Below are 144,179 nucleotides of genomic sequence, written 5' to 3' on the forward strand. Positions count from 1 at the left end.
GTAGTGACACTGGCACATGCGTATAGCCAGACAAGGGTTGGTTATAGGGTCAGTGGTATCTGCATCAGTATAATAACACCCAGCACTATATAATGACACAGTAGTGACACTGGCTCATGGGTATAGCCAGAGGAGGTCTGGTTATAGGATCAGTGGTATCTGCATCAGTATAATAACACCAAGCACTATAAAATAATGTTGTCCTTCACTAAGGTCTGTACTTTGGAAAATGTCCGCCACAGCCTTTGTCTGTGCCTATCCTTGCTTTTTACTTCGGTGATTAATTTGTATCTAAGCATTTGCAGACTGTCAATCAGTGCTGTCTCATAAATAACTCCATGGCAGTGAGCACAATGTTATCTATATGGCACATATGAACTAGCGCTGTCTAGCTGTGAACAAATGTCGAGATAAGAGGCGGCCTTCAAAAGCTTAGAAATTAGCATATGACCCTAACTAGGTTTAGCTTTCAACAAAGAAAGCAAATGATGATAAAAGTAATTTGGAAAGTTGTTTAAAATTGCATGCCCTCTCTGAATCATGAAAGTTTAATTTTGATTAGACTGTCCCTTTAACATTGTTTTCAGGCAGAATTTTTTTTTTATATGCAGCATATAATGTTTTTGAGTACAATGTCTCTTAAACATTATCAGAAAATACTCAATATCTAGTGTGTGGATGAGTTTGTTTGGTATTTGATTGTTTATGTTTCTACAATTTTTGTAGCAATGATATAGAAAGTTGCAAACACTGCTGCTTAAAGTACACCAAGACAACAAAGCAAATGTATTAAAAGAAGTAAATAAGTTTAAAATTGCAGGGTAGAGGTGCTATGAGCTGTTTAATATGTTTTGTCACTCAAGACTCAGCAAATCATAATAGAACCTTTTGTATTGACTGAGGTGACAACTCTATATTGATCTAGGGGTTTTCAAACCTGTCCCAAAGCCTCCCTAACAGCTCAGATTTTGTGGATATCTGAACTAGAGCTCAGGTAAAATAATCAGCTGAATAGTAAACATGCGGCTAGATTACGAGTTGTGTGTTAGGGTTAAAAAGCAGCGTTAAGAGGTCCTAACGCTGCTTTTTAACGCCCGCTGGTATTACGAGTCTTGAAATGACAGACTCACCGCTCACTTTTTTGGTCAGACTCGAAAATACAGCAAATCCACTTACGTCAATTGCGTATCCTATATTTTCAATGGGACTTGCATAACGCCAGTATTACGAGTCTGACCAAAAGTGAGCGGTACAGCCTCTCCTGTCAAGACTGGTACCGCATTTAAAAGTCAGTAGTTAAGAGTTTTATGGGCTAACGCCGTAGCATAAAACTCTTAACTAAAGTGCTAAAAAGTACACTAACACCCATAAACTACCTATTAACCCCTAAACCGATGCCCCCCCCCCCACATCGCAAACACTAAATAAAAATGTTTAACCCCTAATCTGTCAAACCGGACATCGCCGCCACTATAAAAAATATATTAACTCCTAAATCGCCGCCCTCCCACATCGCAAACACTAGTTTAATTTTATTAACCCCTAATCTGCTGTCCCTAACATTGCCGACACCTACCTACATTTATTAACCCCTAATCTGCCGCCCCAACGTCGCCGCAACTATATTAAAGTTATTAACCCCTAAATCTAAGTCTAACCATAAACCCCCCTAACTTAAATATAATTTAAATAAACCTAAATAAAATTACTACAATTCACTAAATTATTCCTATTTAAAACTAAATACTTACCTATAAAATAAACCCTAAGCTAGCTACAATATAACTAATAGTTACATTGTATCTAGCTTAGGGTTTATTTTTATTTTACAGGCAACTTTGTATTTATTTTAACTAAGTACAATAGTTATTAAATAGTTATTAACTATTTAATAGCTACCTAGTTAAAATAAAGTCAAATTTACCTGTAAAATAAATCCTAACCTAAGTTACAATTACACCTAACACTACACTATAATTAAATTAATTACCTAAACTAAATACAATTAAATACAATTTAAAAAAAATATCTAAAGTACGATAAAACCCCACTAAATTACAGAAAATAATAAAATAATTACAAGTTTTTTAAACTAATTACACCTAATCTAATCCCCCTAATAAAATAAAAAAGCCCCCCAAAATAATAAAAACTAAATTACAAATAGCCCTTAAAAGGGCCTTTTGCGGGTCATTGCCCCAAAGTAATCAGCTCTTTTACCTGTAAAAAAATACAATGCCCCCCAACATTAAAACCCACCACCCACACACCCAACCCTACTCTAAATCCCACCCAATTCCCCCTTAATAAAACCTAACATTAACCCCTTTAAGATCACCCTACCTTGAGAAATCTTCACCCAACCGGGGCGAAGTCGTCAACGAAGCCGGCAGAAATGGTCCTCCAGACGGGCAGAAGTCTTCATCGAAGCCAGAAAGAAGAGGTCCTCCAGACGGGCAGAAGTCTTCATCCAGGCAGCATCTTCTATCTTCATCCATCCGGCGTGGAGCGGCTCCATCTTCAAGACATCCGACGAGGAGCATCCTCTTCAAACGAAGTCCAACTGAAGAATGAAGGTACCTTTAAGTGACATCATCCAAGATGGCGTCCCTTGAATTACAATTGGCTGATAGAATTCTATCAGCCAATCGGAAATTAAGGTAGAAAAAATCCTATTGGCTGATGCAATCAGCCAATAGGATTGAAGTTCAATCCTATTGGTTGATCCAATCAGCCAATAGGATTGAGCTGGCATTCTATTGGCTGATTGGATCAGCCAATAGAATGCGAGCTCAATCCTATTGGCTGATTGTATCAGCCAATAGGATTTTTTCTACCTTAATTTCCGATCGTAATTCAAGGGACACCATCTTGGATGATGTCACTTAAAGGTACCTTCATTCTTCAGTTGGACTTCGTTTGAAGAGGATGCTCCGCAACGGATGTCTTGAAGATGGAGCCGCTCTGCACCGTATGGATGAAGATAGAAGATGCCGCCTGGATGAAGACTTCTGCCCGTCTGGAGGACCTCTTCTTCCCGGCTTCGATGAAAACTTCTGCCCGTCTAGAAGACCACTTCTGCTGGCTTCATTGACGACTTCGGCCCGGTTGGGTGAAGACTGTAACGGTACCAACCGGATACCAAGGGTTAACACCAGGGAACAATGTCCTGCATAGGGAATCAGCAGTTCACAACCCAGCCAGTTTTCAGGTTTAAACAGAATGAATTTTATTAAGGCTCATATGCCCAGTATTTATGCAGGTCTGACCCCCCCCAGAAGGGGGTTTGAAAGAATGTTGTACATTAGATGGAGGGAACACGCCCTTTTACATGATACAATAGAATACCTTGCTCAAGCTGATAACAATTTAAACACAGACACACACTTGGCTTTCCTTATCATCTAGGGTCTGCTCTCTGAGGTTGATTAAACAATGGACTGTGTATCAATAACATTAATGACAGTGCACAATAGCTGAGGCTAAAGCTGAACACAGTTAACTCTTTCAGTGCTGACAGAAGGGTCTGTCACATCTACATAGCACAATATACAGCCTATAGACAACCTTTCTTATGTTATAGTCCAGAAGTGGCTAGGTTTGCCACAATGCTCCCCCAGAACCAAGCCGGCATACACAGTCTGATCCCAACGGATCGGCTTGGGGATGTCCGGGGCAACAACTTTCGGCTCAAGTAAGCTACGGGGTGTTCTCCGCCATCTGCTCCAACTTGGCTCAGTACTGCCCCCACCCCAAACATGGAAGCGTCTCTTCCCGGAGGGACTGGGCTTGGGTAGTCACAGGGTTAACATCAGCGGGATCCATGGGAGCATAGGCAGAAACAAGGGGGGCCAAGTCATTTCCAAGGAGAACATCAGCAGGTAAGTCCTTCTTGACCCCCACATTCACAAGTCTAGCGCCCACTCCCCAATCCAAATGTACCCTGGCAACAGGTAGGCGGAACACAGTGCCCCCTGCTACCCTCACAGCCACAGTGTCTCCAGTGTGCTGTTTCTCAGGCACCAAGTTCTCTTGAAGCAAGGTCATGGTAGCACCAGTATCCCGTAGACAACTGACCTCCTTCCCATTCACTTTAACCCGTTGCCGGTTATTCCGGTGGGCAGCTTGCACGGGGTCTGCTTCATGTAGGCTGCCCCAGCATTCTGGCGCCTCTACGTAGCGGGCCACAGGCTGAGGATTATGTGGGATTCCGCCAGCGGGTCTTCTCCAGGACTGTGCTTGATTCGCTGCGTTTAGGGGACACTCTGGTCTTTTGTGCCCTAGTTGCTTACATCCAAAGCACCGAATAGGTTGTGAGTAGCCCCGCGAATTGAACCGGGCTCTCTGAGGGTAGTTCGTGGCCGGAGGCCGTGTGGTATAGCGGTGCGCCGGGGGTTGGTAACTGGCAGCTGATGGGGTGACTGGGGGTCTGTACTCCACTCTAGCAGTGGGCAATCGGTATACTGCTCCCCCTGCCCCTCGTACTGCCACGGATCCGCCAGTGGGTGCTGTATCCGGCACCAAATGGGGAGCTATCAGGGTTAAAGTAGCTCCCGAATCCCGAAGTCCCTGGACCGACATCACCTCATGCAGAATTCCCAGGGGTTCCTCGGCTTGGGTGCTCAACACCTCATGAGCGGCTGGCTCCGTTTGGTAATGGTGAGCAGCCGCCCTTGGGGCCAGGTTCTGTCTGACCTGGTTCCAAGCTTGTCTGCTCCGATTTTGGGTGCACTCACGTGCCATATGTCCCCACTGCTTGCAGGTGTGGCATTGTATATTAGCCCGTCCGTTGTTAGGCTGTAGTCCATGGTGCCTCCTGGCATCAAAATGCTGGTCTGCTAATCTGGCTGCTTCGGTTAAGGTGAGGGGTTTTCGATCTCTCACCCATTCTTGGGCTTCTGGGGACAAGCCGTTAAAGAATTGCTCCAACAGCATCAGTTGTCGCAATTCTTCCATGGTGGTAGCTTGGCTGGCCTGTATCCACCCCTGAGATGCTTGATCCAGCTTGTGGGCCCACTCTGCATGGGAATCTCTTTCTGGCTTGCGCAGGCCTCTAAACTTGCGCCGGTATGCCTCTGAGGTAATGGCATATCTTTCCAAGATCGCTCTCTTCACTTTAGCGTAATCCTTGCTGTCCTCCCTGGGTACAGCGCGATACGCTTCCGCTGCCCTACCGGCTAGCTTGCCTGCTAGCACCGGCACCCATACGGACTGCTCCAAATCATGTAACTCACACAGTCTCTCAAAATCCTGTAAATACCCATCGATCTCATCCTTCTCCTCACAAAACATTTTAAATGCATGGTATGGGATTTTGGGTCTTACTGGGTTGCTGAGTGCGTCCAAAATGGATTCTGCTCGGGAGGATGCATTCCGCGGACTGTGTGCCATCACGTACTCCTGCACATCTGCCATTACCACGGATAGCATATCCCGTGGTACAGGTTGGGGTAAAAATTCCAGCCTGGTCCTCATTTCCCTCTGGTATAGGGTCTCCTCCATGGCTGCTGGAGGCGTAGCGCTGCGAGCTCTGTCTCCCTCCATCAGCTCAGCAATTAATATAGCCTTGGGTTTGCTGCTGCCTATCTTTCCCCTGGCTTCTAGCAGTTCCTTTTACGTTTGTCTCTTTAGCTTAGAATAATCCATCTCCATTCACTTCGGTCCCTGGTACTCCTTCCATCTTAGTCAGTATTGTAGTAATCCCCCTCTTCCTGAGGTTACTGGCTTGTGTAGTTGCTCTTCTGGGCGATAAGGTTCATTCCGTCGCTTGCCACCAATTGTAACGGTACCAACCGGATACCAAGGGTTAACACCAGGGAACAATGTCCTGCATAGGGAATCAGCAGTTCACAACCCAGCCAGTTTTCAGGTTTAAACAGAATGAATTTTATTAAGGCTCATATGCCCAGTATTTATGCAGGTCTGACCTCCCCCAGAAGGGGGGTTGAAAGAATGTTGTACATTAGATGGAGGGAACACGCCCTTTTACATGATACAATAGAATACCTTGCTCAAGCTGATAACAATTTAAACACAGACACACACTTGGCTTTCCTTATCATCTAGGGTCTGCTCTCTGAGGTTGATTAAACAATGGACTGTGTATCAATAACATTAATGACAGTGCACAATAGCTGAGGCTAAAGCTGAACACAGTTAACTCTTTCAGTGCTGACAGAAGGGTCTGTCACATCTACATAGCACAATATACAGCCTATAGACAACCTTTCTTATGTTATAGTCCAGAAGTGGCTAGGTTTGCCACAAAGACTTCTCAAAGTAGGGTGATCTTCAAGGGGTTAGTGTTAGGTTTTACTAAGGGGGTATTGGATGGGTTTTAGAGTAGGGTTGGTTGTGTGGGTGGTGGGTTTTAATGTTGGGGGGGGGTATTGTATTTTTTTTACAGGTAAAAGAGCTGATTACTTTGTGGCAATGCCCTGCAAAAGGCCCTTTTAATGGCTATTTCTAATTTAGTATAGGGTAGGGCTTTTTATTATTTTGGGGGGCTTTTTTATTTCATTAGGGGGATTAGATTAGGTGTAATTAGTTTTAAAAACTTGTAATTATTTTATTATTTTCTGTAATTTAGTGGGGGGGTTTCGTACTTTAGATAATTTTTTTAAATTGTATTTAATTGTATTTAGTTTAGGTAATTAATTTAATTATAGTGTAGTGTTAAGTGTAATTGTAACTTAGGTTAGGATTTATTTTACAGGTAAATTTGAATTTATTCTAACTAGGTAGCTATTAAGGGCCCGATCCGATATAAATCGTTGCCCGCAAAAGCCGGCGACACCAAATTTTGCACGGGTTTTGTATCCTATATACGGCGTAACTTAGAAGTTACGCGCGTATATTTCTGTCTTCGCCCGTCATTTTTTGGCCCATAGACTGACATACAAAACACGAGCAGTTTGGTATCCAATATACAGCGTAAGGACTTACGCGCGCAGATTTCAGAAAATCTACTCCATTCTCATCTCGCCACAAATTGCAGGCGCAGGAACCCTTGCACTGACTTAGAAACCAACGTAACTCTCTGAAGGCCTTACAAATGCATGCTTAACAACATACATATCAGCAGCTTGATCACAAATAGTTAACCTCTTATAAGCATTTATTATCCTTGCCCCTGCAAGTGTGTCAAACCAATCACAAACAGCACAACCTCTCACCTGCAGCCTTAAAACACCTGCCAATGCACACCCTCATTAGCCACCATGTTTCCCTTGCAATATATTGTGTTCAGAGAGAGACAGCGTCGTGGGGCACAAAGGGTGCTGGAACCCCTACAAGCCCCTGTTTTGGATGTTATTCCTGCTGCTGAAGGCCCTGGTCATGGTGCTGTAGCTGTCCCTGCTCCTGCTGCTGCTCTACCTGCTCCTCCTGCTGTTGTCCATGTTCCTGGTGCTCCCCATGCTGCTGTTGCTGCAGCTGGCCATAGGCCAGCAGGGCCTATAAGATGAAAGCATCAGCAGAGGGGAAGAGCACCAAGGATACACAGGGTTAGGGTCACCCTGTTTGGGATGACAGAAGTGGAGGTCATGGAAAAATATTGCTTGACTTCTGCAAGCCTCATTGACCTATATGAGGTCTTGAAGGATGATATTGACGCTCAAGCATATAGGAACCGAGCTCTGACTGGTATGCAGAAGCTGTTGTGTGTTGTACACTTCCTGGCAACCGGCTCATACCAGTCAACAGAGGGGCTTGTGTCTGGCCTAGCGCAGTCTACCTTCTCCAGGATTCTAGGGGAGGTTTTGACTGCTCTAGATAACCAGACACAGTGATACATTCATTTCCCCCGTACCCCCCAGGAATGGAACCATCTTAAACAAGGCTTCTATCGACTGGTGGGTATTCACAATGTCATGGGGGCAATTGATTGCACACATGTGCGTATCGTGGCCCCACATGAGGAGCCACTCCTCTATATTAACAGCAAAGGGTTTCACTCATAGAATTGCCAGATGGTTTGCGATACCACTCTGAAATTCATACATGTGTATGCAGGCTTTCCGGGGAGTGCACATGATTCCTACATCCTGCGCCAGACCTCCTTATTCCAGATGTTTGAAAATGGAACACTCTCGGGAGGATGGCTGCTTGGTGAGTACCTTCATTCTGTCTGTATATTTCTACTTAAGGGACACTAAACACAAATTAATTATCTCATGTTTCAGATAGAGAATACAATGTTAAACAACATTACAATTCACTTCTATTATCTCATTTGATTTATTCTTTAGATATCCTTTGTTGAAAAAATAGCAATGCACATAGATGAGCCAATCATATGAGGCATCTCTGTGCAGCCACCAATCAGCAGCTAATAAGCATATCTAATATGCTTGTCAGCAAATGATATCAAGAGAATGGAGCAAATGACATAATAGAAGTAAATTATAAAGTTGCAGAAAATTGCAGGTTCTTTTTAAAGGGACAGTCTAGTATAAATTACACTTTCATTATTCAGATAGGACTTTTAATTTTAATCAACTTTCCAATTTACTTTTATCATCAAATTTGCTTTTTTTTCTCTTGGTATTCTTAGTTTAAACTAAACATAAGTAGGCTCATATGCTAATTTCTAAGACTTGGAGGGCTGCCTCTTATCACATGCTTTTTAAATCTCTTTTCAACACAAAGAGACAGAAAGTACACGTGGGCCATATAGATAACACTGTGTTCAGGCACAGGGGGTTATTTAAGATTTAGCACAAAACAATGCTAAATTTAAGACAATAGATAATAAACAGTCACAGTCATGTGATCAGGGGGCTGGAAGAAGGTTCTTAGATACAAGGTAATCGCAGAGGTAAAAAGTACATTAATATAACTGTGTTGGTTATGCAAAACTGGGGAATGGGTAATAAAGGGATTATCTATCTTTTAAAACAATAACAATTCTATGGTAGACTGTCCTTTTAACTCATGAATCAAGAAATGTGTGTTTCATGTCCCTTTAAAGGGACAATATACTATAAATAGGTTTTCACTTAAAAGTACATTTTCTTAAAATGGCATGTTCTATCTGAATCATTAAAGGGACACTCAATCAAAATTAAAGGGACAGTATACACCAGAATTGTTATTGTTTTAAAAGATAGATAATCCCTTTATTACCCATTCACCAGTTTTGCATAACCAACACAGTTATAATAATATACTTTTAACCTCTGTGATTATCTTGTATCTAAGCCTCTGCAAACTGCCCCTTTATTTCAGTTCTTTTGACAGACTTACAGTCTAGCCAATCAGTGCTTGCTCCCAGATAACTTCACGTGCCCAAGCACAGTGTTATCTATATGAAATACGTGAACTAACACTCTCTAGTGGTGAAAAACTGTTAAAATGCATTCTGAAAAGAGGTGGCTTTCAAGGTCTAAGAAATTAGCTTATGAACCTCCTAGGTTAAGCTTTTAACTAAGAATACCAAGAGAACAAAGCAAAATTTGTGATAAAAGTAAATTGGAAAATTGTTTAAAATTACATGCTCTATCTGAATCATGAAAGTTTCATTATTCAGATAGAGCATGCCATTTTAAACAACTTTCCAATTTACTTCCATTAACAAAATGTGCACAGTCTTTTTATATTTAAACTTTTTAAGTCACCAGCTCCTACTGAGCATGTGCAAGAATAAGTGTGTATGCATTTGTGAATGGCTGATGGCTGTCACATGGTACAGGGGGAGTGGAAAAAGACATAACTTTTAAAATTGTCAGAAAAAAAAAACTAATACTCATTTGAATTTTAGACTAAGTGCTATTGCATTGTCTTGTTATCTTGCATTTGTTGATTATGCAAATTTACTGTGTTGACTGGTCCTTTAAAATAGAATTTTGGTCTAGACTAATCCTGGCATAAAAGTAGATTGCTTGGGGGGCGGAGCCAGCCATCGCCCGATATGGCTGCCAAAAGCTAAAGCTCCGAACAAGCAGGCTCTTCCTGAGCAATTTCCAGAGGCACACATCGATGTAAAAGTCCCCAACTAGAAGATATAGCCACCGGAACACCCAGAAGCAGATGTGAAGCCGGTCCGGAGCGCAACATATGCACGAAGCAGACTCAGATATATAGAAGGGTGCGTGGCGCGTCTCCCGACTAGGCCCAACTACGCAGTGCAAATCCTACAGCACGACCAGCGAAACGACAAGCGGCACATATGCAGGTAATTACCAGCAGTAAAACCACTCACTCTATGCTGCTTATCAGGCTTTCCAAAGCCTCCTACACCGCAGAAAAGAACTAAATGAGATGGCAGGGATTGCAGATTAAACTATGAAACGAAGATGAAGGGGGATAAGTAATCAACCCTAGGGATTACAAGTTACCTTTGAAACGATACCTAGAGGCATGTAACAACAGCACAACCGAACCTGAAAACCTCAAACAACACAGACAGCCCATAAAAAAAAAGGGGAGAAAAAAGCAATTGATCATAGCACAGCAAATCTCACTGAGACAGGCTCAGCTTTCCCTTAAAGCAGCATCATAGAGGCATTACAAGTAAGGACAGAGCACAATAGCAGTATTAACCTCAAGAACCACTACTCCTTATACAGGTTAACGCCATATTCTATCTGCTCGCCATTATTTAAAACCCACATAACTGGTAGTGCCACTTACATTACCATGTCCTCAAAAAGACTGCCTAAACAAGATAAAAACACAAAAAGCCACACGACAACGGCATCAAAACTTAACAATTTTTTTAAGGTACTTGAGGACCCAGAACCAGAATCCCCTACATCCCTAGATTCCACAGACATGACTATAGAAACAGGTCTACACGCTCAAAACCCTGAAACAAGAGAACCCCTCACTAGAGCGGACATTAACAACCTCCCCACAAAAGCAGACTTTGCCTCCCTCATCTCCCAAGTGGGCAAAATGATTAAAGACGGTCTAAAGGACGTTAAAAAAGATATATCGGAACTAGGGGAAAGGGTAATGCATATGGAGGAAGATGTAGATCAACTGCAAAGTGGAACTGATTTATGTAACAGAGCCCTGGAAGTGCAAGACACATTAATACAACAAATGCAGCTCCAGCTGGAAGACCTCGACAACCGAGGACGACGCAATAACCTCAGGGTCAGAGGAGTACCTGAAAAAATAAATACGTCCCAAATACCACAATACCTACAAAGCCTTTTTCAGCTACTTTTAAAAAGCACGGAGCCACCAAACATGCCCATAGAGAGAGCGCATAGGGCCCTAAGGCCTAAACCACCGGAGGGAAAACCTCCCAGAGACATTATTCTGAAAATGCAGCTCTTCACTGATAAAGAAAAAATCATGGAGGCCTCAAGAAAACTACGCCAAATAACATTCGACGGAGACAATATCCAGATATATGCCGATTTAAGCTCTATCACTTTAAATAGAAGAAGAGAAGCAAGATACCTAACATTGCACTTGCAAGAACTGAAAATTCCATATCGATGGGGTTTTCCATTTAGCATAAAAGTCTTACAGGGCTCTCAAATAGCAATCTACAGAACGCCAGATGATCTGGAGGGCTTTTGCAAACAGCTCAACATCCCCCAACCCACCCTACCACCACTGGATAAACCACCGCCACTGAAGGAGACAAGCTCCACTGACAACCCCAAGCCACAAAGAAACGCCTGGAATAGAATAGGAAGGAAGAGACCTCAACAATTCACAAATTCTACAGATTCGGACTTAAACAACACCTGAGACTCTTTATTTGTTGCAAGTAAAACAAGTTTATTTCACAAAATTATTTTTACCCTGTAAGTCACAAAGTAAATTCACCTGAGCTAGTAAACACCTCTAACCAGGTTGGTCGTATAAGCGCCTAGACGCGTGAGTATGCTTTATACTATTGTAAAACTATTATCATGTTTTTCTTTTTTATACTTTGAAACCGGTACAGTCAAAGATGTGCACAACACTAAATCACTAGTCATATGTTAAAAGGAAGTAGCCGATACTCCCAGGTTCATGTATGATTATGAACGGGGTAGTATCCCCTTGGTTTATATATATATTGTGTATGTATTTATGCAATGGTTTTGTTTTCACTTTACGTTTGTAAGTTAATTGTTCGTTTACTTTTTCACACTGGATACATGCTTAGCAACTACACTATATTGAAAACTGTATTGCAGAGGCGGAGAGAGTTCAGACACACTATCCCACAAAATCCCCTAACCCAAATAGCACTTAGCCGGGGATTGATTAGATGGCAGATACAGATTAACTACGCGTTTAGATGGCGGTAAGAAACCTTAACATACTAACACAAAACGCCAAAGGCCTTAACTCCCAAACAAAGAGATCAATAGCACTAAATTGGTTCGCTAAACACAAGAATGAGATTATATTTATTCAGGAAACCCACTTTAGACACCAAGAGGAACCTAAATTCACATCAAAGCACTATCCAACGAGCCACTTCTGTTCACACACTCTTAAAAAAAAGAACGGAGTAGGGATACTACTACACAAGTCGATCCATATCCGCAACATTACCACGCACACAGACCCGGAGGGTAGATTCCTGATACTAGTGGGTGACCTCTTTAACAAGCCAGTGACTTTAGCGAATATATACGCCCCAAATAAGGGACAAGCGACATTTTTTAAAAAAATCACAGGAAAGTTGCTGGAGGTAGCAAGGGGTACTACTATCATGGCAGGCGACTTCAATATAACGCTTAACCCTAAAATAGACTGCTCATTGACCAAGAGTTACCAATCTCAACACACAATCAAAACAGTATCACAATGCCTTAGATCCTCCTCATTGCTAGATGTATGGAGAATACAACACCCGACACAAAAATCATACACCTTCTTCTCTAATCCAAATAAGACGTACTCGAGACTAGACTACATCTGTATTGACCAGCTGGGACTGACACTAACTAGGGACACCAGCATCACACCAACACCATGGTCGGATCATGCATCTGTATCTATGACTCTCGACTGGCCTGACAGACCGACGATAGACTATAGCTGGAGACTCGATGATACCCTCCTGCTCCAACCCCAAATTCTAGATAAGGTAACCACAACACTGTCTGAATATTTTCATTTCAATAACACATCCCAATCATCCCCAGGAGTGGTCTGGGAAGCCCATAAAGCGGTAGTGAGAGGGGAGTTTATCAAGCAAAAAGCTATCTTAACCAAAACACGCAATAGGGAATCCAAACACCTAATTCACCAACTCAAGGAAGCTGAAAACGCCCACATGCAAACACCAGATTCAACAGAAACGCTCGCATCCCTCACTAAAGCCAGAGCTAACTTAAATAGGCATCTATCAGACGAAGCACATAGGAAAGCTTACTATCTAAAGAAGCTATACTTCATAGAAGGAAACAAGGCAGGCCCTTTATTAACCAAAGCATTAAAAAAGAAACAATTAGCCAACTACATTCACAAGATGCTCGACAACAATAACAAAGAACATTACGACTGTAAAGAGATAGCTAATATATTCAGTAACTACTATCGATCCTTATACAACATCCCCTCGGTAGACCCTGCACAGCTCTCCACACCTATAGAAGAATACCTGAAAAAAGCCCAGTTACCAACCATAACTGACACAGAGGCTAAAGCCTTAGAAGAACCTATCACAGAACGGGAAGTGGCAATAGCCATCAAAAACCTCCCAACACGTAAAAGTCCAGGCCCAGACGGCCTAACGAACGTTTACTATAAACAAAACCAACAAATCTTAGTCCCCCATTTAACTAAATTATTCAACTCCCTGGATGAGGAGGGACGCCTAACACAGCAGTTATTAGAGGCCCATATCACAGTAATCCACAAAGAGGGTAAACCCATGTCAGACCCTAGCAGTTACCGCCCAATTTCCCTCCTAAATGGGGACATTAAAATCTACGCTAAAATATTAGAGAGTAGGATAAACTCGGTCCTGCCAAATATAGTACACCTAGACCAAGCAGGTTTTGTTCCGCTCAGGGAGGCCAGGGACAACACAATTAGAACCATGCATATAATAGACTACGCCAACTCGCACAATATTCCTATGTTCCTGGTATCCACTGATGCGGAAAAGGCCTTCGACAGGGTGGCCTGGCCTTTTCTTAGAAGTACACTCCAGCACTTTGGCTTCCGTAGCCACATGATAAATAGAATTTTTCAGCTTTATTCAGATCCCTCAGCAAAAGTTAGGGTTAATGGAGTACTTTCAAATAGTTTTAAAATTGCAAACGGCACGAGGCAGGGATGCCCACTCTCGCCAATCCTATTCGTACTCATTATGGAAGCTTTAGCATCTCATATCAGAGCTAACCCAAACATCATGGGAATACCCATAGGTCCCAACCACTATAAATTATCAATGTTAGCGGACGATGTCCTACTTACATTATCATCCCCATCACGCACCATACCAGCCCTCATGAAAGAGTTTGAAATCTTTAGCCAGTTATCCAACTTCATGATCAATGGGCAGAAGTCAGAGATCCTAAACATCTCCCTCCCACGTAGAGAAGTCCAGTTCGCTAAGGACTTATGCCCCTATAAAATAAATAACTCACAATTAAAGTACTTAGGCATTCAACTAACACCTAAAATATCACATCTGTTCAAGGCAAACTATGAACCCCTACAAACACAAATACAGCATACCCTACAAAATTGGCGAGATAAACCCCTATCGTGGTGGGGTAGAATCCAAGCCATAAAAATGTCGATCTTGCCGAAAATACTGTATATAATGGAAACAATACCTATAACTCTGCCCAGGACCTACCTCCAGCAGCTCCAAAGACATATCAACTCATTTATATGGGGAAGATTAAAACCACGTATAAATGCAGCCACGCCATTCCGACCTTTAAGGGAGGGGGGATTGGGAGTCCCCCAACTAGAAACATACTACCACTCGGTAACACTTCAACACATTCTAGACTGGCACAATAAGAGCACAGTCAAAGCCTGGGTATCCATAGATTCCCAGATACTAAGAGCACCGCAACCAGGCCCCATTTGTTGGATCCCCAAAAACCTAAGGCCGCCCCCATGCTCCTCATCACCTATATATAGACACATTTTTGAATCATGGGATCAGTTAGTTCAGAAACATCCAACATTGTCCTCACAACAGTCACCCCTCACACCTATCTCTCCAAATATGGAACTCACGGGCGGCTATGAACCCCTGCGAAACACCAAAGTTACATGGGAGCTCACTGACTCTGTACCTATACTCTCACTACTAGACAACCGCAAACTGAAGCCTAGGGACAGTTTATCAAACCTACTGAAGGGAGCGTTCACCTCATGGTTGAAATATTCCCAACTAAATCATTTTATCCACAACAACCGCTCTAGAGACGATTTGGTGAGACTACCCACTCCCTTTGAACAATTATGCTTGCTAGAGATTCCCTTTAAAGGAACCCTGTCCAGAGCTAAAAAGATCCTCGAAAATGCTAAACAACCATCCCCCCCATTATACACGACACAATGGCATCAAGATCTAATTATACGACTAGAAGAGAAAGACTGGCAGATACTATACAACAACACACGTAAGTCATCCACCTCTACCAGACTCATTGAAATGAACTTTAAGATTCTCATGCGCTGGTACTTAACACCCCATAGATTACACAAGATCTACCCTGCCTCAACAGCGCTTTGCTGGAGAGGATGCGGAGAAACGGGAACCATGGCCCACATTTGGTGGAAATGCCCTAAGCTATCACCATTTTGGAAATCAGTAGAGAAGACACTACAAACCATAACGGGAGAAAACTTTACACTCACCCCCGAGATAGTGTTACTAAACCAGAACCCAGCACTACATTGCAAACTCCGCATCACACTGACTAGGATTTGCTTAAACAGTGCGAAATCACTGATCGCGCAGAATTGGAAGACTGCAACAGTCCCCACAGCCCAACAATGGCTGTCTAAGGTGTCAGACACTATCCCTATGGAACAATATGGGTACTATAAGCGTAATCAACTAGGGATATTCCTAGATATCAAATTCTATTGGGAGACTTTTTTAAATTCATTAGAAGACCCACCCCATGATAATGAAGGAAATAAGTGAGATAGATATGGCCCTACGTTAACATACACCATAAACTTAGACACAATAAGATGAACTCGACTCCGCCTACATAGTAAAATAGAGCTCAAGATTGAACTTACCCCATCACCATGTATGTAACTCCAGTGATTGTTATTAAAGTTAATATGTTTGTTAGATGATTTAAATCAGTTATGAATATGGTACGTATTTAAATGCCTCTGACCCATAAGAACTATCAGCATCCCGCAAGAGGAGGCCCTCAGATGGACATTTTTAAAGGGGCAAAAAAGCCTTAAGAACTCTTTCTTAATTTTTTCCATTCCCTGAACATGGACATTATAAACAAAGCCAGCAAGGGATGGTCCGCTCCTAAAGACACAATTAATGTCACTCATTTCTAAGTAATGTATTAAGTTATATTTGAAATGTATCACTTGTATTTGTATTCCTTTGGTTGAAAACTAATAAAAATCATCTTAAAAAAAAAAAAAAAAAAAAAAAAGTAGATTGCTTACAATGCACCAATTTAATGTTTTGGTTAAATATATCTTTTAAATGAAATCCATGTTATGTCCCTTTAAGCACATGATGTACCTGTAGTAATCAGAATACATATGTTACATGACAGGTGATGCAGGGTACGGCTGCAGATCATGGCTATTAACCCCCTTGGTGCACCCACTTACAGAGCCACAACTCAGGTACCAGGAGGCCCACATACGAACAAGGAATGTCATCGAAAGGAGCTTTGGCCTATTAAAATCCAGATTCAGCTGTCTGGATGTTACAGGCGGAGCTCTACAGTATAACCCCAACAAAGTGTGTTCCATTGTCAATGCATGTTGTATTCTACATAACATTGCTGTGGACACACGTTTATTGGGGGAAATTGACCAAGAGCAGCAGCAGCAGCTGGTTCCTGTACCTGAGGATGTGGACAGGGGGACACTGAGGGGGAATGAAGTGAGGGATTATGTCATCCGGGAATACTTCACCTGTAAATTACTTGTTCATAAGTACAGTAAACCGTAACATTCACATGTATTATGAGGTTTGACAGTACCTCACCAACCATTGCATGTGTATATATCATGTCTTGCAGAATTACATACTGCGGATTTCCACTGCATGTAAGTGAAACTACTACATCCCAACCCCCTTCTCTTAACCACCCTAATTACTGTATATTTCTCATTTGTTGAATTCATGCTTAGGTCACTATGATTTATTGACTATCATTAAAGGGACACTGAACCCAAATTGTTTCTTTTGTGATTCAGATAGAATATTCAATTTTAAGCAACTTAATAATTTACTCCTTTTATCATTTTTTCTTCGTTCTTTCGCTATCTTTAATTGAAAAAGAAGGCATCTAAGCTTTTTTCTTAGTGCAGAACTCTGGACAGCACTTTTTTATTGGTGGATGAATTTATCCACCAATCAGCAAGGACAACCCAGGTTGTTCACCCAAAATGGGCCGGCATCTAAACTTACAATCTTGAATTTCAAATAAAGATACCAAGAGAATAAAGAAAATTTGATAATAGGAGTAAATTAGAAAGTTGCTTACAATTTCATGCTCTATCTAAATCATGAAAGAAAAAAATTTGGGTTCAGTGTCCCTTTAAGAATGATGAAAATTGATGTTTATACCTTATGTTCACACCTTCTGTAAATACATTATTAGTTAGATATACCCATGTGTCAATTTATATTGGATGTGAGAAACCTTGATTTACATCTTATAAGTGAATATTACTATATGTACCCTTCATAGACAACTATGTGATGTGGTTTATAGAACATGAATATGTCATAAACATGATAATAATACCTTTTTGGGCCATTTCCACACAGGTATTATTATATGTTTTAACAATATTACTGTACTAAAACACACCTCACATGGATGTGGATGACAATTATATGTTAAATAACAGGACAAGATTTATGGTCAACTATAAGAATATTTATTTTTTTCTTTGCTTCTTGGATGAGGGTTCTGAGGTAACTGGAGTGGATCTCCTGGTTCTTCTGGGTTGTGCGGATTCAGATGATTCAGCTGGAGTGCTGGCCACAGATGAGAGGCTGGAGGCAGTGTCCTGCTGGTGTGTGAAATGCTCCACCAACACACCCAACAGTTGGTTTTGTTCCCGCCTTCTGTTGTCAGTCTGCATCTGCATATCTGAAATAACTCTCATCATCTTGAGACTGGTTTTGGACTATACCATTTAAAGATGCTGCCATGTCCCGTTGCAGCTCAATGGAACGCTGGATTAAAGTCTGTTGGCTTCTGTAAAACCTGCGTTGGTCTCTCTCTCTTCTCTCGCAGCTTGCTATGAGCCTCCTCTGGAAGGAAATGTATACGTCGCCCAGGGCAGAAGACAGAGGATCTTCAGGCTGTTCACCAGCAGGGATTATAGGCGCAGGTTCACCTATAGCTGCTGTTGCATCTGGAACTATGACAGCTGGTGCTGCAGGAGGAACTATCACAGCTGGTGCTTTAGGAGGAACTATGACAGCTGGTGCTGCAGGAGGAACTACGACAGCTGGTGCTGCAGGAGGAACTATGACAGCTGGTGCTGCAGGAGGAACTATGACAGCTGGTGCTGCAGGAGGAACTATGACAGCTGGTGCTTCAGGAGGAACTACGACAGCTGGTGCTGCAGGAGGAACTATGACAGCTGGTGCTGCAGGAGAAACTATGACAGCTATATGATCCTCTTCAGATGCTGGAGCTCTTCCAAGGGATGCGGGTGGTGGAGCTCTCCGGGTGGACTGGTAGTCCCATTGCTGACTGGTGTGCGACCACTCAGCATGTCCAGTTTGAATGTCCTGTGCATAAAAGCCCTGACTGGCCTGATATTGGGGGGGGGTGGGGGGTAAAGACATCTACCATTTGGGCCTGACTTGGCTCCCCCTCAAAGCCAAAAGAATAATCCTCCGGCCAGGGATCCTGCCAGGGCTCGTCTTCCAATGTTGGTGGCATGAATTCTGGGTCCTAAACAGAGGCAATCCAACCCAGCTCATGCCTGGGAGCATACTGTCCTTGTTGATGGAATCTCTGGACTGGTGGTTGCAGTGGAGGCATTCTCTGGACTGGTGGTTGCGGTGGAGGCATTCTCTGGACTGGTGGTTGCGGTGGATGCATGCCCGTTTGCACCCTGGTGACAGGAGGTTCTGTGGAGGAGTCAAATGATGAGAGGTATTAGTACAATCATATATATATATCCATGAGGGCATACAATGTACATTGATACATGCTAGGGCCTATACTCATTCTCATGTAAAACTCTATAACATGCATGTGCACATTGTGATTTGTGATATGAGGGATTTTAATATGCAAAGTATACATGTATGTGTTTCATACAATAGTTATGTGTACATGTCAGTTATGGAGAAAATGTGTTCTTTAAGTGACACTATGGTCACACAATTTCCTTTAGCCTGATGTAGGTACATAACGTGCTTTCTTGAGCTAAAAGTATTGTGATGGCGAAAGTGTCCATTTACTGAAAACTCTTTGTGGCTTGTGACCTGTGTTACTCTGAGACATGTTAGTATTTCACTATTGCACCTCATATCATGAATTTCAATGTGTTAAGTAGCATTAAATGGACATTAAACCCATTTCTATTCTTTCATGATTCAGCTAGAGCATGCAATTTTAAACAACTTTGTAATTTACTTCCATTGCCTAATTTGCTTCATTCTCTTGATATTCTTTGCTTAAAAGCATATCTAGATAGGCTCAGAAGCTGCTGATTGGTGGCTGCACATCAATGCCTCATGTGATTGGCTCACCCATGTGCATTGATATTTAATAAACAAAGAATATCAGAATAATGAAGCAAATTAGATAATAGAAGTAAATTGGGATGTTGTTTAAAACTGTATTCTCTATCTGAATAATGACATAAAAAGATTTGGTTTAATGTCCCTTTAATGTGAAATATAATTGTAGATGTTGTTGTTAGTAGGCCAAATACCATGCTCCTCATTGTGTACATGAATGTGTGACATTAAAGGATGTTATATCTCAAATACATATAATACTGGTGTGTGGGATGTTACTCACCAGCATGCTGTGCTGATGTTGCAGCCCCTGAGTCATGAGCCCCTGGAAGTCCATGGACTGCTGTGACGCTCAGGGACCTGCAAATCATCTCCTGCCATTCATTATATTCAGCCTCCTGGGGAGGACCACTGCCTGTTCCCCTCTAGTACATGGCTTCTTGGCCCATTTTCTCCTTCACCCGCCTCTTGCAGTCGTTCCATCTTTTCTTTAGCCCATCGACATTCCTCCTCTGCTGATCCACGCTGTTGACTGCCTCCTCGACCAACAGCCATGCATCGCTACGCCTTCAGGCAACTCCTTTGCCCTTCTCTTGGCCAAAGAGGGCAGTGTGGTTCTCCATGACGGCCTGGACTAGCGCTAGATTTTCAGCAAAAGAAAAGTTCGGGCACCTCATGCGCTCATCGTCCGTGGCCGCCTGGCTTCCTCCCTGGGATGTCCCTGGTGTGGGTTCCTCCCTATCCTCTCCCTCCTCCCCCCTTCTATCCCCATGTGCACCCTCTGTCCCTCTTCTGAGTGTGCCTGGTCTTGGGTCAACCCCACTCCCATCCTCCCTTCTGGCTCTCCCTCTCCCCACTCCACTTACTCCCTGACGGGGACCCTGCTGCTCCTCCTGTCCATAATCCTCTCCCTGCAACTCCCCTCCCCTCCGCCCTACCTCTCCCTGTCATCCTCAAACTACACACACTCACACACTCACTCCCACTTCAATTACACACAATCACAACCAAACACAGCCTATCACACTGTAAAAGATAAATAAAATGTGTGAGGTGAAAAAAAAGTGTTGTGTATTTTGTATATGTATGTATGCAAAATGTGTGCAATATGTAAAAAAAGTGTGAGTAAATGTACACAGGCTTAACCAAACAAAAATCCAAAAATCCGACCTAACTAACATTGATGAATTGCGCCTCTCTCACTGCTCTTACTAATTATCACTATACTCACTGTATATATACACACACACACACACATACACTCATACATATACACTGTAGCAAACTGCAGACAATTTCCTTTCTGGGACTGCATCTTCACCAGCTTCAGATGGAGTACTGTTGTTCAGACTAAAACAAGCAGTAGTCAATGGCTGAGAGGCCCCACTTATCACAAACCTTTACTGGGAAACTGCAAGTTAAACACAGTTACCAAGGAGGGGTTGGGGGCAAGAGAACACTGAGACCAAATAGTTTCTGAACTCTCTCTAGTACTTTAATCAGCACCTGCAAAGTAAAAGAAAAAATAAGAAAGTAAATGTAAATTAATCATTCAATACCAAAGGGAAATATACATTGGTAAAAGTTTGTTCTTGCCATCCAGATGAAGACTTGCGTAAGTAACTAGAAATAGCAAAAGATAAACATAGTTAATGCAGATCTTTTGAGAGCAAAGGCAGCCAAGGTAATAAGGCACTGGAGATGCAGGGCTGCAACACTGCTAAATAAATAAAAATGATATACTCTATATAAAATGGGTATTGGCAGACAGCTGCCAGTACCTAAGATAGCAGGCACTGGTGGGGGGAGGAGGGTTAAAGGGCTGTTTGGAAGGGATCAGGGAGGTGGTATCCTATATAGCAGAATTTTATTTTTGTAAATTGCCATAACATTTTATATTGGCAGACTGCCAGTACCTTAGATGTTGGTGACCATTGGGGGAGAGGGGAGGGAATTAGAAGAGCTGTTTGGAAGTGATCAGGTAGGGTTTAGGTAGTAGGAGGCATGATCCATCAGCTAATAGTAAACTTACAAGCTACCCTATTAACACCTTTACTGCCGGAAATTTCAGAAGTGTGGTCTTCTAATTACCAAAAAAACAAAGGCAGAACGGTGCTTGTCTGCTATTTCTGAACAAAAAAAAAATCTTATATGATCGTATGAGACGGTGAAACGGTGGCATGCAATATACCAAAATGGGCCTAGATCAATACCTTGGGTTGTCTACTAAAAAAAATAATATTGTTTTGATAGGTAAATAAAAACACCAAGGCTCTATTTCTGTTTAACAGTACAAAGAATTATAGGAGCGCCAATAAAGGCTAGAGTAAACTACAGGTACCTTAATATATAGATTACATCAAACAATATCACCAATTAGATGAATCCAATAAGTTTAAAAACAATATCCCCAATTAGGATGAATCGATTAAGTTCAAAAATATAACAAAAGAAATGAGTAAAATATATCCTTTTAATAACACACACTAGTTTTAAAGTATAAAATCACAGTTTATTAATACAACCTGATCAGATAACTTCACTGATCACTACTTTATTCTTAACATAGGGGTCGCTGATAGCATAAGAAAACTACTATTCTGGTTTGTTACAGCCAATTGGAACGACTCTGTGTGAGCCTAAAAAGTGCATAAAAATGATGATTTAAAATATAAAGATAATATCAATTCTTAGGTGGGTGTACAATATACACACAAATTTGTGAGAAAAAAAAAAAGAGAAAACAAATATATTCACTTGTGAAAAAAATATGTACCAATAAATGTGTACCAATAAATGTGTACCAAAAAAATGTGTACAAAAAATATACCAAAAAATGTAAAAAATATATGTAAAAAATATATATATCCCAAAAAATATATATAATACGATCTAATACCGGTATGATCTGTGAATAAAATCAAAAATAAAATGTGAATTACATATATATCTGAAAGACAAGGTGGATAACCAGAGCTGTCCTTAGCTGTTTTATCTAAGAACCAGGTTTGGTTATATCAGAAGCTGTTAGTTTCCTAAACAAATTTCTGAATGCTATAACTATCAAAAGCTGTTAGTTTCCTAAACAAATTTCTAAATGCTTTAAATATCAAAATACAATATCTGCCAGCATCTAGAAATGACAAAAAAGGACAATAATAAAACAAAGTTTTGACAATAATAAAACCCAATTAAGTGGGAGAACAACAAAATTAAAAATATTAAAAAGCAAAGTCCATAGTCCAATGAATAACTAATCCAAATAACCGCCAAATGATGAAGATAATTCTTAGGTCCAAAGGTCTCCGGAAACCTGTGGAAAAAATATAAAGTGCACTAAACAAAGGGCTTAAAGGGACTGAGTCTAACAGGTAATGGACTCACCCAATAAGCTGATCCTGGTGATATATGAGCCTCACAAATCTCTCCAATGTCAACGCGTTTCGGCCCTGTGATGGGGCCTTTTTCAAGACAATAGTGAGGCTCAATTGGAACTAACCTTAAATAATGTTAAAATATAAAATTGGCGCCAAGAAGCTAGAAAAAGTGCGCCAAAAATTCGCGCTCGCGAAACCGGATGTAACCGCGACCGGAAGTGACGTTTTGTCACATGGTTTGATCGGAAGTGGCTGCGGCCGGAAGTGACAATGTGGTTCTTATTGGTATTACCTCCAGCTCCATCTTTGAAATGGGCATATGCAGGCAAATGTGGGCAATTTATCCCAATAATAGTATCTTATTAGGGATATTATGTTAAAAAATTCCTACTATGTAGATTTTTGTCGCCGACCCCTTATTTAAGAGGTAGTTTATAGGCTAGTGGTTATATTAATGAATTAATAGAAAAATGTTATAAAAATTGTGATAAAAATAAAAAATGTTATAGAAATGTTATCAAACAGTCTATGGGGAAAGAAACGCTCTGTTTTAAATGAAACATAGCAGTATTTGGATCTGAATTCTGATTATTAAAAATATATAATATAATAACTGAGAAGGAATTAAAAAGTGGGAGTGTCTCTAGTCCTACTAAAGTATGATAATTTTTAATATAAAATTTTGATTTTTAATATAAAATTTTGATTTTAGGCTCATATACTACCTGGATTTACAGAAGTTAAAATCACATATTCCATGCTTAAAATAATTACGACTGTACAAGTATATTCAATATATTTTTAGTGGTAAAAGAGTAGGGGAACCATTATTGTTGGGACAGACGAGTTTAGCGTACAGCAAAAAATATATATATATCAAAAAATGTTTATCTAGTGCATTTTGTTTTCATAACTACAAATTCTTATATATGGGTGACATTTTGGAATTAGCTAATAGAAGGAATCCAAATGAGGTCTTGGATCCCTTATAATAATTACTACGATTACTAACATCTTGGGAAGAACCCTAAAGGAACTAGCATATAAACTCAATATGGATATTGTCTCTAGGTAGTCAATAACGCTAATAATCACAATGTCTAGAGTTGACTGTTAGGACGCATCTAAGGGGGTCTTGGATCTGGAAACCAACAATACATAACTTATGACGGGGTGTTAGGGTGGAGATAGTGGTGGGAAGTCATAAATCTGAAACAAGTGCTACCTTTGGGGTAACAGTGGGAGTGTTCAAAATAGATGTACTATTTCAAAATTAGCATTTAACCCTCTAGGGTAGATGCAATCCATTCTGAAAATCCATTCTGATTCTTTCTTGAGTAGTTTGGACTCAATGTTACCTCCTCTCCAATCTCTGGTTAATTTGTGAATCCCCATATATCTCAGACTCTTACTACTACCTCCATGTGCCTCAAAAAAGTGTTTGTATAGAGGTACATCAGTTTTTTTCCACTTTATTTGAAGTAGATGTTCACGGATCCTGTCCTTCAACTTGCGGGTGGTCTGACCTATGTATTGTAGACCACATCCACATTCAATCAGGTAGATAACGCATTGGTCCGTGCATCTAATAGTTTGTCTGATCTTAAATAATTCCTGAGAGATTTTTGACTTGCAGGTGTCTTTCTTCAGTCCATGAGTACAGGCCTTGCATCGATGACACGGGAAAAAACCTTGTAACCTCATCCCCATGACTCCCAAGGTGTTATTATTTCTCTTATTTTTAGGCACACTGGGAGCCAGGATGGACTTCAGATTCTCTGTTTTTCTGTAAATAAAACTGGGATATGTGGGGAGGTGTTCACCCAAGATGTCATCATCCCTCAAAAGGTGCCAGTGTCTTCTTATTATATCCTCAATCCTTTTCTTATTCTCACTATATGTAGTGATGAAGGGGATTTTCAGATTCCCAACCTCTTCCATCGATGTATTCTTTTTCGGTTTGTAAGTCAGAAGAGTCTCTCTTTTTATAGCACTGATTTCTTTGATGGTGTTATTGATAAGGCCTTCCTCGTAGCCCCTTTCCAAAAACCTATTCTTTAATGTCATCGATTGTTCCATCCACTTTTCTTCACTTGAGCAGTTTTTTCTTATTCTCATTAGCTGCCCCTTCGGTATGTTGTCAATCCATTTTTTATGGTGGCAGCTGGTTTGGTGGATGTAGTTGTTAGAGTCCACTTCTTTGAAGTGGGTAGATGTTTCGATTTTCCCATTGGTGACCTGGATGTTTAGGTCAAGGAAGGTTATGGAGTTCTTACTTGTGAAGTTTGTGAATTTGAGATTTAGTTCATTTAGATTCATGACCTCTAGGGTGTGTTTCAGATCATTTTCACTCCCTCTCCATATAATTAGGAGGTCATCTATGTAACGTTTGTAGAGGACCAGATCCGCGCTAGCTGGGCAGGATTCCCAAAATATGGTTTCCCACTTCCCCATATATAAGTTGGCATAACTTGGCACGAATCTGGTCCCCATAGCTGTTCCACAAATCTGCCGGTAAAATTTATTTTCGAAATTGAAATAGTTATGCTTGAGGATATAATCAATGCTGTCTATTATGAACCGACTTTGGGGCTCTGGCATATTTTCATCCTTATTCAAATAATAACTGATGGACTCGAGACCTTTCTCATGGGGGATCGAAGTGTAGAGTGATGTGACATCACTGGTGGCCCAATTCATATTCCACCAACGATGGAAGAAGAAGGGGACATGGGAATCTAAATCCCAATATAAGGCTACAGAACAGATATACCCGGACCTCAACAGAGGAAATTCCAGAACAGAGAATGGCAAGGATTTTATCAAGAGAGAAACTGGATTAGAAATAACTCCAATGACGATATCCATCGTGGAAGAAAATCTGGAAATACAGGGAATTGGCAGAGGAATCAACAATACGGGACTTATGACCAATATAGATTTAACAACGATTCCTATGAAGGACCTAGGAGGGAAGAACCCCCCCATTGGTACAGACGTAACAACAGGCAATATCAGCCATATGAGCCCAGAGATTATTATGGACAATACCGACGTCACCAAGACGAATCAGGCTTTGGGAATTTCAATGAACCGATGGGGAGGCAACAAGAGAGAACCCCGTTTAGACATACATGGCAACACCGCAGGGAAGAAAACTATCCCCAGACAAACCAAACACGACAACAACAGAGGGAAGAATATTATCCCCAGATGAACCAAAGAAGACAGAACGAATGGAAAGAGAACTTTAGGGAAATGCCTAATAGATTCTCCCCTTTAGCTACCCAATCATCGAGAGAAATTGGAAATGACACAAGGGAAGGGACCACTCAAGCTTCCTCTTCCGCCCCTTTTTTAGAGATGGGACACAACCCACAGATGAGGGAACCGAAAGGAAAAAGAAAACAAGTCACATTGGAGGACATGGATACACCCCTAAAAAGAAGATACATCGGGGACGAAGGGCAGGGTCTAGAAACAAGAACAGAGACCACCTGGACTCCCCAATAACTACATCCAAGAGTGGGGAAACGGACCCAGAAGCTAATAAGAGGGAAGTAAAAGGAGTATTCAATTTAAGCAGTAAGGTTCTAAAACCGGAAGAAAAAGAAGTTTTGAGTTTGGGTCTTTCATATGCTCCATCTAAGGGATTGAATAAATTCCACACCTATCTAAACACTAAAGAGTTTGTACGAAAGTTGACTCTAAAAAGATATTTTCTAAAGTCCCAAGTGGAACACAACTCAACACCCCGACCCAGACGTCCCGATGAAGATGAATTTATACACACAGACCTCCGTCCAAAATCACGGTTTTATCCCACTCATTGTAAAGGTCCGGCCATCGAATCCTTCGAAACTATGGTCAGTAATGACATCAAGAAATTAACATCCAAAAAAGTTTACAAAATGAACCTTAACAACAAACAAAGAAAAGTTGTATCAGAGTTGGAACACAACAATGATATAGTCATTAAACCCGCGGATAAGGGAGGGGGAATAGTGATATTGAATAAAGCTGACTACTTAAAGGAATCAAGGAGGATTTTGGATGACAGTGAAACATACGAAATATTGAGAAGTAATCCGACCAACGAATATAAGAGCATTCTGGATTCCCTTATCACAGAAGCCCACGATATAGGAATTCTCAATGATAAAGAAACCAATTATTTAACCAACAAGCACCCCAGGATCCCAGTGTTTTATTATTTGCCTAAAATACATAAGAGTTTGGTCAACCCTCCTGGACGACCGATTGTATCAGGCATTGATTCTCTGTCAAGTAACTTATCAGAATATATTGATAAGACTCTCCAACCTTATGTAAGATCGCTACCATCTTATCTGAGGGATTCTACCGAAGTTCTCAATCTATTGAAAGATATTAAATGGGAAGAAAACCTAATTATGGCCACCAGTGATGTCACATCACTCTACACTTCGATCCCCCATGAGAAAGGTCTCGAGTCCATCAGTTATTATTTGAATAAGGATGAAAATATGCCAGAGCCCCAAAGTCGGTTCATAATAGACAGCATTGATTATATCCTCAAGCATAACTATTTCAATTTCGAAAATAAATTTTACCGGCAGATTTGTGGAACAGCTATGGGGACCAGATTCGCGCCAAGTTATGCCAACTTATATATGGGGAAGTGGGAAACCATATTTTGGGAATCCTGCCCAGCTAGCGCGGATCTGGTCCTCTACAAACATTACATAGATGACCTCCTAATTATATGGAGAGGGAGTGAAAATGATCTGAAACACACCCTAGAGGTCATGAATCTAAATGAACTAAATCTCAAATTCACAAACTTCACAAGTAAGAACTCCATAACCTTCCTTGACCTAAACATCCAGGTCACCAATGGGAAAATCGAAACATCTACCCACTTCAAAGAAGTGGACTCTAACAACTACATCCACCAAACCAGCTGCCACCATAAAAAATGGATTGACAACATACCGAAGGGGCAGCTAATGAGAATAAGAAAAAACTGCTCAAGTGAAGAAAAGTGGATGGAACAATCGATGACATTAAAGAATAGGTTTTTGGAAAGGGGCTACGAGGAAGGCCTTATCAATAACACCATCAAAGAAATCAGTGCTATAAAAAGAGAGACTCTTCTGACTTACAAACCGAAAAAGAATACATCGATGGAAGAGGTTGGGAATCTGAAAATCCCCTTCATCACTACATATAGTGAGAATAAGAAAAGGATTGAGGATATAATAAGAAGACACTGGCACCTTTTGAGGGATGATGACATCTTGGGTGAACACCTCCCCACACATCCCAGTTTTATTTACAGAAAAACAGAGAATCTAAAGTCCATCCTGGCTCCCAGTGTGCCTAAAAATAAGAGAAATAATAACACCTTGGGAGTCATGGGGATGAGGTTACAAGGTTTTTTCCCGTGTCATCGATGCAAGGCCTGTACTCATGGACTGAAGAAAGACACCTGCAAGTCAAAAATCTCTCAGGAATTATTTAAGATCAGACAAACTATTAGATGCACGGACCAATGCGTTATCTACCTGATTGAATGTGGATGTGGTCTACAATACATAGGTCAGACCACCCGCAAGTTGAAGGACAGGATCCGTGAACATCTACTTCAAATAAAGTGGCACATGGAGGTAGTAGTAAGAGTCTGAGATATATGGGGATTCACAAATTGACCAGAGATTGGAGAGGAGGTAACATTGAGTCCAAACTACTCAAGAAAGAATCAGAATGGATTTTCAGAATGGATTGCATCTACCCTAGAGGGTTAAATGCTAATTTTGAAATAGTACATCTATTTTGAACACTCCCACTGTTACCCCAAAGGTAGCACTTGTTTCAGATTTATGACTTCCCACCACTAACTCCACCCCAACACCCCGTCATAAGTTATGTATTGTTGGTTTCCAGATCCAAGACCCCCTTAGATGCGTCCTAACAGTCAACTCTAGACATTGTGATTATTAGCGTTATTGACTACCTAGAGACAATATCCATATTGAGTTTATATGCTAGTTCCTTTATGGTTCTTCCCAAGATGTTAGTAATCGTAGTAATTATTATAAGGGATCCAAGACCTCATTTGGATTCCTTCTATTAGCTAATTCCAAAATGTCACCCATATATAAGAATTTGTAGTTATGAAAACAAAATGCACTAGATAAACATTTTTTGATATATATATATTTTTTGCTGTACGCTAAACTCGTCTGTCCCAACAATAATGGTTCCCCTACTCTTTTACCACTAAAAATATATTGAATATACTTGTACAGTCGTAATTATTTTAAGCATGGAATATGTGATTTTAACTTCTGTAAATCCTGGTAGTATATGAGCCTAAAATCAAAATTTTATATTAAAAATCAAAATTTTATATTAAAAATTATCATACTTTAGTAGGACTAGAGACACTCCCACGTTTTAATTCCTTCTCAGTTATTATATTATATATTTTTAATAATCAGAATTCAGATCCAAATACTGCTATGTTTCATTTAAAACAGAGCGTTTCTTTCCCCATAGACTGTTTGATAACATTTCTATAACATTTTTTATTTTTATCACAATTTTTATAACATTTTTCTATTAATTCATTAATATAACCACTAGCCTATAAACTACCTCTTAAATAAGGGGTCGGCGACAAAAATCTACATAGTAGGAATTTTTTAACATAATATCCCTAATAAGATACTATTATTGGGATAAATTGCCCACATTTGCCTGCATATGCCCATTTCAAAGATGGAGCTGGAGGTAATACCGATAAGAACCACATTGTCACTTCCAGCCGCAGCCACTTCCGATCAAACCATGTGACAAAACGTCACTTCCGGTCGCGGCTACATCCGGTTTCGCGAGCGCGAATTTTTTGCCCCCTTTTTCTAGCTTCTTGGCGCCAATTTTATATTTTAACATTATTTAAGGTTAGTTCCAATTGAGCCTCACTATTGTCTTGAAAAAGGCCCCATCACAGGGCCGAAACGCGTTGACATTGGAGAGATTTGTGAGGCTCATATATCACCAGGATCAGCTTATTGGGTGAGTCCATTACCTGTTAGACTCAGTCTCTTTAAGCCCTTTGTTTAGTGCACTTTATATTTTTCCACAGGTTTCCGGAGACCTTTGGACCTAAGAATTATCTTCATCATTTGGCGGTTATTTGGATTAGTTATTCATTGGACTATGGACTTTGCTTTTTAATATTTTTAATTTTGTTGTTCTCCCACTTAATTGGGTTTTATTATTGTCAAAACTTTGTTTTATTATTGTCCTTTTTTGTCATTTCTAGATGCTGGCAGATATTGTATTTTGATATTTAAAGCATTTAGAAATTTGTTTAGGAAACTAACAGCTTTTGATAGTTATAGCATTCAGAAATTTGTTTAGGAAACTAACAGCTTCTGATATAACCAAACCTGGTTCTTAGATAAAACAGCTAAGGACAGCTCTGGTTATCCACCTTGTCTTTCAGATATATATGTAATTCACATTTTATTTTTGATTTTATTCACAGATCATACCGGTATTAGATCGTATTATATATATTTTTTGGGATATATATATTTTTTACATATATTTTTTACATTTTTTGGTATATTTTTTGTACACATTTTTTTGGTACACATTTATTGGTACACATTTATTGGTACATATTTTTTTCACAAGTGAATATATTTGTTTTCTCTTTTTTTTTTTCTCACAAATTTGTGTGTATATTGTACACCCACCTAAGAATTGATATTATCTTTATATTTTAAATCATCATTTTTATGCACTTTTTAGGCTCACACAGAGTCGTTCCAATTGGCTGTAACAAACCAGAATAGTAGTTTTCTTATGCTATCAGCGACCCCTATGTTAAGAATAAAGTAGTGATCAGTGAAGTTATCTGATCAGGTTGTATTAATAAACTGTGATTTTATACTTTAAAACTAGTGTGTGTTATTAAAAGGATATATTTTACTCATTTCTTTTGTTATATTTTTGAACTTAATCGATTCATCCTAATTGGGGATATTGTTTTTAAACTTATTGGATTCATCTAATTGGTGATATTGTTTGATGTAATCTATATATTAAGGTACCTGTAGTTTACTCTAGCCTTTATTGGCGCTCCTATAATTCTTTGTACTGTTAACTCCCCAGGACCTATTAGGGGGTCCTTTATAGTGTAGCAGGTAAACAGATCTAGGCGCTGTTCTGAACTCCATTTCTATTTCTGTTTAAATTGAGTGACAGCAAAAAATGCTAAAAAATCTCTGGTCTTTTGGGCAAGTTTTTCTCTGAAATTCCCAGATGGGATTAAACCCTAATTGTTCTACTAGGTACAGCACTCCTTTTCATTATTAAAATGTATGAAGTCTAAATATAACTGAAATTGTTTATTTCCATAGCATTTTAATGTGTTTTGTTCTGCAAAACTAGCCAGCGATAATCATTTAATTCAGGTTCCAAAAAAGTGCTACATTTTAACCCTTGAGTGCTAATGAAAGCTCAGAGCCATCATTAGCACTCAACTACTTTTTTTACAATCTGGGGGCCCCCATCCGCTCCTACCCATCCGCTCCTACGTCACCGCGCAACTTTATTTAAAATTGTCAATACAAAGTATAGGGAAAGGGGGCATGCTGCTTAGAAACTTATATCTCAGCTACAGACCCCCAAGACTAGGGTTGCCACCCGTCCCTTAAAATACAGAACACTTATAAGTTACACATGCTGCATGGTGTGCAGGGAGGAATATGAATAGTGCTGTCCAGACACACAATACATGTTCCTCCCTGCATACCCTGCAGCATGTGTAACTCATAAGTGTTCAGGAAAACATGGCTGAGGTGGCAACCCTACCCAAGACCCACCATTGGAAAGGTAATCGCCTAACCTTTCCAATGGTATACGTCTTGGGGATCTGGGGAGAAAAATAAAAAAGTTAAAAAAAAATGTTTTTTGAAAATAGTAAAAAACTGAAAAATATTAAATTCAGCTTAGCACTCAAAGGGCTTAAAGTGGTATTTTGCATTACTCAGGACTGCAACACTTCAAGGGGCAGTCTAGTCAAAATGGAGCTTTCATGATTCAGATAAGTAATGCAATTTTAAACAACTTTCCAATTTACTTATATCACACAATTTACTTTGCTCTCTTTGAGCTCTTTGAGCTAAACCTAGGTAGGCTCATATGCTAATTTCTAAACACTTGAAGGCCACCTCTTATCATTTCATTTTGTCAATTTTTCACAGCTAGACATATAGTTCATGTGTGCCTTAGGAACTTGTTTTTTATATGAAGAGGTATTTGTATTATCTGTGATTACGCGTCAGACATTTTCACTGGGTTGGTTCATCTACTCAACACAATGGTGCTATTACAAAATTACAAGTGGTGTGCTATTTTTTCCCCGCTTGTGTGCTATCTGCGCTAATAAAATTGTGTGGCCGCATTATAGCTGGCACTACAAGTTGAAATCCGTATATCACGACTGTGCTAACACCCTCTACACATAGACTTCATTGGAGCTCTACAAAAAAATGATATTGAATATGTTATACAAAAAGTATAAATATAAGGTGCGCCTAAAGTGTATCAGGAAAAATAATGAGAAAAGGCTAATTGGAAATTTTTAAAAGTGTAGGATATATTGTGTATCGTTTCTCTAAATAAATGTGTTAGAACTAGATGATGTGAGAAAGCAAATTGGAATTTTTTTGAGAGTGTAGAATACATTGTGAATCATTTCTCTAAATTGGTATGTTAAAACTAAAAGAAGAAAACTAAAAGAAGGTCAAAATAGACAAATCAATTGTGAACCACTGAATACAAAAAAATGTGTCTTAAAATAGACAATCCCCAAATACAGTGTATTTAGTATAAATATGAGATATCGTTATGTTTAATATAAGCATAAGATATGACAAATAATATATAATGTGAAAAAATAAAAATGAAAAATAAAAATAAAATTAACACAGGCAATAATAACAAAACAATATTAATAACGTTCAACAGATTATTGTACTTGTGATAGAACAAAAACAGTTTGTGATGTTTCAAAGCATAAAGTTCTTGGTCAATCAGAAAGTGGTGAGGCTGCTTCTCTTGAGGCTGACGGTGAATCAGTAAATCTAAAAAACAGAAACACAAAGAGAGCGCTTCATGGTGTGAATAACTCTAAACAAAATATAGCACAGTGCAGTGGTGTCCGGTGGAATGGTACTCACAAGGAAGGTGGCACTTTCGAAAAAAGTGCAGACAGGCAGGCTGACATTTAAACAGCAGTCAGTACACTGAGGATCATTGCGGTAAGGTGTGCAGTGGATCCGGCTATCAGACTGATCTGATGAAATGGCCAGGAGCTAGCGGCCGAGAAACGCGTTATTAGCTCAAATACGGCTACTCAGATTTCACGGAGAGACTCTGTCCTGTTTGGTATCCTATCAGAGGGCCTCTACTCTCGGCACGTCTGCCGCAATTACATCTGCCAGCCTTGGAGTAAAAACCGGAGCTCCGCTGTGAGGACCTGACAACTGCTTTCTGTGAACCACGGCTCTGCGAGAACTGGGATTTCCCCTGTGGGTTCCTGATAGCCGGATCCACTGCACACCTTACCGCACTGATCCTCAGCGTACTGACTGCTGTTTAAATGTCAGCCTGCCTGCCTGCAGTTTTTTGATCGAAAGTGCCACCTTCCTTGTGAGTACCATTCCACCGGACACCACTGCACTGTGCTATATTTTGTTTAGAGTTATTCACACCATGAGGCGCTCTCTTTGTGTTTCTGTTTTAAAAAAAAATTATATTACTTATCAGTCTCACGCTAACCGAACACTGCACTTTCTTAATTGCGCTAAATCTGAAGGTGTTTAAAAATTATCCTGTTTTTCACATATATATATATATTTCTTTATATAACTGATTATTATTTTGTAATAATATTTATGGCAACAAAGTATTTATATGTTCAAATAATTTATATGAACATATAAATACATACAGATATATATAAATAACGATTAGCCGGTAGCCCAGCACTCCGTCCACTCAGGTGTGGTCACTGCCTCGGTGCAATCCTCATGAGAGTATTTAGGAATCCGTAGGTAAAGGAAGGCACTCACAGGGCTTTTATACTTCAGAAAAAATGTTGACGTTTTGCTGCTCTGTTGGGAGTCCGGCTTGTAAGCTGTTGGGAGCGATGCTAGCTGCATTGCAATTATCTAATTTGTCTTGAAGAAGACCCATAATGGGGTCGAAATGTCGACATTTATTCTACTGTTAAACGCATGTGGAAATAAAATATATATATATCCTATATAATAAATGGCCAAGTATGTTTGTCAGATGCAGTCATGCGCATTAGAGACTGCACGTGACAAACATACCTGGTGGTTTGGATCCTGACACTCAGCACTCAGCACAGAGCAAGGCTGAAGCGGAGTGTCAGGGAGCGTGGCCGACGGGAGCGTCGTGATGGGGGCGTGGCCTGGCGAGGGGCGTGGCCAGGTGCAGCAAGGGGCGTGGCTGGATGGGTGTCGCCACGATGGGGTGTGGCCAGGCAGGGTGCCGCGATGGGGGCGTGGCCAGAGAGGCAAAGGCTTTCAATTAAGACAGAGCCAGAGAGGGAGCAGGAGAGGGGGGAGAAGGGCCAAAGAGGGGGGGAGAGAGCCAAAGGGGTGGGGGAGAGAGCCAGAGGGGGGAGAGATAGAGAGCAAAAGAGGGGGGAGAGAGCAAAAGAGGGGGGAGAGAGAGCCAAAGAGGGGGGAGAGAGAGCCAAAGAGGGGGATAGAGTACCAAAGAGGGGGGAGGGAGAGAACAAAAGAGGGGGGAGAGAACAAAAGAGGGGGGAGAGAGAGCAAAAGAAAGGGGGGAGAGAGCCAAAGAGGGGAGAGAGAGAGAGAGAGCAAAAGAGGGGAGAGAGAAAGAGCAAAAGAGGGGAGAGAGAGAGCAAAAGAGGGGAGAGAGAGAGCAAAAGAGAGGGGGGAGAGAAAGCAAAAGAGAGGGGGGAGAGAAAGCAAAAGAGAGGGGGGAGAGAAAGCAAAAGAGAGGGGGGAAGAGAGCAAAAGAGAGGGGAGAGAGAGCAAGGGGTGGGACCGCTGTACTGCAAAAAAGGCCTGTGTACACGGGCTTTAGTACTAGTATATATATATATATATATATATATATATATATATATATATATCAGTGATGTGAGGTGAGGTCAGAGGCCAGTGAGGCACTGGCTATGATACGCCTGAGAAACACATATATGAACCTGACAGAGGCAGCTTAAATTTATGATTAAATTGGCAGGTTGCAGGTCCAATTTACTGCTATTATTACATTTGCTTCATTCGCTTGCTATCCTTTGTTGAAGGAATGCACTACTGGGGGCTAACTAAACACATTACATGAGCCAAAGACAAAAGGCATATAATGACAGCCACCAATCAGCAGGTAGCTCCAAGTAGTATATTGCTTCTATTAAGCCTACATAGGTATGCTTTTCAAAGGACACCAAAAGAAAAAGGAAAATTACATAACAGAAGTAAAATGTTGTTATTATTTATTGTATCTTGTTTAATATTGTATGTTCTATCTGAAACATGAAGTAACATTTTTGTGTTGAATGCTCCTTTAATGTTTTTAAAACAAATTAACATCCTTTTTACTGCAGCTATTCTCCATTAGTCAAACTCCATGCACAATTTGCCTTAGTTGGAGAAGCTAATTTGTGCTTTATTCTTCAGACAATAAGGCTAGCCACTGTCGTGTAGTTAGTATAAAGAGTGTTGCAGCTGTTATTCACTAAAGCCAATTAGAAACATATATGTAGCAGGTTTAGCCTTGAGAAGTCAGCAAGGTGCATTCCATGTTTTGATAATTAGAATTTTTTCAATATTCAGTGCTGAATTACAGGAGAAAGGGGCAAAATAAATAATGAAATATATTGTAAAGTTGTTACATTATTCATAACAAGGAAGGAATTCATTTGACTATAAAAGGTTTCATATTACTTTGCCTTCTGTTGCCCAGAAGAAGAAGATTATTAAAGACACCCACCAACTGACATAACTATATTAATAATTTTTTTTAACAATATGCCCCATTCCCATGTTTATTACATATAACTGGAGATTAGTTTATGTTAACCATCTAAATGCCAGTTTTAAGTGATACCTTATCCAATAGCATGTTATGTGAGCAGAGGAATGATTAGGTAAGCTCCTATTGGTCAATAAAAAGCAGCCCTACATAAATTTGAAGACCAGCACAATATTCAGTCAAGTCTGTAGAATTATAAATATATATACACATACACACACACACAGAGGTCCTAATTATCTTAAAAAATTAAATTTACATATGGAGATGCATACATATTACACAATCTTATTACCCAATAGCATCCTGAACAGCCTTTACATAGAGCTGCACCTTGCTGCAACCCATACAATGATAAGACTGGGAACCCTCAATTATAGCTGAGGAACAATCTGTACAACTTGAGAGGGAGAAAGTTTGTGAGTAAATTGCAGCTTACCTATGCCAAATCTAGCATAGTGACCTTTTCTTACCTTAATTAACTCCGCCACCATTGATCTTATGTCCGTTAGGAACTGATCATTCCCGACATCATTTAAATGCTCCCCGTCTGCACAAAACAGCTCCTCTTTCATGGCCACGATCGATATGTGTTCTAGTACCCTACCCCCTGTCCCTCGTATTACTTTTGCCGCTACCTGGTTGATCTTTCTACGCGATCTATCATCTATATCCTGCCCTCTGCCTATCTGTGTTCCGCCAATGCAATCTGGATATTATATTGGACCACACGACCCGTACCTGCGGCCATGCAACCTTTAGCCAACTGATTACCTCGATTATCTTTTCTTCCAATTCTCTTAACGGGAATGCTCCTATGTCATTTCCACCCAAGTGATTGATTAATACATCCGGGCATCCCCATCTTCTTCTAGCCTTTTGTATCATTCCTATTAATTCATCCAATCTCATACCCCTCTTACCTAACCACCTGATACTCGCTTCCCGATGCGAATAACCTAAATGTGCCCCTTCTCTTGATGCTGCTGCCCTTGCTTTCACCCAATAAAGGTACAAATGACCCACCACCCACACTCGCAATGCTCCAGCTGCAAAAAAACAAACAACAACAATAGATTGTGAACTTAACTTAACATCACATGGCAACCAATTAACTTGGAACTTTAACTATCCAATCTTTATTTATTCACTTTTTACCCTAATATAGGTTTTATATGCTTTCGACTTTCATCTCCCTAGGTTTTTTGTTTTTTTCTTCTGCACTAGTCGCTGCCCCTATCCTGAAAGAATGTGGTGCAAACCTCTGTTGCTCCCATCCTAACCTTTTTACCACTATCTCCATTACTCTTTTGAATTGAAACTTTGTCAATTTGGACCTGTCTATATGTCTCAGGAACAACCTTCCCATCACTTGCTTCCTCCTTATCAGCTCCTTCACCCCATTCACCTGACATGCAATGCCTCCTGTCTTTTTCATAGATATCCACACGCCCTTACCTTCTCTGTTTGTTTTTGACCTCCTTATTAATACCATTATATTATCCTTGTATACTCTGACATCCACTTCCTCCACCCTTTTTTCTTTATCAACCTTGCTTTCTGCTACCAACTCCCCAATCCTCAAAGCGCCCCAAAAGCCATTGAAAAAGCCGTCTTAAACAAAATTGCTTCACACACTTCTCCCAGTACTCCTACCATTTTTTCTAGTCTTTCTTCTATAACTGGCTCCCAATTATCTGCCCTTCTTAGCTCCCCTATCTGCCAAACTTTCATTATTTTTCTTACCACAAATGATTTAGTTAGGTCTTCTTCGCCCAAAAATGATACTCCAGCTAGCGCTATGCCTAACTAACCTTTTTTCATGCCCCCCTTTTTTAGGATCCACAGTCATTCCAAAAAAACTACATCTCTCTTCCTCTAACATACTCAACAAAGCCTCCTTCAATTTTTTGCATGTATTAGCTTCCGCTGGGCCAACCACCATAAATCAACCAAATACTGTATAATTTTTTCTGACCCTGTTCTTACTGCCAATAACCAGTGCAAAACGTACTAAACTTCTCAAAGATGGAACACAACACTGCACAGCTCATTTGAAAACATTTGTCTACATAGAATTCAACGTTAAATATACATCCCATGAGTTTAAAACTTTCTGGATTTAATGGTAACAACCTAAAGACAGATTATATGTCTACTTTTTCCATCAGCGCTCCTTTCCCTTCTTCCATTACCATCTTTTCTGCTGTATAGAATGATTGATACTGGACCGTTGTGTCTGCTTTGTCTAACGCATCATTTACTGACTTTCCTTTGGGATAAGACAGATGATGTATCATCCTAAACTTTCCTTCTTTTTTAGGTACCACACCCAATGGTGACACAATCAGATCCTTAATAAGTTTCTCTTTAAATGGTCCTGCCATCCTACCCAATTTTACCTCTTTTCTTAATTTTTCTTGCAATATTACCACTGTTTTTACTGGTACCACAAATCCGTCACTTAAACCTTTCATCAACAATAACCTGTCCTCTTTTACTGTGTAATTCTCAAGCTCCCTTCTTAATCTATTTACTCTCAACGGTGTTCTGGCCATTCCCAATTGCTCCGCTATTCCCGTTTCCTCCTGGGCCACGAAAAAGCTGTTTATTCACATTGCCATTGTTCCTTCTACAATCTACACCAGTATGAAAACCACCGCAATACCTACATACACACCTACATTTACACCCATTCCCTCTGTCACATCTCCTGTCATTATATGCCCAGCATTCTTTTCCTTCCGGTCTCGCCGGCCTGCCTTGCATTAGAGGTCTCTGTACCTGACTGTCTAATGGCTTAATCAAGCGTGTCCACATATCTAATACCTTAATCCCAAAGTTCTTTCTACCTTTATCCCCCAGCTGCAGAATACCTCTTCTAAACTCCCTGTCGTAATCCTTCCATGAAAATCCCCCACACGTGGTGGTGTAACTACTATTAGGTGAATGTAGCTTAGTATGCCCTTAACCCTGTCTCTATTCTCAGAAATAAAGCATTCCGCATATATCAGAATCCATTTTACCCACTCAGGAAATGACTGCTTTATTTTTCTCCCCTAGATTTCAACGCCACTGCCTCCCTTGTAATGTCAAACACATCTACATATTTGCCTTTCTGTGCTCTTACTACTATTTTTGCCTTTAGATGTGTTGATAATGGTAGAAGTTTTGTCCTGGTCACCTCATCGTCTGCATTAAACTCTCCTTCACTATTCTCCTCCCTCATTGCATCCTCTTTCTCTACTCTTTTACCTTGTTTTGCATTATATCTTTTTTACAAATTTTAAAATTCTCCTATTACCTTCCCCTTGTATTTTGTCATCTTCTGAGACCCCTTATCCATACAATGCATTATTTCCTTAACTTGTTTCAATTGCTTCTTATTCTCTCCCACCTTGCTTTGCATTGCTCCAGCACTTCCGTCTGCTCTCCCCTATTGTTCCCGTCTGAGAACTCTCCATCTACCTCCTCTTCTTGTAATATGGCTTTAGTTATGCCTGCTTTCATCGTATTCTGCAATACAATCCCACATCCATTATCATCTTTGCATCTCATACTTTTATTCCTTTCCTTTACCCTTCTTCCTACATCCCCCTTTTGACCCTCTCTTCCCCCTTCTTGATCTGTATTTTGTCTACCCTTCATCCCCTGTCCTTCCTCCAACATTACATATGTGTTCCCCTCCACATCTCTAATCATTCTAGGATGATCCTTTACCACGTCATCTATTCTATATCTTTTTTGTGGCCTTAAGTCCCTATGCTGCCTGCTATATACCCCTATGCTATTCCTCCTCTCATTTCCATCGCTATCCTCCCTTTTTTGAGGCCTAACATCCATATGTCTCACCCTATCCTTCCCCCTCACTTCATCAGTCCATTCTCTATCTTGCCACTCTCCGCTGCTACCCTCCTTAAGAAAAACGCTTGGCCCGTCTGGACCACAGCCCCTGTCCCTCCTGCAGTTATCAACCTCCCTCCCAGCATTGTATCCCTCTTCCCTTGCATCTGGATGCCTCTCACTATCGCCGCCTACCACATAGACTGCTATAGCTGCACACTGCTACGACGCTGCTATCCTGCGCTGCATATCACTAATCAAAGATAGCCGCTGTGACCTTACGTAGTTGCGTGACCTCACGTAAGAGCCCCGCAATTACATCATTATCACATAACGGCCCCCAAATGGCCGCTCCCCACCGCCTCAGCCTCCTTGTGCAATTCGGGCCTAATTATCCGTGATCCCTGCCCCGGCTCAATATACTGCGATCCCCTACCAAGACTTCTCCTAAACACCTCAGGGACCCTAACGCTACCATTTAAATCAGTGAATAGAGGGGCATCGTTATCGGAACCCACCGGAGCCAATACTCTTCCTGCCACCGTTTTCTCTATCGACCTTTGCGCCTGAGCACCTACCTTGTTACCGGGGTCCTCCACGGCATGTATCAACTGATTGCAATTGTTGCTCCTTGTCCCACCATTTCTACTTTCTTCTTCTCCTTCTCCAATCTCTTTAGCTTCCTTTGGGCCTGCATAGCTCTTGTCCTCCAAATCTTCCTATTTCTCATAGCCATCTTCTTACTCGCAAAAGACGTCCTGCCTGAAATACAATAAAAATATTAGTGTGCCTCACTTCCTGTCTATCTTCCTTATATTACCTCTTATTCTGCACCACCCCTCTTACCTGTTCTATACCTCCCATTCTTCCCCCTCCCTCTTATCCACTCCCCCTTTTTCCTGTCCTCCTGCATACTAATCTCCCCCCTCCTACCACACAATCAGCCCTGTCCAGCATAGGAGACCTAGCCTTAGTGACACTCCAGTCGTATTCTACTCCCTTTGTTTTTTTATTGCTGGACTACTGACACAGGCGGCCCCACCCACTAACTTGCTGAGGTTCCTGCGGTGCAAGAAATACTATCACAAAGGCAGAGGCACCGCACAGCAGATCAGACAGGCTTTGGCTTGAGGTTTTTTCAAGCGTATATGGATGACTTTATGTTATCCTATTATAAGCCACTATGAACTATGCACAGTGCTGCATCCTCTGTGCCCCTGTACCAACCATCATTGCACAAATATGAACGGCACCAGAGGAAATTGCCCCCCAGCCCATTCTGCCTCCCCCTCCTGACGTCCATGGAGGTACCTGCATGGGAATGGACATGGCTCCTGCTCAGAAGCAGACAGCTCATTGCAAGGATTAAAATGCTGCACAGGTTGGGGAGTGTGTGAATAGCCATCATTCCTTGCAATGAGCTGTCTGCTGAGCAGGAGTCCTGTCCATTCCCATGCAGGTACCTCAGCTATGCTTATGTGAGTTCCTTTAAAAAACAGGTGTTTCAAGCTGTGCCACTACCTTCTCCTGCAGTGGTTACGCAGCCCCAGTACCAAGTTGTTTTTAATGTGCAAAGGCACATCCTTTCCTTACCTTGCTTTCAGTTCTTCCGTCCACTCTGAGATTCTTCCTTTGCCGCACTCAGCTGCTCCACCTCTTCCTGATGCACAGACCACTCTAGTCACATTCCTGGTGTGAATGTGACCGGGTAGTGACCCACCCCTCAAGAAGCAGCTATGGGAGCTGCCTCATATGGGGGTTAATGCGGCACACTTAATTTATACTAACCAGCTGGTGGCACTGGTGCTCCCGGAACCTAGCCGCACATGTTACACATTGCACAGTGGAGGAGGCAGACCTAGTCACTGCTTCTCACCATAGATTTACATACAAAAAAAATATATACAAGAAAAAGCTTTTTATTTTTTTATTAACAATTCTGTTCCCATAATGACAGGTGAGGCTCTGCCTCCCCTGCCTCTACTCACTGCACATCCCAGATTTTATATTTTATATACACACACACACACATATATACATACATATATATTGTATATACATATGTATTAGTGATGGGTGAATATTTCACAATATTCAAAAAATTAAATTAATTTTTACACACTCATTCATTTGTTTCGAATTTCGAATGTTTAAACAACATTCTAACATTTGTTTAATGTAAAAGTATTTATAATGCTTTATTTAAATGTAATATTTTATTCAAATTTTCTAATAAATCCATTTGAATTATGCAATATTCAAATTAAAAAAATTAAAATGTATATGTTTGTTATAGTAATTCTAATGCTCTCTTTAAATGTAATATTCTAATTATGCAATATTCGAATATGACATCTTCAAATTTATATACAGTATTTGTAATAGTATTTCTAATGCTTTCTTTAAATGTTATATTCGAATTATGCAATATTCGAAATAGAAGCATTCAAATTGATATATTTGTATCTATTATGTATCAATTTACTAAATTCCTAACCACATGAACTATTTATCTTCTGAATAGTATTTGTTAAATGAATTATTACATTACATTCGAAATTTCGAATGTGGACATTCAATCTAATTATAAACATTCAAATTCGAAAGTGACATTTGAAAACTGTAAAAAGCATTAGGTTATAGAATTTAAGAATATTTGTTCTTATCAACATTCGATTATGTAAATCAGATTTTGACAATAACATTCGTTCTAACATTCTAATTCGAATATAAACACATTCGCCCATTCCTAACAAAAAATATTGTCATTTAGAGCATTTATTTACAGAAAATGACAACTGGTCAAAATAACAATAAAAGATGCAGTGTTTTCAGATCTCAAATAATGCAAAGAAAACAAGTTTATATTCATTTTCAAACAACACAATACTAAAGTTTTAACTTAGCAAAAGTTCAGAAATCAATATTTGGTGGAATAATCCTGATTTTCAATAACAGCTTTCATGCGTATTGGCATCTCCACCACTCTTTCTCATTGTTATTGGGTGACTTTATACCACTCTTGGCACAAATATTCAAGCAGCTTGGCTTTGTTTGATGGTTTTTGACCTTCAATCACATTGCAGAGGTCACTTGATCACATTCCAGAGGTTTTCAAAGAAGTATGAGTCTGGAAATCGGGCTGGCCATGACAGGGTCTTGATCTAGTGGTCTTCCAGCCACACCTTGATTGACTTGGCTGTGTGGCACGGAGCATTGTCCAGCTGGAAAAAACAATCCTCAGATTTGGAAAACATTGCCAGAGCAGAATGACGCAAGTTTTCATCCTTGTACATGGCTTGATTCATGTGTCCTTCACAAAGATAAGTCTGCCGAATTCCAGACTTGCTGAAGCACCCCCAACTCATCATAGATCCTCCACCAAATTTCACAGTGGCTTGTAGGCTGGCCTCTTCAGGTCTTTGTCTAACCATTAGACAAAAAGGTGTTGCGCAAAGCTGAAATTTGGACTTAGCAGCATGAAAACTGTTTGAAAGCCAGGGTTATTCCACCAAATATTTATTTCTGAACTCTTACTAAGCCAAAACTTTAGTATTGTGTTGTTTAACAATGAATATGAACTTTATTTGCATTATTCTAGGTTTGAAAACACTGCATCTTGACCAGTTGTCATTTTCTGCACACAAATGCTCTAAATTACGTTTTTATTTACTAGTTGGGAGAAATGTTGTCAATAGTTTATAGAATAAAACAAATATGTTCATTTTACCTAAACACATACCTATAAATAGTAAAACCAGAGAAACTGATAATTTGTCTGTGGTCTCTTAATTTTTCCCCCCAGAGCTGTGTGTATATATGTGCTTATATTTGTATTTATGTGCTTATACTGTATGTGTATAAATGTATGCATGTGTGCACATACATATTTACACATATAAACACATAAATACACATGTATACACATATATAACCATGTATACATTCACATACAGGGAGTGCAGAATTATTAGGCAAATGAGTATTTTGACCACATCATCCTCTTTATGCATGTTGTCTTACTCCAAGCTGTATAGGCTCGAAAGCCTACTACCAATTAAGCATATTAGGTGATGTGCATCTCTGTAATGAGAAGGGGTGGGGTCTAATGACATCAACACCCTATATCAGGTGTGCATAATTATTAGCCAACTTCCTTTCCTTTGGCAAAATGGGTCAAAAGAAGGACTTGACAGGCTCAGAAAAGTCAAAAATAGTGAGATATCTTGCAGAGGGATGCAGCACTCTTAAAATTGCAAAGCTTCTGAAGCGTGATCATCGAACAATCAAGCGTTTCATTCAAAATAGTCAACAGTGTCGCAAGAAGCGCGTGGAAAAACCAAGGCGCAAAATAACTGCCCATGAACTGAGAAAAGTCAAGCGTGCAGCTGCCAAGATGCCACTTGCCACCAGTTTGGCCATATTTCAGAGCTGCAACATCACTGGAGTGCCCAAAAGCACAAGGTGTGCAATACTCAGAGACATGGCCAAGGTAAGAAAGGCTGAAAGACGACCACCACTGAACAAGACACACAAGCTGAAACGTCAAGACTGATTTTTCTAAGGTTTTATGGACTAATGAAATGAGAGTGAGTCTTGATGGGCCAGATGGATGGGCCCGTGGCTGGATTGGTAAAGGGCAGAGAGCTCCAGTCCGACTCAGACGCCAGCAAGGTGGAGGTGGAGTACTGGTTTGGGCTGGTATCATCAAAGATGAGCTTGAGGGGCCTTTTCGGGTTGAGGATGGAGTCAAGCTCAACTCCCAGTCCTACTGCCAGTTTCTGGAAGACACCTTCTTCAAGCAGTGGTACAGGAAGAAGTCTGCATCCTTCAAGAAAAACATGATTTTCATGCAGGACAATGCTCCATCACACGCGTCCAAGTACTCCACAGCGTGGCTGGCAAGAAAGGGTATAAAAGAAGAAAATCTAATGACATGGCCTCCTTGTTCACCTGATCTGAACCCCATTGAGAACCTGTGGTCCATCATCAAATGTGAGATTTACAAGGAGGGAAAACAGTACACCTCTCTGAACAGTGTCTGGGAGGCTGTGGTTGCTGCTGCACGCAATGTTGATGGTGAACAGATCAAAACACTGACAGAATCCATGGATGGCAGGCTTTTGAGTGCCCTTGCAAAGAAAGGTGGCTATATTGGTCACTGATTTGTTTTTGTTTTGTTTTTGAATGTCAGAAATGTATATTTGTGAATGTTGAGATGTTATATTGGTTTCACTGGTAAAAATAAATAATTGAAATGGGTATATATTTGTTTTTTGTTAAGTTGCCTAATAATTATGCACAGTAATAGTCACCTGCACACACAGATATCCCCCTAAAATAGCTATAACTAAAAACAAACTAAAAACTACTTCCAAAACTATTCAGCTTTGATATTAATGAGTTTTTTGGGTTCATTGAGAACATGGTTGTTGTTCAATAATAAAATTAATCCTCAAAAATACAACTTGCCTAATAATTCTGCACTCCCTGTATACCATAACCCCTTTAACACCTTTTTATAAATATGAAAATTATATATTTTCTTATTAAAACGTGTATATATGAGTGTAATACTTTATTTTTTCTGCTGTACCTACAGATGTCTTTAAAGCTGTTCTCTTATTTTAACCCGATACAAAAGCCAGTTGGTAAAACTCTTCTTCATCTTTATACTGGGGCCATCTTGTAGCTTGCGTATTGTTGCATCCTGTGAGAGAAGTAGTGTGGTTTCACAGATCAGTGATGTTACCGGCTTTTTGATAGCTGTGCCTTGTACTTTGGCTTAGCTTGAACAATAGAAAAAGGAAACTTTAAAGGACCAGTCAACACAGTAGATTTGTATAATCAACAAATGTAAGAAAAAAAGACAATGCAATAGCACTTAGTCTGAACTTCAAATGAATAGTATATATTTTTTCTGACAATTTGAAAAGTTATGTCTTTTTCCACTCCCCTTAGCATGTGACAGCCATCAGCCATTCACAAATGCATACACGTACCATGTGACAGCCATCAGCCATTCACAAATGCATACACGTACCATGTGACAGCCATCAGCCATTCACAAATGCATACACACTTATTCTTGCACATGCTCAGTAGTAGCTGGTGACTCAAAATGTTTAAATATAAAAAGACTGTGCACATTTAGTTAATGTAAGTAAATTGGAAAGTTGTTTAAAATGGCATGCTCTATCTGAACAATGAAAGTTTAATTTTGATTGAGTGTCCCTTTAAGTTAAAGGGACAGTCTACTTGAAAATGTGTACTGTTTAAAAAGATAGATAATCCCTTTATTATCCATTCCCCAGTTCTGCATAACCAACACTGTTATATTAATATACCTTTTACCTTTGTGACTACCTTGTATCTAAGCCTCTGCAGACTACCCCCTTATCTCAGTTCTTTTTACAGACTTGCATTTTAGCCCTGTTATAAAAAACTCCACGGGAGTGAGCACAATGTTATATATATGGCACACATGAACTAGGGCTGTCTAGCTTTAAAAAAACAACAAAAATGCACTGAGATAAGAGGCGACCTTCAAGGGCTTAGAAATCAGCATATGAGCCTACCTAGGTTTAGCTTTCAACAAAGAGTACCAAGGGAACAAAGCAAATTTGATGATAAAAGTAAATTGTAAAGTTGTTTAAAATTGCATGCCCTATCTGAATCATGAAAGTTTAATTTTGACTAGAAATTTTGACTAGACTATCCCTTTAATTTACACAGTTTAACCCCTTGAGTGCTAATGACAGCTCAGAGCCGTCATTAGCACTCAACTACTTTTTTCCAATCTGGGGGCCCCCACCAGCTCCTACCCCGGCGATCGGGCCTGCATAGTGACAGGCATCGCCGGGACTTCCCGTTACGTGCGGTGACGTCACGCGCAATGACGTGATGACGTCACTGCGCAACTTTATTTAAAATTGTCCATACAAAATATAGGGAAAGGGGGCATGCTGCTTAGAAACCTGTATCTCTGGGATCTAAGCAGCTACAGATAATCGCCTAACCTTTCCAATGGTATATTGGGGATCTGGGGGGGAAAATAAAAAAGTTAAAAAAAAAGGGTTTTTTAAAATAGTAAAAAACAGAAAAATATAGAATTCAGCTTAGCACTCAAAGGGTTAAAAGTTATATAATTTTTTTAAAAAGCCTTCAGGAAAATATAGGGCAAAGCAGCCCGCTGCAAAAATGTACAGCTCCTGCTCTGTATTGTGCATGCTAAAGTGAAGTGCACAATATGGCTTGTCAATATAAATGATCTGGGAATGTGCAGTGCTTCTAAAACAAGGTGCAGGAATTTTAAACTCCAAGATGACTGATTGTGAAGAAGCAGAACGAAACTAACGAGCACTTGTAGAGTTAAAATAAGAGAATGGATATGAAGAGAGTTGCAGGCACATGAGGAAAAGCAATAACAAGTAGTAGCCATGTCCCGGACATTTTTCTTTCATGATTAATTTAGAGAATATAATTTTAGACACTCCAATTTACGTCTATTATTTAATTTGCTTCATTCTTCAGATATCCTTTGTTGAAGAAATAGGAATGCACATTGGTGAACCAATCACACGAGGCATCTATATGCAGCCACCAATCAGCAGCTAATGAGCTTATTAAGATAGGTTTTCCAACAAAGGATATCAAGAGAATGAAGCAAACTAGATAATAGAAGGAAATTGGAAAACTGATTAAAATTGAATGCTCTTTCTAAATCATGAAAGAAAAAATTGGGTTCCATGCCCCTTTAACATAAATGGTCAATACTGTGACAGTAATTCATTTAAGTCAAAACAATGCTTTCTATGTCTGACTGGGGTCAGTGCCTCTTGAATACTGAGTTCTTGACTGGGAATTTCCCATTCATTTTAAACAATTAGATGCTAAATGGGAATTTCCCATTCATTTTAAACAATTAGATGCTAAATGGGAATGTCCCTTGCTATTCCCTTTCTTATTTTCATTTCACAGGTGAATGGGTTAATCTTGCTCTACCAAAGCACACTCTAAGCTAACAAGCAGAAATAGTTTTTTTGTGCCAAAAATCCACATGTTTCTGTCTACGGGAATTAAGCAGAGGGAGGGGGTGAAGGATAATGTTGAGAAACTATTCGGTAAACATTCATAGACACAAAATCTGTCCACTCAGCTTGTCCTTTGCTGTATAAAAGGCAGTGAGGGCATTTCACATACGTCCACAAACTGAGAGGAGAAGGTTTGTGGTGGAACTTCTTTGTTTAAAGACCTGAGAAGAAATGGGTCCCACTTTCCAGGTAGCACTATGCCTTGGGATGCTTGGTAAGTGGCAGATATTGTCAGTCAGTTTAATATGAGAAAACAAGGAATCATTTTACATTTTATCAGACAAAAATAATCATCATCATATTAGTAATATTCACTGTATACACTGAGAATATAGAATACCTGTAAGGTTGTAAAACTATGCACATTGTATAGAGGAATTTGTATTAATACAAATCATTCATAGATCTTTTTATGTTATGGAAAATCTAAAAGTTTTTGTACTGGTATTTTGACTAAATACTCCCAGTATTTTTTAAGAGCTTCTTTTGATAAAGTTGTGAAACTAGGGTTCTGACCTAGCTGCTATTTTACCAGCATGATTGGTCATTTTCAGGTTCAAATCAGGTAGACAGTAATGTGTACTAGAATCTATTTTGAACAAATAATCATTTAAAATCAGTTCTAGTACTAATTTGTTCTGCAGGATTAGGCTTTCTGTTTTGGATGTATAAATGTTTTTATGCCTCTAAGAGCAATATTGCATGACAGCTATTCTTTGCTATTGCCCAATTCATCTGCATATTTAATGATAAGCATTTAATGTTACTAAGATCCCACATAGAATTGTGTAACCAATTGCCAGTTTAAATAAAGAATTATAATACAATTGTATCCTATCCTAGTCGGTATATAGTTGACATTGAATTTTTTTTGTATCTCTCACTAATCAGACAGTAACTAATAACTTTAGGTTATGTTGGGGCACAATTTGTAAAAAGCTGTCTTTCTCATGTTCAACTGTCCCCCTGTTTATATGGTATTTTATGAATCTCATTTACTAACCATTCTTCAGTAAGTTACATAAAATAAGTTTAACATAGGAAGTGGAAAGCCTAGACAGACTAGTGATTGTATTTTATCTTATCTTTTTTGCTGAGGCTAAACAATTTATTAGAACACTCAATGGAGATTTTATTAAAAGGGACACAAACCCCAAGTTTTTCCTTTCTCCATTCAGATAGAGCATGCAATTTAAAACATCTTAACAATATTCTTCTATTATCAAATTTGCTTCATTCTCTTGGTATTCTTTGTTGAATTAGCAGTATCACACTATTGTGAGCTAACTAAAAACATTGGTCTAAACAATGACAAGAGGCATACATGTGAAGCAATCAATCAGCAGCTAGCTCCCAGTAGTGCATTCCTGAGCCTACCTAGGTATGCTTTTCAACAAAAGATACAAAGAGAAAAAAGCAAATTAGATTATAAAAGAAGATTGTTTCACATTGCATGCTCTATCTGAATAGTGACAGAAAATGTTGGGTTTCATGTGTCTTTAACACACTCATTTGAGATTTTATTAACACACTGACAGTCACAACCCCTGTAATCCCAAAACTCAAGTCTAAATTGGCTCCTCCAAAGGAAAGTGGTGACTGGAGTTTAACCACTGTGACATAATTGCAGTAGACAAGGTTCTAATATAAATAGAAGCAGGATGCTGCTATAATAAAACGTTCATTTTATTGGATATTGTTAAAACTTGATGCAAACATGCAGTAACAAGTGCTTAAAACAGCTGTTCATGTCATAAACAGGCCAGTCTGACGCGTTTCGGCTGATATGCCTTATTCATAGACTCAATATTCTGAATTCACCTGTGGAGCTAAATAAGCCCCCTCACAATCTCATTGGTTGCCTGTATACATATATAAACTCCCTCCTCCCCTTGGCTTGTCTGTGATTGATTGTGTGTCCTCCCACTTTCTTCATATCCTCCCTGTCAATTCAATTGCAAAAGATATGTGTAGTAATGCTGAAATAGATTCAATTCTCGTATATTTGCGTGCATAAATTGTTGTGTATGTCATCCCATTTAATTAGTCTGTCTAGGTGTGTGTGCACAAGCCGGGGTAGCGCCTTCTGTCCACAAGCTACTAAGGCTGCAAAAATTCAGGTTCTAATATAGTAAGCCAATTTAAAGGTTGCAGAAAACTGTTATTACAAGGTGTTTACTGTCCCTTTAATCTTCTCATGTTTGAGCAATAGGAGTATGCAACTGTTTTTAAGTTTCACTCAAATATTTCAGTTGTTTTCTGGTTTTATAATGGACTTCTGCAAACACTTTATCACAGCAAATGTTCCAATGACATTTTTGTTTTGTTCTTAGCATTGAGCTTTGCACTCCCCAAAACAAGAGAGGTCCGCTGGTGTGTGAAGTCAGAAAGCGAGAATAAGAAGTGCAAAGAGCTTGCTAACCAATGTAAGCATCCGGACATCACACTGAGCTGCGTGAAAAAAGCCAACACTGACGACTGCTTTGTTGCCATTCAAGTAAGGAAAATTACACAAAAAAGGGCATAAAAAGTGACCAATAGTCTAGATTTTAATGAGTACCAACATGGTGCCAAACTTCATAAGAGACCAGGTAGGGATAGGAGAACACACAGGTTACATAATAGGTAACAGAGACCTCAATACACAGGACTGGTGGAAAACATCACCTAGATCAATAATGCCAGTGTATAAGCATATTGTGATAAAGGGACGGTAAAGTAAAAATGAAACAAATGGATCGGATAGGCCATATGACATTTGAAACTCTTTTCCAACTAATTTATCTTGGTATCCTTTGTTAAAGACTAATCCTAGATACGCTCAGGAGCATGCACAAGTCTTTAGCTATTTGGCAGCACTGTTTTGAACAATGTTTATGGCAATGTTATATATAGTTGCAAACACTGTTGCCATAGACTGCTAAAGAGACGTGCACACTCCTAAGCTCCTAACAGCCTACCTAGCAATAGTCTTCAACCAAGGATACCAAGAAAGAAAGCAAATTTGACACTAGAAGTAAATTGGGAAGTTGTTTAAATTGCATACTCAATGTGATTCATGAAAGTTTATATTTGACTTTACTGTCCCTTTTATTGAAAACACTTTACCATTCCCAATCTGTAATAAGACTTCCTCCAGCAGGTTTGTTTGTGTGTTTTTAAACTCAGCCCCATTTAAGGCCACAGTAAACCAGTGTATTGCTATTTTTATAATAATCTCTCATGACGTAGAGAAAAACTTAAAGACAAAAGTGTTGTCAATGATATTAATTTCTATTAGAAAACATTTGTAACAAGGACTTTTACTTGTCTTGATTTATTCATTTAATTCAGCTACCTTACTTCTGTAAAAACACAATTCATTGTTTTTTATAAGGGCATAGCTTTGCTTTTAACACACTTTAATGCATGTTCAGTGCACATTTTATCGAACCAGACAGACTACAATCTTGTTTTTTTTTAAAAAAAAAAATGAATATATTACTCACATGTTCATTTGTTCATGATAGTAATTATTATGGGCCGGATTATGAGTGGAGCGCTATGGTTAGTGTTCTTTACGCTCAAATCCATATTACAAGTGGTGCGCTGTTTACCGCAATTTCGTTTGCATGAAAGAATTTGGCTGGTGGAAATACTTGCACTGAACTATTCTATTAAACCCTAAATTGCCACACCCCCATCACAAAGTAGCCCACTACACTATTAACCCCTAAACCACAACACCCCCATTGCAAAGTAACCCCCTAACATCTAAACCCCCTAACCTAACACCTCCTAAATTACCCTAAAATAGACTAATCTACATTTAAAAAAAAAAAGTAAAAAAACTAACCTTACCTGTAAAAAAAGAAAAAACTAACCTTACTTTATAAAAGAAAAAAAAAGAAAAGAAAAAGAAAAAACCTACCATTACAAAAAACAACAAACAAAATAACAAAAAGAAAAAAAGTGTTATACCTAGTCTAAAACCCCATGAAAAAAACCCACCCAAAATAAAAACCTATACTAACACTAAACTACAGATATAGCTCTTAAAATGGCCTTTTGAGGGACATTGCCCTGAAAAAAAATTCTACAAACCACTACAATTAACCCCCACTCCCACCCCCCAAAAAAAAAGTCTATCTAAAAAAACTACTCTAAAAAAAGTGCTCTGAAAAAGGCATTTGGCTGGACATATAACTATTTTGCTGCCCAGGAAAAAAAATATAAAAAACACCTAAACACACTCCAAATGGAGCTTGATGTCCCTGTTTTCACGCGAGACTTCAGGCTCGCTGGAAACAGCAATTATGAAGCAGCGGTCTAAAGACCCCTGCTCCATAACTGGTCCCCCTGCTCTGAGGCTGCGGATATCAATCTGCCCGATCATATATGATCGGGCTGATTGACACTCCCTGCTAGCAGCTGATTGGTCGCAAATCTGCAGGGGGCGGCATTGCACAAGCAGTTCACAAGAACTGCTTATGCAATGATAAATGCCAACAGCGTATGTTGTTGGCATTTATCGATGTGTGGCAGACATGATATGCTACATTGTATCATGTCCGCTCGCACTTTAATAAATCGGCCCCGATATCTCAAAGATAGTACTCACCAAAGAAGAATCTGTACTCTGGCACTCTATCTTCATCCCATTGGAAATCTTTATTCATCTTCTTTTCTTCCATCCTTGAAGTCCTCTTTATGTGATCACCAGCTGCACAATAAAGTTTGAATGTGAGGTACCCCCTTTATATAGGGATACCCTTGCATTCCTATAGGCTGATTTTCAATTTCAAATATTCCAATAGAATGAAAGCTTTTTCTATTGGCTGATTGGAATTTGAAAAATCAGCTAATAGGAATGCAAGGGTACCCCTATATAAAGGGGGTACCTCGCATCCAAAATTCAGTGTGTGGCTGGTAATCACATTAAGGGGGTTTCGGGGACTGAAGATAAGAAGATGGATAAAGACAGCTGCCATGATTAAGATTAGAAGATGGATGAAGATTGTCACTGGGATGAAGATAAGAAGACAGATTGCTCCCGGGATAAAGATACAGTACCGCCGCCCGGATTCATTTTTAAAGAGCACCATATTCAGGGTTTAGTGTTAGTTTTGTGGGGGGGGGGGGGGGTTGGTTTATTATTATTTTTTTTTAAGATTAGGGTTATTTTATTTTTTTCCTGGGTAGCAAAAGAGCTAAATGCCCTTTTCAGAGCAATTTTTAGAGATATTTTTTAGATAGACTTTATTTTTTGGTGGCTGGTAAATTGTAGAGGATTATAGATTTTTTTTTTTAAAGATAAGTTTTTTTAAAAGGTAAGGTTAATCTGTTTTGTGGTAACTTAGGGGGTGTTAGGTTAGAGGATTTAGATGTTAGTGAGTTACTTTGTGATGGGGTGTGGTAGTTTAGAGGTAAATAGTGTAGCAGGTTACTTTGCGATGGGGGTGCGTGGCAGTTTAGGGGGTTAATAGTGTACTGGGAAATTTGTGATGGGCTATTTAGCAGTTTAGGGGTAGGGGGCTTATGGTATAAGATTTTTTTCACTTTTCTCTCTTAATTAGTCAGTGGGAGAGTATGTTAACACGGTATGCTTTGCGCGTAATATCCGCTCCACTCGTAATCTAGCCCTATGTTTGTTTGTTTTCAAAAAGATACTGATACATTTTTACAAAATAATATTAAACTGCTAATATCAATTTATGCATTTTGCAATTATTACAAAGTGAAAAAAAACTACATTTAACCATTAGTCAAAGCTAATATTAATACCGGTTAGTCAGCAGCATTTCTATTTACATCATTTGCGTATATTTCACAGCTATGGAAAGAAAAAGTGATATCACAGCTCTGATTTAAAGTTTTATTTATTACATTATAATCCACACATTACAAATCTCTGTCTCTCTGGACACCTTTAGTCCTGGGTACGGTTAAACTGCTGCAGACTCTCTCGTGCCCCACAGGGAGTTCCAATACGTCACCAGGTCGTCTACGTCACAGCATTATTCCTTCAGTACAGCTACTTTCTCAAGAATTTCATCTCTTCTTGAGAAAGTCGGTTTGGTAACAGACACAATTTTTTTTCTGTTATTTTGGGGACTACAATTACAATCCCAAATTGTTGAGTGTTGGGCTTTATTTGATAAAATACTAGAGATCATTTTAATACAACTGGCAAGATTGTGTCATGCCAAATAATTTACATGGTAATGCTAACTGCGTTTCAGAATGGAGAAGCTGATGCTATTGGACTGGATGGTGGCGATGTTTACAGAGGGTCTTTGCACCCTTATGACCTGAAGCCAATCATGTCAGAAAAATATGACTCTAAAACAGGTAATTCTTAATGTAAATGTTTCCTCTTATATGGTTTCTTCTCCCTTCTTCTTTTCATTACAGCTTGCCCATAACTGTATCACTTATACCAAACACCCTAGGTCAGTGTTTCTCAACTACAGTCTTCAAGTACCCCTGACAGGTTTTCATTATAGCTGAACTAGAGCACGGGTGAAATAATCTGCTGATCAGTAACCATGGTTACTAACCTGCTCTCACCCATCAGCTGATTATTTCACCTGTACTCTAGTTAAGCTATAATGCAAACCTGGCCTGTTGGGGGTACTTGAGGACCGCGGTTGAGAAACACTGCCCTTGAGTTTGCTGAAGACTAGTTTCAGGAGCAGCAATGCACTACTGGCAGAAAGCTGAGCTTATCTGTTGAGCCAATGGCAAGAGGCATATAAGCTCACCCACCAATCACCAGCTGGCTTCCAAAAGTGCATTGATGCTCCAAAACCTACCTAGTAGACATGTGCATTTGTCTATTCTGGGCCGATCTGAATGCCAAAGATGGCGGCCTCAAGCTGCATTCGGCAATTTTCAGAGCCATATTTATTCTTGTAAATGTGCAACATACTAAGATCTGGATTTGTACAGATCTTGGTGTGTTGTTGCACTTTCACAAGAATAAATCCGACTCCGAAAATTGCAGAATGCGGCTTGGGGCTGCCATCTTTGGCATTCGAATCGTTCCAATATAGACAAATGCACATGTCTACTACCTAGGTATGTTTTTTGACAAACGATACCAAGAGAGCAGAGTGAATTTGATATTAGAAGTAACTTGGAAGGTTGCTTGAAGATTGTCACCACAATTTAACGTGACATGTAATCAAATCTATCCTAGCAGCCATACAAAACAGCAACGTTAGTGACACAAGAAACTAGAATAAATATGAAGTAAAAGCTGTATAACTTTCAACTACAAATAGCATATCAGTTGTGCACTTCCTGCTAACACTTTTAGTTAGTATTAGCAATAAGTACCTATCAGCCTTGAAACATTAGCAGGTAGTTCATAACGGACAAAACTATATTAGTTTTAATTTAAATTTGAACACTGCTCACTCCACAAAATATAAAGAACAACTTGTGTAAATGCTACTCTTTCATATAGAAGGCAGGAATATTTTGAGTACAGTGTCCCTTTAAGTACATTTAGTGACATTAATGCTGAGGGTTCTTCTACAGATTTTACTTTGCAGTTTACTATAAGTATAAGTGCAGACTAATATATGTTGTTTCTACTGACAGGTGAAGAAACATGCTATCATCCAGTTGTAGTGGCGAAAAAATCAACTACATTTACAATTAGGGAGTTGAAAAATAAGAAAACTTGCCACACTGGAGTAGGAAAGACAGCAGGCTGGAACATTCCTATTGGATGGCTTATTAAGGAGAAATTCATTGAATGGCCTCGACCTATTTCCATTGAAAAAGGTAAATTTGCTACCTACAGTTAGGATATTTTAAGGTGTACATGAAGAATAAATTTGTAGCACATAACATTCTCACATTCTTAATACACTTAGGCCTACATTACAAGTGAGGCGCTACAGAGAGTGCAGGGTGCGCTTTCAATATCACAGTGCTAAGATTAGTGCACAATCTGGTATTACAAATCTATGGTAAAACTGAAAAACCAGAGAATATTTAGTGCAGCCAACATCTCTTTAGCGCAAACCCTATACTTTCAATGGATATCCCAGCTGCTGTAAATATCGCTCATATTACAAGTTGTGCACAAGTGCAACACATAGCATTAAAACAGTTAGCACGACGATTCGAAGCTTGAGTTAATGTGCTAGAACAAAACAAATGTAAAACATTTAAAAATGAAATATACATACATACAGTACCTTTGAGAACTACCAAGTCAAACACCTTGAGGAAAAACAATATCCCTTTAAAACAAAGTGTATCTGTTTTTATAGAAATACTTCAAATACCTTTGTTCTTTACTTATGATAGATTATAGATAGATATATACATAGAGAGAGAGAGATAATAGTTAGATATAGAGAGATGATAGAGATAGATATAAAGAGATGATAGAGATAGATATAGAGAGATGATAGAGAGAGATATAGAGAGATGACAGAGATAGATATAGAGAGATGATAGAGATAGATAGAGAGATGATAGAGATAGATATAGAGAGATGACAGAGATAGATATAGAGAGATGATAGAGATAGATAGAGAGATGATAGAGATAGATATAGAGAGATGATAGAGATAGATATAGAGAGATGATAGATAGAGAGAGAGAGAGAGAGAGAGAGAGACACAGACAGACAGACAGATAGATATATAGATAGATAGAGATATAGATAGACAGAGAGAGAGATAGAGAGTGATAGAGAGAGAGATAGAGAGAGAGATAGAGAGAGAGATAGATAGAGAGATAGAGAGAGAGCACGAGCGAGCATCAGGCACGACCCATTGGGGCCTATCTATCAAGCTTCGACCGCTGCTCCATAACACTGTCCGTCTGCTCTGAGCAGGCGGACAGGAATCGCCAGAAATCAACCCGATCGAATACGATCGGGTTGATTGACACCCCCTGCTGGCGGCTGATTGGCCGCGAGTCTGCAGGGGGTGGCGTTGCACCAGCAGCTCTTGTGAGCTGCTGGTGCAATGGTAAATGTGGAGAGCGTATTGCTCTCCGCATTCAGCAGGGTCTTGCGGACCTGATCCGCACTGTCGGATCAGGTCCGCAAGACCTTTGTTAAATAGGGGCCATTGAGTGTTTCTGCGATGTGTTACACGTTAGTCACGTACTTCCACTAGCGGGTATTTCAATAGTGAAGTCCAGTTAGAGACTCATTCACTTTTAAAATTTATGAAAGTGAGTGCGTGCAACTGATGGAAGATATATATATATATATATATATATCAAATAAAAAAATTATTTTCTTCTAAGTGAAGAACAAAAGGTATTTCAAGTACAACCCCAATTCCGAAAAAGTTGGGACAGTATGGGAAATGCAAAAAAAAGAGTCATTTGAAAACATTATTTGATGTTTTACTTTGTTTAATTTAATGTATTTTTGAAAATATACACTCATTTCAAATCTGATGACTGCAACACATTCCAAAAAAAGTTGGGACAGGGGCAATTTTGGACTAATAGCGATGTGACAAATTGAAATAAGAAGGTGATGTGAAACAGGTGAAGCAATCGTGTAATCATAGTATATAAGGAGCCTCCAAAAAATGCATAGTGGACAAGGCCAAAACCACTTCTGAATGCGCATGATCTCTGATTCCTCAGACGTCACTGCCTCAAAAACCGTCTGAGTCTGTAATGAATATCCTGACAAGGGCTCGGGAATACTTTAGTAAACCTTTGTCATTCAACACCATTCGCTGCTGCATCCACAGATGCAAGTTAAGGCTTTACTATGCAAAGAAAAAGTCATACATCAACACTGTCCAGAAGCCCCTTGACTTCTCTGGGCCTGGTCTCATCTGAGATTGACCGTGGCACAGTGGAATTGTGTTTTTTTGTTCAGACAAGTCAACATTTCAAATAGTTTTTGGAAAAAACAGCTGTCATTTTCTCTGGGCCAAAGAGGAAATGGACCATCCACGCTGTTATCAGCATCAGGTCCAAAAGCCAGTGTCTGTCATGATGAGGGTGTGTCAGTGCCCATGTCATGGGTAACTTGCACATGTGTGAGGGCACCATTAATGCGGAAAGATATGTATAAATTTTGGAGCAAAATATGCGGCCATATCGTCTTTTTCAGGGACGTCCCTGCATTTTCCACCAGGACAACCCCCAAACCACATTCTGCCAGGATTACAAGCAGTCCTGACCTGTCTCTGATTGAGAATGTGTGGCGCATTATGAAGCACAAAATAAGGCAACAAAGACCCTGTACAGTTGTGCAGCTGAAAACATGCATAATGGATGAATCGGGGAAAATTCTGCTTGCTAAATTTAACCGACTGGTGTCTTTAGTGCAAAAATGCTTAATAAGTGTTATTAAAAGAAAAGGGGATGTTACACAGTGGTAAACAGTCGACTGTCCCAACTTTTTTGGAGTGTGTTGCAGTCATCAGATTTGAAACATTAAATTCAAAAAGTAAAACATCAAATAATGTGTTAATAATTTGTTTTCAATATAGTAGAGTATGAATTGAATTTTCAAATTGTTTTTTTTTTTGTATTTTCCATAGTGTCCTAACTTATTCGGAATTGGGGTTGTACTTCTTAACGCACTTACAGCTTTAGTACACTTTCGGGTTTTCTCTTGAGATGCTAGCGTGTCTGAGTTTTTCACTCGAGCGCAAACCTTTTACTTTCAACTTGTAATATGAGCACAAGAACATGAGCGCTATTGATTTAACTTGCGCACTGCTAACTCGAACAGCATGCAACATCCATAAAGACTCTATTAACCCAATAGAGTATGTATTCTTTTAAATAGCCATGACACCCTGATCCAAAGCTGATGTGGTTTGCCTATTAATCCAACAACATCAATTTGCAATGTTTTTTTTCTGCAAGACATTGGTTTCACAGATCATTTTTATTGAATATAGGCCATTGGTACTTAAGGAACATTAAACACTAAATACATTTTATAAGCATAGTATTGAGGTTATTCCCCGCCTACATTTAGTCATGGCTGCCGCCATGTTGCAATCTGTGTTTCACTACATTCCAGTGCACATGTGCAGCCACTCTCCTTACAATACCTGCAGCGTAACCTATGTTCTATAATGGCAGCACCCATGATTAGAGGGCGGTGTATAATATGTATTTAGTATTTGGTGCCTTTTATGTTCCTCTAGCTAACACCAATATAAACCAACATATATAGAACTGCTTAAATTCAGCAAAGCAGCATTTGCTTTTAGATTACAATTTCTAGTATTACTAAAATGTTTTGTCAGGTGAGAGAAAAAATGAAAACATTAACAAAAATGTCATTTTTATCTCTTAGCGGTTACAGAGTTATTCTCATTTAGCTGTGCTCCCGGAGCCAAAGAACCTAACTTGTGCAAGCAGTGTGCTGGGATAGGAGATAAAAAGTGTACCCGTTCTCCTGATGAGCCTTACTATAACTACGATGGCGCCTTTAAGTAAGTGTAAAAGTGCATGTACTCCTTGTGTACCTTAACTGTTTTCTATTTTCATAGCTAAACTTAAAAGCTGTGTATACAGCAGCGCTATGGCATAAAGAGAATCTGCCTAAAAGCAAACTGAAGTAAAAAAGTGAGTCATTGTGAACCTCATTTGTATGTCTTACCCATAATCCTTTGTTGCATTGGAAACAATGTATCCAGAGGTCCTCTGTGGGGAAATCAAGCCTTCTAACTTATCTTGATTTGTTAATGGGCTACACTATGAGTTATTTTCTCTACATATTATTAATGTAAATATCTGATATGTAGGTATGCATTGTGAATTTATAGCCATATGAAATTACTTATAAATGTATGCCATCTGTGTTGCTTGTGTGTACACATATTACACCAAATACCTACATCATACATTTCTGATACATATATATATTGTAACAGACTGACAGTCTACCTGGGACTTTACCCGCATAGTCCTCTAGAGTTTAAGGAAAATACGTCCAAACTGATGTTGAATTTAAAAGACTCTTTATTTGTAGTTCACAGCAAAAATCCAACAAATCAAAAAATCAGACAAACAGTGAGCTTTTAGCATATAATCCAGATGAGCAACAGTCTGTTCAAGACTGGTTCATTCCAGTGTATTGCACTGTAGCACTTTACCACAATAACACACCACAATCATTATTGACTTAACAAGACCATTGTTGCCTCAGCATACTCCAGATGAACTTAAAGGACCAGTCAGCACATTAGATATGCACAATCAACAAATGCAAGATAACAAGACAATGCAATCGCACTTAGTCTGAACTTCAAATGAGTAGTAGATTTTTTCATAACAAATTTCAAAGTTATGTATATTTCCACTCCCCTTGTACCATGTGATAGCAATCAGCCAATCACAAATGCATATACGTATAGTCTGTGAATTCTTGCACATGCTCAGTAGGATCTGGTGACTCAAAAATTGTAAATATAAAAGACTGTGCACATTTTTTTTAATGGAAGTAAATTGGAAAGTTGTTTAAAATTACTGCTCTATCTGAATCATGAAAATTTAATTTAACCTGAGAGTGCCTTTAATAAGACTCATGAATTCAGTAAAGAAAGAACCCAGTATAATTCGGACTGGATCCTGTATATTCAGTCACCTGATAGTGGGGTGTAGAATTAGCCCACCATTCTTTTCCAAATACCAATAATACACAAAAACTAAAGAGGTTAGTTTGAACACAGTATTTTCCCGGGCTGCACATGTCAGAGTAATGATTTCTTAACTGTTTTACGCCATTAGGATGGCACAGAACATCTTACCTTTTTATGGGTTCCTGCACCCTCCTCCTTTTAGGCAATGGAAAATCGGACTGGAGTGTGCCTAGCATCGTAGGCAGTCCCCCAAGATCCGATCCCAGCCTTTAAATCCTGTGATCACATCAACGATCGTGTGATTTCATTTTTGAAGCAACTTGCCCCCGGCATGAAGAGGTTAAAACATTAGGGGACCTATTTAACAAAGGTCTGTCAGACCTGATCCAAGATTGCGGATCATGTCCGACAGACCTCGTATTCAGCATTGCACCAGCAGCTCTTGTGAGCTACTGGGGCAACACCGCCCCCTGCAGATTCGCGGCCAATCAGCCACTATCAGGGGGGTGTCAATCAAATAGCATCTCACCAGTGCATTTCACAGTAAGCTTTTAGCTCAGTGAAAATGGGGCTTGTAGTAAACGGATCTCTCTCCAGGTTTAGTGAATCTTGGATAATGACCTAGGTACACTAAGATTCTAAGAGCACTCCAGTGAGGTTAACTGTGGATCAGATACCCCTAGTTTTTAGATTCTTAGCTCCAATCCCTGGAACACTTCAGCAGCTGAGATTTAAAGGGACATGAAACCCAAAAAATGTTTTATGTTTTAGATAGAGCACACAATTTTTAACAACTTATTATTATTATGACATTTTCTTTGTTCTGTTGGTACCATTTCTTGAAAACCGGGAATGTAAGCTTAGGAGTGTGCACGTGTCTGGAGCACTATATGACAGCAGTTTAGAAAAAATATTATCCATTTGCAAGATCACTAGATGACAGCTCTATTTATTGCCATGTAGTGCACCAGACACCTACTAAGGTGTCTCTTCAACTAAGAATACCAAGGGAAGGAAGCAAATTTGATAACAGAAGTAAATTGAAAACTGTTTTAAAAATGTATGCACCGTACGGAGCTTGAGGGCCTGTGTTTCTAAAGACCGCTGCTCCATAACCCTGTCCGCCTGCTCTGATGAGGCGGACAGGAATCACCGGAATTCAACCCGATCGAGTACGGTCAGGTTGATTGACACCTCCCTGCTGGAGGCCGCGAGTCTGCAGGGGGCGGCGTTGCACCAGCAGCTCACAAGAGCTGCTGGTGCAATGCTGAATACGGAGAGCGTATTGCTCTCCGCATTCAGCAATATCTGTCGGACCTGAACCGCACTGTTGGATCAGGTCTGACAGACATATGATTAATAAGCCTCATTGTTAAAGGGACACTGAACCTAAATTTTTTCTTTTGTGATTCAGATAGAGCATGCAATTTTAAGCAACTTTCTAATTTACTCCTATTATCAATTTTTTTTCCCGTTCTCTTGCTATCTTTATTTGAAAAAGAAGGCATTGAAGCTTTTTTATTTTGGTTCAGTACTCTGGACGGCACTTTTTTATTGGTGGATGAATTTATCCACCAATCAGCAAGAACAACCCAGGTTGTTCACCAAAAATGGGCCGGCATCTAAACTTACATTCTTGCATTTCAAATAAAGATACCAAGAGAATGAAGAAAATGTGATAATAGGAGTAAATTAGAAAGCTGCTTAAAATTTGAATCATGAAAGAAGAAAATTGGGTTCAGTGTCCCTTTAAAGTCACTTCCCGGAGCAGTCCTGATATGAATGAGGCTGATGATTTGCAGCTAGACATATATGCTGCCCCTGATTGACTTAGTAGCCGTGTTCATTTTAAAACAGTAAAGTGTGACAGTAATAACCATGTTCAACTAAAAGTATTGGGTACTTTTTTATTTATTTTTTTAATCATCATCAGTTAGAAATGCAAAAGGAAAATTTTTTTTTTTTTAAATGTCAATTGTGTAAGGAATGTACAGCCTTGTGATTAAGTAATTATTTTGTCTCCTCTTTTGTTGCAGATGTTTGAAAGATGATAAGGGAGATGTAGCATTTGTCAAACACACAACTGTACCAGGTAAATAATATATATAGCTATGGTAGGTCATTAAAAAGGCTATAATTCCCTACTTTTTCTAAACTGCTCTTATTGGGAACAATATAGTTAATTACAATGTCCTATAAAAAATAAATTCTATTTTTAGGTTAAAATAGCAGTTCAGAAACTGCTTGTCACACAATGTATATAGAAAATTAATTAAACATCCGCCATTTTGAAAATATTTTAAAGGTAACACTTTGCAGTGATTGTTAGAAGAATTATTGCCACTTTAATAATTAAAAAAAACAGCAGCCTTGTTGGAGGATTAGTTAGTATATCTTATTCTCATTATATTTTGGCACTCTGTGGTCACTGTGGATAAGTGTATATACCTATAAGGAATTTGGTGCTTCTATTACCTCTATGGGCTTCTAGGATTGTTCCTGCTCCCTCTGCCAGTCTGGTCTCTATATGGTCATGTGATTTTAACCAACCAATCTATATTACTGTACTGAATGAGGATCAGAGATCCCCAGTCTATTGGCCATAAATATATCAGCAGTTTTCCTTCTTGGTGAAGTAACTAATTTTATTGCAAGTGTAATAACTGTAGTCAGTTATCAAGTCATTAAATCAGCAACAGCTCGCTAGCTCTCTCGAACCTCTCCCGAACCTCTCCTCTCTTCCATCACCTTCTTTTCCTGCCCTGATGAATCTATCTGTCACTATAACTCCACCCTTACATCAGTCCTTGATAATCTGGCCCCACCTACCATAGCTCGGAAATCATACACTTATCCTCAGCCCTTGAATACTCCTCTGACACGGTACCTATGCAGATGTTCCTGTACTGCTGAGCAACACTGGAGGAAATCTTGAAGTTCAGATGACTTTCTTCACTATAAGTTCATCTTGAACTCTTACTATTCTGCCCTTAATCTATGTAAACAACATTACTTCTCTATTCTTATCTCTACTCTTTCTTCAAACCCAAAACGTCTGTTCTCCACATTCAATACTCTTTTGCCTACCCCCACCTCCCACTACAACTTCTCTCTCAGCTCAAGACTTTGCCAGCTACTTCAACAACAAAATCGACTCCATCAGAATTTAAATCGACTCTCAACATACTACCAGTCTCCCACCCCCATAAAAGTTCACAATCATCCAAAACCCACATAGCCAAAAATGTAGCTCTTTTGCCCCTGTTACAGAGGAAGAAGTTTCTGCCCTTATACTATCCTCTCACCTCACTTCCTGTTCCCTCGACCCCATCCCCTCACAGCTACTCCCCTCCCTCTCTTCTACTCTTACCCCTATACTCACACACATCTTCAACCTCACCCTCAGCACTGGTATATTTCCTTCATCTCTTAAACATGCACTGGTCACACCTATCCTCGAAAAACCTTCTCTCGATCCAACCTCCCCATCCAACTACCGCCCTATTTCCCTACTCCCTCTTGCCTCAAAGCTTCTTGAAAAGCTAGTATATGCATGTCTATCCCATTTCCTTACATTAAACTCCCTCCCTGACCCACTGAAATCTGGATTTTGCCCCCTACACTCCACAGAGACAGCAAATGTTAAGGTTACCAACAACCTACTTACAGCAAAATCCAAAGGCCACTTCTCTCTAGTTATCTGTCTGCAGCCTTTGATACTGTTGACCACCCTCTTTTGCTCCAAATCCTCGATTCCTTCGGCATCTGCGACACAGCTCTCTCGTGGTTCTCTTCCTATCTGTCTAATTGTACCTTTAGTGCAGCCTTCTCTGGGGCATCCTCTGCCCTGTTACCTCTTTTTGTTGGGGTACTGCAAGGCTCTGTCCTCGGTCCCCTTCTCTTCTCAATCTACACGTCATCATTTGGTTCCTTAAAGGGACATTATACACTAATTTTTTCTTTGCATAAATGTTTTGTAGATGATCTATTTATATAGCCCATAAAGTTTTTTTTTTTTTTTTTTTTTTAAATGTATAATTTTGCTTATTTTTAAATACCATTGCTCTGATTTTAAGACTCCTAACCAAGCCCCAAAGTTTTATGAGAATAAAGTCAGCTACCTACTCCAGCTTGCTCCTGTTTGTGTAAAGGGTCTTTTCATATGCAAAAGAAGGGGGAGGGGAGAGTGTCTTATTTCCCACTTGCAGTGGGCTTTCCAGCTACCTTTTCAACAGAGCTAAACTGAGAGCTTCTAAGTAAGTTTTTAAAGTTTTATACTAGATTGTTATATCAGTATCTATGCATCTTATTCTTTATAGTAGTGTCTATTACATGCAGTTATATGAAAATGAGTGTATACTGTCCCTTTAATGAAGTCCCACGGGTTTCATTATCATTTGTATGCTGACGACACCCAAATCTACCCCTCAACACCAGAACTATCTCCTTCCTTGCTAACACGTGTCACTAACTGCCTCTCTCATATCTCATCTTGGATGTCCTCTCACTACCTCAAGCTAAATCTCTTCAAAACTGAGCTTCTAATTTCCCCCCCTTCTTCCAAAATCGCCACCCCTTATTTCTCTTTAACTGTTGATAACTCCATCATTACCCCAACCCCACATGCCCGATGTCTTGGGGTCACACTTGATTCAGATCTCTCTTTCACTCCTCACATTCAGTCCTTGGCTAAAGCCTGCCGCTTCCACCTTAAAAATATCTCTAAAATTAGACATTTCCTTACACAAAACACAACTAAAATTTTAATTCACTCTCTCATTCTTTCCCGCCTCGACTACTGCAACTCCATTCTCACTGGTCTCCCTAGCTGCCGCCTAGCTTCTTTACAAACCATAATGAATGCCTCTGCCAGGCTCATCTTCCTTACACATCGCTCTTCATCTGCTGCACCTCTCTGCCAATCTCTTCACTGGCTTCCTCTTGCCTCTAGGATTAAACACAAAATTCTCACTCTGACACACAAAGCCCCAACTGCACTGCTCCCCCCTACATCTCAGACCTTGTCTCCAGATACTCTCCCTCCGGTCCCCTTCGCTCTGCTCATGATCTCCTACTCTCCTCCTCTCTTGTTACCTCCTCACATTCCCGTTTACAAGATTTTTCCAAACTGGCTCCCATCTTATGGAACTCTCTGCCTCGCTCCACAAGACTCTCCCCTAGTTTTGAAAGCTTCAAGCGCTCCCTAAAGACTTTACTATTCAGGGATGCATACAACCTACACTACCATTCCTATCTCCACTGCTATCCCCTTAAACCCCATAGCATGTAAGCCTATGAGCTCAGCTGTTTGTAGTTCACATTCATAAGAGCCAACTACAACAGTGCAACTCTAAGCAGGGCCCTGTACCCACTTGACCCCTGTAAATGTTATTTGTATACCATCTATGTTCATAGCGCTGCGGAATCTGATGGCGTTCTACAAATACCTGATAATAATAATAAAAATAATAGTCATCATCTATCCAAGTGAACAGCTCTATTCCCAGTGCAGTAAACATATTTACAGCACCCACAATAATATGACCTTTTTATATATATCAGATTGGTTAAAACAGGTGGCTCTTACCCATACATAGTAAATAAAGGTGGTTATAGCATGGTCAGTGCTGTAATAAAGCAAGAGGCTCCATATAAAATATAGATATAAAAAACATCATATTAGTCTCTGAGGGATTTTACGTGAAACGCATCAGTGTTACTGCAAAGATGCACTCGCAAATTTAAATTCCGTGATAAAAAAATTATATTTTAATTGTTTCCAAGGAGCCTCTTAATTTATTATAATCATTGTTTTCCTGAATCATATAGGTTAGAATAGCACTTCATCTTATTAAAGAGAAGCTAAACAAAAACATAAATAAATGTAACAACTTCTTCTCCTCTTGAACTGGGAGTATTAACAAGAGGAGTTAAGTGTATTGGATAGTTTAACAATATCCATACAGTATTTAATGATTGTTTATAAAAGGAATATTATTTTTTTTGTATGCTCATAAATGTTTTTATAAATTTGTATGTTCAAATATTTAATGTTCTCTCTTAAGTGTTTATCCCCCCTTAATCAGAGATTTGAATTCCTCTATAGTAACTACTGTTATACATTTGTAACAGGGACATTTAGAAACTTATTTATTCATGACATGGTTGATGCTATCTATGTTTTGCAATATATCTGAAGTGATGCTACTAATCCCTATATTTCAGTAAGTGCAGGTTTAAATTTAGACAGACGTTCTGTAAGGTTTTTTTTTATAATTCAGTATGCTCTCCTCTTCCTTTATAAACCTTGTGCTTCTAATCCCCCACTCTCTCATCTAATATGGAATATGAAGAGTTAACATGGAGCATAGGCAGGAGCCATATGGATGAAGGCAAAATCATAGGTGTTACAAGGGTAGAGTTCAGTGTGCTATGAATGACGTTGCCTTGGGGCATGGCATGCTAGTCTGGGGAGCATGGTTATGTGGGGATAGCAATGGGAGGAACTGCCACCCGAGCAACTTCACACAGTCTTCAGGATTGAAATGCTTTTGGAACCTTGCAGAATTGCCACTGATAGGCAGCTTATGGTCTACTCAAACTGAGCCTGTAAATGTTCAATCCAGTAATGGCTCGATATGCGCAGCAGCTCACTTTTCAATGGGTGTGTCCCAGAGCTACAAAATGATGCAAATTTTGCTAGGAAAACAACAGTGTCAAAGGGACAATATATACCAATTTTCATATTACAGCATGTAATAGACACTACTATATAAATATGAATATAGTAATGTATAGGTTAACACTAAGCGCCTAATGCTATGGGACCCTTTGCTTTAATAAATTGACCCCTAGCGGTCAAACAAAAATGGATAATCAGATAGGAGGTAATTAAAGCGCCAAAGAACAAATGGCCGGGTCCAAGATTTATAAAAAAAATATGTCAGTTTATTCAAACAATATCATATAAAAATTAACATTCCGTTAAACCAGTAAAATAATAATCAAGGATCCAAGATTTTACAATAAGTTAAAACCAATTCTCAGATAAAAACAATTCTTTACTTAAACAATCTTTCCATATGACAGTGAAAGTTCAATCGTGTGGAATATCTGGCAGTGTGAGTTGTTTAGTAAAGATATTTGTGCTTGAGAGACAATTCTTGTGTAGTGATCTGTCTGCTGTTAACTGAATGTATTTCGCATCATATGGTTAATGGATATGTGCAATATGAATTTGTGTGTCTTGGTAGTTTGTGTCTTCCGATAAACTATATGTGAGTAAAAGAGTGCCAGAAGATACCAAAAAGTAGTTGTGTCTTCAAATAGAGTGTAAAAAAATTTTTTTTAAAAAATTGTTGAAAAACAAACCTTTCAAACGATAATCAGAGAACAGTGCGAACAAACTTAATACACAATTGTAAATTAACGATCTTCAAATATGGTGCAATAATCATCAAAGGATATAACAATCAATAGTAAAATAAAAATAAAAATAAAAACTTGCAAGTTTAAAAGAAAAATGAAAAAATAATCCTGAAAAAGTGTGAGCAATCACACAACCATAAGAGATGTCAGATTAAGATATAAGTGTATACTTGTTTTTCCTCCCAAATGAAGTGCAGTGGTTTTCTCCCAGTGTTTCTCTCGCCAGTGTAAAGTGCAATCTATCTCCTAAGTGGTGACCCAAACGGTCAGTTCAATTTTCTGCAGTTTTTAGTCCTTTCTGCCAAAAACAAAAAACAATAATAGTGCAGATGTTTTTCAACAAAATAATGCTACCAGAGTGTCACTTACCAGTCGACGCGTTTCGGTTCAAAGGTCAGTGTATGACCGAAACGCGTCGACTCGTAAGTGACACTCTGGTAGGATTATTTTGTTTAAAAACATCTGCACTATTATTGTTTTTTGTTTTTGGCAGAAAGGACTAAAAACTGCAGAAAATTGAACACTGGGAGAAAACCACTGCACTTCATTTGGGAGGAAAAACAAGTATACACTTATATCTTAATCTGACATCTCTTATGGTTGTGTGATTGCTCACACTTTTTCAGGATTATTTTTTCATTTTTCTTTTAAACTTGCAAGTTTTTATTTTTATTTTTGTTTTACTATTGATTGTTATATCCTTTGATGATTATTGCACCATATTTGAAGATCGTTAATTTACAATTGTGTATTAAGTTTGTTCACACTGTTCTCTGATTATCGTTTGAAAGGTTTGTTTTTCAACAATTTTTAAAAAAAAATTTTTTTACACTCTATTTGAAGACACGACTACTTTTTGGTATCTTCTGGCACTCTTTTACTCACATATAGTTTATCGGAAGACACAAACTACCAAGACACACAAATTCATATTGCACATATCCATTAACCATATGATGCGAAATACATTCAGTTAACAGCAGACAGATCACTACACAAGAATTGTCTCTCAAGCACAAATATCTTTACTAAACAACTCACACAGCCAGATATTCCACATGATTGAACTTTCACTGTCATATGGAAAGATTGTTTAAGTAAAGAATTGTTTTTATCTGAGAATTGGTTTTAACTTATTGTAAAATCTTGGATCCTTGATTATTATTTTACTGGTTTAACGGAATGTTAATTTTTATATAATATTGTTTGAATAAACTGACATATTTTTTTATAAATCTTGGACCCGGCCATTTGTTCTTTGGCGCTTTAATTACCTCCTATCTAAATATGAATATACAAAGATACTGATCTAAAATTCCAGTAAAAAAACTTTTAAAAACGTACTTAGAAGCTCCAAGTTTAGCACTGTTGATGAGGTTAGGCTGGTACACCCAGTGAAAGGGGCTGGGTGCAGTTGCTTCATCCCCCCTCCCCTGCATATGAAAAGACATATGACACAAACAGGAGTCAACAGGAGTCTGTAGACGCATGTATACATCTGACAGTTTGGGACTTGGTTAGGAGTCTGAAGACCAGCACAATGTTATTAACAAATATGCAATGCTATACATTATTACAAAAACACTACCAGATGGGCTATATAAATGGCTCATTTAGAAAACATTTATGCAACTAAAAATTAAGTGTATAATGTCCTTTTAAGTCTTTTTTAAACCACTTATCTTGTATGCAGATCTCTTCCAATGGAATGATTAATTTCTAATGTTTTTGTAAAAACTAACCCTTTTTTTTTTTTTTTTAAATCATTTTTTCCTTTTATTCATTATTTGGTGCATAAAAAAATAAATCATACAAAAAGAAAAAAAACAACATTTCATACATCTTGTCTGGAGACACAGCTCCACGTCGCTATATATCTAGTAAAACTATACACATCTAAACAAATAATACATTAACATGATGGAAATTATCAGATACTAATTCCAATCTTCATACAAGCTGAACAATTCTAAACAGCTACCTGCCTGCAAATAATATGATTAATACTTCTATCTTGAATAACTAAAAAAAATAGACAGCTGTCAACTTCCTTGGATAGATTTTCCTTACATTCCTTTCCATATTCCTTTCCTTCAGGAACAAAAAAAAAAAAAAAATACTTATATAAAAACTAACCTTAACATCCTTTATATTGTTTTGTTTTTTTCATATACATGCTAGAACTTTGTTTAGTTTCATTTCTCTTTAAAATCTCTAGTTACACTCAATAGCTCCTTACATCTTCATGTAAATATGTGTCCTTTCTTTTGTAAATGTATATAGACACATGGTTTTGATATTTGCTCTTTCAGTTGAAGAATCTAAAAATTATGAGCTGCTGTGCCCAGACAATACTAGAAAACCTATTGAAGACTATAAAAAATGTAACTTTGCAACGGTCCCTGCGCATGCCGTGGTGACAAGAAGCATAGGAGACAAGACTAAGGATATTGTTGAATATCTTCAAAATGCTGAGGTAACGTCACATATAAGGTTTTAATTTGTGTTATGACGAGCTACACCTGTTGTTCTGCTGTATGGCACTAATTGACTTCAAATATCGGTGCCCTAATGAGCAATTGTATCCACTAAGTTTTGACTTAGGAGAAAAAGTCTCATGTGTAAATGTTTAAATGGTTCCAATATAAAGTTATATAGAACAAATACACTGAAAACCCACCAATCAGAGTTCTAATCTATTTACGTAGCTTCATTGTCTGGTTAGCAAAAATGATGAGCCAGATTTATAAAATCCTTTGCAGGTGTTAAACACATGGGATTGATTACAATGTATTGGATGTTATTAGGAAGCAACAACACTACCTTAAAGTGATGGTAAAGTGATGGTAAATCCAAGCATATAACAAACGCTAGGATTTACCATGACTAAAAATAAACATTATTTTCTCTCATCGTTTTGTAAAAATGAATGCTAAACTCACCCTATCTGTAAAGAAATCATCATATCGGTAACACATTGCTGCCCAAGACACAGCGCTCTTCTGCAATGAAGTGACGTTTCCACCTCTAGCCGTGCTAGGATGTCAGCTGACACACACGGCTGTTACCTCATTGAAGAAAGCGATGTACCATGGGCGACCGGAGGCGCTGTGTTAGCGATATGCTTTCTATATAGATAGGGTGAGTTTAGCATCGTTATTTTACAAAACGATAAGAGAAACTAATGTTTTTTATTAGTGATGGTAAATCCTAACGTTTGTTATAAGCTTGGATTTACCATCACTTTAAAGGGACATAAAATTCAAAAATGTTCTTTCATGATTAAGATAGAACATACAATTTTAAACAACTTTCCATTTTACTATTATCACATTGTCTTTGTCTTCTTGTTATACTTTGTTGAAAATCAGGGATTTAAACTCAGGAGTGTGCACATGTCTGCAGCACTATATTGCAGCAGTTTTATATATTAGCAGGATCACTATTTCCTGTCATGAAGTACTTCAGACATGTGCACGCTACCTATCTAGATATCTCTTCAACAAAGAACAACATGAAAACCAAGCAAATTTGATAATAGAAGTAAATTGGAAACTATTTTTAAAATTGTATTTGCTATCAATTAGATTACAAGTTTTGCATTCGGGTTTTAACTCAGAAAAAATGGTAATTTCAGCATTAAAACAGCACCGCAGTCATTACAAGTCTTGTCGGTATAGCTGTACCGCAAGCCTTTCAGCCCTTAACGCAACGGCAGTCCCGCATTCGTAAAAATTATGTTTTTTCATGGGACTTCCATAGCGCAGCCATTATGAGTTTTGCAGTGAGGCTAAAAAGCTTGCGTTCCAGCCTATACCGACAAGAAGCGTTTCACAATCTGATAGCAGTAGTTATGAGTTTTACGCTACAAAACTGTTACATAAAACTCATAACTAAACTGTTACAAAGTACACTAAACACCCATAAACTACCTATTAACCCTTAAACCGAGGCCCTCCCGCATAGCAAATACTATATTAAAGTTATTAACCCCTAATCTGCCGCTCCCGACACCGCCGCCCCTAATAAAATATATTAACCCCTATTCCGCCGCCACTATAATAAAGTTATTAACCCCTAAACCGCCGCCCTCCCGCATCGCAAACACTATTTAAATATTATTAACTCCTAATCTGCCATCAGCCCACATCACCCCCACTATGCTAAACTTATAAACCCCTACACCGCCGCCACTATAATAAACCTATCAACCCCTAAACCGCAAGCCCCCACAACTAAATATACTAAATATACCCATTAACCCCTAAACCGCCAGCCCCCAACATCGCAATAAATTAATTTAAACTAGTAACCACTAAACCTAACGCCCCCCTAACTTTATATTGAAATTACAATTTCCCTATCTTAAATTAAATTAAAACTTACCTGATAAATTTAAAAAACTAAGTTTAAACTAACAATTAAACTAATATAACTATTAAATTAAAATTAAACTAACTACCAATTAAAGAGAACTAAAATACACATTAAAAAAATTCTAACACTACTATAAAAATGACAAAGTATCTAATTACAAAAAATACTAAATTACAAAAAATAACAAACATTAAATTACGAAAAATAACAAACAAAATTATCAAAAATAAAAAAGAATGACACCTAATCTAATAGCCCTATAAAAATAAAAAGAAACCCTAGCCTACAATAAACTACCAATAGCCATTAAAAGGGCCTTTTGTAGGGCATTGCCCTAAGTTAAACAGCTCTTTTACCTGTAAAAAAATATATAAAGACCCTCCAACAGTAAAACCCACCACCCAACCAACCCCCCAAAATAAAATAACCTTACTCTAACAAAATCCTAACCCATTGCCCTGAAAAGGGCATTTCTATGGGAATTTCATTTAGCTCTTTTGCATTGCCTTGAAAGGGGCATTTAGCGCTTTTAAGAAAAGCCCAAACCCTAATCTAAAAAAAAAAACACCCAAAAAGGTTTTAAAAATCCTAACACTAACCCCCGAAGATCCACTTACAGTTTCTGAAGTCCGGACATCCAGGCGGCAAGAAGTCTTCATCCAGGCGGCGAGGTCTTCATCTATCCAGGCGGCGTCTTCTATCTTCATTGAACAGCCAATAGAATTTCAGAAGCTCTCATCCTATTGGCTGTTTTGAACAGCCAATATGATTTCAGTAGCTCTCATCCTATTGGCTGATTTGAATTTACAAAATCAAATCAGCCAATAGGAATGCAAGGGACGCCATTTTGAAAATGCTCCCTTGCATTGAAGATTGAGTGTACGGCAGCGAGCATATGAAGAGGATGCTCCATGCCAGATGTCTTCAGGATGGACCCGTTTTGCGCCGCCGGGATGAAGATAGAAGACGCGGCCAGGATGAAGATAGAAGACGCCGCCGGGGTGAAGATAGAAAATGTTGCCGGGATGAAGATAGAAGATGCTGCCTGGATGAAGATGGAGCTGCCTGGATGAAGATGGAGCCGCCGGGATGAAGATCCTTCAAGCGGGACTTCAGCAACTGTGAGTACCTAAAGAGGGGTTAGTGTTAGGTTTTTTAAGGTTTTATTGGGAGGGTTTTTTTTAGATTAGGGGTTGGGCATTTCTTAAAAGCGCTAAATGCCCTTTTCGGGGCAATGAAAAAGAGCTAAATACCCTTTTAAGGGCAATGCCCATACAAATGCCCTTTTCAGGGCAATGGGTAGATTATTTTTTTTAGATAGTTTTTTTATTTTGTGGGTTTGGGGGTGGGGGTTTGTAATGTTAGTGGGTCTTTGTATTTCTTTTTTAGAAAAAGAGCTGATTTCTTTAGGGCAATGCCCTTTTAAGGGCTATTGGTAGTTTATTATAGATTAGGTTTCTTTTATTTTGTGTGTTTTTTTTAAATGGGTATTAGAATAGGAATAATTATTATTCTTTTGGATAATTTGTTATTTTGTGTAATGTTTTATTTTTCATTTTGAGGTGGGTTTTTATTTTTAGAATAGCCATATTTTTAATGGACAGCAAAAAAGCTGAATGCCCTTTTAAGGGCAATGCCCATACAAATGCCCTTTTCAGGGCAATGGGTAGATTAGGTTTTACTTTATTTGTATTTTGTGGGTTTGGGGGGTGGGGGTTTGTATACTGTTAGGGGGTGTTTGTTTTTCTTTTGTAGAAAAAGAGCTGATATCTTTAGGGCAATGCCCTACAAAAGGCCCTTTTAATGGCCCACAAAAGGCACTTTTAAGGGCCCTTGGTAGTTTATTATAGATTAGGTTTTTTTTATTTTGGGGTGGTTTTTTTTGTTTTTTTAAAGGGTATTAGAATAGAAATATTTTTTTTTTTTTTTATAATTTAGTTTGTTATTTTTTGTAATGGTATTGTTTTAAAAACGTTTGTAATTTTAGTGTTTTTTTTTAATCTTAGTGTTTTTTATTTTTTGTAATGTTAGGTTTTAGTGTAAGGCAGCTAAGGTTTTATTTCACAGGTAAGTTTGTATTTATTTTAACTAGGTAGCTAGTAAATAGTTAATAACTATTTATTAACTAGTCTACCTAGTTAAAATAAATACAAACTTACCTGTGAAATAAAAATAAAACCTAAGCTAGCTACAATATAACTATTAGTTATATTGTAGCTAGCTTAGGTTTTATTTCACAGGTATGTATTTAGTTTAAAATAGATATTATTTAGTTAATAATTGTAACTTTAATATAGTTCTATTTTAATTATGTTAAAGTTAGGGGGTGTTAGGGTTAGGTTTAGGGGTTAATATAGTTTCATTTAGGTTGTTGCGATGTGGGGGGCTGGCGGTTTAGGGGTTAAAAGGTTTATTTAGTGGTAGTGATGTGGGAGGCCAGAGGTTTAGGGGTTAATAACTTCATTTAGTGGCAGAGATGTCAGGGAGCACGCGGAATAGGGGTTAATAGATTTATTATAGTGTGGATGATGTTGGGATGCAGGTGAATAGGGTTTAATAACTTTAGTATAGTGGCGGCGATATCGGGAGCGACAGATTAGGGGTTAATAGTTTTATTTTGGTGGTGGCAATAACGGGAGCGGCAGATTAGGGGTTAATAACATTATTTAGGTATCGGCTATGTCGGGGGCAGCAGATTAGGGGTGTTTAGACGTGGGGTTTATGTTAGGGTGTTAGGTTTAAACTTAACTTTTTTTTCCCCATGAGGGTCTATTTATGTAGGTGCGGACAGACATGATCTGCTATAGTGAATCATGTCTGCTGCACATTGATAAATGCCGACAGCATACACTTCAATGGGGCTGCGTTACGAAGCTTTTCATTCCTCGATCGCAGGTGTTAGGTTTTTTTCTAACCTGCTCTCCCCATTGATGTCTTTGGGGAAAGCGTGTACTAGCACATCAAAACAGCATTTTTTTTGCAGTACGGAGCTCAACGGAACCATATCGCATGCACAACCGGCTGTTTCAAAACTTGTAAAGACTACGCTAGAGAGGGTGAAATAACGCAACTTTTGTTGCGTTCGTTAAATTCCCTATAGTGCACATAACTCGTAATCTACCTGTTAATGAATAATTAAAGAAAAATATTGGGTTTCATGTCCCTTTAAAATTGACTTGAAATATCTGTGCCCTAATGTTTTGATTTAGGAGAAAAAGCCTCATGTGTAAATGTTTAAATGGTTCAAATATACAGTTATATACAACAAATACATTGAAAACCCACGAATCAGAGTTCTGTTCTCTATACATAGCTTCATTATCTGGTTAGCAAAAATGATGGGTTAGTTTGCAGGGGTTTGACACATGGTGTTGATTGCAATGTATTGGCTGTTTTTAGGAAGCAACATCACTGAACAGATACAAATACTACCTGCTCAATCAATTAAAGTTAAAAAATAATAAGCACTTTTACAGTAAAAAAAATAGCAAATTCCATAACCAAACATGCAAGCCCATTACATTTATAATGCCCCTGTTCATATCCATTTAATAGACATACACCACATGATTGGTTTCCTGGAACAACAGGTTAATTAAACATTTGTCACATATTAGCAACACTTCACACTATTAAAAGAGATTGATTAACATACAGGCACTTTAAAATGTGCTGTAATCTTTAACCCCCACCCCCCAAATCCCCAATGCACAGATTGGCTCTTCCAAATAAGACATATGGTGGGTAGAGTTTGGCTATTGAAAAGCAATTGCAGCAAATAAGATGTTAATTTGCTTTAAAAACTTTTTTTGGCTTATATGTTCTTTTATGTCTTGTAATTAAAACATGTTTACTGTCCCTAAATTTGATAATAGATAAAAAAAGTTTCTTAAAATTCCATTCTCACTCTTAAAGGGACAGAATTTTTATTGTTTTAAAAGATAGATAATCCCTTTATTTACCGTTCCCCAGTTTTGCAAAACCAACACAGTTATATTAATATACTTTTTACCTCTGATTGCCCCCTGATCACATGACATTTTATTTATTATCTATTGATTTGCATTTTATCCAATTAGTGCAGTGTCTGCCACAAGCCACAGGCGTTATCACAATGCCATCTATATGGCTCACACGAACTAGCTCTCCCCTGTTGTGAAAAGCAAATAAAAAAGCATGTGATAAGAGGCAGCCTTCAAGGTCTTAAAATTATCATATGAGCCTACCTAGGTTTAGCTATCAACTAAGAATACCAAACGAACAAAGCACATTTGATGATAAAAATAAATTGGAAAGTTGTTTAAAATTGCATGCCCTATATGAATTATGAAAGTTTATTTTTGACTAAGCTGTCCATTTAACCTTGAAAGTTTAATGTTGACTTTTATGCCTCTTTAAATGTAATTAATATTATTTATAATTTGTAAATCACCACCAAATACTGTAGCGCTGTGTAGATGATTTGCAGTACACAATGATACTGATTCTTGGTAAAAATACAGATACATACAGACATAGAACAGATCAAACATATCGGAAACATAGTGATGTAGCCCTTTACTGTGTTATTAAACTAAATTGTCGCTATCTGATATCTGTTTGTTTACAAGGGGCCATGAATATTAAAAGGAAGTAAAAAGAACACAAACATTAGCATAATTAGTAAATTATTTTTCATAACACAGAAAAAAAATATTAGCGTGTGATTAGGGCTGTCAGTTTTAAATACTATTTATTATGTTTGAATACTCGGTAGAATAAAATAATTACTGCTTATGTAAAATAGAGCCAGGATTCCTTTTTGTTTCTAAAAATATATATCTTTTGATTGCAGGAAAAACAATGCAAACTCTTCAGCTCTGAACACGGGAAGGATCTTCTTTTCAAAGACTCTGCAATTGGTTTCCTTGCTCTGCCAAGTGTGATGGACACCTTCTTGTATCTTTCACCAAATTATTACACTTCTATTAAAGCTTTGCATGGAGGTAAGATATTAATCAGTACCGGTACAAATTCCCAAATACAGAATTCCAAAATCCAGAATTATTCCGAAATCCAGTCTTTCATTAATGTTTTTTTTTTTAAATACAATTATTAAAATGACAATGTTTCCCTACCAGTAAGTCACAATCTTCTCTGCCTGCATCTATGACTTGGTTTTCATTTTCTAAAATGCAAATTATAGTCTCTATTTAAAACAACTATTAACTTTCTGATTACAGTACTATATTTCTGATGGTATTATGTATACAAAAGTATTACAAATTATATGAACTCAAGAAAATAGAGAGACGCACAAATTGCTCTTAGGTCTCCCTAAGAGTAAAAAGTAGAAACCAGATATGGACTCCTTGTACACATGCCCTAGATATATGCAACTGCACCTCACTGACTAAGCCGAAGAGAGGCCGAAACGCACGTCTGGGGTTTGTTGTTTGTCTTGTTAAGAGAAGAATTGCCTGGTATTTTGGTGCTGGACTGTCATTGGGCAGGATCAGACTGATATGCTACAGGATATTTTTACTCTGTGAAAAGGCATAGTGTGCAAAAAGAGACTGCACCCTGAGTGGCACTGGCCTTGTGGACAAGCACGGAAGTTTTTCTAGCTATTGTTCTGTCTCAGTGAGTGTGTGTCTCTATTTTTTTTTATTAAATTATATGAACTACTATTAGGTTGCATGTATAAGCTGTATTATATGAACTACCATTAGGTTGCATGTATAAGCTGTATTATAACAAATAAATGTTGCCTAAATGACATATTGTTGTTTACACTTGATCCCATCCCCTCTCCAAGCTGTCCCATTTTACAGATCTAAATAATCTAAACTATTCAGAAATTCAAACCTTTCCAGTCCCAAACAGTTTTAATAAAGGGTTTTGTACCCAAGGCCGGATTGGCCTACCAGGATACCAGGAGATCGCCCGGTGGGCATAGCAGTTAGGGCTGGTCAGCTACAACATAAGGGGGAGGCGCTACTGGTGAGGCGATGCAGCTGTATCACCTCTTTTTTTCTCTCTCTAAACTATAAATATTAAAGTCACAAAATATTTCCTTGTAAATTTTATTTCCTGGACAATAACCATTTTTGTAGCCCTCGTTTTAATGGTTTCTATTGTTTAGTCAAGTCACACTGTGAGACAGAGTGACACACTGTTTTGAGTGTCTTCTCCAGATCAAACTATGAATAATTATTTTACCGATGTGAAAGAGAGTCATGGATGACATTGTGCTGTAGGGAGCCTATATAGCAACAATTTGGCTTTTTTTATTACAAACTAATATAATTTAGATCTAAGGAATTGGGTGAAGGAGTATCTCAGTAATGTCCTTGTGAAAAATGGGGTGTGTTCAATTTACAGACTCTACAGAAAATAGGGCTGGTCTTCAAATGATTCCAGGGCTCCTTTGAATTCCTAATCCAACAGTTTGTACCCCGATTATATAACTCCGTAATGATAAGCAATAGACAGATTGGGTTATTTATCCTATTCCAGAATGATTATAACTGCAAATTAACAGTCAAATTGCAATAGTAGAATTTTGGATTGTTTTAGAAGCTCTATAGACTTTATACCAGTATGATTATAGTACACTATGCACATTTTTAACCTTCCATAATTGAACAGCTTGGCTTATACTATAAAACGCCTATGACTTGGCTCTTCTATAGTTGTTGCTATGATGCAGTAAATAGAATACTAGCTGGTGCATTAATCTGTCTCTATTTTATTTAGTACAAAGCAATTTAGCGGAAGGCAAAGTGCGCTGGTGTACACAAAATCTCCAGGAGAGGACAAAATGTGACGACTGGACACCTGTAAGTGGTGGCGCCATTGAATGCACTTCAGCAAACTCAGCAGAAGAATGTATACAGCAGGTTCTGGTAAGTTATTTCCTTTGTACCTCTAAAATCTAGTAAATCTTTAAATATGTGCACCAAAACGTTGTATTGAGAACCACGGTACCATCAATTATTAATATCTAATTATATAGTAAGTCCTCTTTGTAATTGATTTTACAGAATAATTGATTTTACAGAATACATGTGTGAGTAGCTGATCTTAGAGAATTGCCTTATTTTTTTATCAATTTACTTATGGGCCAATAGTTTTCATGTAATATAATTTACAATGTTAAAGGGACATGACACAATTTTTTTTTCTTTTATGAGTTAGACTGTACAATTAAAAAAAAAACTTTCCAATTTACTTTTATTATTAAATTGACTTTTTTCTCTTGGTATCCTTTGATGAAGATCATACTGTGGGCTAGGTAGTGTACAAGTGTCTAGACCACTATGTGGCAGCAGATTTGCAAGAATGCTTTAACATTATACAAACACTGCTGCCATCTAGTATTGAGAAGTGTAAAGCATTTTTGCAAAACCACGTTTATTTAGTCTTCACAACATGTGCGCACAACCTACCTATGGGCTAGATTACAAGTGGCGTGCTAACATTAGCGCACGACATTGAAATAACACGCCTGCGTTAATTTGAGCACAATCGATTTTAACGAGCATCAGCTTAGTGGGACTGAAGACCTTGCGTAAAGGGTTAGTACTAAAATAAAGGTTGCACGAAAGACAGCATAAATACATTAAAATAAAGTGTAACACTCATATAAACACTATCTGATAAAAATATTCATAAAAGTATTAATAAACATTGTTATAAGGGTTCAAGGTTATATGGTACAGTATGTGTCTAAATAATAATTCTATAATAATATTTAATAATGTGTTGTACTGTGTTTTTACTGTAAATATTTAAAATTCCATTGTTATTCCCATACAGGAAATTTTTATTTTTATTTCAAATACATATTTCTGCATATATATATATATATATATATATATATATATATATATATATATATATATTCCTTCCTATAGATAGGTACAAATGTATATATTTTACATTACCATTATCAAATATATATATAGGAATATATATTTAATAATAAAATTACATTTTTTCTATGTGAAGAAGATTGGAATGTAAATTATGCATAACATGCTTCGGGTTTTGCACTTTTGTTCTAATGTGCTGTCGGGTTATAAAGCATTCAAAATTATTAATAAATAATGTAAATAATTATTAAAGATGTACTGAAAAAAATCTTAATAATCCAAATATTTTTTTTTACATTGTCTTTAATAACTATTAATATTTTTAATATTTTATATTTAATATTTACATAACATGCCTTAAGATAACTAATTCTTTATGTGCGCTAACCCAACACAGTGTTAGACCTAAAGTGCAAAACCTGAAGCATGTTACATATATTTTACATTCCAATGTTCTTCACATAGAAAAAAAGAAAAATGTTATTATTAAATAAATATATATATACTGTATATATGAGATAATGTTAAAGTAAAATATATATCTATAACTATATAGCTATAGGAATAGATATATCGGTATAGGTATGTATAGATATATATAGAAATATTTATTTAAAATAAAAATAACATTTTCCTGTATGTGAAGAACATTGGAATGTTAAATATTAATAAATCCTGTTGGGTTAGCGCGCAATCAATAAGTGTTAGGTCTTTTACATCTACGCTCTACATTGAAGTTTATGGAGAGAATAATTTAGCGCAGTCGCACTATCCGAAGTCCTTTGGTTAGCGCGCGTCGGGTTTTGCTCGTGTACAATACTTTTACTTTAAACTTGTAATATGTGTGTTACCTCGTGCATGCAAAAAGATGACTTCTGGCAGTGTTAACACTTGAGCAAAAGCACTAAATAGCTCTCCACTTGTAATCTAGCCCCATGCATTTACAGGGATGTAAAAGCAATGAACAGACTTTAAAGGGACATAGACTGTTGCTTACATGTAACCTGCACAGGGGTTAAACACATAGTAAAGTGATGTAGAGCTGCAATGCACTACTGCGACCAAGCTGAAGATATCTGGTGAGCCAGAGACAAGGGGCATATTTGTGTAGCCACCAATCATCAGCTAGCTCCCAGTAGTGCATTGCTGCTCCTGAGTGTTCCTAGTTGTGCTTTTCAACAAAAACCAAGAGAACTAAGTAACTTTGATAATAGAAGAAAATTCAAAGATTTCTTAAAATTACATTTTATCTGAACCATTAAAGTTTAATTTTAACTTCCATGTCCCTTTAATGCATATCGTCCACTCCTTTGCTACAAATGGAAAACTATAATTTCAAGAAGCTATGCTAGCTTTTGCATAATTTAATAGGGAAAAAAACATGTTACCAGTCTTGTCATTTTTAGGTGGCCAGCAACAAAGTTGCAGGACAACCTATTGTTATTGTTCGGATTATTATTATTATTATTATTATTATTATTATTATTCTTTTTATTCCGCCAAGCTTTGTATTCAATTGCCCATAACTGCTTAACTGTTTTTGCAAAGCTCTTAAAATCAGGTATGCTGGTACAGCCTATTGCTGTGCTACATCTCATGCAAAATTGAACTCATAGGTCACATGCTCTGGCAGCCATATTGCTTTTTGCGACAAATTTCGACAAACGCTTAAAAATCTTTAGCTCTGGAACTGCTTATGTTACAACTTTGAAACTCGCTCTGCTTAGTGCTACTATGACCTGAAATTGCTATTGCTCAAGAGAAGTGCCTAGGTCACATGATGTGGCAGCCATCTTGCATTTTGCGAAAATATTCAAACATCTTCTTCTCCTAAACCGCTTAGTGCAATGACGCGCAATTTTGCACATATGCTCCTTGCAAGGTCCTCTACCAAGTTTGTTCAAACTGCGATTTTTCCATTATCAACATGGCTGCTGTGAGACATTAACCTTTTTATCGCCATTTAATTGCGTAATTTTGCACTTTGTACATTAGTTTTACAATATTTAACAATATTACAGTGTAATAGACACATGATTACACATAGTCATAACCCTTAAAGACAATATTGCAGTTAAAATTCGCATTGCGCAATCGCCTTTGGGAAATAAAACATTTGCAAATTTTCATGAAACTTCTGCAAATTGTAGAGGTCTATAGTGAGCATTAGTATGTGCAATTTGAAAGCCATACATTGCATAGCTTGGCGGCCATTTTGTTTCATATGCGCCATTTTTAAAAACTATAAAAATCTTCTTCTCCGAAACCGCTTATGGGACAGACTTGAAATTTTGTTTATAGAGTTATCTTATGACTAACATTCAGATTTGTTCAAGAGAAGTTGATACCTCATGTGGTTTGGCAGCCATTTTGAATTGTTCAAAATTGCTTAACGATATATTTAAATTCATAATAAAACAAAAAACGTTTTACAAAAATGCTTTATTTTTGCCATGTTTATTGACATCTATAGTGAGCACTATTGTGCGTAATATGGAGGCTGTATATCTTACGATCGGGCAGCCATCTTGGTTTACGCGAAAATTTCGAAAGTCTATTTTCTCTGCAACCGCTTATGTAAGAACTGTGAAATTTGCTGTACAGTCTTATATTGTTATCTAGATTCACAATTGCTCATTAGGAGAGAATCAGTCACATGATGCGGCAGCAATATCGGTTTTATGTTTATCGTAATTATTTGTAATTCAATACTTCCTCTTTTGAGTCAATTGCTCACAAAACACAAATTACTTATGCTAAACTCTTGAAATCAGGTATGCTGGAACAGCCTATTGCAATGCTACATATCATGCAATATTGAACTCATAGGTCATAAGGTTACGCAGCCATTTTGTTTTTTGCGACAAATTTCGAGAACTGCTTAATAATCTTTAGCTCTGGAACTGCTTATGTTGCAACTTTGAAACTTGCTGTGCTTAGTGATGCTATGACCTAGATTTTCCATTGCTCCACAGAAGTGATTTAGTCACATGATGTAGCAACCATCTTCCATTTTGCGAAAATATTTAAACATCTTCTTCTCTTAAACTGCTTAGTGCAATAAAGCGCAATTTTGCACGTATGCTCGTTGCAAGGTCCTCTACCAACATTGTTAAACTTGCGATTTTTCCATAATCAACATGACTGCTGTGAGACATTAACCTTTCTATCGCCATTTAATTGCGTAATTTTGCACTTTATACATTAGTTTTACAATATTTAACAATATTACAGTGTAATAGACACATGATTACACATAGTCATAACCCTTAAAGACAATATTGCAGTTAAAATTCGCATTGCGCAGTCGCCTTTGTGAAATAAAACATTTGAAAATTTTCATGAAACTTCTGCAAATTGAGGTCTATAGTGAGCATTAGTATGTGCAATTTGAAAGCCATACATTGCATAGCTTGGCGGCTAGTTTGTTTCGTATGCACCATTTTTAAAAACTATAAAAATCTTCTTCTCCAAAACCGCTTATGGGACAGACTTGAAATTTTGTTTATAGAGTTATCTTATGACTAACATTCAGATTTGTTCAAGAGAAGTTGATACGTCATGTGGTTTGACAGCCATTTTGAATTGTTCAAAATTGCTTAACGATATATTTAAATTCATAATAAAACAAAAACCGTTTTACAAAAATGCTTTATTTTTGCCATGTTTATTGACATCTATAGTGAGCACTATTGTGCATAATATAGAGGCTGTATATCTTACGATCGGGCAGCCATCTTGGTTTACGCGAAAATTTCGAAAGTCTATTTTCTCTGCAACCGCTTATGTAAGAACTGTGAAATTTGCTGTACAGTCTTATATTGTAACCTAGAGTCACAGTTGTTCATGTTGAAGGAATTAGTCACATGCTGTGGCAGCCATATTGGTTTACGCAAAAAATTTGAAACTGTGTTTTCTTTCCAACCGCTTATGTTAAAACTGTGAAATTTGCTGTATAACCATATATTGTCACCTAGAGTTAAATTTGTTCATGTTGAAAGTATAGGTCATATGGTGTGGCAGCCATTTTAAAAAACGCAAACATTTCGAAAATGTGTTTATTTTCCAAATGCTTATGTTAGAACTGTAAACAGTTGTTATATAGCTTTATTTTGTGACATAACTACTTATATGGCATTGCAAAAATAATGCGCTGGCCACCTCTATTGCTGCTTGCAGCTATATTTTTTAATATAAATCTGGAAATACAGTTCACCACAAACCATAGCCATTATAACAAAGAGGTATTGCACTTCCTTGTTTCCTGGGAGATAAGTATTATTGCCCATACATGGTCAAGCCTCTGCCCATAGGCAGTGAAAAGGCTAAAAAATCTTTAGGAGTGTGCGTGACTTTAGTGTAAAGGCTTTAGCGATGCCCTTTGTGATTAGCTGCATTAACTTGATGCACTAAAAAGAAAATATATATATATTTATTTTTACAATTCACTGTAAGTGGCTGTAACGTTAAACTATATTATTTTAATGTGACTTTAAGCAGTGAGTCGCCTATCCTGTAACTTGATGCATTCAAAAGCCAAAAATGCATCAGGTAGAGGTATTACAACAATGTATAAAATGTATCCTCATTGCTAGTTTATAAAAGGATTTACGTTATTATGGGATGTGGGCTGTTTGATGGCTTTTTATGTTGGTATGCATAGAGACATATCTAGAGATGTGAGGTCTGAGCTGCAAGTTATCTTCTGGTAAACAATAAGCTTAGTATGAAGATTATAGTATCATAGTTTGAATATAAATACTTATATAATATCAATAGAGGTGTTTACCATTACAGGGTATAGCCTAAAATTGTGAAGTATACTCTGTTGTGATTATAATGTGTCAAGCAATGTGTGAGTATCTTTGTTGTAGTTGAGTTTATAGAAACCTTTAGTGAGCCTGATATTGCATTTAGGATTAATTTATAATCCCTTGTGTTTGCAGAAAGGTGATGCTGATGCAGTTACATTGGACGGAGGGTTCCTGTATACTGCAGGGAAGTGTGGACTGATACCAGTAATGTCAGAATACTATGATAAAGGTGAGAATAAGCTTCTTAGACATAACTGTCTCTTCAAAAAAACTCAAGACTAGATTAGATTTAACCCATTCATATCAAAAAAATCTGTTGTGCATGTTTAGGAAGGATGCTTGATGTATTTTGCATAACAACCCTTCAGCAACAATATCCATGATATCAACATTACAATAACATGGTACTTAGAGAAGCAGTAGATAAGAGTTCTTTATATTTAAAGGGATGGTGTACGGGAAAATTGTTTTTCCAGTAATGTGTTTCCAATTACTTGTTATACAAGCTGCAAAGAATAAAATGGATGATAAATTGTTTGTTTAGGTTTTTTTTTGTATCTGAAATAGCTGACTTTGTTCTTTGAAACCACAACCCATTAAGGGCTAGATTACGAGTGGAGCGCAAAATGGCGCTTTTGCAAGTGCGATATTTGCGCTCCACTCAGTAATACCGCAAATGTGCCTTGGTATTACAGGTTCAGCACAATGCGAACGTGACCTTGCATTTGCATTGCATTGAAGCTTTGCGCTCACAAGAGCGTGCTTTCATATGCTCCAATGGGAGCCTTGTTCTCATGCTGTCATACATAGAACCTAGCGCAGTAAAGGGGGTAAGTTGTGCAGTGATGGGCAGCAAATTTTAAATATATATGTATATGAATATATACATATATATTTATGTGTTTATATGTGTACATACACACATTAACACATAAATATATATGTATATAAGCTTATACATATATATATAGGAATAACATAGTCCCCATAGACCACAATGTAAAGGCGCATTTCAGTACCATTTTTTTCTAATACCCCACTCCCTCTAACTTTAACGCCTAAAAACTGCTTCATGCAGTTATTATTTAAAAAACTAAAAATGCTACAAAAACAATACATTTATTTTTTTTTATTTATTTTGGAGACAATAGGGGAAACAACTTTCGGAGTGCTAATTGCTACCGCGAGTTCACAGTAGCAATAACCAACAACTTGTAATGGCTGATTATTTGTCATGCATCCGTAAAAAGGCAAATTTGCCTGTTTATGGGCTCACGATAAATTAGAGCTCCACTTGTAATCCAGCCCTAAAATGGGAGTGATACTTTTTGCCACAGATTTCAAAGTACAGGACTTTCATATTCTGTTGGTAAATGGTAATTACTATGAAGCATATTATTCAGAACTCTGTTTACATTTATCTTGTTCATGCGTTCAGTTTGTCTAATCAGTTGTGCCTTTTCTTTTTTTACTAAACAAAGATAACCTGGCACCATGCAGATCATCAGGAACAACATCACAAGGTAACAAATGCTGCAAGTGTTGCACTGATGCTTCTTCTGATCAGCAGAACATCAAATCATTTTATTTATCAACAGTAACTTGTTATATGGTGAAACTGCAAAGATGTGTAGCCCCATTGTGACAGAGATCCCCTTTCAGAATTATAGCCAAATGGAATAGCATCCGGGGAGTGGAGTATCCCATATATATTTGAAAGCACCAATCCTCATGTTTCAAATGAGAGGTCCCTGTATTTGTCCAGCTGCCAGGTGATTGTCATAACAATGACAAATTCCTCACAACATTGGTTCTAATTTTAGGGCTCTAGCAATGTGTAAGAGACCTTTTTTACCTCCTAACCATAGAACTATATCATAAGACCCCTCCTTTGAAAGCTACTTTTTATGAATCTTGATCTTCCAAATTTCCCATATCCTGCTGGATTGTCATTGATTTTAGGGGTGGACTGGTTCAGGGGCAGGGTGCCATCAGTGGCTCATCAGTCTGCTTAAGTCCCTGAAATCTGCCCACTGCTCACAAAACAAAAGCAGAGCTGAATTCCAGGACTGAGAGCCCTAAATTGGCCCCTGAAGGCACCTCAGCAGCAATAGGGAAGGGGAGAATGGGTTTAGAGCTTGCAAGGTCAACCAGGCAGCACCTTTATGTATAGGCTCTTTATAACTAAACATCATTGCACAGAGGTGTCAGCAAGTTGCCGGCTGTGAAAAGTAAAGATAATGATGCATGCTGTGTTTAGCTAAATCACAACTACTTAACCCCTGGGCCAAAAGGTGCAAGTCCTTCCTTGATTGGGTTGGAAGGTCTGAACTGCTACTGTTCCACCCAGGACACACCCTGCTCTGCCCAACCGCTCCCAAGACCCAGCTGTGACTCCAGACCACCTATCTTGGTCAAACCACAAAACTCCACCCCCACAAGTTCCCTAACCTCCTCATCTAAGAATGCTTCTAGGAAATGCAGTGAGGTATGTGGATCTGTGGACTTTATTGTATCTAGCTCCTTGGATCCACTGTCTTTATCTTGTCAGATTTATTTTTCAATTACTTTCAATATCAGTCACGTGCTTTATTGCCCTTTGTATAAAATCAGTCATATTTATTTCTCACTTTGTCTCTACAAAAGGTGTTTATTATGCTGTAGCAGTTGGAAAAAGTGTAAACAAAAACCTTTCATGGAAGAACCTCAGAGGCAAGAAGTCATGTCACACTGGTGTAGGCCGCACAGCTGGTTGGAATATTCCTGTTGGTCTGATTTATAATGAGACACAAAATTGTAACATAGGTAAGTAAATCACAACACATATTACCTTCACTATGAGCCTGATAATCATTTGTTAAAGAGATAATATACCTAAATTATTTTGTCATCCAAATAAAATAACATCTAAACGTTTTTGCATGGAAAATAGTGAAGAAAAACTGTTTGAATTTAAAGGGACAAAAAGGACAAAAAATGTTTATTTCGTGATTTAGGTAGAACATACAATTTTATACAACTTTCCAGTTTACTTCTATTAACAAATGTGCTTCATTCTCTTGGTATCATTTGTTAAAGGAGCAGCAATGCACTACTGGTGGCTAACTGAACACATGGGGTGAGACAATGACAATTGGTATATATATGCAGCCACCAATCATCAGCTAGCACTCAGGTGCTTTGCTGCTCCTGAGCTTACCCAGATAAACCCTTCAAGAAAAAATTATGCAAATTAAATAATAGAAGTAAATTGGAAAATGGTATGCTATATCTAAATATTACTTTACAATCCCTTTAAACTAAAACTACTACAGCTGTATCAGTTGAATATGTTTTCTACTAATGCTCTTCTCACACTCTGACCCACCCAGAGACCACCCAACCCTCCTGGGTCTTCCTGACTTAGCCTTCAACTTCCCAGTCCCTGATAGTATCCAGGAAATGTTGGGAACACAATATTGTCCTTTTTTTCTGTCTAAATAGGAACTTGACTTCATGTCCCAAACTAAAGTTAATCAATTACTGATTATTAGATTCTTCCTTGGAAGGATTTAAGGAAAGTACCATAGGGCATGTTTTTCATTCCGATTTCATTCAGATTTTCTCAAATGGTGATAATTATTTTATAAAACAGTGATTTCCATTATGTATCACAAAATGTTATATTTTGTAACAATAAAATATGTCATCTCAGGAAGAATAAATAAGAATGAAGAGAAAGACAATGAGGAAATTGAATAAAATATAAACTACTACTAGATGAAGACAGTGTCCCAACTGAAAATTGCCAATTTTATCTTCCTAGGGAAAACAGCAAAAACACACACAGTTTTACATTTTGTCTTTTGTGTATTATTTTAGCCATAAGTGTTGTTATTTGGCTAAAGCATGGTCATTTTTTTTTAACTGTTATTTTTCCTGATGATATATTTCTATTTCGTGGCAGGTGAATTCTTTAGCCAGAGCTGTGCTCCTGGATCCGATGTTAATTCAAACTTGTGCAAATTATGCATTGGAAATCCAAAATGTGCTCCGAATGCGAAAGAGCTATTATATGGATACTCAGGAGCCCTCAGGTGATATACACTAATGTGAACTTTTACTATTGTTGTATACTCACAAGGGGTGTTAAATATTTAAATATAGTTTCCGTCTAATCACCTATTCTTGTCATCACCATGTAAGATAAAAGACGTATTCTTTAAGAAAAAATAGATTCATTCAGTTTATGTTTCCCTAACTAATAAGATCATTAAACTATTTTCAAGAAACCAGATCCCCTTTCTCTCCAAAACTATACAATTTATTCCCACACCCTATAATTTCTACCAAAGAAAAGAATAGTAGCTTTTTATATTCTCAAAAAAAGTTTACATTTATTTTTAAAACTCTTACCAATCACTCTGTCATGAACTTTTTGAAACAAATGACATAATACCTCCTATATGGTTTTAGGTGCCTAGCGGGAGAAGGAGATGTTGCTTTTGTGAAGCATACAACAGTGCTTGAGAATACAGATGGTAAGCACTTAACTTTACCTATAAACAAAATGGAAATAAAGAGGTAAGAGAGAGAGAGATAATTATTGTCCTGTGGTCCTATAAAAAAAAAAGACCAGAGTTGTGTGAGGGACAACAATTTTACTCTTAGATGACCTCATCACATATTCACATTGTAAAAACTTGATATAACAAATATTTTACATTACCAAAAGACAAACAAAATAATTCTTGTTCATTAAAATATAACTTTTAATTAATTTAGTTAAAATCTATATTTACAAAATTGCTTGTGGTCATGGATTGTTCACTAGCAGTAGCATTAAAAACACCTAAACTGAAATGGTTACTGCATCACCAAGTTAATACTTATCTCAAATATGGGTCCTATTAATTGTTATAGAAGTGAAATTAAAATATATACTTATTATTCCAAAATCTTGAACTTATCATTTTTCTTTGTTCTATTGATATATTTATTTGAAAAGGCTGGGATGTAAGCTTAGGAGCCAGCCCATTTTTGGTTCAGCACCCAGGATAGCGCTTGCTGATTGGTGGCTACATTTAGCCACCAATCAGCAAGCGCTACGCATGTGATGAACCAAAATGGCTGGCTCTAAGCTTAGATTCCTGCTTTTTAAATAAAGATAGCAAGATAAATAAACATTGATAATAGGAGTAAATTAGAAAGTTGCCTAAAATTGCATTCTCTATGTGAATCATGAAAGAAAAAAATTGGGTTTAGTATCCCTTTAAAGCATTTAACAGTGATGCACAAGAACAAACTATACAACTTGGCCTAACTAAGACATAACATAAGAATAATATAATAAATATAGAATATATAGAATGTTAGCTTGAGAACATTTAGAAACAGACACCCATATATCTGTTGATAATGGAATACTTCAGGATCAGTGCTGCAGTCTGTTTTGTTTAATATAGTTAGCAATAATCATTCTTAATGCTTTTGTTAACTATTCTTACTATAAAATCAACTGACATTTCTCAAGGAGAAATAACTCAAATAAGTAGGAATAATTCTAAATGCTACCTTGTAGGAAAGAGGTTTGAGAACTATAATTTCAGAACATTTAAAGATTAGCAGGCCCATTTATCAAGCTCCGTACGGAGCTTGAAGGGCTGTGTTTCTGGCGAGTCTTCAGACTCGCCAGAAACACAACTTATGAAGCAGCGGTCTAAAGACCGCTGCTCCATAACCCTGTCCGCCTGCTCTGAACAGGCGGACAGGAATCGCCGGACATCAACCCGATCGAATACGATTGGGTTGATTGACAGCTCCCTGCTGGCGGCCGATTGGCCGTGAGTCAGCAGGGGGCGGCGTTGCACCAGCAGCTCTTGTGAGCTGCTGGTGCAATGTTAAATGCGGAGAGCGTATTGCTCTCCGCATTTAGCGAGGTCTTGCGGACCTGATCCGCAGTGTCGGATCAGGTCCGCAAGCCCTTTGATAAATGGGCCTGTCTGAAGGGCAATGTAGCAATGCAACAAATATAGCCAGCAAGATGATTAACTGTATTCAAAGGGATGTGAACTTAGAGTATTTTGGTAGTTTATTATTATTATTATTATTATTATTATTATTATCATATATTTGTAGAGCGCACTGCCAACACAATACAGGTAGCCCTCAGTTTACGCCAGGGTTAGGTTCCAGGAGGAATGGTTGTAAATCGAAACCGTTGTAAATTGAAAACGAGTTTATAATGTAAGTCAATGGGAAGTGAGGGTGTTAGGGTTCCAGGCCCCTCTCAAAATTGTCATAAGTAACAACTAATACATTATTTTTAAAGCTTTGAAATGAAGACTTTAAATGCTAAACAGCATTATAAACCTAATAATATAGATTGTATCATCATCAAACTAAGTTTAATGAACTAAACATTTGCTAACAGCACCTATTTAAATAATCACACAACAGACTGCATCATCATCAAACTAAGTTTAATAAACAAAAATGTTTATTCTATGCATTTCAATCTGCAGTGATTAATAAGCAGTTAGACGCCCTCACCTCAAGCAGCTGGACAGGAAGATAATAAGGAAGTGGCTGCTAAAACTTGTTGCTCGATAGCTAATGTCTGCTCTGTGTACACAGATCAATTTCAGGCTGTAAAAGAGACAGTCTACACCAGAATTTTTATTGTTTTAAAAGATAGATAATCCCTTTATTACCCACTCCCCAGTTTTGCATAACCACCCCATTTATATTAATATATGTTTAACCTCTGTGATTACCTTTATATCTAAGCCTCCTTAACTCAGTGCTTTTGACAGACATGCAGTTTAGCCAATCAGTGCAGACTCCTAAATAACTCCACGGGAGTGAGCACAATGCTATCTATACGACACACATGAACTAGTACTGTCTAACTGTGAAGAGGTGGTTTTCAACTGTTTAGAAATCAGTTTGAGCCAAGCTAGATTTAGCTTTTCAAAAATTCCACCAAGGGAACAAAGCAAATTTAATGATAAAAGTCAATTGGAAAGTTGTTTAAAATTTCATGCCCTATCTGAGTCATGAAAGTTTAATTTTGACTAGACTGTCCCTTTAAGTTGCATAACTTTGCTGCAAAACAAGCAGACAGCTCCACCTACTGGTAATTTTAATTAGTGCACATTGCTTTCCAAAGCTTTTCAATAGCAGTCACAAGGTTGTGACTCAAGGTTGTTATTCTGAAACGGCGCAAATTGAACCGGCGTAAACCGAGGGCCACCTGTATATCCAGATGGATTTCAGTCAATTATAATCAAATCCAAGGAGTTTCACTAAAATAGTATGTGGTTTAAAAATGTAATGACACAAACTTGAGATTGGGGGTCCTTACAATTGCATTAACTCTTAAACACACAACAAATAGGAGCCTATTAACCCTTGTTTGAAGGAGAGTAATTTCTTATTTTAAAATTTATTTGAAGGAGCTCTATAAGATCCCCACTTCCAGCCAGGACATTATATGACCACCAATTCAAAGAAAGCCCTCCCATTTTTAATGTTACAGTCAGCTTATGTTCCACCTAGGATTTAATCACTATGTGAACATTTGGCTGCAGAGGAGTGTTTTATGTGAAGAGGAGGGAGATTACTGAAGAATTGCTGTCATCACTTTGCAATACTTATTTTGAATGAGTGGTGACACCCCCCTAATTTTTAAAGGGACAGTCTACACCAGAATTAGTATTGTTTAAAAAGATGGATAATCCCATTATTACCTATTCCCCAGTTTTGCATAACCAACACTGTTATATAAATATACTTTTTACCTCTGTAATTACCTTGTATCTAAGCCTCTGCAAACTGCCCCCTTATTTCAGTTCTTTTGACAGACTTGCATTTTAGTCAATCAGTGCTGACTCCTAGGTAACTCGACGTGCATGAGCGCAATGTTATCTATATGACACACATGAACTTATCTTTATGGAAAATGTAGAAGCACCTGTCAGTTAACACCTTGTATGTGTATCTTGCAGCCAGAGTTCAATTAACACACATACTCCCACTCTGAATCGGGTCCCTTATATCACAGTTCATCTCAGGTATAGGCTTCAAATGGGGGCTTAAATTACTCACGGTCACAGTCTTCTGTGTGGAATACACCTTAAATCTCGCCGTTTCATGTGTTTCTTATTTGCTGCCTTTCCATGAGGTCTTGCTTCTCTGCTGGTTTCACAATCTTCGGCTTCCTTTGCTCCCCTTGGCCCACCTCGTCCTTCAGCGTGTGATGTCACAGGGGACTCCGCTGTCTGTAAAAGTGGGAGTGGTGGCGGCTGCGAGAGTAGTAGGGGTCGGTTTAATGCCGGAGTGCTAACACTAGATATCCACTGGATCGTAGTAGCTCAAAGAAAAAAAGGAGCACCTCCAGCAGATTAAAAATGCTTTATTAAAGACAACAGGTATAAAAGTGGTAAATTCACCATCCAAAGGTCAGAAGGTTGGGAGGGGAATCTAGGACCCACTGACTGGCCGTAATCGTAGTACTGTCCTTGCGGCCATCTTGGCCTTTTATACACGTAAAAACATCTTAATTGGTTAAAAAACTAACCTTCGATTAACCCTTTCAACCTTCTGTATTTTGACAATCATACTCCATGCACTGTGTAAGCGCCTATGATTTAGAACTGTTACAAATGTTTAAAACAATTGAAAGAAAACAAAACAATTGTTTATATTAAACAATGCATATACTTATTTACATATAGACCTATTGACATATTAGACCTTTTTAAATTATCTGAGATTATCGGCAGTGGAATTTATTTATATATTCCCAAAGCCATACTTTTTGACTTTTTGGAAAGGCAATATTAGAAAAAGCAATAATGGGTACACTACCAAAAGAATTCTAAGAGAAGATTCTTTATAGAGGTAATTATTTACTGTGATCTATTAAAATGGGCTGTTTTGCATGTGTAGCATGTGTAGAGATTCTACCCTAATCAGAATCAAAGCAAAGGGTGTACTGAACACACAGACCTGAGACGAGACATAGATATTTATTTACTGTCTCATCTAGGCACCTACTGCCAAAAATGTATAACATCATATTCCGAGTTAAAGCCATGAGGTACCCTTGTTCTCAGTCTGCGTATCCAGAACACCTCTCTTTTGCACAGCAAATTCTCTCTATCTCCCCCTCTAGGTTTAATCCTGATTATTTCAATAACAGTCCACCTTAGAGAGTTGCTCTCCTTATTGTGAGTATTTTTAAAGTGTTGTACCAAGGAAGTAGTGAGTTTTCCTGCTTTTATATCTGAGAGACGTTCTCGAATCCGTGTTCTCACCTCTCTTGTGGTGAGAACCACGTATTGCATTTCACAATCTATACAAGTGAGTAGGTAAATTGCATATGTGGACCTGCAATTGGAGCATACCATATGTTGAAATCTCTTACCTGTTGAACTGCTTCTGAACCCCTCACCTCTGTCAAGAAAATCACTGGCTTTGCATTGATGGTTACTGCATCTATAGGTGCCTTTGTGTTTCAATTGAGTTGGGGAAATGATATTTCCTATGGACAGGCCCTTTCTAAATGTGTACCTACATCCTTTAGAGACAGTATCCTTAAGCCCATCATCTTCTTTTAGCATTGGCATGATTTATGGATAATATTGCACACCTGATGATCATTTCCCCCACTCAATTCAAATCAAAGGAATTTGCTGTGCAAAAGAGAGGTGTTCTGGATACGCAGACTGAGAACAAGGGTACCTCATGGCTTTAACTCGGAATATGATGTTATACATTTTTGGCAGTAGGTGCCTAGATGAGACAGTAAATAAATATGTATGTCTCGTCTCAGGTCTGGGTGTTCAGTACACCCTTTGCTTTGATTCTGATGAGGGTAGAATCTTTACACATGCAAAAACAGCCCATTTTAATAGATCACAGTAAATAATTACCTCTATAAAGAATCTTCTCTTAGAATTCTTTTGGTAGTGTACCCATTATTGCTTTTTCTAATATTGCCTTTCCAAAAAGTCAAAAAGTATGGCTTTGGGAATATATAAATAAATTCCACTGCCGATAATCTCAGATAATTTAAAAAGGTCTAATATGTCAATAGGTCTATATGTAAATAAGTATATGCATTGTTTAATATAAACAATTGTTTTGTTTTCTTTCAATTGTTTTAAACATTTGTAACAGTTCTATAACATAGGCGCTTATACAGTGCATGGAGTATGATGATTGTCAAAATATAGAAGGTTGAAAGGGTTAATCGAAGGTTAGTTTTTTTAACCAATTAAGATGTTTTTACGTGTATAAAAGGCCAAGATGGCAGCAAGGACAGTACTACGATTACGGCTGACCAGCCGAAACGCGTCAGTGGGTCTTAGATTCCCCTCCTAACCTTCCAACCTTTAGATGGTGAATTTACCACTTTTATACCTGTTGTCTTTAATAAAGCATTTTTAATCTGCCGGAGGTGCTCCTTTTCTTCTTTGAACACATGAACCAATGCCCTCTAGTGGTGAAACAATTTCAAAATGCATTCATATAAGAGGCGACCTTCAAGGTCTAAGAAATTAGCACATGAACCTCCTAGGCTTGGCTTTCAACTAAGAATACCAGGAGAACAAAGCAAAATTGGTGATCAAAGTAAATTGGAAAATTGTTTAAAATGACATGCCCTATCTGAATCATGAACGTTTATTTTGGACTAGACTGTCCCTTCAAGTGATCATCTACACCACTAAACCTCACAGTGGTTCTTTACAAGAGGGAATGGAACATTTTTAGAGCCCTTACTTTTCAATAAGTTGTTCCATGCCCTTCTTATTGGTTGGTGTTTGAAATAAAAATGGAAATTGTCTACTTAATGAATTTACTGTATTGAGGTAGATGGACTCAAAACCTTAATCACTATAGACAGTATCAAAACACATGCACACACACCTCTTTTATGAAAATGGGCTAATCGTAACTGTTAGCATTGAAGGAAAAATAAACAGAAAGAAAGTAAACTAAACCTGTTTGGATGAAACTCATAAATAGGTGGATAACATAGCGAGTGGATAACATATTGTTATTATACATACATACACAATACATTCTTTCAAGAATATTTTTTATATGAAGGAAATGCATGTTGACAAAAGCTCCTTGTTTAAGGCTGGAGGAAAGTTAATTTCATCTTCAACACTGAAAAAAATGTTTTTTTTCACAATATAATAGCAAACAAGCTGTGGCATATTCTCTGGAGGTAGCAACTGCAGATTAAATAGATCATTTAAACAAGGGTTGGATATTTATTTTAGTTAAAAATAGTTTATTTGGTGAATAATTACAACCAATTGTTTTATTATATAGTGGATGGTCTATGATGGATGAACTTTATGTGAAATGGTTAACTATATGTTTCATGACTCATCTAGATGAGCACTACTCTTATTTCACTCCATACTTACCTAGTCCTTCCTACAGTAGTTTACAGATTTATTGTATTCTAAATGCCTCAATCTATTTCTTCTTTCCAGGTGCTAACAAGGCTGACTGGGCAAAAAATCTAAAATCAGAGGATTTTGTGCTTTTGTGTCCTAATGGCAACCGTATGCCTGTTGATAAATATAAAGAATGCCATCTTGCTAAGGTTCCTGCTCATGCCATTGTGACTCGACCGGAAAAGAGGAAGGAAGTTGCAAAAATCCTTGTCGATCAGCAGGTGACAGACCACTTAGAGCGTAACAGACTTGAGATCATTTTGTGCAGAGAACTTTTCCATCCTTCTTCAGTTTTATTCTCAAAATTAAATATAACCAAAGTTCATTATGTGATATTACAGTTATCAAAATTGTCCCATATTTACCAAACTCAAAGATGCGAAAAGAGAAGCTTATTCACTAATTTTATGCTCTCTACATACACTAAAAGAATTAATAAAAATAGACTGTTACTGAAATGTGTGAGATGCCTAATTGCATCGCTCTATTACATCTATTAAACTAAAAGGACATGAAAGTAAAAAATAAACAAAATGAGGAAAGGGGAGATATCCCACTGCCACATTTTCCTGCTTAGGATAGCAGATAATTTAATGAATAATAGATACATTTTCATATTGTTTGTCACATAATGTGTAATTTTAGTTAATAATAATTGTTTCAAATGTATAATTTTCAAGAGTATACCTAAGTGAGGGTGCTCAGGCATAATCAACTTTTACATAATAAAAGGAAAATGCAATAGAACATATTCTGAATTATAAATGAGAAGTAGCTTTTTTCTGACAAATGTAAAAATTTACTATCATTTGCCCGCACCCTGTATCATGTGACAGTCATCAGCCAACCACAGACTCATCAGTGATAAGGGATTATAAATATATATATATATATATATATATATATATATATACTGTATATATATATATATATATATATATACAGTATATATATATGTTATATATATATATATATATATATATATATAAATCATAATAATACGTACACACTGTGAACTCTTGCCCATGCTCAGCAGGAACTTGTGCCTCAGAAAGTGTACATATGAAAAATATGTGCACAATTTAATAATGGAAGTAAATTGGAAAGCCTCTTAAAACTGCATGCTCTATCTGAGTCACGAAGCTTTAATGTTGACTTAAGTGTCCCTTTAATATCTGGTCTGGATCCCTAAACAGTGTCACATCATATATCCCAGGTATTGTTGCTTCTCACAGCATTGTATCTATGAGTAGGGCCCTGCCACATATACTATGCGAGCGAGAGAAGTTCATTTCTGAGTTAAGTATTATTTAAAATATTTCCTAAAATATTTAATCATCCGGCACTGACACACACTTTCCTCTTTGTTTTGCAGTCATTGTTTGGAAGGCAAGGATCTGAAAGAGATATGTACAATATCTTTGACAATTCACGAGGCAAGGACCTCCTCTTTAAGGACTCCACACAATGCTTGCTGCCTATCATTGAGGGCACTACAATGGAACAATTTCTTGGAGAAGAATACGTTTCTGCAGTGGCTGGTGTTAATAAATGTTCTACAAAATCAGGTAACTTTTTCATGTGTTTGTTGAATATATGTTGAATATATGGGCTAAACTTCTTTTGTTTCTCTTTCTCTATAAACAGCTGACTTTTATATCTCAGCCACCCATACTGTTTACTTAGATAACAGATTAGCTTTGTTGTGTCTTAATGGTTACATGATCATCATAGTGATGTCTCTCATAAGTGGCATTTTCAGTAACTGTTGGTGTACACTAGATATATTAAAGCGACATTAGAGTGATTCAATGACATGCTATCATTCGTTAGATGATGTTATTTTATCACTAAAAATGCAGCAGATCTATGGGCCACATTTATCAAGGCATAAACTTATGATCCACATGTATTTTCACTTCAAAGTCTGCTTATAGAATTTATCAATGTACCAACTCTATTAAAATTAATGGATTGTACCTTCAATCACCATTTGTATAAAATTGTTCACAGCTTATTCTTGTGCAGATGTTTTTAAAATAAATATGGTGGCTGACTCAACTTCCACGTCTAGCGAGTCATAGTGGACAGGTGCGCTTATAGAGAAGTGAACAGATTGACACCTTGATAAATAGGGCCCAATGTGTTTAAAGGGACAATAAACTGCCGTGCACAACTACAATATAATTGTAACTACTCACTGTGGTATTACATTTCATCCTGTTCCTTCAGCTCTTTCAAAACAGTTTCCTGTTTAAATAACTTAAAGGGACACTAAACGCAAGTTTTTTCTTTAATGATTCAGATAGAGCAATCAACTTTCTAATTTACTCCTATTATCAATTTCTCTTTGTTCTTTTGCTATCTTTATTTAAAAAGCAGGAATGTGATGCATAGGAGCCGGCCCATTTTTAGTTGAGAACCTGGGTTATGCTTGTTTATTGGAGGGTAAATATCAGCCTCCAATAAGCAAGAACTATCCATGGTGCTGAACTTAAAATGGGCTGGCTGCTAACATTAACATTCATGACTTTCAAATAAAGATAGCAGGAGAACGAAGAAAAATTTATAATGAGTAAATTAGAAAGTTGCTTAAAATTGCATGCTCTATCTGAATCATGAAAGAAAAAAATTGGGTTCAGTGTCCCTTTGAGGGTGGCTGCAGATAATAAAGCTCCTCCTCTTCATACTGGGCACCGCCATCTTGGAGCTCAAGTACTCTCATAGCCGGTGATAGAAGCAGTGCACGCTCACATATCAGTAATAATGCCCACGTTTTTTGTTTAGAGCTCTATCATTTGCTTGAAGTTAATGTGCATGATACATCATGTGAGCTTTACATTTTTTCATTTTTTACAATTTTACAGTTACACAAAATATATTTAAAAATAATTATATAGAGCAATGCAGCCACTGCAGAAATGTAAAGCTCTTTCTCTGTATCATGCATCTTAACCTGAAGCACTTTATACAGTTGTCAAAAAGTTGACAACCTCATTCATATTTAAATAGGGTTACTTGTCAGGTGTCCAATATTCAATAGGATAGTCCAGTATTTTAGCAGGAGGTCCAGTAAAATCTTCACAAAAATACTGGACACTTAAATATCCCATTTTTTCAGTTACTGACTTTTAGCTAAATGTAAAATAGCTCCTAAGCCTCCATGCATTAAAAATATGAAGCAGAAAAAAGTAAGAGGTAGACAAGGGGGTTAAATGACTACTGTTTACATGTGTTACTGGCAACCAGAGGTAAAATTATTCATTTGTTTGTTAATGGAAGCCAAGGGGTAAAATATGGATTAGCTGTAAATATACATGGTTGGATAAAGAGTGTGAGCTTTTGGGGGGCATTGTTTGACCCCCCATCTACCATTGTTCCCAGTCTTCTTGAGGGTGCCCAGTATTTTTGAGGAGGCCAGCTGCTAACCCTACTGATGTAACTGCACACTGCTTCTATCACAGTATGTGAGAGTAGCTGAGCTCCAAGATGGCAGCGCCCAGTATTGAGAGGCGGAGCTTCAGTATCTGGCACCTTTAAGCTATTAAAATAGTTTGAAAAGAGTTACAAGAACAGGATGAAATGCAATAATATAGTGAGTTGTTACTATTTACTTTTGCAGTTGTGCACATAAGTTTAATGTCAATTTAAGCCCCACAAAGGGAATAAACACATAGTTAAATGTCTGGGAGCCACAGCCCCCCCCCCCTCCTTTACTAGAGCTAGATTCAGAACAAACTAAAAGAATACTTTATATGCATTTTAATGGAACAAAAACATTTAACATGTACAATGTCCCTTTAATAAACTATAAACAAGAAGTTGAATACATCTTTAATATTATGAATAAGACATTGGAACTGTGTGTTTTTTTTATTTACCAATGAAAATGATATTTGCTTATTGTTGTCATGTTCTCTTACTCTCTACAGAGCTCCTTTCTGCCTGTACATTTCACAAGTGCTGAAGAGTTATGGTCAAGATGTAAAAAAAAAAACTTCCACAATCTTCTCCTGCTCAAGTGGTCCAGATAGCAATAATTTTATCTTACATCATAAGTTTTCTCTGTATTTTCAATAAATAGTTTATATCTGTTCCTCGCTGTTTATATGTATATTGCTTGTCTCCTTTAGATAATGCTACACAGCACACCATGAAACAATCAGAAGGACACAGTTTAGTCCTAGTTCTAACTAAAGACATCAGTTTCAATATCATTCAAAAACCAAGATATAAACCTTCCTTATACAGTATAGAGTTTGTTTAGGTCAATACATATATTGTGTTAGATTACAAGTGGAGCACAACCAATAGCTCAGGGTACCATATCTTGCACTCGGTTCTAGCACTAAGAATAATTCACAATCTTTTAGTACAAGATAATGTTTACAAATTTTAACCAAACGCATCTAATAGGGACTGTGAGCAGTGACCATATTTTTTTAATGATACAATTATACAGTGCTAACATAGATGTTCTATCTGGTTGGTAAAAGTAAAATGTGAAAATCTTTGTAAATATTTTTAAACTTTGTAGCCCCCAGCAAAGCCCCAGCTTTATTAAATCAAACATATGTTTCCTTGCCCTTTAATCGCTCTCCTATTCAGCTGTGCTCATTTCTTCCAGTTTCAGAAGGGAATGTTGGTTTGTTCTATGTCCTGCTTGCTCCCTGCTTGTGTCATTTTTGCGTATGTCCTGGCACATCGATCACAGTTGAGGTTGTAGTTAAAGGGTACCAGGTGGCAACTAAAACTGTTCCTCTCTGTGCTTAGGCTAAGCATAAACAGGCTAGTGCTCAAATGGAAGAGCCGCTGCTGATTGCAAACTGTCACTGGGGCCACTGTCAATACGATACATCACATGACAGCAGTTGAAAAGTGTAAATACATACAGTATTTTTAGTGTGTAAGGTGTTAAACATAGATCCGTGTAAAGTGATGTCAGCAAACTGGGTCCTGTCTGCGGATGCCCTTGTTCAGTAATTAAAGGGTCATGAAACCAAAAAATGTTCTTTCATGATTCAGAAAGAGCATACAATTTTACATAACTTTCTAATTTGCTTTGTTCTCTGGGTATCCTTCATTGAAAAGTATATCTAGCTATATGATTCGTGAAAGAAAAGTATTGTGTTTCATATCTCTTTAATGTACACGGTTACATAAACTGTCTTGCATACTCTGTATATGCAGGCATCATCATTTAAATAAACCATCTGAGAATATTACAAACTCTTTAAAGCTACTTTAGCCCCACACTTGGTCCAATTCTGTAATCATATTTCCAAGGACACAAAATTCACCCATAGAACTCCTTCACGTGAAAATAGTAGTTATCCCAAAACCAGGCAAAGATAAATCACTATGTAAAAACAATCAAGACATAAAAATTTTCAACAAAATTCTAGCAACCCGTTTAAAACACATATTACCCAAATTGATCCATTCGGACCAGGTGGGTTTTGTAAAACACAGAGAAGCTCCTTATAACATCAGATGCAGGGTTTCCCTGATAGACTATATGGACACAACAGGAACACCTTCTCTGATGCTTTCTCTGATGCTTTCCCTAGATGCAGAGAAGGCGTTTGACAGGGTGGATTGGAAATACATGTGGTCAGTACTAGAGGGAATGGGCTTTACAGGTGAATTCATTGCGGCACTCCCTAAAATATATTCTAGGCCAGTGGGTGAGGGTGATGGTTCACCAATCTTAAAGCTTCCCTATTGTGAATGGCACTAGGCAAGGTTGCCCACTTTCGCCACTATTATTTGCCATTTGTATAGAACCACTAGCTATTCAGATTAGACGGTCCCCAGACATTACAGGAATAAAATTAAAGGGCGAGGAATATAAAATAGCTTTATTTGCTGATGACGTGTTGCTGTCATTAACTAAACCCCTGATATATTTGCCTAATCTATACTCATATCATTACACGATTCTCCTCCATATCAGGTTATAAGGTCAATATTGACAAATGTGAGGCAATGGCAATTAAATTACGAGATCACACCAGGAAGAGTCAAAAAACATATAACATATCTTGGAATCAACCTAACCTAACCAAACATTCTTCAGATTTATATAGGGCCAATTATCCCCCACTATTTAAAACTATTAGGCAAGATCTGCTAAAATCGGGACAATATCGCTTCTCATGGTTTGGCGCAAACAAACGATTAAAATGATGATTTTACCCAAGATTCTTTACCTGTTCCGTGCTCTACCAATAAAGGTCCCTTTCCGGAGAGCTAGAGGAGGCACAATAGACAATTAACAAATTCTTGAGTAAAAATAAAAAAATCAAGAATATCCCATAGCATTCTTACTAAGCACAGGCAACTAGGTGGACTGGGAGTACCGGACATAAAAGATTACTACCAAGCTACTAGATTGGCCCAGACAGTTTTGGTGACTAACCAAGAGGAAGAGATCAGATGGGCCAGATTAGAGGCTGACATTAATGGTTTTACTTCACCAGAGACTATGATTTGGGGCCCTTAAAACTCAGCTGTTAAACCACACTTAACATATCCAGTCACATTACATATGATTACACAATAAACCAGGTTGACATTGACACTATCCCTTTTACCCACCAAGTCTCTTCCAACACCATTGAAATGTGTGCTATTATCATTATGAATATCTTGTAATGCCCTTTGGCCTATGTAATGCTCCTGCTGTTTTCCAGGAATCTATTAATGATGTCCTATGAGATATATTGCAACAGTGTGTTATGGTGTACTTAGGCGACATCCTCATACACTTACCCACACTTTAGGCTCATCGCTCTGATGTTACACGGGTTCTTCAGAGACGTGAGAACGGCCTGTTTTGTAAACTCGAGAAATGTGAGTTCTATCAGACTCAAGTAACCTTCCTTGGTTATGTAATCTCCGTTGCAGGGTTCTCCATGGATCCTGACAAGTTGTCTGCAGTTCTGCAGTTGCCTCGCCCAGTTGGTCTTCGGTCTATTCAACGTTTTTTGGGCTTCACAATTACTATAGAAAGTTTATTAAAAACTTTTCTTCCTTCGTCAAACCTATCACTGAAATGACCCGTAAAGAGAATGATCCACTTCATTGGTCACCTACTGCCATTAAGGCCTCTGATAGTCTTAAGACTGCCTTTGCTGCAGCTCCAGTTCTGGCTCATCCTAACCCTGTCCTGCCTTTCGTTCTTAAGGTCGATGAGTCTGAGACTGGAGTAGGTGCCCTCTTGTCTCAACGTCCTACGGCTGGCGGTTCCTTGCATCCCTGTGGTTTCTTCTCTAAGAAATTGTCTCCAGTGGAGTGCAATTATGAAATTGGCAACAGGGAATTACTGGCCATAATTTTGGCACTCAAGGAATGTAGGCATCTTCTCGAGGGTACTAGCGTACCAGTGCTCATTCTTACTGACCACAAGAATTTAACTTATCTATCCGAAGCAAAACCTTTGTCGTCCCGACAGGCCAGATGGGTGCTATTTTTGTCTCGGTTTAATTATGTTTTCTCTTACCTGTCTGGTAGTAAGAATGTTAGGGCAGATACCCTCTCTCAATAATTTTTGCCTCTGTCCAAGGAGGAGTCTGTACCTACTCCAGTTATACCTCCTGACCATATTTTGGCTATCATACTTACTAATTTGACTTCTCCCTCGGGGGAGGAGATCCTGGCTGCACAAACCAATGCACCTCCTGAAAAACCTAGAGGTAAGTGTTTTGTTCCTGAGAATCTTCAAACTAAACTTTTGCACACTTACCACTATCCTAAAGCCGCAGGTCAACTGGGCAAGAACCAAATGATTTGGTCTGTCACTCGACAATTCTGGTGGTCAGTTCGTCTTTCTGATGTTGCTGCATATGTTGCCTCCTGCTCAGTTTGTGCACAGAATAAGACTCCTCGATGTCATTGGACACATCTTTCTATGAACTTCATTGTCTAGCTCCCTGTTTCCAATGGCAATACTGTTATCCTTATGGTGGTTGACCATTTTTCTAAAATGTCACATTGCATTCCCTTGAAGAAGCTGCCTACCGCTCAGGAGCTTGCTTAAATTCTTGCCCGGAAGGTCTTCCGTTTACATGGGTTACCCAAGGAGATAGTGTTGGACCAGGGTAGCCAGTTTGTCTCCAGATTTTAGCGTTCCTTTTGTACTCAAATGGGGATCCAGCTTTCCTTCTCCTCGGCATTTCACCCTCAATCCAATGGGGCTGTGGAACGGTCTAATCAAGCTCTGGAACAATTCCTCCGTTGCTATGTCTCAGATCACCACAATAATTGATCTGAACTGTTACGTTGGGCAGAGTTTGCTCGTGCTATTAATGCTTCCTCCCAGTTATCCCCGTTCATGGTGAATTATGGGTTTCAACCATCCTTGTTGCCAGATTCATTAATGTCTCAAGGTTTTCTGACTTTGGAGGAGCATCTCCGGCAACTCCGTTCCATGTGGGTGCAGATTCAGGATTGCCTTCATTGTTCTATGCAGTGCCAAAAGTTCCAGGCTAATCGTAGGCTTCTGCCTGCGCCTTCCTACCAGGTTGGTGAGAGGGTTTGGCTGTCGTCCCGCAACTTGAACCTTCATGTGCCCTCCAATAAACTGGCTCCCTGTTATGTTGGTCCTTTTCGAATACTCTGACGGGTCAATCCTGTGGCCTACGCTCTTGACCTTCCTCCTGCAATGTGCATCTCCAATGTTTTTCATGTCTCCCTCTTGAAACCATTGGTTTGTAATCGGTTTACCACTGTGTTGCCTCGTCCCTGTCCTATCTCTGTTGACAACCATGAAGAATATGATGTCAGCAGCATTATTGACTCTCATATGTCCAGGGGCCGCGTTCAGTATTTGGTTCACTGGAGGTGCTTCGGTCTGGAGGAGCGTTCATGGATTTCCTCCTCTGATGTTCATGCTCCCGCCCTCCTCCGTGCCTTCCATGCCCGTTTCCCCAATAAGCCTTTTGTCCTCCCGCGGGGAAGGGGTCGTTGAGGGGAGGTTTTTCCTGCTTTGTTTGCCATGTGCTGCTGGCAGCCATTTTACTCACCTCTCTTGTTGAGTCTGGTGCAGAGTGTGTGATGCTGCTCATTTCCTGCATGCCTTTTTATGGCCAGACTGGTGTACATCATCCGAGTGAGACAGGTTGCAGTCTCATAATTGTGATGTCATCACTTATTATTTAAAGGGCCTCTGTTCAGTATGCTTTGCCATTGCGTTGTCTCAGACCTGTTTGTGAGTTCCAGTTCCTGTGTATTATCTGGCTTCCTGACGTCCCTCCTGGTTCCTGATCCCTGGCATGTTCCTGACTCTGCTGTTCTCCTTGTTCCTGATTCCGGCTCATCTGACTATTTGCTTTGGCTCCTCTGACTACCAGCTCTGGCTTTGACTCCTGGCTTGTTGTTTGACTTGTGGACTTTTTATTATTTTTTGTTATTAATAAAGGTGTGATTATTTTTGCACTTCTCGTCTCAGTCTGATTCCAGGCACCCTGATAGTGTGTGTGTGTGTGAATGCTTTAGTGTGTGTATGTGCATGCTGTAGTGTGTGTGTGTATGTGAATGCTTTAGTGTGTGTATGTGCATGTTTTAGTGTGTGTGTGTGCATGCTTTATGTGTGTGTGTGCATGCTTTAGTGTGTGTGTGTGTGTGTGCATGCTTTAGTATGTGTATGTGCATGCTTTAGTTTGTGTGTGCATGCTTTAGTGTGTGTATGTGCATGCTTTAGTGTGTGTGCATGCTTTAGTGTTTGTATGTGTATGCTTTAGTGTGTGTGTGCATGCTTTAGTGTGTATGTGTATGCTTTAGTGTGTGTATGTGCATGCTTTAGTGTGTGTGTGTGTGTGTGTGTGTATGCATGCTTTAGTGTGTGTGTGTGTGTGTGTGCATGCTTTAGTGTGTGTATGTGCATGCTTTAGTGTGTGTGCGTGTATGCTTTACTGTGTGTGTGTATGCTTTAGTGTGTGTATGTGTGCATGCTTTAGTGTGTGTGTGTGAATGCTTTAGTGTGTGTGTGTGTGTGTGTGTGTGTGTGTGTGTGTGAATGCTTTAGTGTGTGTGTGGATGCTTTAGTGTGTGTGTGTGTGTGTGTGTGCATGCTTTAGTGTGTGTGTGTGCATGCTTTATTGTGTGTATGTGCATGCTTTAATGTGTGTGCATGCTTTAGTGTATGTGTATGTGCATGCTTTAGTGTGTGTGCATGTGCATGCTTTAGTGTGTGTTTGAATGCTTTAGTGTGTGTGTGTATGTGCATGCTTTAGTGTGTGTTTGAATGCCTTAGTGTTTGTATGTGCATGCTTTAGTGTGTGTTTGAATGCTTTAGTGTGTGTGTATGTGCATGCTTTAGTGTGTATGTGCATGCTTTAGTGTGTATGTGCATGCTTTAGTGCGTGTGTGCATGCTTTAGTGTGTGTGTGTGTGTGTGTGTGTGTGTGTGTATGCTTTAGAGTGTGTATGTGCATGCTTTAGTGTGTGTGTGTATGTGCATGCTTTAGTGTGTGTGTGTGCATGCTTTAGTGTGTTTGTGTATATGTGCATGCTTTAGTGTGTGCGTATGTGCATGCTTTAGTGTGTATGTGCATGCTTTAGTGCGTGTGTGCATGCTTTAGTGCGTGTGTGCATGCTTTAGTGTCTGTGTATGCTTTAGAGTGTGTATGTGCATGCTTTAGTGTGTGTGTGCATGCTTTAGTGTGTGTGTGTATGTGCATGCTTTAGTGTGTTTGAATGCTTTAGTGTGTGTGTATGTGCATGCTTTAGTGTGTGTGTATGTGCATGCATTAGTGTGTATGTGCATGCTTTAGTGCGTGTGTGCATGCTTTAGTGTGTGTGTATGCTTTAGAGTGTGTATGTGCATGCTTTAGTGTGTGTGTGTATGTGCATGCTTTAGTGTGTGTGTGTGCATGCTTTAGTGTGTGTGTGTATGTGCATGCTTTAGTGTGTTTGAATGCTTTAGTGTGTGTATATGTGCATGCTTTAGTGTGTGTATGTGCATGCTTTAGTGTGTATGTGCATGCTTTAGTGCGTGTGTGCATGCTTTAGTGTGTGTGTATGCTTTAGAGTGTGTATGTGCATGCTTTAGTGTGTGTGTGTATGTGCATGCTTTAGTGTGTGTGTGTATGTGCATGCTTTAGTGTGTGTGTGTATGTTCCGCTCATTACGGAACTCTTTTACTGCCTCAAGGGAACATACGGTCTTTTCTAAACTTGATTTGAGAGGAGCGTACAATCTCGTTAGGATCAAGGAGGGCCACGAATGGAAAACAGCATTTAACACCAGAAGCGGGCATTATGAATATCTTGTAATGCCCTTTGGCCTATGTAATGCTCCTGCTGTTTTCCAGGAATCTATTAATGATGTCCTATGAGATATATTGCAACAGTGTGTTATGGTGTACTTAGGCGACATCCTCATACACTTACCCACACTTTAGGCTCATCGCTCTGATGTTACACGGGTTCTTCAGAGACTACGTGAGAACGGCCTGTTTTGTAAACTCGAGAAATGTGAGTTCCATCAGACTCAAGTAACCTTCCTTGGTTATGTAATCTCCGTTGCAGGGTTCTTCATGGATCCTGACAAGTTGTCTGCAGTTCTGCAGTTGCCTCGCCCAGTTGGTCTTCGGTCTATTCAACGTTTTTTGGGCTTCACAATTACTATAAAAAGTTTATTAAAAACTTTTCTTCCTTCGTCAAACCTATCACTGAAATGACCCGTAAAGAGAATGATCCACTTCATTGGTCACCTACAGCCATTAAGGCCTCTGATAGTCTTAAGACTGCCTTTGCTGCAGCTCCAGTTCTGGCTCATCCTAACCCTGTCCTGCCTTTCGTTCTTAAGGTCGATGAGTCTGAGACTGGAGTAGGTGCCCTCTTGTCTCAACGTCCTACGGCTGGCAGTTCCTTGCATCCCTGCGGTTTCTTCTCTAAGAAATTGTCTCCAGTGGAGTGCAATTATGAAATTGGCGACAGGGAATTACTGGCCATAATTTTGGCACTCAAGGAATGTAGGCATCTTCTCGAGGGTACTAGCGTACCAGTGCTCATTCTTACTGACCACAAGAATTTAACTTATCTATCCAAAGCAAAACCTTTGTCGCCCCGACAGGCCAAATGGGTGCTATTTTTGTCTCGGTTTAATTATGTCTTCTCTTACCTGTCTGGTAGTAAGAATGTTAGGGCAGATGCCCTCTCTCAATAATTTTTGCCTCTGTCCAAGGAGGAGTCTGTACCTACTCCAGTTATACCTCCTGACCATATTTTGGCTATCATACTTACTAATTTGACTTCTCCCTCGGGGGAGGAGATCCTGGCTGCACAAACCAATGCACCTCCTGAAAAACCTAGAGGTAAGTGTTTTGTTCCTGAGAATCTTCAAACTAAACTTTTGCACACTTACCACTATCCTAAAGCCGCAGGTCAACTGGGCAAGAACCAAATGATTTGGTCTGTCACTCGACAATTCTGGTGGTCAGTTCTTCGTTCTGATGTTGCTGCATATGTTGCCTCCTGCTCAGTTTGTGCACAGAATAAGACTCCTCGATGTCCTTGGACACATCTTTCCATGAACTTCATTGTCTAGCTCCCTGTTTCCAATGGCAATACTGTTATCCTTATGGTGGTTGACCATTTTTCTAAAATGTCACATTGCATTCCCTTGAAGAAGCTGCCTACCGCTCAGGAGCTTGCTTAAATTTTTGCCCGGAAGGTCTTCCGTTTACATGGGTTACCCAAGGAGATAGTGTTGGACCAGGGTAGCCAGTTTGTCTCCAGATTTTAGCGTTCCTTTTGTGCTCAAATGGGGATCCAGCTTTCCTTCTCCTCTGCATTTCACCCTCAATCCAATGGGGCTGTGGAACGGTCTAATCAAGCTCTGGAACAATTCCTCCGTTGCTATTTCTCAGATCACCACAATAATTGATCTGAACTGTTACGTTGGGCAGAGTTTGCTCGTGCTATTAATGCATCCTCCCAGTTATCCCCGTTCATGGTGAATTATGGGTTTCAACCATCCTTGTTGCCCGATTCATTCATGTCTCAAGGTTTTCTGACTTTGAAGGAGCATCTCCGGCAACTCCGTTCCACGTGGGTGCAGATTCAGGATTGCCTTCATTGTTCTATGCAGTGCCAAAAGTTCCAGGCTGATCGTAGGCGTCTGCCCGCGCCTTCCTACCAGGTTGGTGAGAGGGTTTGGCTGTCGTCCCGCAACTTGAACCTTCATGTGCCCTCCAATAAACTGGCTCCCTGTTATGTTGGTCCTTTTCGAATACTCTGACGGGTCAATCCTGTGGCCTATGCTCTTGACCTTCCTCCTGCAATGTGCATCTCCAATGTTTTTCATGTCTCCCTCTTGAAACCATTGGTTTGTAATCGGTTTACCACTGTGTTGCCTCGTCCCTGTCCTATCTCTGTTGACAACCATGAAGAATATGATGTCAGCAGCATTATTATTATATGTCCAGGGGCCGCGTTCAGTATTTGGTTCACTGGAGGTGCTTCAGTCTGGAGGAGCGTTCATGGATTTCCTCCTCTGATGTTCATGCTCCCGCCCTCCTCCGTGCCTTCCATGTCCGTTTCCCCAATAAGCCTTTTGTCCTCCCACGGGGAAGGGGTCGTTGAGGGGAGGGTACTGTCAGGGTTTTTTCCTGCTTTGTTTGCCATGTGCTGCTGGAAGCCATTTTACTCACCTCTCTTGTTGAGTCTGGTGCAGAGTGTGTGATGCTGCTCATTTCCTGCATGCCTTTTTATGGCCAGACTGGTGTACATCATCCGAGTGAGACAGGTTGCAGTCTCATAATTGTGATGTCATCACTTATTATTTAAAGGGCCTCTGTTCAGTATGCTTTGCCATTGCGTTATCTCAGACCTGTTTGTGAGTTCCAGTTCCTGTGTATTATCTGGCTTCCTGACGTCCCTCCTGGTTCCTGATCCCTGGCATGTTCCTGACTCTGCTGTTCTCCTTGTTCCTGATTCCGGCTCATCTGACTATTCGCTTTGGCTCCTCTGACTACCAGCTCTGGCTTTGACTCCTGGCTTGTTGTTTGACTTGTGGACTTTTTATTATTTTTTGTTATTAATAAAGGTGTGATTATTTTTGCACTTCTCGTCTCAGTTTGATTCCTGGCACCCTGATAGTGTGTGTGAATGCTTTAGTGTGTGTATGTGCATGCTTTAGTGTGTGTGTGTGTATGTGAATGCTTTAGTGTGTGTATGTGCATGTTTTAGTGTGTGTGTGTGTGTGCATGCTTTAGTGTGTGTGTGCATGCTTTAGTGTGTGTGTGTGCATGCTTTAGTATGTGTATGTGCATGCTTTAGTTTGTGTGTGCATGCTTTAGTGTGTGTATGTGCATGCTTTAGTGTGTGTGCATGCTTTAGTGTTTGTATGTGTATGCTTTAGTGTGTGTGTGCATGCTTTAGTGTGTATGTGTATGCTTTAGTGTGTGTATGTGCATGCTTTAGTGTGTGTGTGTGTGTGTGTGTGTGTGCATGCTTTAGTGTGTGTGTGCATGCTTTAGTGTGTTTGTGTATATGTGAATGCTTTAGTGTGTGTATGTGCATGCTTTAGTGTGTATGTGCATGCTTTAGTGCGTGTGTGCATGCTTTAGTGTCTGTGTATGCTTTAGAGTGTGTATGTGCATGCTTTAGTGTGTGTGTGCATGCTTTAGTGTGTGTGTGTGTATGTGCATGCTTTAGTGTGTGTGTGTGTGTATGTGCATGCTTTAGTGTGTGTGCATGGTTTAGTATGTGTGTGTATGTGCATGCTTTAGTGTGTTTGAATGCTTTAGTGTGTGTGTATGTGCATGCTTTAGTGTGTGTGTATGTGCATACTTTAGTGTGTATGTGCATGCTTTAGTGTGTGTGTGTGTATGTGCATGCTTTAGTGTGTTTGAATGCTTTAGTGTGTGTGTATGTGCATGCTTTAGTGTGTGTGTATGTGCATGCTTTAGTGTGTATGTGCATGCTTTAGTGCGTGTGTGCATGCTTTAGTGTGTGTGTATGCTTTAGAGTGTGTATGTGCATGCTTTAGTGTGTGTGTATGTGCATGCTTTAGTGTGTGTTTGAATGCTTTAGTGTGTGTGTATGTGCATGCTTTAGTGTGTATGTGCAAGCTTTAGTGCGTGTGTGCATGCTTTAGTGTGTTTGTGTATATGTGCATGCTTTAGAGTGTGTATGTGCATGCTTTAGTGTGTGTGTATGTGCATGCTTTAGTGTGTGTGTGCATGCTTTAGTGTGTTTGTGTATATGTGCATGCTTTAGTGTGCGTGCATGCTTTAGTGTGTGTGTGTGTGTGTATGTGCATGCTTTAGTGTATTTGAATGCTTTAGTGTGTGTGTATGTGCATGCTTTAGTGTGTGTATGTGCATGCTTTAATGTGTGTATGTGCATGCTTTAGTGTGTGTATGTGCATGCTTTAGTGTGTGTGTGTGCATGCTATTGTGTGTGTGTGCATGCTTTAGTGTGTGTTTGAATGCTTTAGTGTGTTTGTGTATATGTGCATGCTTTAGTGTGCATGCATGCTTTAGTGTGTGTGTGTATGTGCATGCTTTAGTGTATTTGAATGCTTTAGTGTGTGTGTATGTGCATGCTTTAGTGTGTGTATGTGCATGCTTTAATGTGTGTATGTACATGCTTTAGTGTGTGTATGTGCATGCTTTAGTGTGTGTGTGTGCATGCTATTGTGTGTGTGTGCATGCTTTAGTGTGTGTTTGAATGCTTTAGTGTGTGTGTATGTGCATGCTTTAGTAGGTGTGTGCATGCTTTAGTGTTTGTGTGTGTATGTGCATGCTTTAGTGTGTGTTTGAATGCTTTAGTGTGTGTGTATGTGCATGCTTTAGTAGGTGTGTGCATGCTTTAGTGTTTGTGTGTGTATTTGCATGCTTTAGTGTGTGTATGCATGCTTTAGTGCAGGGTTTTTCAAACTTTTTTTCTCAAGACCCAGTGCAATGATACTATATACCTTCGCGACCCTATTTGTATCCTTGGGGGACAATTTACTAACTGTTGGATGGACATTATCCGCTGTACCGATCATGTCCGCTCAACATCGCTGAATGCCGACAGCATACGCTGTCGGCATTTAACATTGCACAAGCAGTTCTGGTAAACTGCTTGTGAAATGCCGCCCCCTGCCGTCAATCAACCTGATTGTATGAGATTGGAAGGATTGATGTCTGCAGCCTCAGTGGCAGCGGACGAGTTAAGGAGCAGCAGTCTTAAGACCGCTGCTTCTTAACTCCCTGTTTCCAGCGAGCCTGAAGCTTGCGCAGAAACAGGGGTATACGGCCCCATTCGGGCCGTGATAAATCGGCCCCTTAGTCTGAAAATGTCTAAAGTATTATGCAACAAGATAGCTGCAATTTTTGGCAAAGTGACTACAATGTGTGTGTACAATATTTCTCATTGTAGTCAAACTTGAAAGTGTTGTAAAATGTAATAGAACACACATCACAAACTCTCATACAACCCAAACACCACATACACTAATACAATACACACACACACACCACGCACACTCATACAATAAACACACCACACACACTCCCATACAACACACACACACCACACACTCTCATGCAACACACACACCACACACAATCTAATACAACACACAAACACCACACACACACTTTCATAAAACACACACACAACACACCACACACACTCTCCTACAACACACACACAGGTCGCGACCCAGTAAACATGTTGTTGCGACCCAGTAATGGGTCCGACCCTTGGTTTGAAGAACCCTGCTTTAGTGTGTGTATATGTGTGCATGCTTTAGTGTGTGTGTGCATGCTTTAGTGTGTGTGTGTGCATGCTTTAGTGTGTGTATGTGCATGGTTTAGTGTGTGTGTGTGTATGCTTTAGTGTGTGTATGTGCATGCTTTAGTGTGTGTATGTGCATGCTTTAGTATGTGTGTGCATGCTTTAGTGTGTGTATGTGCATGGTTTAGTGTGTGTGCATGCATGCTTTAGTGTGTGTGTGTGCATGCTTTAGTGTGTGTGTGTGTGCATGCTTTAGTGTGTGTGTGTGTGTATGCATGCTTTAGTGTGTGTATGCTTTAGTGTGTGTATGTGCATGCTTTAGTGTGTGTATGTGCATGTTTTAGTGTGTGTGTGAATGCTTTAGTATGTATCTGCATGCTTTAGTGTGTGTGTGTGCATGCTTGAGGGTGTGTGTATGCTTTAGTTTGTGTGTGTGCATGCTTTAGTGTGTGTGTATGCTTTAGTGTGTGTGTGTGTGTGTGTGCATGTGCATGCTTTAGTGTGTGTATGTGCATGCTTTAGTGTGTGTGTATGCTTTAGTGTGTATGTGCATGCTTTAGTGTGTATGTGCATGCTTTAGTGTGTGTGTGCATACTTTAGTGTGCATGTGTGTGCATGCTTTAGTGTGTTTGTATGTGCATGCTTTAGTGTGTGTGTGTGTATGCTTTAGTGTGTGTGTGTATGTGCATGCTTTAGTGTGTGTGTGTGAATGCTTTAGTGTGTATGTGCATGCTTTAGTGTGTGTATATGCATGCTTTAGAGTGTGTGTATGTGCATGCTTTTGTGTGTATGTACATGCTTTTAGAATATGTGTGTGCATGTTTTAGTGTGTGTATGTGCATGCTTTAGTGTGTGTATGTGCATGCTTTAGTGTGTGTGTGTATGCTTTAGTGTGTGTATGTGCATGCTTTAGTGTGTGTGTGTGTGTGTATGCTTTAGTGTGTGTATGTGCATGCTTTAGTGTGTGTGTGTGTGTGTGCATGCTTTAGTGTGTGTGTGTATGCTTTAGTGTGTATGCTTTAGTGTGTGTGTGTACGTGCATGCTTTAGTGTTTATGTGCATGCTTTAGTGTGTGTGTGCATGCTTTAATGTGTGTGCATGCTTTAGTGTGTGTATGTGCATGCTTTAGTATGTGTATGTGCATGCTTTAGTGTGTGTATATGCATGCTTTAGTGTGTGTATGTGCATGCTTTAGTGTGTGTTTGCATGCTTTAGTGTGTATGTGCATGCTTTAGTGTGTGTGTGTGTGTGTGTGTGCATGCTTTAGTATGTGTGTGTGCATGCTTTAGTATGTGTGTGTGTGCGCATGCTTTAGTGTGTGTGCATGCTTTAGTGTGTATGTGCATGCTTTAGTGTGTGTGTGTATGCTTTAGTGTGTGTGTGTACATGCTCTAGTGTGTGTGTGTGTGTGCATGCTTTAGTGTGTGTGTGTGCATGTTTTAGTGTGTGTATGTGCATGCTTTAGTGTGTGTGTGTATGTGCATGCTTTAGTGTGTGTGCATGTTTTAGTGTGTGTATGTGCATGCTTTAGTGTGTGTGTGTGTATGTGCATGCTTTAGTGTGTGTATGTGTATGTGCATGCTTTAGTGTGTGTATGTGCATGTGTTAGTGTGTGTATGTGCATGTGTTAGTGTGTGTATGTGCCTGCTTTAGTGTGTGTATGTGCATGCTTTAGTATGTGTATGTGCATGCGTGTGTGTATGTGTGGGGTTTTCTGTTAGGGGAACTTAGAATTATTTCTGTAAAAAAAGGTGTTTATCTTGAGGCAATGGCAGTTTATCCTTAGATTAGGGGGCTTTTTATTTTCATAGGGATTAGGTTTAATTTTGTAAACTTTTGTTTTTTATTTTCTGTAATGTTAGCCTTTTTTATTTTTTGTAATCTTAGCTTTTTATTGTTGTTGTAACTTTATTTTTTTTTAGTTTAGTTAATTTGTGTTAATTTAGGGGGTGTTAGGTTAGGGGGCTTAGTAATTTAATTAGTTATTTGCATTGTGGGTTTTGGCAGTTTAAGGGGTTAATAGATTAATTAGGTTTATTGCGATGTGGGTTTTTTGCGGTTTAGGGGTTAATAGGGTAATTAGGTTTATTGCAATGTGTGGGTTTTGCGGTTTAGGGGTTAATAGGGTAATTAGGTTTATTGCAATGTGTGGGTTTTGCGGTTTAGGGGTTAATAGGGTAATTAGGTTTATTGCAATGTGTGGGTTTTGCGGTTTACGGGTTAATAGGTCAATTATGTTTATTGAGATGTGGGGGTTTTGCCGTTTAGGGGTTAATAGGGTAATTAGGTTTATTGTGATGTGGGTGGTTGACGGATAAGGGATTAATGGGTTAATTACTTTATTATTTTGCGATGTGTGGGTTTGCAGTGTAGGTGTTAATACTTTGTGTGGGAGGATCAGGTTTTTGTTTTGTTATACTTTGTGCGGGCTTAGTTTTTTTTTTTTTTTGTAATGCTCCATTTGCCTTTGCTGCATCTCTGGGGATGCCATTTTCGGAATTCTTTTGGCTGTGCGCGCAGCCAACATTCTGTTGGCTGTCTCAAGCTGCCAAGCATTCCATTGAGGATGCGTGCGCAACTGCCGACGGACATTACAAACGCAATCATAGTATAGATGTACCAGTAACCAGTCACCAGCCAAGCCAATTAGTGAGTTGCTTATGCTTCACTTGTTAATATATTGGCTTGGCTGGTTACTGGTACATAATAACATGAGACCATACTGTACTGAAGCCAGCAAGAAGCCATTGGCAATGCTCAAGATATATATTGAGGAAGCTTGTGTGTGGATCATGTTAAAAGATATTGCCCTAGACAGGTCAGGGCAATTTTAAAAGAGCAGGGTTTGAAGAGAGCTGATGGAATGCTTTTTTAGTGTGATCACTGCTAAACGGATGAGGGCCTGCTTAATACCCACCTTCCTCCATTTATATTGCTCTTGGGGGCAATGACCATGCATTTACAAATAGGTTGAATTAAGCTCTTATAATTATCCGCTGTACCGATCATGTCCGCCCAACATCGCTGAATGCCGACAGCATACGCCGTCGGCATTTAACATTGCACAAGCAGTTCTGGTGAACTGCTTGTGAAATGTCGCCCCCTGCAGATTCACGGCCGTCAATCAACCTGATTGTTATAGATTGGGAGGATTGATGTCTGCAGCCTCAGTGGCAGCGGGCGAGTTAAGGAGCAGCGGTCTTAAAACCGCTGCTTCTTAACTCCCTGTTTCCAGCGAGCCTGAAGCTTGCGCGGAAACAGGGGTATACGGCCCCATTCGGGCCGTGATAAATCGGCCCCTTAGTCTGAAAATGTCTAAAGTATTATGCAACAAGATAGCTGCAATTTTTGGCAAAGTGACTACAATGTGTGTGTACAATATTTCTCATTGTAGTCAAACTTGAAAGTGTTGTAAAATGTAATAGAACAAACATCACAAACTCTCATACAACCCAAACACCCCATACACTAATACAATACACACACACCACACACACTAATACACACACACCACACACACTAATACACACATACCACGCACACTCATACAATAAGCACACCACACACACTCCCATACGACACACACACACCACACACTCTCATGCAACACACACACACCACACACTCATGCAACAAACACCACACACTCCACACACAATCTAATACAACACACAAACACCACACACACACTTTCATACAACACACACACAACACACCACACACACTCTCCTACAACACACACACAGGTCGCGACCAAGTAAACATGTTATTGCGACCCAGTAATGGGTCCCGACCCTTGGTTTGAAGAACCCTGCTTTAGTGTGTGTGTATGTGTGCATGCTTTAGTGTGTGTGTGTGTGTGTGTGCATGCTTTAGTATGTGTGTGTGTGTGCATGCTTTAGTATGTGTGTGCATGCTTTAGTATGTGTGTGTGTGTGTGCATGCTTTAGTATGTGTGTGTGTGCATGCTTTAGTATGTGTGTGTGTGCATGCTTTAGTGTGTGTGTGTATGTGCATGCTTTAGTGTGTGTGTGTGTGCATGCTTTAGTGTGTGTATGTGCATGCTTTAGTGTGTGTGTGTGTGTGTGTGTGCATGCATGCTTTAGTGTGTGTATGCTTTAGTGTGTGTATGTGCATGCTTTAGTGTGTGTATGTGCATGTTTTAGTGTGTGTGTGAATGCTTTAGTGTGTGTATGTGCATGCTTTAGTGTGTGTGTGTATGCTTTAGTGTGTGTGTGTGTGCATGCTTTTGTGTGTGTGTATGCTTTAGTGTATGTGTTCATGTGCGTGCTTTAGTTTGTGTGCATGCTTTAGTGTGTGTATGCTTTAGTGTGTGTGTGTGTGCATGCTTTCGTGTGTGTATGTGCATGCTTTAGTGTGTGTGTGTGTGTGTGTGTGTGCGTGTGCATACTTTAGTGTGCGTGTGTGTGCATGCTTTAGTGTGTGTGTGTGCATGCTTTAGTATGTGTGTGCGCATGCTTTAGTGTGTGTGTGTGCGCTTTAGTGTGTGTGTGTATGTGCATGCTTTAGTGTGTGTGTGTGTGTGCATGCATGCTTTAGTGTGTGTATGCTTTAGTGTGTATGTGCATGCTTTAGTGTGTGTGTGTGCATGTTTTAGTGTGTGTGTGCATGCTTTAGCGTGTGTGCATGCTTTAGTGTGTGTGCATGCTTTAGCGTGTGTGTGTGTGCATGCTTTAGTGTGTGTGTGTGCATGCTTTAGTGTATGTGTTCATGTGCGTGCTTTAGTTTGTGTGAATGCTTTAGTGTGTGTATGCTTTAGTGTGTGTGTGTGTGCATGCTTTCGTGTGTGTATGTGCATGCTTTAGTGTGTGTGTGTGCGTGTGCATACTTTAGTGTGCGTGTGTGTGCATGCTTTAGTGTGTGTGTGTGCATGCTTTAGTATGTGTGTGCGCATGCTTTAGTGTGTGTGTGTGCGCTTTAGTGTGTGTGTGTATGTGCATGCTTTAGTGTGTGTGTGTGTGTGCATGCATGCTTTAGTGTGTGTATGCTTTAGTGTGTATGTGCATGCTTTAGTGTGTGTGTGTGCATGTTTTAGTGTGTGTGTGCATGCTTTAGCGTGTGTGCATGCTTTAGCATGTGTGTGTGCATGCTTTAGCGTGTGTGTGTGTGCATGCTTTAGCGTGTGTGTGTGCATGCTTTAGTGTGTGTGTGTGTGTGCATGCTTTAGTATGTGTGTGTGTGCATGCTTTAGTATGTGTGTGTGTGCATGCTTTAGTGTGTGTGTGTGTGCATGCTTAATGTGTGTGTGTGCATGCTTTAGTGTGTGCATGCTTTAGTGTGTATGTGCATGCTTTAGCGTGTGTGTGTGCATGCTTTAGTGTGTGTGTACATGCTTTAGTATGTGTGTGTGTGCATGCTTTAGTGTGTGTGTGTATGCTTTAGTGTGTGTATGTGCATGCTTTAGTGTGTATGTGCATGCTTTAGCGTGTGTGTGTGTGCATGCTTTAGTATGTGTGTGTGTGCATGCTTTAGTGTGTGTGTGTGTGCATGCTTTAGTGTGTGTATGTGCATGCTTTAGTGTGTGTGTGTGCATGCTTTAGTATGTGTGTGTGTGCATGCTTTAGTGTGTGTGTGTGTATACTTTAGTGTGTGTGTTTGCATGCTTTAGTGTGTATGTGCCTGCTTTAGCGTGTGTGTGTGCATGCTTTAGTATGTGTGTGTGTGCATGCTTTAGTGTGTGTATGCTTTAGTGTGTGTGTATGCTTTAGTGTGTGTATGTGTATGCTTTAGTGTGTGTGTGCATGCTTTAGTGTGTGTATGTGTATGCTTTAGTGTGTGTGTGCATGCTTTAGTGTGTGTATGTGTATGCTTTAGTGTGTGTGTGCATGCTTTAGTGTGTGTATGTGTATGCTTTAGTGTGTGTGTGCATGCTTTAGTGTGTGTATGTGCATGCTTTAGTGTGTATGTGCATGATTTAGTGTGTGTATGTGCATGCTTTAGTGTGTGTATGTGCATGTGTGGGGTTTACTGTTAGGGGGACTTAGACTTTTTTCTGTAAAAGAGGTGTTTATCTTGGGGCAATGCCCTGCATAAAGCCCTTTTAAGGGCTACTGGCAGTTTATCCTTAGATTAGGGGGTGTTTTTATATGGGGGGGGGGCTTTTAAAAAAAATGTTTTATTTATTTGAAGGCATACAGATAAAGGAAACATTTCAACAAAATTCAACATGTTTTTACAGAGGCAGACTTTAGGTGATATCCCAGAGAGACTGGGACTCCAGTTACACTAACAAGCAAACAAATAACCTCTGTCTACAATGGATAAACATAAAAGTATATGTGTGGTAATGTTTAAAACCTTTACAACATCTCCTTTTTCAATTACTCCTGTATGCAAACATTTTCCAATTTTATTACCTAAACTCCACCGCTTAAACCACTCTAGTCTCTCCCCTCCCCCCCCCCCCCCGGCCAGGGAAGGGATGGGGGACATAACTGTCATCAAACGATCAGAACAAACTGACTGTCAATTCTAAGAAATAGCTCTATCCATCCGGCTCTGAAGGTCAACTCCCCAGGGCGCCAGCCACCTGACTATACATAACCCTGGTCTGATGTCGGGTTGTTATTACCCCTTATCGAAGTTAAGATTCCACTCCCCCCTTAGTTGTGCCTCTAGGATGTAATTTGTGTTTCTGAGTGGGTGTAATATCTGGATTTGTTGTGTCAAGGTTAATGTTTTAATATATTTTCCCCATTTTTTCATAAAGTGTGTGGACCTATTTTGCAGATCTCCCAAGGCATCAGCCACTTCATAGAGCATCTGCTGGTAGATTTCTCCCTTAAGATGGGCAAGACCGGGTGATTCACCCTTCAACCAGAACCTTAGGATAAGTTTCCTAGCCTGTAAGACTATTATGTGTAGGATTACCCTAATATCCCGGGGGTTGGTCTTGGAAAACCAAGATTATATCCTGAGGCGAGAGGGATAAGGAAGTGCTGAGCGTCCTGCTCGCCCAATAGGCCAACATACCCCAGAATCTATACAATTTTGGACAGGACCACATCATATGCAAAAGGTCCGCTTTTGGCGCTGCACATTTTGGACAATTACCCTCTGAATTTGGGTCCCAAACTTTATACAGTTTGGGTGTAATGAAAGCTTGGTTGAGTAGTTTAGTGTGTGCCTCCCTGGTGTTTGATGCCAAAGAGGCTTTCCTGACCATCTGTATATTTTCCTGTACTAGCGGGACTGGGATTTCTGTGTTCAGGATGTCTGACCATCTTTCACTAATTGTCTTTAACAGAGTATTGTTGTCCTCCCGTCCCAACAGTCTATAGATTGGTGATATGGAAGTGTTACCTTGCTGAAATGAGGAGGTTAGTGAGTAAATAGGGCTATCTATCCCTGGCATGTCACCCATTGAGAGCAATGAGGTTATGTAGTGTTTTATTTGCAAATAAGCAAAATGATGTGACCGCGGAATACTATAGAGCAATTGTAAGTTTGCAAATGTACACATCGTTTTCCCATCAGGCTCCAGAAGTGTCGAGACAGAGTCAATACCCTTATCTCTCCACTCCCTAAAGGGTTTTGAGGTAAGACCTGGGACAAAGTTGGGATTTCCCTGTACTGGCAAGAACTTTGTGAATTCATTTTTAATATTAAGCTTTTTGCAAATTTTCCTCCAGGCATAAAGTGGCTGTTGCATGAGAGGGTACTTGACCAGTAGTTTATCTGCTTGTCCTGCACTTAATTGAAGAAGAACCTGAAGAATCCATGGTGCTATAGCTTGTTTCTCCAGACCAGGAATCGTAAAATTTTGCCTACCCGTGAGCCAATCCAATACGTATTTTGCCTGGGCTGCCCAGGCATAAAGTTCGAGGTTCGGGACCGCTAATCCTCCCGCCTCAATTAGGTTATACATCTTTTGACTCTTTATTCTATGATTTTTATTGGCCCATATAAAACGAAAAATTAAAGAGTTCCACATTTTTAAGTCGCTTCTGTTCAGGACGTAAGGTATCATTTGTAAGAGGTACAATATTTTGGGGAAAAGAATCATCTTTACTAGCCCTATTCTGCCCGATACCGAAAGCGGAATCTTGGCCCAATGGTTTACTAGATCCTGCGCCTCTTTTTTCAGGGGGGAATAATTGGCTTCATACCACGCGTGTGGGTCCACCGAGAGTTTTATGCCTAGGTATTTAAAGGTTTTATGCACTATCTTGAAATCAAATTGTGTGACACATTCAGCCTTGTGTGGAGTCAGCCAAACCAACTCCGTTTTGTCCGTATTGACCCTATATCCCGATATTTTCCCAAAGTCCGCTAGGATAGACATTACTTTATTAACATTCTCTGCTGGATTAGATATGTACAGTAACATATCATCAGCGAAAAGAGAGAGTTTCCTGACCTATCTTCAATCCTTCAGTTTCCTTCCTAATCTTACCTGTCTCGTTCCTCTTTCCAAAGTAAATGGTCGCAATGGTATTTTGTTTACTATTATCGACGCTGCCGGAGAAGCATAGATGGCCCTCAAACCTCTTGCGAAGTTGCCTGTTATGCCAAGCTTGGCAAGAGTGTGAAAGAGTGTGAAAGAGATGGTCCCAGAGGACCAAATCGAAACCCCGTTTGGTCAGAATGAATGATATTGGGAAGAATGGCTGCTAGCCTATCTGCCATAATCTTGGTGAATAATTTGTAGTCCACATTCATCAATGAGATGGGACGGTACAATGCTGTGCTAAGAGGGTCTCGGTTTCGGTATCAGGCAGACATTTGCTTCCGGAATCTAGATGATAGATTGACCTCACTTGTCAGAATACCATTAAAGAGTTTAGTTAGTATCGCTATAACTTTGTCTGAGAGGATCTTATAGAATTCAGAAGGCAAGCCACCTGGGCCTGGTGTTTTTTCTAGGGGGGCCTTCCCAATAGTTTTAGAAATTTCCTGAGCGACAATAGGGGTATTGAGTGAGTCCAGCTGTTGGTCAGTCAATGTTGGGAGGTCCAGGGAGGACCAAATGTTCTCTCTATCTGAGTCAAGAACTACCTGTCCTTTATATAGTTTAGTGTAATAGTCCCTAAAAGCTTCCTGAATTCCTTCCTTAGTTGTGAGAATTCTCTGTCCCTGCTTGATTGCTAATATAGGAGTCATGGGTTTTGTTAGTTTGGTAATTCTGGCTAATAGACGTCCGGTCTTATTATCGTATCTGTAAAATTTTGCATGACTGAAGTTCAAGTCTCTTGCTACGTTTTGTGCTAGTGTTGTGTCTCTCTGAGATTTGATTTCTTTGTATCTATCTTTGTTTGAGTCTGAGGGATGTCCAAGATATTTGTTCCTTGCATTAAGGAGTTGTTTAAGGAGTAGTTCCTCCCTAGGTTTCTTTTTCCTCCTAGCACCCGCTACATAGGACATTATAGCACCTCTGAGGACTGCCTTACATGTTTCCCAATAAAGTATGGGGTTTCCCATGTGTTGTTGATTTGTGATTTTAAACGTCAGCCACTCCCCAAGCAGGTAGTTCTTAAAGTTAGTATCTCGATATAGGTATTTTGGGAATGTCCATGTACCTGGGGGGATCCCTGCCTGGCCCACCCTTAATTTTAACACATTCGGGGCGTGATCTGATAGGAGTGGGGCCTCTATTCCAGTATCCTCAGTTCTAGAATGCAAATCAGCTGAGACCAGAAATAGGTCTATTCGTGAGTGCGTGTCTTTAGTGAGTGTAGTACAGGTAAAATCCCTGACCTCTGGGTTCCTTTGCCTCCAGATGTCTACCAATGAAAGGGCCCCGGCGAATCTTGACAACACAAGTGAGTCTCTTTTCGAGTTCCTATACGAACCCTTATGTGTATGAATTAGTGTGGGGTTTCAATATCTGTCCGCCGGGACCTTTGGGGCTATGTTAAAGTCTCCTCCTACAATAAGAGGAGCATCTGCCATACGGAGAAGTTTAACTCTTAAGGAGCTCCAAAATTCAGACTTATGTGTGTGAGGTCAATATACACCTCCCACAATCAGCGGGGTTCGCTCCACTTTAATATTAAGTAAGACATACTTCCCTTCTGGATCTATTACCATATGTGTAATTTGATAATTGAGGTTTTTCCGGAACAGGAATGCTACCCTCCTCGCCCTACTCGCCTCGTATTAGGTAAATATCACTTCCCCCACCCATCCCTGTTTAAGTTTTAGGTGTTCCGTAGGTTTGAGGTGAGTTTCTTCCAAAATGGCAATATCCGCCCTTTTGGAGTTGAGGTATTTCAGAATAGATTTACGTTTAATGGGGGACGTTAAACCCCCCACATTCCATGAGATAACACGAAGACTCATGATGTGATTAAATCCTGACAGTGAGTCAGTCCCCAAAGTATTTTGTGACTCTGAGATGAGGCCCTGGGGGAGTGAGATAGTATGTGTGCTAGAGTGGAAACCTACAAAAAACTGAAGAATGAAATGTCTGTACTTACCACCTGGCGCCCCGGGGAAGACCAACAGAACTGCTTCGCTCTCTGCTAAAGGCTCAGTAAAGTCAGAAAAATTAGAGAGAAGTAACCAAGTGGAGATTAACAACTGCATTAACATTAGTGGTATTTAGAGTGTACTGTGACTTCTTGGACAAACAAAAAATTATGTAGCAATTTGTAGAAAACAACACAACTGTAAACTGCATTGAAACACAAAACTAAAAATAAACCAATACTGTAGTAATTCTTGAAATAACCTTTCAGAAGAGAAACACCCCCCCCCCCCCACTTTCAAAAGGATATGTCCTGTACTGCATCTAAAGCAGTACTAAGATATTTAGTGTTCTCAGTCTAGGTAGGACGATAAAATAATCCAGTGCCAGCAAAACTTCCTAAATGTGTAATCTCATCCTCTGTGGGCCGTAATTTTCAAGGATCTTCGTTATGGGGTTCTCCTCTCTCTGTGCAACTGGAGAATCAAATAACCTCAGCCCCTTTCGTGTCTGCAGCTTCAGACGGGCTGGATAAAGCAGGGAGACCATTTCTCCTCTCTCAAGGAGATCTTTGCAGTAAGGAGAAAATTCCCGTCTCTTCTTTGCAACATCCGCAGAGTAATCTTGGAACAAAAGTATTTTCTTCCCCTCATAGGAGAGACCCTGGTTTTGCCTATAGGCTTTTAGCAGAGCAGTTTTGTCCTTGAAGCAAAGATATTTAATCATAATTTGGCATGGGGAGGCCCCTGGTGATTCATCTCTTCGCTGTTGGGGGCCTACTCTGTGGGCCCTCTCCACTACACAAGGAATTTGAGATGGCTGAAAATGCAGCAATTCTGGGAGAATCCTTTCCGCAAAGTCCACTAGATCAGAGCCCGGGACTGACTCTGGGACTCCTACTACTCTGATATTGTTCCTCCGTGACCTATTTTCTAGATCATCTATTTTCTCCTGGAGCGCCTTATTTTGTTTTTGCAGAGATAGTATACATGAAGAAGATTCTCTTTGTTGCGATTCATTGTCAGCTACTCTTTGTTCAACCCTATTCAACCTTGCGGAAAAAGTCTTAAATTCAGAGGTGAGAGAGTCCAGCCCCGTTTGCAATTGCTCAATTTTCGGCAGAAATAAAGCAGAGAGTTGCGAGACGAAAGGGTGTGTGTCTTGAGATGAGTTGCGCCGGCGCCTCTGCTGATTCAGATTGTGGCCCCAGCACCTCTGCCTGCTGTTTAAGTCTCCTCTCTTGTTGCCTCTGTTTAGACATAGTGACTGTTTGTTTTTGGTAAGGTGGTTAATATCTCCTCATGCAAGTGTATATGAGGTCTTTCTGCTGATATGGGACTAGTATATGAATACGTAAAGAAAACAATACTGAGAAGAGATTGTGGGGGTATTATTTGGGGGGATTATGACATTTCTCACTCCTCCATCTCAGTGTCTTCACCAAAGTGTAGGGAAAGGATAAATGAGGTTAGGTCTTTATGCAAGTGGGGGAGTCTGTATCAGAGGGGCAGGAGCGTTCTTGATGAGTTAATCCCCTACTTATTTCACAGTATATTAAAAAGCAGGCCCCTGTAATTGTTTATTATATATTCCCAACGATCTCTATGTGTATTAGGGAATCAGTCCTCAGAGCCTCAATAAAAGTCAGATATATATTATACTGATTTCCCTGTAGCTTTAAGTGCTGCGTTCACTTACTCAGGCAGCGTTATCAATGTAGTGCTGGCCTGGTGTTTTAGAAGATGCGCCAGGTGGTCTGCCCCCCGGAGTAGAATATTTAATATTTTGTCTACCGGGTCTCTCACCAGACTCTCTGTGTCCCTCCGACCTCCAATACTTCGATGACAGCCTTGTCCCTTGTGCTGTGGATGTGCTCGGGGTCTTGCGGCAATCTTACCCCCTGCGGCTGTTATTTTGAGCCGCTCCGTGTCGCGCTCCTCAGGAGACTGTGCAGGGGGGCGTCTGATGGAAATACCCCCAGCTCTTGTGTCCGGGAGGGAGTAGAAGTCCCCCCCCCCAAGGTCTTGTCAGCTCGGACCGAAAAAAGGGAGATATTTTTGCCCTTTTTAGTTATCAAGAAGTGGAGCTGTAAATCTTTGCTTCCACTCTTGAAGTCCGTCCACCGGAAGTCCAGGAGGGCTTTTTTATTTTCATAGGGATTAGGTTTAATTTTGTAAACTTTTGAAATTTTGTTTATTTTCTGTAATGTTAGCCTTTTTTATTTTTTGTAATCTTAGCTTTTATTTGTTGTTATAACTTTAGTATATTTTAGTTGAGTTAATTTGTGTTAATTTAGGGGGTGTTAGGTTAGGGGGATAAGTAATTTAATTAGTTATTTGCTTTGTGGGTTTTGGCAGTTTAAGGGGATAATAGGGTAATTGGGTTTATTGCAATGTGGGGGTTTTGCGGTTTAGGGGTTAATAGGGTAATTAGGTTTATTGCAATGTGTGGGTTTTGCGGTTTAGGGGTTAATAGGGTAATTAGGTTTATTGCAATGTGTGGGTTTTGCGTTTTAGGGGTTAATAGGTCAATTATGTTTATTGTGATGTGGGGTTTTTGCCGTTTAGGGGTTAATAGGGTAATTAGGTTTATTGAGATGTGGGGGTTTTGCCGTTTAGGGGTTAATAGGGTAATTAGGTTTATTGTGATGTGGGTGGTTGACGGATAAGGGATTAATGGGTTAATTACTTTATTATTTTGCGACATGTGGGTTTGCGGTGTAGGTGTTAATACTTTGTGTGGGAGGTTGTTGTTTTTTTTTTTGTTATACTTCGTGCGGGCGTAGTTTTTTTTTGTAATGCTCCATTTGCCTTTGCTTCATCCCTGGGGATTCTGAATTCACCTGGATGCCATTTTTGGAATTCACCCTCTTATAACTGAGGATGTAGCTGTGTTCAGAATTAAGCAATCACATTCAAAACCATGTTAAATAGGAGTCAGCATACACCTGCCATCATTTAAAGTGCCTCTGATTAACCCCAAATAAAGTTCAGCTGCTCTAGTTGGTCTTTCCTGAAATTTTCTTAGTCGCATCCCACAGCAAAAGCCATGGTCCACAGAGAGCATCCAAAGCATCAGAGGGATCTCATTGGTAAAATGTATCAGTCAGGAGAAGGGTACAAAAGAATTGCCAAGGCATTAGATATACCATGGAACACAGTGAAGACAGTCATCATCAAGTGTAGAAAATATGGCACAACAGTGACATTACCAAGAACTGGACGTCCCTCGAAAATTGATTTAAAGCCGGGAAGAAAACTGGTCTGGGAGGCTACCAAGAGGCCTACAGCAACATTAAAGGAGCTGCAGTAATATCTGGCAAGTACTGGCTGTGTGGTACATGTGACAACAATCTAACGTATTCTATGTCTGGGCTATGGGGTAGAGTGTCAAGACAAAAGCCTTTTCTTACAAAGAAAAACATCCAAGCCAGGCTACATTTTGCAAAAACACATCTGAAGTGTCCCAAAAGCATGTGGGAAAAGGTGTTATGGTCTGATGAAACCAAGGTTGAACTTTTTGGCCATAATTCCAAAAGATATGTTTGGCGCAAAAACAACACTGCACATCACCAAAAGAACACCATACCCACAGTGAAGCATGGTGGTGGCAGCATCATGCTTTGGGGCTGTTTTTCTTCAGCTGGAACTGGGGCCGTAGTCAAGCTAGAGGGAATTATGAACAGTTCCAAATACCAGTCAACATTGGCACAAATCCAATGGCTTCTGCTAGAAAGCTGAACATGAAGAGGAATTTCATCTTTCAGCATGACAATGACCCAAAGCATACATCTAAATCAACAAAGGAATGGCTTCACCAGAAGAAAAATAAAGTTTTGGAATGGCCCAGCCAGAGCCTAGACCTGAATCCGATTGAAAATCTGTGGGGTGATCTGAAGAGGGTTGTGCACAGGAGATGCCCTCGCAATCTGACAGATTTGGAGTGTTTTGCCAAGAATAGTGGGCAAATCTTGCCAAGTCAAAATGTGCCATGCTGTGATAGACTCATACCCAAAAAGACTGAGTGCTGTAATAAAATCAAAAGGTGCTTCAACAAAGTATTAGTTTAAGGGTGTGCACACTTATGCAACCATATTTTATTTTTATATTTTTTCTTCCATCTACCTAAAAGATTTCAGTTTGATTTTCAATTGAGTTGTATAGTTTATAGGTCACATTAAAGGTGGACAAAGTTCTGAAATGATTTATCTTTGTCTCATTTTTTTACATCACAGAAACCTGACATTTTAACAGGGGCGTGTAGACTTTTTATATCCACTGTATATGTATGTAAGTAACTTGGGAGGGGGCTGTGTGTGTGACAGAGAGAACATCGATTGTTATTGGGTCACCCATGTGTTCAATTAGAAACCAATAGTGCATTGCTGCTCCTTCAACAAATGATATGTAGGGAATTAAGCAAATTTGATAATATAAGTAAACTGGAAAGTTGTTGTTTAAAATTGTATGTTCTACCTAATTCATGAAAGAAATGTTTTGGGTTTCATGTTCCTTTAAAGTTTATTTTTTACTTTATTCTCCCTTTAAAATATATTTCTCTAAATCTGCCCTGGTTTCAGTTAAAATGGAGATAGTTTTATCTTTATTTAGCATAGACGCCTACTTATAGGATCATGCATCTCTTATTGAAAGGAGATATACAAATACAAATTAATGATTTTACCTCTTTAGCTGCCAGTAACAAGTGATTTTACCCCCTTGTCTGCCTTTCATTACTTTCTGCTCCACACTATAGTGCATATAGGCATGGGGATTTTTTGTTGTTGGTATAAGCACTTGTTAATTTACAATATTTAGTTCTTATTAAAAATATTTAAGTAAAACATTGTCTCTTTATATTTATTTATTTATAAAATATTTTACCAGGAAGGATACATTGAGATTTCTCTTGTTTTCTAGTATGTCCTGGGTCCACAAAACATTGCATTGATACATTCAAATAGGGTACAATAAAATAAAAAAACAGGGGGGGCGTGTCCAACCACCGACAAAGATGGCTGCTGTGAGTTAGTGCTCCACATTGAAGCTGACATAAACTGCTGTTTATTCTTCCAGAGATCAGCAAGCCCTGTTTTTTTTGTGAGAGCTGGGTTTGCTGCAACCTAAGGAACAGATCCATATAACTTTTTGGGAATAATAAGAGCGAGCAGACCTGACTAGGGAAGGTGCACAACTGAGGCCTCGGAGCGGCTTATACCTTTCCCTACCCCCCTTCATCATTCTGACCCGTCAGTCTAACCAGCCATTTGTGCTGAAGTGCATTCATTTATTTGAAACAAGATCGTTTTGAAACATTTCCTGTTTTGTAGAGGATTATACCTATTACAATATGAGAATGGAGGATTTAACAAATGCTATAGGGCAAATCCTATTGAACTTTGAGAATAACATATCCGCCATGCTACTTGAGACATTCATACCCCAGTCATGCTTTAACGGCGTGGAGGAGACTAGATCTGAGACCCACGCCTCTGGTGCAAGTTCCCAGTCATGCCTGGCTGTGTCGCGACACTATGGGGAGATGATGTCGCCCTCAGACTTGATTTGCTGCAGCTACTCGGTTGGAGAGATACAGCACGGTCTTGTTCGACCGGAGTTTGATGACACATACCATGCAGCTAATTACCGAGAGCAATGGGAGCTACCGCAACAGGAAAGAGTGAGATACCAACTGAGCACACCCTTGACAGACACAGAGCTCCTACCCATCATTGCTTTATCATCGTTGGTGAGAGAGAACCCTATTTTGAAGCGGAGCCCAGTCACTTGGACATCTGTGTGGGGGCTAACAGTTCCAGACTCCATGTCCAACATGGTGGATGAGGTTTTTTGCTCGCTTGTTTCTGAATCAGTCAAACTGGGCACACTATCAGCAGTACTAGTTACGGTCTCAGGAACTGTTGTACTCTGGAACTACAGTGCAGAGTCGATTGTCAGCGGAGAAAACGGCAGGTTTCATACCTCTACTTTACAAGAACTTGAGCGTACAGGTGTGGGGTAGGCTATGGTGGCTCCCATAGTAGAAATTGCATTTAATTCTGGGTGCGTTAAATGCATATGAATATAGAGGTCTTTGCTGATGTTAGTGAATGTTTATAGAATAGTATTGTTTAACAGATTAGCGTCATTTTTTACAGAGCTGCTAAGTGAAAAAGGCTATTTGTTGATTAACTGCTACTCTAAATTTAACACCTTTTAACATCTGACTTTCTGGCAGCGCTATTGCTACCTTCCATGTGCTGATAAGGGCAGGAGGATTTTAGTGCCGCATTCACAAGCGGCCTGGCATCTTATATTCTTATAGAGAATTAGGGAAATATTTAGAATGTGGAGCCTCATAATCATTAGTCAGCAATGCCTATAATCACCCGAATAAGCTTTCTCCCTACTTAGTGTTCCACTTAGTTCAAGCCATGTCTCCTGCCATTAGACGGACTAACAAGTATTTCTAAACATAGTCTCTTGTCAGTACTGAAAATCTCCACTAGAGGTGACTAGAATTTTAAAAATGTATACACTGATCAAACAAGCCCTTCATAGCATTACTTAATAAAGGGTCAGTTTTAATGTCGGTGAGAGACCCCTACAAGTGTGAAATAATCCCTACTGATTTCTCTTCTATAAAGTGAAAATGGGATCACATATAATTATATCTATTTATATATTAGCTGCTAAGGTTGCAAGACGGATATTTTAGTTCTATAGCTGATATACAGGTTATTAATGACTATTCATGGTCCTGATATTAAGGCATAGACTCGCCTATAACAGTTTCTAGCCATTTATATGTTCCCTATCTAGGAATCAGAAATAACTAAAATTTTACTAGTCCCATATATAATTGCTTGTGTATTATAGTTGAAGTGCATAGATACTTTTATGCTTAGGTTTATAAAGACCCATAAGTGGTCTTATATCTTCCTTCTGTTATTCTCTCTTATAAGTGATCGGGGGTCCAAGAGTGGCCCAACTAGTCCTACGCAGAAGGTTTGCTTATAAAGAGAAAATGAGGTTTCTGATATTAGTATCTGTTATATTTCTGATTACTATCGATCTATGTTTTTTTCTTTTTTGTTTGTACTAGACTAATAACTATGGTACGTATATATTATATAATTTCCTAGTTCTTATTGTACTAGACTATAAGTATGAAAATTGTATTCAGTCTCATTATTTCTTGTATGTTTTCTTTTTGCTTCTTTTTACTTTGTATGTTTATGAACCTCAATAAAAAAAAAAAATACAAAACCAATAATAATACACAATATATGCAAACATTTAACATAGAACTGGTAGGAAATATATAATCAACCATGACAGGTGTATTCTGTTTTGAGGTATGTAGAGAGGGATCTCTTAAAGGATATTAGGCTTGGGGAAGTTTTTAAAGTGTGAGGGAGGTCATTCCATAATTGTGGCGCTCTGTAGGAAAAGGAGGATCGAGCTGCTTTCTTTTTGTATTGAGGCAAGCTAAATAATGGTCTGGTATTGGATCGGAAGTTATAGGAGGTGGGAATAACCGGTGAGAGCATACTGCTCAGGTAGGGTGGGAGCTTTCCAGAAAGGCTCTTAAATACAAGGCAGGAAAGATGGAGGGTGCGTCTGGATTCCAGCGTCAGCCAGTTTAGTTCTTTTAGCATGTCACAATGGTGGGTCTTGTAGTTACATTGTAGCACAAAGCGGCAGAACGAGTTATACAATGTATTAAGTTTGTTAAGGTGAGTTTGCGGTGCAGGTGCATATACTACGGCCCCGTAATCCATGATAGGCATCAGCATATGCTGTACAATCTTTTCCTTTACAGTAGGGCTGAGGCAGGATTTGTTTCTGTACAAGGCACCTAGTTTTGGATAAAGTTTAGATGCAAGTTTTTCTATGTGGAGGCCAAAAGATAGATTGGGGTCTAACAACATACCTAAGTATTTAAAAGAGTGGACTGCGGTCAGCGTGCAATTGGATTTTGTTTTGATGCGAAGATGGGAATTTTGTAATTTGTGTAATTTAGGTCCCGTTCCAAAGATCATTGTGACAGTTTTGTCAGTGTTTAGGAAGAGTTTGTTTTTTGAGATCCACTTTTCTACCTCTGTGAACTGGTCTTGGAGCACTGCTTCAAGCTGCGGCAGATCGGAATTGTTTGCATAGATTACCATGTCATCTGCGTACATGTGTACAGTTGAGAATTTGCAGACATTAGGCAGATCATTTATAAATAATGTGAATAGTAGGGGGCCGAGAATTGAACCTTGGGGTACACCACACGTGACTGGGAGAGGGAGGGAGTCGCTGTCAGAAATGGAGACATATTGTGATCGATCCGATACATATGATCGAAACCAGGTTAATGGACGATCAGCAATACCAGAGTTTTTTAGTTTAAGTAGTAGTATGTTGTAGTCTACTGTGTCAAAGGCCTTTGCAAAATCAAGGAAAATAGCTCCAGTTAGGTCTCCTTGTTCCATGCCAGTTTGGATGTTGTTGCAAACTTTTAGGAGGGCAGTTGTAGTGGAGTGATTCGGGAGAAAACCTGATTGATCAGGGGTCAGATAGTTAGATTGTTGGAAATACTCACATAATTGCGTATGGACGCATTTTTCTAAGTTTTTGACAATACTGGGAGCAAAGATATAGGGCGATAATTAGAAACCAAGGTTAACTCCCCACTTTTATGGATATGCACTACTTTTAAAGTTTTCCAAAGTTTGGGTATGTATCCAGACACCAAGGATTCGATAATTAGGGTTGTGACCGGTTTAGCAATTGCCAGCGCACTGAGCTTCAACAGCATTGCTGGGATTTGATCAGGTCCAGACTGGTTTTTCATTTTTAGATTATTAAGGTGTTTCTTAATGACATTGATGGGTACAGGTCTAAAATTGAACTTCTCTATATTGGGTCTTTGCTGATTTAGTGAGGCTTGATCCACATTTGTAGTTTCAGGATGCGTGTCATTTATTAGTTTGTCAATCAGGGTGGTGGAGCATCTGACAAAATAACTATTAAAGGCATTTGCTACTTCTAAGAGGAGTTGCAGGGTATGGTTGTCCACATTGACAGTGGGGGGTTGGGAGTGGATTGGAGGATTTTGTAAGTTATTTATGAGTTTCCAAAACTTTCTATGGTTTAATATGTTATTCAGATTTTCACAGAAATATTGGGCCTTGGCCAATTTTGTTTGTTTAGAGCATATATATCGCCATTTTCTATATACACAGTGATCGTTCATAGAGCCTGTAGGTTTGAACTTTGACCACAATGAATCCCGAAACTGGTACATTTGAATGAGGTCAGCTGTGATCCAATTCAGGTGTGCTCCTTTTACTCTCACCTTACACAGCGGGGCATGTAAATTCCAAACTTGTAGGAGTTCAGACAAAGAATTCAACTGCAGAGTCTAGATCAGGGATTAAGTTTAATCTGTGCCAGGGGAGGTTCTGGATGTCAATTAGAAAAGATTGAAGATTACATTTTTTGAAGGATCTGGTGATTTTAACCTTGGGAGAGGATTTAGTTGCCTTTATTTTGCGCACGCAGTACACTAAGCAGTGGTCACTGAAATTGTTAGGGAGAACACTGCCTTCTGGATTCGGTCGGGAGAAGTGGAGAGAATCCAGTCGAGCAGGGTGTGATTATGGCTTTTGTTGTTTATGCGAGTTGGGGAGGAGATTAATTGCGTTAGATGCAAAGATTTAAACAGCGAGCGACAACTATTATTTTTTGGATTCAGCCAATCAATATTAAAATCTCCAAAAAACTAAATTTCACTTTTTGGGTTTTGAGCTATGGTTTCACTAAGGAGATGTGCTATGTCAGAAATTGAATGCACAGGCGAGCTAGGTGGGTGGTAGATTCCTGCAACAGTTGAATCTCAGGGCAATAGCATGCACCCTGTACGTGCGCTCCTCCAAGCTTGACTGTAACCGCTGCGTCCCTCTGTCTTCAGTGCTCTGGTGCGCCACTCCCACCACAACATGTCATGGGCCTCCTCCGGCACGGAATTGCCGACACAGGAGAGCAGATAATTGTGCGCATGAGTGACCAGATACTATCGGAAATGCGCATGCGGGTCGCCATGCTTGTTCTACCCAGGTAGAACACAGTAATTTGCGGGGCATAATTAGGTTGAAGAAGGGTTTGGCCAAAACAATAATTTTAACAGCAAAAACAGAATTTATGTTTACCTGATAAATTTCTTTCTCCTACGGTGTATCCGGTCCACGGCTTCATCCTTACTTGTGGGATATTCTCAATCCCTACAGGAAGTGGCAAAGAGAGCACACAGCAAAGCTGTCCATATAGCTCCCCTCAGGCTCCGCCCCCCCCAGTCATTCGACCGACGGTTAGGAGAAAAAGGAGAACCATAGGGTGCAGTGGTGACTGTAGTTTATAAAAATAAATTTAAACCTGACTAAAATGCCAGGGTGGACCGTGGACCGGATACACCGTAGAAGAAAGAAATTTATCAGGTAAACATAAATTCTGTTTTCTCCTATATTGGTGTATCCGGTCCACGGCTTCATCCTTACTTGTGGGAACCAATACCAAAGCTTTAGGACACGGATGAAGGGAGGGAACAAGTCAGGTAACCTAAACGGAAGGCACCACTGCTTGCAAAAATAGCCTCCGAAGAAGCAAAAGTATCGAATTTGTAAATTTGGCAAATGTATGCAGTGAAGACCAAGTCGCTGCCTTACAGATCTGTTCAACAGAAGCCTCATTCTTGAAAGCCCAAGTGGAAGCCACAGCTCTAGTAGAGTGAGCTGTAATTCGTTCAGGAGGCTGCCTTCCAGCAGTCTCATAAGCCAACCGGATGATGCTTTTCAGCCAGAAAGACAGAGAGGTCGCAGTTGCCTTTTGACCTCTCCTCTTACCAGAATAGACGACAAACAAGGACTAAGTTTGTCTGAAATCTTTAGTTGCTTTTAGGTAAAACTTCAAAGCACGAACCACATCGAGATTGTGTAACAGACGTTCCTTGTTAGAAGCTGGGTTAGGACACAGAGAAGGAACAACTATTTCCTGGTTAATATTCTTATTGGAAACCACTTTTGGAAGAAAACCAGGTTTGGTACGTAAAACGACCTTTTCTGTATGAAACACCAGATAGGGTGAATTACACTGCAAAGCAGACAATTCAGAAACTCTTCTAGCGGAAGAGATAGCAACCAAAAACAAAACTTTCCAAGATAGTAACTTAATATCTATGGAATGTAGAGGTTCAAACGGAACCCCCTGAAGAACTGAAAGAACTAGATTAAGACTCCATGGAGGAGCCACAGGTCTGTAGACAGGCTTGATTCTGACTAAAGCCTGCACAAACTCCTGAACATCTGGCATTGCTGCCAGACGTTTGTGTAACAAAACAGACAGAGCTGATATCTGTCCTTTTAAGGAACTAGCTGACAAACCTTTCTCCAATCCTTCTTGGAGAAAAGCTAAAATCCTTGGAATCCTAATCTTACTCCATGAGTAACCCTTGGATTCGCACCAACAAAAATATTTCCGCCATATCTTATGGTAAATTTTCCTAGTGACAGGCTTTCTAGCCTGAATCAGGGTATCTATAACTGAATCTGAAAACCCACGCTTAGCTAGAATCAAGCGTTCAATCTCCAAGCAGTCAGTTGCAGAGAGACTAGGTTTGGATGTACGAATGGACCTTGAATTAGAAGGTCCTGCCTCAAAGGTAGCTTCCATGGTGGAACCGATGACATATTCACCAGGTCTGCATACCAGGTCCTGCGTGGCCACGCAGGAGCTATCAGAATTACCAAAGCCTTCTCCTGTTTGATCCTGGCTACTAGCCGTGGGAGAAGAGGAAACGGTGGAAAGACATAAGCTAGGTTGAACGACCAAGGCGCTGCTAAGGCATCTACCAGTGTCGCCTTGGGATCCCTGGACCTGGACCCGTAACATGGAACTTTTGAGTTCTGACGTGACGCCATCAGATCCAGATCCGGAATATCCCCATAGTTGAGTTAACTGGGCAAAAACCTCTGGGTGAAGTTCCCACTCCCCCGGATGGAAAGTCTGACGACTCAGATAATCCGCTTCCCAGTTGTCCACTCCTGGGATGTGAATTGCTGATAGATGGCAGGAGCGATCCTCTGCCCATTTGATGATCTTGGATACCTCTCTCATTGCCAGGGAACTCTTCGTTCCCCCCTGATGATTGATGTACGCTACAGTCGTCATGTTGTCCGACTGAAATCTGATGAATCTGGCCTCCGCTAGTTGAGGCCATGCCTGCAGCGCATTGAATATCGCTCTCAATTCCAATATGTTTATCGGGAGAAGAGATTCTTCCCGAGACCATAGACCCTGAGCTTTCAGGGACTCCCAGACCGCGCCCCAGCCCAAAAGACTGGCGTCGGTCGTGACGATGATCCACTCCGGTCTGCGGAAACTCATTCCCTGAGACAGGTGATCTAGAGACAGCCAACAGAGGAGTGAGTCTCTGGTTTTCTGGTCCATTTGAATCTGGGGAGACAAGTCTGCATAATCCCCATTCCACTGTTTGAGCATGCACAAGCAAAAGGAACCACGTCCATTGCCTTAACCATTAGTCCTATTACCTCCATGCACTGAGCTATGGAGGACTGAGGAATGGATTGAAGAACTCGACAAGCGTTCAGAAGCTTTAACTTCCTGACCTCTGTCAGAAAAATCTTCATTTCTACGGAGTCTATTATTGTTCCCAGAAAGGGAACCCTTGTGGACGGGGACAGGGAACTTTTTTCTATGTTCACCTTCCACCCGTGAGATCTGAGAAAGGCTAAAACAATGTCTGTATGAGCCCTTGCTTTGGGAAGGGACGACGCTTGTATTAGAATGTCGTCTAGGTAAGGTTCTACTGCAATGCCCCTCTGCCTTAGCACCGCTAAAAGGGACCCTAGCACCTTTGTGAAAATTCTGGGAGCAGTGGCTAAACCGAACGGAAGAGCCACAAACTGGTAATGTTTGTCCAGAAAGGCGAACCTCAGGAACTGATGGTGATCTTTGTGGATAGGAATATGCAGGTACGCATCCTTTAAGTCCACGGTAGTCATATATTGACCCTCCTGGATCATTGGTAAAATTGTCCGAATGGTTTCCATTTTGAATGATGGAACTCTGAGGAATTTGTTTAGAATTTTTAAGTCCAGAATTGGCCTGAAAGTTCCTTCTTTTTTGGGAACTACAAACAGGTTTGAGTAAAAACCCAGTCCTTGTTCCGCTGTTGGAACTGGGTGTATCACTCCCATCTTTAATAGGTCTTCTACGCAACGTAAGAATGCCTGTCTCTTTATCCGGTCTAAATATAAGCGAGACATGTGGAACCTTCCCCTTGGAGGAAGGTCCTTGAACTCTAGAAGATACCCCTGAGAAACAATTTCTAGTGCCCAGGGGTCCGGAACATCTCTTGCCCAAGCCTGAGCAAAGATAGAAAGTCTGCCCCCTACTAGATCCGGTCCGGATCGGGGGCTACCCCTTCATGCTGTCTTAGTAGCAGCAGCAGGCTTCTTGGCCTGTTTGCCCTTGTTCCAGCCTTGCAATGGCTTCCATGCTGGTTTGGGCTGGGATGCGTTACCCTCTTGCCTAGTGGCTGTAGAGGTGGAAGTCGGTCCGTTCCTGAAATTGCTAAAGGAAAGAAAATTAGACTTATTTTTAGCCTTGAAAGGTCTATCCTGTGGAAGGGCATGGCCCTTTCCCCCAGTGATATCTGAAATAATTTCCTTCAACTCTGGCCCAAATAGGGTCTTACCCTTGAAAGGAATATTAAGTAATTTTGTTTTGGACGACACATCCGCCGACCAAGACTTTAACCAAAGCACTCTGCGCGCCACAATTGCAAAACCAGAATTTTTCGCCGCTAATTTAGCTAACTGGAAAGCGGCGTCTGTAATGAAAGAATTAGCCAACTTCAGGGCGTGAATTCTGTCCATGACTTCATCATAAGAAGTCTCCTTTTGGAGCGTGTTTTCAAGTTCCTCAAACCAAAAAGTCGCTGCAGTGGTTACAGGAATAATGCAAGAAATTGGTTGAAGAAGAAAACTTGTTGAACAAAGATTTTCTTAAGTAAACCTTCTAATTTTTTATCCATAGGATCTTTGAAAGCGCAACTGTCTTCTATTGGTATAGTCGTGCGCTTAGCTAGCGTTGAAACTGTCCCCTCTACCTTAGGGACCGTCTGCCATGCGTCCCTTCTAGGGTCAACAATTGGGAACATTTTCTTAAATATAGGAGGGGGAACAAAGGGTACACCTGGCTTCTCCCACTCCTTAGTCATGATATCCGCCACCCTCTTAGGTATCGGAAATGCATCAGTGTGTACTGGGACCTCTAAGAATTTGTCCATTTTACACAATTTTTCAGGGATCACCAAAGGATCACAATCATCAAGTGTAGCTAGGACCTCCTTAAGTAGGGCGCGGAGGTGTTCTAGCTTAAATTTAAATGCTATGGCATCAGGCTCTGCCTGCTGAGAAACTTTTGCTGTGTCAGAAATTTCTCCCTCAGACAGGCCCTCCCTCACCGCCAAGTCAGATTGATGTGAGGGCACTACAGATAAATTATCCTCTGCGTCAGCTTGCTCATTTTCTGTGTTTAAAACTGAGCAATCACGCTTCCTAGGAAAAGCTGGCAGTTTGGATAAAAATGCTGAGAGAGAATTATCCATTACTGCCGCTAACTGTTGCATAGTAATCGCAATTGGTGCGTTAGATGTACTGGGCATCGCTTGCGCGGGCATAGCTGGTGTTGACACAGAAGGGGAGGATAGCGAGCTATCTTCACACCCTTCAGCTAAAGAATCATCTTGGGCTATATCTTTAAGTGTAATTGTACGGTCCTTAAGCTGTTTGGACGCTATAGCACATTTCACACATAAATTTAATGGGGGAACCACCTTGGCCTTTGAACATAGAGAACATAGGCTATCTGAAGGTTCAGACATGTTTAACAGACTTAAAAGTAACTTCAATGCAATAAAATGTATTTTTGACAAAAACGTTACTGCCTCTTTAAATAATAAAAGTGCACACTTTATTACTGAAACATCAAAAAACCATCAAAAACACATCCGATTTTTATGAAATTTTCACCAGTGTCATAATGCTTTGAAAAGGTTGCACACACATTTTCAGACCAATTAACCCCTTAATGCCAAAACCGGAGCTAATAAAAGCAGTTAACCGGTTAACACACTACAGTACTCTGCCACAGCTTGCCCTGTGGCTTTTACCTTCCTTAGGTTTATTTTGGTAAGAATATAAGCCTCCCTGGAGCCCTTCCTGATGCCTCCGGACTCCCCACGTGAAGCTGCATGAACTGGCTAGTCAAAACAAGTGCACAATTGAGGCGCGAAATTGAGGCTTCCTTCCTCTGCATACCAAAGTGGAGGGGCCTTTCTGACTAGATTAGGTGTCCAACTAAGTGCCAGGCGCAAATTAATCCCCAAAAGTGTTTTAAGTTGATAAAAAAACACCTATTTAAGTTGAAAACTTGCTAAAAAGCAATCGATTAGCCCACAATAGTGTCAACCAGCATAAGCCCTTAAAATAAGCCATCCTTTTATTGCTGAATCTAATAACAATGGCTTACCTATCCCAGAGGGAATTTCTGACAGTCTTCTAGCATAACTGGGTCTTGTTAGAAAAATGACTGATCATACCTGAAGCAGTTAAGCCTGCAAACTGTTCCCCCCAACTGATGTTATCTGGTTTCAACAGTCCTGCGTGGGAACAGCAATGGATTTTAGTTACTGGTGCTAAAATCATAGTCCTCTTAGCAGAAATCTTCTTCACTTTCTGCTGCAGAGTAAATAGTACAAGCCGGCACTATTTTAAAATAACAAACTCTTGATAGAAGAAATAAAAAACTACAACTAACACCACATACTCTTTACCACCCCCGGGGAGATGCTACTAGTTAGACCGGCAAAGAGAATGACTGGGGGGGGGGCGGAGCCTGAGGGGAGCTATATGGACAGCTTTGCTGTGTGCTCTCTTTGCCACTTCCTGTAGGGATTGAGAATATCCCACAAGTAAGGATGAAGCCGTGGACCGGATACACCAATGTAGGAGAAATACAGGTTAGCTATAGAAAATGGCTAATACATGTTAGTTGCATAGTTAAACAACTTGATATGATGTTTTGAAAATTGAAAAGTTTTTTTGTGGGTTTACTATCCCTTTAAAAACATGGTGGGGGAGGGGCAGGGAAGTGGGAGGGGCAAGGAAGATGGGAGGGGCAGAGGAGGTAGGTATGTGGAGCCCTACCACACTTTTGCCCGGGGGCCCTGGTTAGTCTCAGTCCGGCCCTGGATACAAGGCAGGATGGATCCATGCTTTAATGTTATTTACGTCAAATTCTGACCCTATCATCTGAATGTTGCAGCTGAAATCAAGACTCATGAGACCATTCAATGTTTTCCAATCTTCTATTGTCCAATTTTGGTGAGCCTGTGCGAATTGTAGCCTCATTTTCCTGTTTTAGCTGACAGGAGTGGCACCCGGTGTGGTCTTCTGCTGCTGAAGCCCATCTACTTCAAGGTTCGATGAGTTGTGCATTCAAAGATGGTATTCTGCATACCTTGGTTGTAAAAAGTGGTTATTTGAATTGATGTTGCTTTTCTATCATATCGAAGCAGTCTGCCCATTCTCCTCTGACATCAAGAAGGCATTTTCGTCCACACAACTGCTGCTCACTGTATATTTTCTCTTTTTCGGACCATTTTCTGTAAACCCTAGAGATGGTTGTGCATGAAAATCCAAGCAGTTTTTTAAATAGACCAGTCCGTCTGGCACCAACAACAAAGCCACATTTAAAGTCACTTAAATCCCACGACGTCTTCACTATGTCTAGATGCCTAAATGCATTGAGTTGCTGCCATGTGATTGGCTGATTAGCAATTTTTGTTACCAAGCAATTTGAACAGGTGTAACTAATAAAGTGGCCGGTGAGTGTATATAATGTAATAACATTAGTAGAGGTGATAGTTAAGTATAGATATTTATTCCATACATAAAAGTAAAAAACATAATTTATGTAAGAACTTACCTGATAAATTAATTTCTTTCATATTAGCAAGAGTCCATGAGCTAGTGACGTATGGGATATACATTCCTACCAGGAGGGGCAAAGTTTCCCAAACCTTAAAATGCCTATAAATACACCCCTCACCACACCCACAATTCAGTTTAACGAATAGCCAAGAAGTGGGGTGATAAGAAAGGAGCGAAAGCATCAAAAAATAAGGAATTGGAATAATTGTGCTTTATACAAAAAATCATAACCACCACAAAAAAGGGTGGGCCTCATGGACTCTTGCTAATATGAAAGAAATTAATTTATCAGGTAAGTTCTTACATAAATTATGTTTTCTTTCATGTAATTAGCAAGAGTCCATGAGCTAGTGATGTATGGGATAGCAAATACCCAAGATGTGGAACTTCCACGCAAGAGTCACTAGAGAGGGAGGGATAAAATAAAGACAGCCAATTCCGCTGAAAAATTAATCCACTACCCAAATCAAAAAAGTTTCAATTTTTATAATGAAAAAAACTGAAATTATAAGCAGAAGAATCAAACTGAAACAGCTGCCTGAAGTACCATTCTACCAAAACTGCTTCTAAAGAAGAGAAAACATCAAAATGGTAGAACATAGTAAAAGTATGCAAAGAAGACCAAGTCATTGCTTTGCAAATCTGATCAAAAGAAGCTTCATTCTTAAAAAACCCAGGAAGTAGAAACTTACCTAGTAGAATGAGCCGTAATCCTCCGAGGCGGGAATCCACCCGACTCCAAATAAGCATGATGAAACAAAAGTTTAAGCAAGATGCCAAATAAATGGCAGAAGCCTTTTGACCTTCCTAAAACCAGAAAAGATAACAAATAGACTAGAAGTCTATCTGAAATCTGAATAGCTTCAACATAGAATTTAAAAAAAAACTCTTACCATATCCAAAGAAAGTAAGAATCTAACCAAAGAAGTTTTAGGGAAACAATAATTCCTCCCTAATGTTGTTAGAATTTACAACTTTAGGTAAGAATTGAAATGAGGACAGCAAAAACCACCTTATCCTGATGAAAAAAAATCAGAAAAAAGAGATTCACAAGAAAGAACAGATAATTCAAAAACTGTTCTAGCTGAAGAGATGTCCAAAAAGAACAATACTTTCCATGAAAGTAATTAATGTCCAGAGCAAGCATATGCTCAAATAGAGAGCCTGAAAAGCCTTCAGAACCAAATTAAGACTCCAAGGAGGAGAAATTGGCTTAATGACAGGTTTGATACGAATCAAAACCTGAACAAAAATGATGAATATCAGGAAGTAACACTGCCTTATCCTGATGAAAAATCAGAAAAGGATATTCACAAAAAAGAGCAGATAACTCAAAAACTCTTCTAGCAGAAGAAATAACCAAAAGGAACAATACTTTTCCAAGAAAGTAATTTAATGTTCAGAGAATGCATAATTTCAAACGGAGGAGCCTGTAAAGCCCTCAGCACCAAATTGAGACTCCAAAGAGGAGAGATTGAATTAATGACAGGCTTGATACGGACCAAAGCCTGTACAAAACAATGAATATCAGGATGATTAGCAATCTTTCTGTGAAAAAAAAACAGAAAGAGTAGAGATTTGTCCTATCAAAGAACTGAAGACAAAACCTTATCCAAACCAACCTGAAAAAATTATAAAATTCTATGAATTTTAAAAGAATGCCAAGAAAAGTAGGTCTTCCAGACTCGATAATAAATCTTTCTAGAGACAGATTTATGAGCCTGATACATAGTAATAATCAATGAGTCAGAGAAACCTCTATGACTAAAAATCATGCGTTCAATCTTCATCCCTTCAAATTTAATGATTTGAGATCCTGATGGAAAAAATGGGCCTTGAGAAAGAAGGTCTGGTTTAAACGGAAGTGTCCAAGGTTGGCAACTGGCCATCCGAATGAGATCCGCATACCAAAACCTGAGAGGCCATGCTGGAGCCACCAGCAGAACAAACAAATACTCCATAAGAATTTTGGAAATCACTTTGGAAGAAGAACTAGAGGCGGAAAGAAATAGGCAAAAAGATAATTCCAAAGAAATGTCAATGCATACACTACTTCCGCCTGAGGATCCCCAGACCTGAATAGGCCCCTGGGAAGTTCTTTATTCAGATGAGATGCCAACAGATCTATTTCTAGAAATGCTCACATCTGAAAAATTGAAAAACATATCTCGGTATGAGAGACCATTCTCCCGGATGTAAAGCTTGATTAACAGAGAAAATCCGCTTCCCAAATATCTATACCTGGGGAAAAAAACCACAGAATTTAGATAGGAGCTTGATTTATCCCAAGCTAATATCCAAGACACTTCTGTCACAGCCTATGGACTGATAGTCCCACCCTGATGATTGACATACACCATAGTTGTGATATTGTCTGAAAGACAATAAACGTCTCTTCTTCAAAAAGAAACTAACTGAAAAACTCTGAGAATGCACGGAGTTCTAAAATATCAAATGGTAATCTCGCCTCCTGAGATTTCCAAACCCCTTGTGCTGACAGAGATCCTCAGACAGCCTCCCAACCAAAAAGACTCACATCTGTAGAGATCATGGTCCAGGTAGAAAGAAACTAAGAGACCTGTAGAACTAAATGATGGTGATCTTAACCACCAAATCAAGATAGATAAATGAAATTATTAGCATGATAGTCCAGTTAAAGGACCAGTCAATACACTGGACTTGCATAATCAATAAATGCAAAACAACAAGACAAATGCAACAGCACCTAGTCTAGTAAATTTTGTCCCTTTAAAAATGCTAAAATAAATCATAATCTGATACTTGATCTTAAAGTAAACAGAAAAAATGAAGCAATTGCAACATCATCCAAATAAATCACAGGTCCAAGAAACGTACCTGAAACTAAATAATTTTCCATAAATAAGATGCAACCATCTAAAGGAAAATAAATACTATTTTGCTATAGAAACAATAGCATAATTAGTAGGAGTAGAGATAGCCCCAATAAATTGGAGAACCCTCAAAATTGAATTTAACTGCCAGCAAAGAATACAGTTTAAAACCTTTGAAGAAGGAATAAAAGAAAATTCTCAGCCTATTCCATTCCCTAGTATGAGGAACTGGAAAAAAACCTCTGAAAACACAGAAGAATAAATAAGCAGAAATAAAATGTTAGCTAGTCTTGAAAAAGAACTAGTTACCTTAATATCC

General features: G+C 39.2%; 1 protein-coding gene across 1 annotated transcript; it reads left to right on the forward strand.

Annotated features, from left to right (window-relative positions):
• The first annotated feature begins 48,342 nt into the window (after positions 1-48,342).
• Positions 48,343-100,877, forward strand: LOC128656103 (serotransferrin-B). Its single transcript, XM_053709800.1, has 17 exons — positions 48,343-48,483; positions 50,603-50,766; positions 54,491-54,599; positions 55,857-56,042; positions 59,560-59,698; positions 62,884-62,939; positions 70,588-70,751; positions 77,487-77,637; positions 79,391-79,539; positions 85,455-85,551; positions 86,804-86,845; positions 87,969-88,127; positions 89,269-89,398; positions 89,778-89,842; positions 96,818-97,002; positions 98,157-98,349; positions 100,714-100,877. The coding sequence occupies exons 1-17, from the start codon at positions 48,441-48,443 to the stop codon at positions 100,746-100,748; spliced, it is 2,067 nt and encodes a 688-aa protein (XP_053565775.1). The 5' UTR covers positions 48,343-48,440; the 3' UTR covers positions 100,749-100,877.
• The last annotated feature ends 43,302 nt before the right edge of the window (positions 100,878-144,179 follow it).

This window comes from Bombina bombina, chromosome 4 (genome assembly GCF_027579735.1).
Source record: "Bombina bombina isolate aBomBom1 chromosome 4, aBomBom1.pri, whole genome shotgun sequence".
Lineage (NCBI taxonomy): Eukaryota > Metazoa > Chordata > Amphibia > Anura > Bombinatoridae > Bombina > Bombina bombina.

What these genes read in the sequence shown, in the direction of transcription:
- LOC128656103 (XM_053709800.1), top strand. Translation starts at nt 48,441, where the DNA reads ATGGGTCCCACTTTCCAGGTAGCACTATGCCTTGGGATGCTTG. An exon ending in AATATCTTCAAAATGCTGAG is followed by an intron (nt 70,752 to 77,486) that starts GTAACGTCACAT and finishes TTTTGATTGCAG; the next exon opens with GAAAAACAATGCAAACTCTT. An exon ending in GACACAAAATTGTAACATAG is followed by an intron (nt 88,128 to 89,268) that starts GTAAGTAAATCA and finishes ATTTCGTGGCAG; the next exon opens with GTGAATTCTTTAGCCAGAGC.